The following is a 120896-nucleotide window of genomic DNA, read 5'->3' on the forward strand; positions in this document are numbered from 1 at the left end:
TGAGCCAACCTATATCTTTCCAACAAGCCCATTCTTTCGTAAGATAGATAGAATCGATTTCAGTCATTTACTACCAAGAATATCAAGTGGCCCACTGGGGATACACTGACAGCTGTGACAGAAGATGGTCATGGCAATGTGCAACCTTTCATTTGTAAGAAAGAAAGTTATTTTGGCCCAAGGGTTGTTTGCAAATTGTTACGAACAAGAAGTAGACTATTCAGGAGGAAGGAACATTGTCAGAAATCCTAACGCTCTATGTCTCGGTAGCTCTGCTACCTCTAGAATGTCACTGCCACCTTTACCATTTGAAATCTATTCCTCCAGAGTTGATGTGAAGGTCACATAAGAAATATCATGTGAAAATGTTCTGTAACCTTAGCAGGGCTGTACAAATGTGACAGCTTATCCCTGACCCAGGCTGGGACTTTGTCAGTCTAGGCCATGGAGAATTTAAGGAGTCCCACGGTAGTAAAGCTTGAGACTGAATTATTAAGTAACTATGCAAAGAGCAGATCACTGCAACCACTGTGTAAATATGACAGGCAATTAGGGACCTTAGGAAGGACATCAGCTAGAGTTTCAGCTGGGCTTGTGTACATGGGGTGTTAGAAGAGCATCTGTAGACTAATGAAAAGAGCTTTACATCCAACTGAAGTTTCACTTGAAAGTCTCTTTCTTATGATGAGGCAACTGCTTCTAGATTCTTCTTCTCCTTGACAAAAGCATTGTATCAGATCCTTCAGGTACTTTCCCTCATGTTTCCCTAGCACATCTCTGGTCCCAGCTATTGAACTAGCAACCAGCTCGGCACAGGTAGAAGAAGCTCATAGCTCTGTCATTTATCAGCTGTGTGATGTTGCAAAAGCCTCCATCCCTGGTAGTCATAGTGTCCTTAGGGGTGTGTTTTTACTGAGGAGGTGACCTGGGTTTCAAGTCAACTTGGAAATAGCCAAGGATAGGGCTGTGACCTCTGGAATTTGGACTCTGCCACCTTTGGCCCTCTGACACTGAGGGCCTCTGTCCAGGCCCCACCTTGGGGTATGGCCAACTCCCAGTTAGGAATTGTCACTAACTCTGTTATTGCTTTTATGGCTGTTATTTTGCCTCACAGTGACTGGCTATACATTTACTTTATTTTAAAATTATTTGTAGCTTACCATTTCTGGTTGTGTCCACTTTTACTCTGTTTAGCCTGTTTTGAATTATTTTTCTACGAATTAGGACCCCATTTTCTTTTCTATTCTTTGACTCTCTAAGATTTATGCTTTTAAAAACTCTTCCCTTTGATTTCCTCATTATTTTATATGACCTTTTGAGGGGAGGGGGAAAGAAATTAGGTTTATTTGTTTTGATTTTATTTTTTTAATGGAGGCTCTGGGGATTGAACCCAGGACCTTGTGCACATGATCTACCACTGAGCTATACCCTCCCCTGCCAAACTTTTATTTTTAAAATCACCTTTTAATATTTTCACTCTTTTCTTTTTTACTTTCAGTACACTAACAAATTCTTTTGATTTCAACTCCTTACATTTTTATCATTTTGTTTCATTTTATTCAATTGTTTAATATGATAAACATCCTTCTAAATGATAAGTCTTTACCGGTTACCTTCCCCTGTCATTTCTACCATTCATTGTAACTGTTACCCACTGTTACAGTTGTCCAAGAAGAAACTTTCGTTTCATTTTGTTTTGTTCTGTTTCACATCCAGATCCCAAGCTGGGATCTATTCTTTTTCTTCTACCTTTCAAGCAGGTGGCTTGTTTCCAGTGAGCCCTTTCATTGACCGATTCCTTTTAGTCTTTGGGCTTTATCCAATGGTCTCAGTTCCAACAACTCATGCAGCATGAGTCCAAAACACTGCCTCCTGTCCAATGCTGCCCTTAAAAGTCAGTTCCCTTAGTTAGGAAAATCATCAGAGCCCCAGTATAGCTGTAGTGTCATATGATCACTTGCTTTTCCATCTGCCTCTTAAGTTTTGGCCCCTCGTGATTTCTATCACTTTCTTATTAACCTCCTATACATTTAAAAAGATGTCTGTTATGTCTCTCTGTTTTCTATTGAGATGATATTCACATACTATGAAATTAACCATTTGAAGTACACAATTCAGTGACATTTAGTACATTCACAGTGCTGTGCAACCACCACCTCTATCTACTTCCAAAAAATATTGTCTTCACCTCAAAGGGAAACCCTGCACCCATTCAGAAGTTAATCCCCCATTTCCCATCCCCCAGCCCCTGACAACCACAACTCTGCTTTCTGTCTGTATGGATTTACATATTCCGGATATTTCATATAAACGCTATCATACAATATGTGACCTTTTGTATCTGGCTTCTTTTATTTAGCATCATGTGATGTTCGTTATATTTTATCTAGAGTTCTTAGCTGTTTTGTATTGGGAGAATTTTCAGGCCATCCAGTATATAGATGATGTTGCTGGAAATGGAAGTCCTAGATCTGATTATTACCATGAGTAGGAAATTAAGGGGCTTTATTGAAAATCCCTTTGACTGATATTTATCTCTCAGAGGTCCAAAACTTTCACTCAATGTTTTACTTCTTTTTAAGCAAGGGTAAGAGAATTTCCTCCACTATTTGGTCAATCCTTCCGTAAAACAGTGGGCATTCAAAGTATAAATTCACTTTATCCATATTTTGAATCCAGTAAATTTCGTTTAATAAATTATTAGAAAAGTGATTTTTTTTCCTAGCTTCACCACAGGAAAAAAACTTCTTGATTCAGGAAAAACGCATTGTGAATATATATCCTTGCTTATTTCTCCCATAGGGATCAATTTTTAATAAACTTCCAAATAGTAGTTAGAAGTAACCATTGTTTCTCAAAGTGATGAAATAAAGACTCCAGGACAGGATAGCCAGAGGCAAACAATATGGCACCTGTTTCGGCAGAATAATTTTGAACATGAAAATTTTTCAAGGGTTTTTGAACTGATGTCACAGTGTTTATCAGTTGAAGAGAGTTGCCTCTTTGGAGGGACCCCAGATTTTCAAGGGTGTCTCTCCTTTACCTTTATGATGGCCAATTTTTCTTCTCTCCCAAATTATAGACGCAGAAGCATTTATTAAAGGTAATCATCTCGTAATTAGCCAGTAATGATTTGCCTTTCATTGTCAGGTGCTCTTATTTCAATGAGTCAATCTGATGAGCTCAACCCAGGACCACTGAAGTCAGGACCTTTGAAGTGAATGTGTGTGATCTTAATGGATATAGTTCATCGTTTGCTTTTTCATCATCCAGGATCCATGTCTAGCAGCATCTTTATTCATCTTAGAGACGAGCTTATCAGATGCATAGGCTTTATTTGCTCAAGTTGTCTCTTATTTGTCTCAGTCGGATAGGAAAAGAATTACATTAGAGACTTCTTAGACATCTAATTCAACTGGTACAGGGTGCTTTCATCTAGATCAAGGGCTCTCAACGGTGGTGGTGGGGGGCTGGTTTCCTCTGGGAGACATGTGGCAATGTCTGGAGACATCTTTGTTTGTCAAACAAACAAATGGCAGGAGAAGGGGGAGCAGTGGTGGTGCTGCTAGTATCCAGTGGGTAGAAGCCTGGTGTATCATTTATGGCTCTCCGGAGAAACAACCAGTAAGATGAAGATATATATACACGTATGACATGTATATATACATTTATATAATATATATAAATATATAATTAATATATTATATATATAATATGTTATATATATAACATATATATAATGAAGAATAGGCTCATACAATGTGAAGGCAGCAAAGTCCCACGATCTGCCATTTGCTTGCTGGCGACCCAGGAAAACCTGTGCTGTAATTCCATCCAAATCTGAACGCTTGAGAACCAAGAGAGCCAGTGGTTTAAATTCCAGCCAGAGGGCCAGAGACAGTCAGATGAGATGTTCCAAGTCAAGCAGGCAGGCAGGAAGCAAGTGGGTCAAATTCCTCCTTCTCTCATCTTTTGTTCTATTGAGGCCCTCAGTTGATTGGATAATGCCCACCTCAATTGGGGAGGGCTATCTGCTTTAGTAAATCCACAGATTCACGTGCTAATCTCATCTGGAAACACTCTCACAGACACACCCAGAAATATTGTTTAATCTGGGCACTCTGTGGCCAGTCAAGTTAACGCATCAAACTGACCATCACATGAGGAGTGTGGCTAAGCATGCTACAATGCTCGGGACAGCCCTCATAACAAAAAATTATCCTGTCCAAAGTGTCATCTGCGCAGAGGTTGAGAAACCCTGATCTAGCCTGAAGCAATTTCAGATTTTAAATCTTGTTTCTTCTTGGTTTCAGATGGATTTTAAATGACTTTAAAAAATACACTGAAAGTCTGCCAGGCCAGAGAATATGCTGTCGCTATTAACACCTTTATATCAAAATGTGAAAAATCTAAGATTTAATCTCTTACATTTCAGTTTTCCATCTCAAGAAACTTAACACCTTTATTCTAGTTGGATATATCCCCAAATATAATCCTTAAACCACTAATGGGTGACAAGGGTTCCCCCTGAGAAGCTATAAACAGACGTAAACATGTCGATTTTTACATCACATCAGCATTTCGAGGAGTATCACGTGCAATTCCATAGATTTTTATTGAATTTTGCTTCACTGGTGCTATTTCTACTGGAAAGCGCAATGAGTAGGATCAGCAGCTGTGGAATCTTTTTCTGTAAGTAATTCTCAGTCCAAAAAAGCTGGAGACCCATTGCTGTCCAGACTTTTCTTTGCAACAGTTCCTCCTGCCCAGCCCCCTGCTGAGATAAATGTGCCCGTTCCTTCTCTCCACTACTCTTTACCTTTAGATCTTGGTCCTCCGTCGAGACCCACCTCAAGCTGCCTCATGCTGGTGGATGTATTCATTTATTTGTTCATTCATTACATACATTGAGAATCTCCTGAACACCACTACCAGTAGCCTAGGGGCTGGAGACACAGGAAAGGCCCTCAAAAACAGAATTCCTTGAGTGCCCTCATTGTTGGAAAAATTCTGATCTCTGTTAACATTCCCTTTCCCTGCACCCCACAATTTGAGACTTGATCATATCCTGCTCAAATTGATTTCTTTGTGTCAATTTCTCCTCCTGAACCAGAACAAAATATCTTTTCCAGCTAGAGTCGCCAGATAAAGTACCGGCCCTCCAGTTAATTTTGACTTTCAGATAAACAACAGAGAATTTTTTAATATGACAGTGTTGCAAATGTTTCATGAGACACATTTATATTAAAAAGAGATGATTTGTCGAAATTCAAATGTAACTGAGCATCTTGTATTTTTATTTGCTAAAGCTGGCAACCCTCTTTAGGGTAAGTGTTGTCTAATATTTTCCCTACATCTCCCAAGGATGTATGAGAGAGGTCTGGGTGTGCTGTCAGTACTCAAATAAGCAATTGTCTTATTCCTTTGAGGGACACAGAAAGTTAAAATGTTTTTCCTCCAAAGGCAGGGACAGTGAGTAATTTGTTCTGGTTCCTACTTACATCATAGTTAAATCAGTTGTGATCTGAAGTAGGAGCAGGCTTCCAGGAAATGGTGGACTTTAGGGCATAACTTCTAAAATATCAAATTATGAGAGAGAAGAGAATTCAAGCCCGAGGGATTCCCCCCACGCTGAGGAGGAGAGGGTGGGTGAAAGTCTGTCTCTTAGTCCCATCCATTCCAAAGTGAGTTTCACATCGAGCATTGGTATATGGATAGTGCAGGAAAACAACTTGTTTCAGTCACAATTATTTGGATAATTAATCATGAAAATTTAACTACAAATAATATTTTTTTACATCTGGCACTTGGCTATCAAGGAACATTATACTGTTACTACAGTCACCATTATAACTGAAAATACATGAAGCTGCTCCTGAAATCTCAGCATTGATGAAATGACTTAACTGCCCAGAAAGCATAAACAGTCATTGCCAAATAGCATCCATTCTGAGACCAGCAGGTCAGAGTTTCTATTTGCAATAGCAACTACAAGTACTCCTTTTTGGAACCGGAAAATGCTCTGTCATGTGGAATTTGTCGGGAAATGTCATACGGATTGCAGAGTATTACAGAAACAGGAAAGACTGTCACACAAAATGCCATGACAACCTCAGGATATGTGAGATTTTTCATACTTGTTTTTCCTAGCCAGGAGTCCTGCATTCTCATCTTGGCTTTATTAATGGATGTTGTTGTTTGCAGGAGGAAGGGGCGTCAGAGATGAGATTACTTCCTGTGCTTAGAGTCTTCTGTCCATTCAATTGTCTCGCTATTAGGACCACCTGAAGCTGACCTTGTTCTTTGTTCCCAAGGCTTTAGGTGAGCTGCTATAGGCACGTGACAGTGGAGATGTAGACCAGATGGCTCCAAAGTTCTTTTCCAGGTCTGTGACCTCCATCACCAGTCCTCTTAAGATTGAAAGGTGTTGGGGAGGGTATAGCTCAGTAGTAGAGTGTATGCCTAGCATGCATGAGGTCCTGGGTTCAATCTCCAGTACCTCCATTAAAAATAAGTAAATAAATCGAATTACCTCGACTGCCATCCCTCAAAAAAATAGAGTACAAAAAAAAAATACAATTGAAAGGTATTAATGTCTCACCAGTCCTTGAGGAGACAGAAAGTTTATTTGAATTCATTCTAGGTTATTCCAGGTGGAGAACAAACAAACTATATGATTTACTAAAGTAGGAAGGAAGAAAGATGGGGAAATTTTCTTTTCTTTGGAATACATCTTCAGTTACTCAGCATAGTTGGACGATATTTTTCAGATTAACACAAACCAATGACCACTTTTCACAGCTTTTGAACATAATAAAATAGGCTTAATAAAATGATAGTCAACGGATTTTTAAGAATATCTTATTCTAAAAATTTTCATAAATGTACACAGATAAGAAGAAGAATATGTCATTTCTCAAGCATCTAGCTCCCAGTTTCAATATCTAGCACTATTTTGCCAGTCTTGTTTTATTTACAACCACCACTATTTTTTTCCTGCTGTATTTTGAAGCAAATCTCAAACATTATATTCTTTTATACTCAAATATTTAGTATGCATCTCTAATGGATAAGAATATTTTTATGTAACCACCATGGCTTTATCACATATATCAAAATAAGCAATAATTGCTTAATAACATCTCATAGCCCATCCATAGTCAAATTTCTCCATTTGTCACCCAAATGCAATTGATTTATTCTAATCAGGAGCCAAACAAATCTACACATTGCATTTGTTTGCGTCTCTGAAGAGTCTTTTATAGTGAGCACAATTTAATCTTTTTTTATTAGACAATTTAGAAAATATTTCAAGATTTCAGAGACTCTTGGGATCCTTAATATAATAATAATTACACTGTACATGGCCAGATATCTGTGAGGAAGTGGTTATGGTATACAGAATGTCAGGCTGTGGTTTAGAGCTTTGGAATAGAACCAAAGTGAGACCATGGCCTTTGTCACATAGCCTCTGTCAGAAAATGTGTAAAGGGCTTAGTTGAGCTTTGTTGGCTTTGTTGTACAAATGCTTTAGCTAACATTTTCCAGTTGCAAACAAATACCTCCAACATACTATCTAAAGTCAAGGCTATCTATTAGAGAAATCACAGTAAGATTTGAAGACATTTCTACTGCAGGATCTTCATGGGTGTGAAGTATTTCAGGGGAGAACTAGTGGGGCATTTGATTTACTGAGAGAGAAAACACCATTTCCAGTAGGACGAGAAGCTTCCCTAAAGAGGCTAGTGTTGCCGAACAACCAGCCTCTGTATCCTGATAGCTGAATTGAGAGTCAGAAGCAGAGTTTTGGGAGAATTAGAAAAGAACAGATGTATTGCTTTGCTGGGCAAAGGGAGTCACTGCAAGCTAATGTCTTAGGGACTGTGAGCCCATCTTGGGGTCTGCAGATTAGATCATGGTTATGAGACAATATTACCTTTCTCATTTTGAGGGCTGTATCATAGTTTTGGAGGAGAATAACTTTGTTCCTAGGAAATACACACTAAAGTATTTGGAGGTCGTGGTGATGGGACATCATGTCAACAAGTTATTCTCAAATACTTCGAAGAATAAAAGATTCTTTTCTCCTGTATTTGCAACTTTTCTTAAGTTTGAAACTGTGTAAAACAACATAATTGCAGAGAGAAAACAGCCTCTATCTTTTCCTGATTTGGGATGCAGCTTTTATCACATGGTAAGTTTCCATATGCAGTGGAACCAGTTTATGCAATTCCGTTCCATTGGGTTGTCTACTCATGAATTAATGCCACTCTGTTTTAGTCCGAGAAGCTATTATACTGTTTAAAAAAACTTAATTCAACTAAGTACATTCAGAGCTCTAATTGGCTTTACTCAAAGATTCATGAATTGGGCAGCGCTCCATCTAGCAAGGAGCAAGGAGCTCCGAGGGGCCGTACAAAATGCAAGGTTTTTAATGGCAGAGAGGGGGTGGGCCAAGTAAGTCCCTAAACAAAAGAGCAAGTTATTTCAGGCAAGGACACTTTCCTTTGAAAGAAGGCAAGATCTACTAGGCATACTACCTCACTGGTGCTTACCAGGAAATTCCAGGCTGACTAGTTAAGGTTACATTTCTGGGGAAGATTAAAACTGCAATTAGGTTAGATATTAAGTCTTGATTCAGTGATGAGGATTAGCACAAGTGACTCCATTTTGGGTCTATTGTTTCTTTTCTTTTTTTTTAAACAATACCTAGTAAGTTCAGCCCTCTGTTTCCCTTTATTTTTCTTCTTTTCTTCAGGATTTTCCCAGCTATTCTACGGTAAAACTGTTTCTATTTGCATAACCTTTGTGTAAAACTCAAATCAATAGAAAATACTGCAAATGACAAGAGATTTTAATAAAGTAATAGGTTATAAAATAAATATACAAACATGAAAGTCCTCCATTTAAAATAAATAATATTATATTCAAAGATATAATGAAACAAAAGTCCTCCACTCACCAGAAAAAAAAATTTTTAAATTACCTAGGCACAGAATTAACAAGATGCATCCAAACCCTATATGAGGAAAATTACAAAACAATTTGGAAATACACGGGATTATACTAGATCAAGTGGAAAAATATTCCATGCTCTTGGATAAATGGAGTCAACATCATAAAAATATTGGTTCATCTCAAGTTAATTTTATAAATTTAACAAATCCAAGTAAAATATGTCAGCCCCCTTGAGAGATTGCCTCAGCTACTGAAAGCCAGGTCACCGTCCCCAAGTAACCCACAACCAATGGGAGATTGAGGCAGGAATACAGAGGCCTGGCCGCTGCTTCAAGGGAGAACAAGCCTGCAGGGTCTTTCCAGTCCCAGAAATCCCCGTAGGTTGGCTGAGCCTTCCACTGGGGCTGAATCACAAGTCAATTTCTTCAACTTCCTGCTTTCTTCTTTTCCCTTCTGCGGCTCTGGATCCTGAGAGCACTCCCTAATAAATCTCCTGTTCACTTGCCTCTGTGAAACTGAGTAAGCGCACTGATGCCTTGCTAACCTGTGTGAGCAAACCTGTACCTCAGTCCACGCACTCACATCTGAGAAACGGAAACTTAGAAACAACCAATCACAAACAGCCGTTTAAGCTCTAGCCAATCAAATAATTCCCTTGCTTTACTTCCTTCTCTGCTCTATGAAAGTCTTGCCCCTAGCTCTTGTCACCAGAGTGCCCCCAACCACCTTCAGTTTGGCACTCCTCAGTTCAAATGGATTCTTGCTCAAATAAACTCCTGAAAATTTTAATGTCCCTCAGTTTATCTTTGGACTCGTGTTTCCGATTCGGCTTCCTGAATAATCTAGATTACTATGACCCAGGCTCTTGGATTTTGGTTGATCTGTGAGCACAGACTCCTCAGTCCTGTGGGATTAGACGCAGTACCATCAGCCTCATGGTTTTGGCACAAGGCTGTTCTCTGCTGCTGAAGAAAATTACCTCAACCCAATTATGATACTGCTACCCGAGGAACGGTAACTTGCTGCAGTTTCTCTAGTTTTCCCCCTCTGGTAGAACATTTTTATTCCCTTGGAGATGTGGGTGCTTGACTTAAAAAAACATGGCAATGCTATACACCTAAAGAGGCCCCTCGCCACACTCAGTTGCTGGGCCACATCTTGGCTGTACCATCACAGACCAATGGGTCTCAGTGTGAGCTGCCAAACACCCTAAATGCAATCCCTTATATATACTTAATATATGATTATATATTAATAATTATATTATACTTGTAATGCATAATTAATTAATATAGGATATATTCATATATGTATATGTAATATATAGGTCTATGATTATATCCAATATTACTATATATTTCAGAAGTATGCTCAGGTTGTCTACCTTTTGTAACACACTTCAGGTTTTTGCAGTATATGGCCCAATTTCTACTTCACTTATTTTTATAGTTGTTTATAGTTTAAACTCCTAATAGCCACACCATCCATAGTGAAGAACCATTTTTCTTCTTTAACACCTTAATATCAATCATTTCATATGGGCTGAATTTCTATTCCTTAGAAAAGTTCAAGTCAACTCAAGCCCCAGCTATTAGCATCCTTTTGTAGTGTGTGACCCTCCCCACCAGGAACACGCCTTGCTGTGGTCGCCATCTCTAAGGGGAGCTCCTCTCCTCACCTGATTAGCATAGTCAGCAGACTCAATGACAGTCGTCACCTGGAGTCTACATGACATAAATGTCTATAAGAAAACATGGAAAGTTTAAACTCAGGACTGCATAAAGATAATCAGAAGATTGATTCTGCATCTGTGACCTCACACTATGAAATTAGAATCATAGAAATAAGAATAATTAATTGCAATAACTTTATTCAACGGCCAATAGGTAGTATACGGTGGGGCTCTAATACTAATTTGTAATTTCTTCTTCCTAAAAGAATTGATGAAAAGCCTTAACACAGTGTTCTTGGGAAATATTCTCATCTTCTTCCTGAGCTGAATATTTTGCAGTTGGCTCTTCCTCTGTGTGTCCCCTACAGTCCTCATCATGCCATCTGTTCTGATATATCACCCTTTGTTTAGGAGCCCTGATTATGATTTGTAGAAACAGTCTTCATCTCAGCATCAGTCATTGTAAAAAAAAATCACTTTCAGTCCAGTTTGTTTAGCACTTATGTTGCAAATAAGATTTGTTTTTCTTCTGCATGCTCTGCAGCACGTCTAGGCATGACCTCTATTTTTCCGAAGCCTTGTAGCTTGTGTGTTTTTGCTTGAGGGCCCACCCCTCTGTGTGGCGCCCCTTCCTCTCTCTCCTGCCCATGCTGTGGCAATTAGGTCACAGAGGAAAGAGTCGTCCTCTGGTTTTTTTGAGCAGAAAGAGTCATTTCTCTTCCATCTCAACCTTGTGTCTATAAGCCAGCTCAGTGCATCCATCTAGCTGTCAGCCTGTTAAAGAGAGTCATGAAGACTCTAGTTTGTTCCCTGCCAACTCTACTCTGAGCCAGTTCCTGACCAGTCCCCTGGTCCTGGGGCAGGTCTTTCCTTTGGCCACTTAAACCAGCCTATGGACTTTTGAGTTGGATCTCAAGCTCTAGCCCAATGTCCCATGAAGGGCTTTGACTTGGACTGAAGCTGAGCACCCCCAACTCTGGGGCTGCTTGAGGATGTGATTCCCCTCCAAGCAAGTCCTTGAGACCAAAAGTAAAGTCTTGGTCCACTGAAAGGTCCCCAACTGCTTCTTGTTGTCCCCAAGGAGGGGATTCGGACCCTCTCAGGTTAGGATCCAGGCTGATAACGGATATTTCACTGGGCAGAACCAAAGCCCCTATAACGTGGAACAATTGTTAAGTTGTTAAAATTTTGATTTAACATTGTTAAAGAGCTGCGATGGCTGAGACCCTTTCATCATTTCATCCCTCAATGTATGTTTCAAAAGAGATTAACAGAGAAGTTGGGGAAAAGAAACTGGTACACTCTAAAGAATATAATTTTAAAACAAATTTTCTATCCCCTGCGAAGCTTCCAGCATTCAAAAAAAAAAGTGAAATGTACAACTTAGATAATATCTGATGAACTCAGTTCTGCACAGTCTGCCTTTTATTGAAACCTCCTGTGGCATCATAAGAGACTCACTGAGATATCTGTTAATGAAAAGCTGGACAGCAAGAAAACGGTAATAAGGACTTTTTATCTCTGGCAGTCTTCTAATAAAAAAATGAAAGTAAGTTCATTTTAATTGATGAAAGAAATACAGATTTCATCAAGTTGGAAAGGCAAATAAACACTGCCTAGCGCCGGAGGCGAGGATGGAAAACAGCATTCCTCTGTGCTTCTTGGTTAGAGATGCATCACCTATTGGGGCATGAATTAGGTTCATGGTAATTGTTTTCGTATTCGGTTTTCCTAGGATTAGCATCATTTCTTGTTTATAAAGGCATATTTCCAATGATGAACACAGTGCCTGACACAGAGTCGGCGCTCGATAAATCATTCTGAAACGGATGAATAAAAGATAATGTGGGATCTCTTCCTGCAGGGATTTATTACTTGGGAAGAGAAGACACAGGCACACACATACAGACACGCATACACACACAAATGATGCTTTCTATCATTTTATTCACTGTTAATATTTCACTGGTATTATCTGATTATTACACTATTGGTTTTGCAGTGTTTGTTAATAAGTCTTAAAGGTGGTCAAAAGTGTTCTTTGTACCCTGGACTGTGTCCCGTTCTTCCCATGCTCTGGCCTTAGGCCTGCCTCCCATCTCTGCCTGGCATGCTTGTCTTCCTCAATAGTTGATTAACCCCTGTTCATCCTTCAAGACCCAGCAGAAAACTCACTTCCTCTGGGAAGGTCTTCCTCACGTGATTGCCTGGGCAATTATCTGGCCCCCTGCTGCATGTTCCAGAGCAACATTCAGAATTACACTTGTGATTGCTCTTCCTGATGGAGAATGAGCCCCAGGAGGGCAGGGTCGGCCTCTGTCTCATTCATCTCTCCCCTGGGATTCAGCATAGTAGATGTTCCATAAATGCTTGTATAATGAACAGGCACCTTATCATTAGGGTCACCTTGAGATAGGGGAGGGGCTCTGGACCACGGAGCTGGTTCTGAAACTGATGGGGAGCAGAGGCCTAGTGTAGAGGAAAATGTGCTCAAGATGTGTGGTCCATAGACAGCAGCACTGGCATCACCTGGAGCCTGTTCGAAATACAGCTTCTCAGACCCCAGACTTGGGTGATTTGTATGCAAATTCAGGTTCAGGAAGCGCTGCTTTCAGAGGCTTCCTCCGGCCACATGATGCTAAGGGAGAAGACGGACCTTGGGAGTTAACCAACCAGGAGACCAAAGACCCTGAACAGGTCTGGACGACTACCTGGATGTGTCCCTAAAGGATCCCGTTTCCCCCTACAGCCAAGTCCTGAGTTTTATTTCAACCCACATTTGACCTCACAGAGCACATGGTAACTGACTACCTTTTTCTGGGGAAAATGCTGTTTGCCAGCCAGTGACTTTTTTCCATGGACACCAGGGAACTGTAGTTCCTCCCCTGGCCTTGTTGCCAGCTGGACATGGAGAAGGGACAGTCAGCCTGCAATGGACTCAAGCTTTATATGCCCAGGCCTCTGGCTGACTTTGTATTGCTGGAACCAAGCAAAAGACATATGAAGCAGATTGTACACGTATCCTCTCCACCCATCCCACCCCACCCTCCTGGACATGTAAGTCACTTGTAGGCTAGGTGAGGGGACAGAGTGGCCACAGCTAAGGAGCCCGAAGCTTCAGGGGTCTGTGGATGGACGTGGATGGGTGAGTCCTGACCAGGAGAAGGGCAACATAGGCTGTCTGCCGGGTAAGGCAGTGGGGACATGGGCTCAACATTCAAGCACAGGGGCTGTTTTGTACCAAAGCAGGAAAGATGAAAGTTTCTAGAATTCAAGTTAGAGCTGGACCAAGACATTCTCTGCCACCAGTGACTTCTCAGTCACAGACATACCCAAACCCTCTTCTAGTCTGAAGACAGCAGAAGCTCCGAATACTTTGGCAGCAAGTGGATACACGGACTGGGGTGGGATGAGATGCAGGTTTGCTTCAGTGTCTCATCAATTCACCAGACCTGGAACCAGTACCCCCCATCAGGTCCACAGCGCCCCCTAGTCTGAATAGAAGCACTTCCCACAATTATTTCTTGACAGGCCAGCCTACATGGCTTCTTTCCACTTTCAGCTCTCAGAGTGGCTTTCCTAGTGGTCTGAAGAAATAGATCTCTGTTTTATTTGGAGCTACCTCAGCTTAAATACCTGTAATCTTGTTGAATCATCCCCATGTTTGGCAAAGCCAAAGCCCACATCCCAGGGCCATAAATAACTCCCCTTGTTGTTTTGGGGGGCTCTGAATTCCATTCCGCCTCACCCACCCAAAGCCGCGTCCTCACACCACCAGTTTCCTGGGCTCCTGCGTCAACAGCTCCCAACACAGGGATACTGGGTTGCTCCAGGAGCAGTTGGCTGTTTGGCTCACTTGCAAGCAGGAGACAGTTTAAGATAGTCTTTAGGTGTTGTATTTGCAATACTAGAGAAGAGCATTCTGGAGATCCTTGTGGGCATAAAGAAAGGAAAGTGGGGAGAGAAGTGGGCATTTGGAAGGAGGATGAGAGGGGTTGTAAATTCCACTCAGGTATATGCCCAGATAATGGCAGTACTGTGTGGTAGATGAAGGAGGGTCTTGGAATCTTCTTGGCTTTTAAAAAAAATTTCTTATCTTTTTATCTTGCCTTTGTCCCTCGGTAACTCCTTTATCTCGCTTTCCTCATCTGTAAAATGGGCTGTTGTAAGGTTTAACTGGAATCATGCACATAAAGTGCTTAGTACAGTGCTTGCCAGCAGAAAAGCGCTCCATTAATGGCTGCTATTCTTTTGCTCCTGTCCAGTAACTGGGGTGCTGGAGGAAGACACACCACCCTCCCAGCCCCCAAGCTGAGGAGCGCTCTAGGGAGGCTGATGGGAAAATACCGTGCATTAGGCCAAGGGGCGGTGGCCCCGGGGACGGGCTCTTGGAGGCCCCGGGTGGCCGGTCTGCCCAGGCGTCCACCCTCCCCAGGTCTGCGCGGCGGAGCTCCGGGCGGGGGCGGGGGCGGTGGCGGTGGCGGTGGCGGTGCGCTCCAACCGGCCAGCGCGTAGGCGGGCGGGCGGGGCTCCGCGACCAGACGCCCTGGGCGGGCAATATAGCCGCTCGGCGGAGGCGCGGGTGCGCGGGGGCAGCGCAGCGGGCGGGGGCCGAGATCCAGAGACCGGAGCGGCTGGCACCGGGGCCACCCGGAGAGGGGAGAGCGCCATGAGCAGCAAATGCGACGTGATCGTGGTGGGGGGCGGCATCTCAGGTCAGTCGCGGCTGCGCACCCTCCTTCCTTCTCCCGGGCTCCGACAAGTGGCCGCCCCGGGAGGCGCGCGGGGCTGCCGGAGGGAGGGGTGCCCCCCAGGAGCCCCTAGACTCTCCAAACGCCGGCGGGGATCTAGCGGGTCCCGAGTTCCGCACCCGGAATCCTCCCTGGGGGAAGGATTTGGTGCGTCCCTGGACAGGAGCCGGGGGCTGGAAGTCTGTTCAAGGTCTGGGGCCAGAATTTGAACTTCTCCCCCGGAAAGCTGCCAAGCCAGCGCTTGCTGGAATTTTAGAAGCGAGGAGAAACAGAGTGGGCAGGAGATGGGCTCTTCGTAGGGGATGTCCCAAAGGTCAGTCACTTGCCCCAAGCAAAGGTCAGTCATTTTGCCCCAACCTGCCCTGAACGCTCTGCGCCCTTACTTGGAGCAGGCGTGCACGGCTACGTGCTGTTATTCTGGCACCAGGAAAACGACCTTGAACATTTCCCCGTTCAGAAACAAGGCATTCGCCCCGGGGGCAGTCGATTGCCGGAGACCCTCCTGACCCTGATTCTCTGTGGTTCCATGATTGCCTTGGGACCTGGGGCTGCAGGGCTTTCTTGTCAAATGCCTCTTCTCTCATTCCCCTCCCCCTTCACGCAGTTAGAGGGTGGCCAAGTCGCCCAGCAGAATGGGGACAGAAATTACCCTCTCAAACATGGGACATGGGGGGCAGTGTGCACAGCAGGGGCCCCCAGAAATAGAAGCCAGAAGAGGAATGTGGACAGTGGGGGAAACTACCTTCAGAGGAGGAGGGTCAGGTGGATCACTTGAAGTGGGGTCAGTGGAAATAAGCAATGCTAACAGACAACTGGGGATGCTTTGGCCAAACCCCCAGGACCTCCTGGTGCTTGGGCAGTAATTAGGACACCTCTAAAATCCGTGGGTGTGTGGGCTAGGATGTGCCCTAACCAGATCTCAGGAGCAGGGCTCACCAGATCTCAGGGGCGAGACTCCGTCTTGCTCCCTTTGAGGCCTGCAGGGCAGAGGTGCCCTGACTCTCTTTTGCCCAGGAGAAGAAACCAAGGTGTTGAATGTTGGGTGCTGCCCCTGGTTCTCTCCTGCTCCTCCACTCCAGCTTTCTTCACCTTTGAGTCAGATCTCAGGCTACCACTTCTGTCTGCCTGGTCCTCCTGAGCGCACCCCTGCCAGGTGCACAGATGCATAATCACAACAGCACGCTGAGACGGACCAAGGCTGAGTTTTCTTTCAGTATTTTTGACATCTTCTCTACTAAAGGAACTTGGACTTAAAAACTTATCTACCTAGGTGTTCTAGAAAATATTACTAGGTGCTTCTCCATGCTGCCTTGCACAGCACCCATATTATGGAAACTGAGGATTCTCTTTCCAGTCCCCCAAAGTCCTTTTCTTGCCCAAAATATGTCTAATGGGGTCAGATTCTTCTATTCCCCACCCCGTTTATTTTGACTTTTCTTATTCGCTCTCTAAAGCTTCAAGCTCACTCAAGCTTATTCACGTTAGACTTCTATGGAAAGTGTTTAGCTATTTTTACAGTGGTGGTGAATCTCCATATTCAGCCCCAAATTCTCCAAACAAGGGACTGATGAGTAGATCTGACTTCTCAAGCATGTTACGTGGAATGGGCATTGTTCTAGAAACCAAGAAAGCAGGCCTTATGCAATTGCTTTATCTGCTACATGAGGATAACACCAATTATACATACAGGGTCATAGCTACATTACAGGGTGGTGGTAGAAGGCAAGTGAGGCAATATGTGTGAAGATGGCATTGCAAAGTCAGATGTATGACACAAGGTCTTACAAGGGTCTTGCTCATTTATTCAGGGCATAGACATTAGGGTAGGCTGTGGTAGACCGTGGAAAAATCAATCCCATTATTCTTGCCCCGGAAGATTTGTCAATCCAGGAAGGGAGATGAGGTACCCAAAGACAATACAAGTTAGAAAGTGGTAGATGCCACAAAAGGGGTCCACTCATTCACTGGTTAACCATTCATTCAATGAACATTTGCTTCCTGTCCCACACCTTATCCCAAAGGGAATGAAAGATGAATTATACAGAGCCATTGCCCCTGGGGGACTCAACCAGCTGATGGGGGAGGCAGAGCCATGAACAATTAATACTAATGAAAGGTGAATAGTTATGAAAGGTGAATGTTGAAATCTGCCTGAGAATATCTGGGCAGACTTCACAGAGGCGGTGACATTTGATGTAGGTCTGAAGGAGTGAATATGGATTCACTAGGGGACTGGATGAAGAAAGTATTTGAAGCTAAGGAACAGCTTATATAAAATCACAAATATGGGAAAGAAGATTGCAGCATGGTTAGGAAATCGTAAGAACTTCAGTGTGGAGAGTTGGGGGGACTTGTGGGGAGCCTTGTATATCATTCCAAAAGATTTAGTTCCTTCTGTGGTTGATGAACAGCCACTGAGAATTTTTCATTCACAGAGTGACATGTTTCAAGTGACGAGAATATGGTGATGCAAAAAGTGGGACATGCGGAAGAAGAGGAGCAAGTTTGGAGGAAAGATCTAGAGTTGGAGGTGCTGGGAGGATGCCCAGGGAGAGATGTCTAGCAGGTGGAAAGGCAAGGAAGAAGCTGGGCTTGCAGATTTGTGTGACAGAGCAGTTTTAGTTGAAGCCATCTGAAATGACCCAAACCGAGAGTGGAGAGAGAAGAGGGGATGCCCAGGGCAGAACTGGATGAGAGGGTGCTTACCCCCTCCACAGGGAGGGAGATGTTTCAGTCATTCTCTATAGTTTGATGAGAGAGATGAAGAAACTGAGTAACTGAAAAACACTTCGTTAACCTCAGATCTTAGCTCAGGTGTCGTTTCCCTGGGGCAGTCTTCCCTTCCCAAATCCCTCCCAATGGGATTCGATGCCTTTGTTTAACCTCCCTCTGCCATCTTGTTCTTTGCCATGAGTTTTTAATTGTTCACATATTAGTATAATTTCTCAGCCAACAGCTTTCTCCTCCAGTAGGCTGTAAGTCTCTAGAGCCCCGGGGAGGTGTCTCTTTTTCTCCTAGAGAACTCCTAACCCCCAACTCCAGGGCTCTGCCTGACCCAGTTAGCACCCAATAAATGTGTTGAATTAACGAACTTTTACTTTACACCAACAAAGTAGCAACTGACTGGATCTGAAATTCACACCCATTCACTTTTGCATTTCCTGCCAAATCATATTGAGAATGGGGAAAGTGATCAAATCGGAGTTTTAGAACCAGTAGGTGACCGACGCAATGGTTTAAAAGTCTAGAATTCGACTCTGGTTTTTTAACTTTGTTAATTATTAAACTTGGGACATTCTGGCAATTCTCTGATAGTTTTCAAAGCCGTCAGCAAATTTTAATCACTCCCTTTGGGATAAGCAAAGATGTACTGGGGGTACAGCTGGTTAATCTATAACTTTCTTTTTTAATGTTTGAAAAATTCCAAGGCAAGTATAGAACAGCTTTTTTGAAATGTGTGTAGTACTTAAGTGCACACATACTCAAATTTCTTTCACCCAAGGAGCAGGTCATCTCTGGAGACTTGGCAGAGTGATGGCATTTCCCACATGGAGTTGGACAGCAGCGTATTGCTTCTGTCCTGAGTCTCGGCTTTAATGTTTGGTTTTGGTAGAACCATGGAAACTATCTTTTGCAATTCTGAAATGGCGCTTGCTCAAGGCTCCAAATAAAAGCTAAAAAAGGGAAACATGAAGCAGAAAGGAGAACATGTTTTTTTCCAGGCTTGAGGGAGGAGATCTGGCCATCTGAGGGTGGCAGGAACTTGGCTAAGAGCCTGAAAGAGTCGAAGTCAGCCTTCCAGATGGTAACTGACACCTGGGAGGTGATCCGTGCGGCCAGGAGGGCAAGCATGCTGCGGGCTGGCGGGACTGGCCTGGGCAGGGGGCGACAGAGAGGGCCCAGAAGGGGTCATGAGTTGAGGGACACGACAGATAGGCAGATGTGGCCTGCGTGTTAATGACAAAGCCCCCTCCTCATCTCTGATGAAGAAAGATGAAGAACTCCCCTGGGCTCCTATGACCCACCTGAATGTTCTAAAAAAATAGTAATTGTACAGAAGTGCTTGGAAATTTGTACAGCCCAGTCAAGGAGAGGCTGGAGAGAGGCAGTATGGCAGTGTTCAAACAGCATCCATCACACATCAAACAGACTCGTTATCAGTCCCATTTCCTGCACTTACTACTGTGTCACCTTAAAATTTCCATCACGCCTCTGCTCTTCAGCTGCCTTATCTTTGAAATGGGACTCCCGGTGCCTTTATTGGTGGAGACGTTGTTTAGAAAGAATGCGCAGGAAGTAAGGTACACAGTGGTCATTATGGCTTCCATTTGTACCTTTTGGAAAATACACCCTTTTTTGGCTTCCAGGGTTTTTTAATCTGTGAGAGTGGAGGCAGGCATCTCTGTGTAATCTCTTCTTCCTCCTTGCTAACCAGTCATTTTTCTTGCTGTGAGGCATGTATAAGGTGGCAACAGGATGCGAGTTTTACATGCAGGCATCGGTAGGGACCTGCCTGGTTCCAGCCTCGCCTTGCCCCAGCCTATCCCTTTATTGCCTCCAGTGAGGGGCCTGAGGAGCTCAGGCTCACCCCGGGCTCTGGGATCCACTGGATTCCTCATCAGGAGAAATTTTGGCAGCCATAGATCTGTATTTCATCCCTACCCCAGCCTGGCTGTTATTCCGATTCTGACCTGGTCCTCATTTCAGCCACCTGAGTCCTGTCTTAATGATAATAATAATTAAAAAATGCATGACTAATAAGTGGGAATATTATTTATTTATTTAATAATGTTAATTCTTGCATAATAATAAATACTACAAGAGCCAGCATGTTGAGTGCTGTTTATATGTTTATATGTTAAATTGAGTAACAGAGAGGTGCTATTAGCATCTGCTGGGCACCAAATGAATTCAAAGTCTTCATGCAGAAATGTGTTCTGCGTTTAGAATTTCCGACATGTTTATCTCTTCAACACAGATTTTAAATGATTGGAGTTTATGATTTTTCTTTCAATTTAGCTGCTGGCTTTCTTGCATCAGCTGTGTTAATAAATCATACAGAAGCCAAGAAAATAGGGCTTCAAAGCAGCATCCTTGTTACAGGATAATATTCCACGAGTGTGTGTGTGTGTGTGTGTGTGTGTGTGTGTGTGTGTGTGTGTGTGTGTGTGTGTATTAGCCAATGCATGTGTGTGCACAACCACTGGCAACCTCCTCAACCCAAAGTTTGATGGTGGAGTCGACTGGCACACTGACACTTTGGATTAGTGGCCACTTTGTCAGCCTGGTAACAGTAATAGCCAAGATCTCCCTGTGTGTTTGCTGGAGAAGCCAAACACACAGCTTGAAGCCAAGCCCCATTGCAAGCACTTTATAGGCATTTTCTCTTTTAATCCTCTGATCCACTTTTTGAAGTAGATAGCTTTAGTATCCCTGTTTTCCAGATGAGAAAACCAAGGCATGGAAAGGGTATCAATTTTGCCTAAGGTGGCACCGCTAGTTAGTGGTGGAACCAGGGTAAACACTCTGCTCTTAACCTCTGTGATCTACCACTGCTGAAAATGTTATTGCAGGAGAAGGTAATTCCAGTCTCTTAACCTTTACCCAACATCAGGGCAGCCACTGTCTCTGTAACAATAACTTAGAATTTGTTTTGCTATCATTGCTTCACACTGACATGGCTGGAAAGACACACACATTAAGAGCATTTTAGTAATGCAACTGATATATATGTCATCAAAGTTTGTTTAAAAATCCTCAGCTTATAACTAACAATCAGCTGTTCTAATGATTCCTGCATTTTTGACAATAAATACTCAGGTGGCCTCTGCGTCAAATTTATCTTATGAACTTGAAGAGATCATTTAGTGTCTAACTTATTTCGTTAATGTTTTGGACCTTAGTAGCATTTTCACGGTCTATTGGCATGATGAAGTCCATATAATGTCTCAGCTTCAAGTGTTTCTCCAGACATCACGAATGACAACTAAGATTGCTATCACCAAATTCTAATGTTAGTATATTTCCTTATTCCTCTCAAGATTCAGACTGTATGTGCACAGGCACTCGACTGATGACAATGAATTAGAACTTCTGCAGTTTAAAGGACGTTTAAAATTAGTAAATATTAAGTTATTACAGGTGACAAGATCATAGTATAGTGGCAGATGTCATCACTACTTGAGACAAACGAAATGCGTACAGTTGCATGTGATTCCATGTGAGAACTACCACTAACTTTAGTGTCATCTTTGGATTTGGTGGACATTATGCTTACAGTCTTAGCAGTGTTCCATGTGGATCTCTATTACTATATCTCATTTACCATGTTTAATTTAAATTACCTGTTTAAGCAGCTGTGAACCCTTACCTGATCATAGGCTGTTCAAAATCAGGGACTTTGTATAATGTATCTCCCGATCTCTGGCATTTAGCAAAGAAACCGGCTTACCCTAACTCCCAGAAATTGAATGAAATTGATCGAATCCCTTAATGATGATCATGGGCTTTGATAGGCTTTGGAACCAGGAAAAGTAGGCCCCACAACCCAAAATCTATTGAAAGAATGGAGTTAACCTTTCACCTCCTAGAGGAAGCAGAGTAACACGGAAGTTAAATAAATGCAAGGACTCTGGAGCCCAAGGCTTGAGGTCAGATCCTGGATTCAGACCTGTGTCCTTAACCGTGTAGCTTGGACTAGTTACCTGTTTCCTCAGCCTCCAGATCTATGTGTCAAATGAGGAATGATGGCCTTGGGGCTACCTTCTGGAATGTTCAATAACATTAACTTTATCATTTTTACAAACTAACAGGCAGTACTTAACTGAGGGGATCCTGGAAACGTACAAAATCAAATACTTGTCTCCATCCCCAAAATGGGCTCAGTTGAGAGGTCATGTTCAGAGTGAGGGTTTTTGTCCCCATAACAATGCATCGGAGATTTGCTCAGGTTCAATGTGCAGCGTTCCCATTTCGCAAGGGCCCCAAGTTTGTTAGGCTTCATTTTTCAGTAATGTCTCTGAATAAAAGTCATGATTTCCCTTGATAATGGTATAAAATTCTTTCCTCACTTTGAACATCCAGATCACATAAACTTCTTCTGAGCCCCCCAAAAAAGTTTTCTCTAATAGAAACATTGGTGACTGAAGATGAGATCATCTTTAGAGTTTTACCTACTGATGAGAACGTCTGGTTTTCCGTCCAAGGAAAAGCAGACCAAGAGACACCAAAGAGCTGATTCCAGGCCTCACAGCCACTTCTTTTGAATAAAATTACTGCCCTGGGGGATGAACCCTCAGGAGGAAATGCGATTGGACCAAGAACCTGACCAAATAATGCTGGGTGGAAGAGAAAAATTACCAATATTTCGAATGCGCTGTTTCTACTTTCAAGTTCGCACAATGGGTCCATCTTCAGTTAATTCAGTAAATAACCACACTGCATAAAACCAAATCCCAGTAAGCAATGTTCTAGAGTCAGCATGTGTCTGTTTACTTAGATATAGAAAAAGAGTAAGACCAAGTTCTTACCCTCAGAAAACTTAAAATGCAATTGGAGGCACAAGACCAGCACATACAAGCAATAAGAAATTACTAGAAATAATAAATAATTGAATTGAGTTCTGTATTGTGGGACCCAAGGACTAAGTTAGATAGAAGAAATCACTGAAGACCCCAGGAATTGGTGAAGTTTTCATTAAGGGAATAGAATTTGAACAGGTCCTGAAGAACAGTCAAGATTTGAGGTGAGTGGAGAAGAGAGAGGTTCCTAAGATGGGAGGAACAATAGAAATCATAAGTCTATTGGCTCCAGTTAACAGGTGATATTTCTACTTATAGGAAGGTAGAAAATGCAGCAAGTCTAGACTAAGAGGATGGGGAGACTTGGGTAATAAAGTTAGAAGAAGGAGGGTGGGATCAAACAATGAAACATTGAAAAGCAAAGTGAGTTAGCTTCGGTTTTCTGTGATTGGAAATAGGGGAGCATTGACAACTTTTGCTGTCAAGATAGGGTGGACAGTGGTGTGCCCGATAGGTGCAAGAGGGCAACCCTAGAAGGAAGCCAAGGGATGGGTAGAAATTCAGGGACAGATTGAGAGGTGATCAGCTGATTATCATGAATTGGGTTATCCTGAAGCTCAAGACAGCTTGCAAGAGAAAGGGGGAGAGAGGAGGCAAGAATGAAAAGGGAAGTTCTTCAATGGTACAGTCTCCTTTCTTCTATCTTGCTGAAACATACCCAGAAAAGAAGTATCACCAAAAAGTAATTAACGTTTCCCCCCTGAAGTTTTGTATTTGGAATTGAAGGACTTGACTGTATTTCAAATTTTCCTTTTTTTTTAAAAAAATAAAATCAAAGAGATTTTATTCCTAAGGGTGGTGACCCAGCTTACTAAATGGCAAACACATCTTGGGCAATCTCAAACACAAAGTGAATAGTTCATCCTATTTGGTAATGTAAAAATTGTCATTGAAACCTGTTGTTTTGTGAGGGAGAGGGCAAAATCAGAAAGCAACCTCAGGTAGGTTTGACCTTTCAAATGTTAGTCATGTGACCATAGTCTCTGTTTAATGGCATCTTAAATGTCATGTTCTAGTTAATTTCCACTTCATGTCAGAAGCTTAAGCTCTTGATCTTACGTTAATCATCCCTTACCTGAGCCATGTTTCACTCTGGACTCATCATCCTCATTTCATTTATCAGAATTGCACAATGGTGAAGGTGTCCTTCTAGGTCCTTAGTTTTATTTGCTCTCCTTCCATCCTAAATAATCCCCTCTTTGTGTTTACCTTGCAAATATTTCCAAAGATTCTTTTATAGTGAATTTGGAACCCTGACCTCATCCTTTGGAGTTGGAGCTCCTTTTTGATTTCTATGATCCCAGTTGGGTTTCTGTCTGAAATTGTGTCTTTATAATTATGTTTAGTTCTATTTCATTTCTTTGGGTTCTTTTCCAGTTTTTGACATGAAAAGCAACAAGCTCTTTGGAAAAGTTTTGTTATCCAACAGGGCCTCTTTTTCAGATGACTTGCAGTAAAGTGAAGAATTAATAATTAAGTTAATGAATAACCAAAGTTCCCTCGAAAATTTTGAGGAGGAAAGGCCACTGATGTAAATGAAAAATGAAATCACAATCCTTTTTGGTTATTTACAGTTTAAGGAAATTTTTTTTTTGGAGAGGTGGGAACATTTAAAAAATAATACTAGCTGCAGAAATAATACATATTTATGGTGAAAATCTGTAAATTATGGAAAAGATCAGAAAGAAAATGAAATCATCTATGATTGATCCCCCACAAAAAAAATTCACTGTTATTATTGTCACCTATATATATATATATATATTTTTGCAAACCATTTACTATATTAACCATACTCACTGGCAGTCCCTTTTAAATAAATAATAACATATTATGAATGTTTAATTGTGTCTTAAATATTCTTCTTACATATGATCTTGATAACCTTATATTATTTCATATGATTGTATTTATTTACCAGTCTTCTATTGATGAACATTGGTGTTTCCAAATTTCTGCTATTTTAAACAAATCTATTATGAATATCCTTATACCTAAACCTTTGTGCATAATTATGAGTATTTATTTAAGAAATTTCTAGAAATAAGTGTTAGGAGTCTCTTTTTAAAGGTGTTTAGTAATGATTGCAAAATTGTCAAGCCAAGAAAGTTTTATCAATTTAAGGTGGAATTTTAATAGTGAACATCTTAGTTACTTCAATAGGAAACCAGTATTTTTCCCTCTCTGACACAAAACAGAGAAGACCATGGTTCTTCACCAGTTTGGAGCTGTAATTTAATGAAATTGTAGGTATTCGTTTTTGTAAACTATCTTGAGTTTTTTTAAAATTTCAGTGGTGGCACTTTTTACAATTCATGCTTTGTGTCTACCATTATTTACTAGGAACGTATTTTTTTATAGTGCTTTAGAATTTTTTGAATCCCATTTAGCCTGTACTTCTGGAAGTTGGACATCATTAATGAGATAATTCTGTTGCAAATTATCTTTCCAGTCTCAGTACAGGAAAGAAAAAAGAATAGTCCTGTAGCAAACCATTTTCTATGATTAATTATTTTTAGCCATCTAGATAAGACGTGAATATGGCCTTTGTCCACAGTCTATTGTAAAAGCTGATCAAACAGCTCTTTCGTGTTTTACATTTTAATTTCCTCTCTAGTTTGCATTCAACTCCTGGGTTAGATTTTAGTTTATTTAGGAGTCTTAAAAGATATCGTTGGCTGTTTCAGAATTGCCCTTCCATGCTACGCCAGTTAAAGTGAAACCTCCCTAGTTAAGCACTGATGATAGACACACCTGAAGGCGTACACTCAAATGACTTATCCTCATTTCATTGAAAGTGTGTTATTTTGTTGTTTCTGCATGGGAGAAAAAGGAGTCAAGTTTGCTCATCTGTTGATTTGTGCATCCACTGAGTAAACCCTTTTCGAGGGCCCTATTTACCAAGCATTGGGCTAGGTGTGGGAATACACAGATGGGTAATACATGTTTCCATCTTTGAAGGGTACACCAAGCAGAGGGAGTCACCTACCGCTACACACAGGTGAATGCTCTGAGGGGTGGTGGAGGCTGAAAAAGGCAAGTGCAGCTGGTTCAGATGACACAGAGGAGAGGAGGCTGGCAGCTTCACCTTAGGGCCTCAGAGGACCTGAAGACTTGGTGATAGGATTTATTGGAGAGATAAGTAGCCAATTCAGATATTCTTGCTTGAAGTATAGCTTTAAGTGGTTGAAACTTAAATCTACATTTAATATACATAGGGCATTGAGATTTCAGGTTTGATCTTCTTACCATTGACCCTAAAGTGACAGCGTGGTGGATGCTGTAGTGGGCTGCCCAAGCCCCCGCAGGGCAGTTATTGATCCACGTGCTGAGAGCGTTGCCTGCTGCTGGTTCACAGCTGAGTCCCTCTCTCAAAATTGCCCTCGACTGAGGGGAGCTGACTTCCCTGCAGCAGATGTGGGGGTATAGAGACTAGACCCCCTTGCCAGGGCCATCTCAGCTCTGGAGCTCCCTGTAGGATTGACTAAAACCATTGTTGTGACCGCATCTCAGTTCAGCTTCTCCCTCTGCCCAATCTTGTTTCCCTTACTTTTTTTTTCCACTCCTGTTGAACCCCGATAAAGCTTTCTAGATGCAAATCAGTCTCAGAAGCTTCTTGCCATGGACCCTAATCTAGACAGATGATTATCGAACAGCATTTTTGGTCTGCACATCACAAGATATTCTGACCACAGAGCTTCAGTCAGTTGGAGATGGAGGAGGCCATTAAAGGACTGGGCATTTTCCAGGATGCAAGAAGCCAACAGGGCTGGGGAGGGTGCTGAGCTTTATCAGTTCTGGATAACCTCTCTTAGGTGCCCTGGGGGTCCCTGGAACAGGGGTGGAGGATGGAGGCTGAGCGCTACAATGGACCAAACAAGCTCTGGGGAATTCACTTCTTCTCTCACTACTCTGTGGGCTAATTTAGAGTTGAGATGCATGCCCTTTGATCTGGAATTGCTATAAATGTGGATTTCTTCCTTTACTGGAGAAATCTGTGGCAGTGCAGCCAAAGGATAAACTGTGAAACACATATCCCTAACCTATGAAGACTGGATGATACAGACAGGAGCCATCCATCTATTCCAGGCTACCATTTTGGATCCAGCTCAGCTTCTGGGTTCTTAGTAAAATGGTGCTGTTGGTGTGGACCTCTATTCTTCCCCTAATCCTACAGCCATTTCATGCAGCTTTCCTTAGGATTTCTCACAGGGAATTGAAGATACTGAAAGTGAAAGTAGAGATAAAAATAGAGGATGGAATCCCAGATGGACAAGGGAAAAAGTGAGGCTGTGGCAGGGCTGTTGGTAGTATTTGAGTGGAAAGGTTAATAAACTGAGGTTCTCTGGTTAAAGGATATTCATCTTAGATGGATTTGAGCACATGAACTAGAAGGATAGAAGATCAAGATGGCAAGGGAGTGAGCTGTCGAGTTTTGACAGGTAATCATTTGCTTGTACTTCTTGGCAATGACCATTAATTGTGTTTAAATGAGTTGCAACATTTTGACTCATCATGACCAGAGACAGGATTCTCTGTGTGATTCAACACATGATTTAAAAGCCAGAAAAAATAATGTCTTTTTTAAAAATAGTAGTCTGCTGCTGGTTTTATGGTTGAGCAGAAGAGACAACTATTCATTTAGTCTAAGTTTAGGAATGACTGGAAGGCTCTTCTGCCGGATTGAGAGAGGCAGGAATCCTGTGCTTTGGGTCCCGAAGATTCTAAGTAGAGGTCTTTGTTCAAATTGCACGCACACAGCACTGGGAGGGGTAACCCCTCCACTGCTGACTTGTGTATGACTGATGCACAGCAGAATGGGGAGGGGACCCAAAGCAAGGTGCTCCGGGCCCAGCAGTGCAGAGCAGCTGGGAGACAATGAAACACTTCCGACCGGCTCATTTTGAGGAAGATGTTTAGAAAAGCATTAAAAAGAAAAAAAAACCAAAAGGCAAGTGCTATACATAATTCAGCATTGTATAAAGTCCCGGCACACTGGCCCATTCCATACAGAGAGAGAGAGAGCCTGTCCTTCCCGTGCCCCCCAAACCAAACGTTTCAGAGCTAGACTGTTACGATGGTGACATGAACACCTTGAGGATTCTGTTCTCCGATTGAAAATGACGAAGCATATTACTTATGGAAATGTCTGTAAAAGGAAATTGGGGGTTAGTTTTTCATCCTGTGGTTCAGCCTCTTAGATTTACTATCTGCTGGAAGATCTTGGCTGGCATCGTGCCAATCTCTCTCTGCCCGTCTGCTGCTAGCCCTTCACTTAGAAAAACATCACGTGAGGGCCTTGTACGTGCCAGGTGCTAGGGATGAACAATCAGGAAACAGTGCCAGCTTAACACATGCACACACGCAAGAAACGATGGGAAGTTACATTTCTTGTGCCTGCTGTTGATCGATGCACAAAAATGTCCTCTTCAAATGAAAGAGACCTCCGCGCACTTTTGAAGAGGTCACCTTTGGACCAAATCAGGATAGATGCAAAGACAACTTTGATTTTGGTTTCCAAGCGTTGTGTCCTCTGCTAGCTAGTTTTCGTCTGACTCAGAGGTGGTGTGCTATTTCGGGCCTTATGAGGGGTAAGTGGAATGTCATAAGTGCCTTTTCTCTGATCAGAAATTGGGTTGCCGGCAGGAACAGTCACAATCTGAAAAGAAATCACATGGTTCGTCCTAGTTGATAAAAGGCAGAACATTCAAAATACACTGCCTGTGATCTGAGTTTCTCCTCTTGATTCTTTTTTTCTCTGATTTCAGGAAGAATATGTCCAAAGGGAAATGAGTTTTCAGTAGATAAATCAGTCTGCCGATCTGCAATACTGAGCTTCCAGTGGAAATTTTGCGTGCAAAAGAAAAATCATTTGGGGCTTATGTTTGTTTTATTTCTGGGTTTTAGTTGGTGAGCAGAACACTATGAGAAGCTGATGGCAATGAGAAAGCATTTTTTTTTCTCCTACTTTGTTCTTTTAAAGGTATATTTCAGTAAACAGGTATCTTTTAAATCTGCCTTCCTTTCCCACAAATGAATTCCTTTGAAAGGAGTTTGTAGGTTTAAAGATTGCATGAGAGTAAGTTTAAAACTAATCTTTAAGCTTCAACACATGAGTGAATTTTGAATTCCCAATGAAAAGATGTGTGTGTGTGTGTGTGTGTGTGTGTTAAACTATTTGAATACTTTTTCTTAGAAAATAGGGATTTTAAAAAAGCGTTAGCAATTAGAATTTCAACCAGTCTGCAAATCATGCATTGTATATATAAATTCTTGGCGTTCTTTTTCAAAATTTTTTAAATACAATGGATGAAGACCTCAATAACCATGAAAAATGCTGCCTGAAAGTAATTTGTAAAGTGACAGCTTATTCAGTCTTGCTGGGGAAACAATTGCAGCTACGTGGGAAGAACAAACAAAGGACATGCACAACATATAGTAACAAAAATATCTGCCCGATATTTCTAAAGGACCTTGGTTACATATCATTCGGCACATATAAGAAGGGCAATATTAGGGTTTTTTTTTTTTTCCCTCCACAAATACATCCCTCCTACAAGATGGCATGCGCAGTTTACTGATTTGTATAATTTTACATGAAGTGGAAAATTAGAAAGAGATGGAGTGTGGAGACACACTGAGAGCTTTTGTTTCTCTCATACTGTTACTTGCCTAGTGGAATACTGTCTCCTATATCCTTGGCTTCTGAGCCTCATGGTACAGTGCAGTAGAAGGGTGTTCAGGCCCTATGAACTGCTATTTAACTAATACTGTTTTCCAAAATAGTTCCTACTGTCTCAGAAAAGATTTTTCAGCTTCTCGCGCTAGGTATTAACTAGGCATTTTAAAACGTCACTTCTCATCACTCCCACGATTCTACAGTTTCCTGCTGCCCTCCTGCCTGTCTAGCTGCTCCTTGGGTCTCCTCTGCCTGCTCCTAACTTGTTTTTCCTCCAGTGTTCCCAGTTTGGGGAAACAGAGCCACCTTCAGACCAGTTTTCAAGTCCAGACCCTTGACATTGGTAGCAGATATTGGAAGGGTCCTACCATCTCCCCTTGGCACCCACTCGCTTCTGCTGAGACCTGTGGCTCCTGACTACTGCAAGTCTTTGCCTGAGGGCTTTCTCTGGCCACTGGAACCCCTGTAGGCTTCCACTAAGGACTGGCCAGCAATGGGGTGGGGTTCATGCCCCCAGGAGCAGCCATCTTCCTGGGACCGGCCTGATAAATTGCCTCTTAGTTGGAGTCACCAAGGTGTGTTCCACAGAGTCTCCCAGAGGTCCTGAGGGGGATCGAGCCCCAGTCACTCACAGTGACAGCCTGCTGAATACTGCACCTTTATTGCCTACCTTCCCTTCCATGTCTTACCTCCCCAGAGCCCTACCAGGGCTTCTTGAGGTCACCTCCCAAATAAACTAGCAGCATCCAACTCCTTGTTTCAAGGTCTGCTTTTGGATACTAGACACTTTCTTCTTTTCTCCTTTTCTTATTCCTAAAGCCCTATTCCAGTTTCAAAACAGAACTTGGACCCATCCACCTCACCATCTCCATACCCCTCCTGACCTGGGGTTCCTCAAGTGGACCAAAATAGTTCTCAGAATCTGCTCTTCATGTCTCCATCATTTGGTCCAGTCCTTGGCCAGTCTGTTCTTTTTCTTTTCCCTTATGATAAAGTATATGCAACATAAAATTTACCATTTTAAGTGTATAGTTCAGTAGCATTAAGTATATCCACATTGTTGTGCCACCATCACCACAATCCATCTTCAGAATTTTGTCATTACACTAAATTGAAATTCTGTCCGCATTAAACACTAACTCTTCTCTCAGCCCCCAGTAACCTCCATTCTGTTTTCTGCCTCCATGAATTTGACTATGCTGGGAACTTCATACAGAGTGGAAGCATACAGTATTTGTCCTATCGTGTCTGGCTTATTTCAATTATCATAATGCCTTCAAGATTCATCCATTCAGTCGATTCTTACACTAAAGGATGAATAATTTTTTCTTAGTGGGAAAAATCCAAGTGCAATGTTTTAAAGCTACAGGAAATATGTACTGTCAGAAGTGATGCGCCCAAAGTTGTCCAAACACAAAGCTAATTACCGATCAGTCTTCACCCCATCCCAACCCTCCTGAGGTGACCTGTGTTAACAACTTGGTGTGTATCCTTTGAGACTTTTCTCCTGGAAGGACAGTCATTCTAAAATATAAATCTCTTGAGGTTACTCCTGTTACCCCAAGATACCAGAAATTAACACAACATTGTAAATCGATAATTTGTAAATCGATTGATCATTCAATCAAAAAAAAAAAAAACCCCAAAACAAAATCAAAAGTCCAAAATGATGACTGTGGCCCAGACACTGCAGACCTGAGCCCCGCCTACCACGTAGGAGGCTGATCTCCTATTATCTACCACGGTCTCTGGCCTTTGTACTTGCTTTTCATATGGGTCTCTTCCTAGCGCTCCTCCTTCCCATCTCCTGCTTTAGTAACTCTTGATCATCTTTCAGAATTTCTTTTAAGACTCACTTTTTTGGAGATCTCCTCATCTGATAGCCTTCTGCATGTTACCCTGCACTGCCAGTTCTCCCTTCTTGTGGAACCTTGTTTTATCCCTTTCCTGCCCTCCTGAGGATAAATTCTAGGAAGGCAGATGCTCTGTCTTTTTAGCATCTAGCTCAGTGTCTCCACCTAGTAGGTCCACAGTAAATATTAATCGGCTTATTAAGTCTTTCTCCAAAAACTGAGTTTAGAACTTGGCGTTTTAAATTGCATTTGTACCCTTGTGTTGTCCCTGTTTTCGGAGTTATTTCATATAGTTGTTATGATGAGTTAGGAACTATTAAACCACCTAGTTGCCTGACAAAATTCTATTGTTGATGAAGGGGCTGTCCTGGTTTTCCCTGAATCCTCTCGCCCCATTTTCTGACATCCACGTCCCAGCATTTATTTGACAGCAGCTATGGTTCTAATCTACCATAATACAGGCCACAGTCCCCAATCTGCATTTCCTAAATGCCCCAGAGCTCAGAAAATTGGAAGTGTTTCCTGCAGCTTTCAGCAGGAGCTGATGAGAACTGATGTGTCTGGTTTGCTATTAGTGGTAGCAATAATAATGCAGGTAATTGCAGGCTGGCTGTCTCCGTTGTCATTGGGGCTATTACATAATATAACGCCTGCGTACTGTTTTGTCTCTGAAATCTGAAAAAAATTCAAAGTTCTGAAATGCATTTGGTGCCCAGAGTTTCAGATCAGGGACATCCTTAAAAATATAAACTAGGAGGATGGTGTATTTTGGAAAATATAATACCTTAAATGACACAGTCGTGTGCTAGTTCTGCCCATCCTGGGGTGTTTGTGTGTTAGTTGGTGGGTTTTTGCTTAGGAACACCATTAGTTCATTGTTCTCAGGAAAGACCCGACTCTTCTCAAGAAAATTTTCAGCCAAAAGAATTAATATATTGGAGTCCCAACAAAGTTTCTCGATTTTATGCTTTCAATACGTTGATGACAGTGCTTCCATGGTGTCTGCGTTTCTGTCCCTCTAAGTAGGACCGTCATGCCAGCTGAACCCCAGAGGACATGAGGGTTTCCTGCTCACCAAATCTTGGCTAATTCTGGAACTTTCCATCTGCTAGTCTCTGCCAGCCCTAGTTGTCCCTGCTCTGCTCCTCTAAAGCCCTCGTTGCTGTTTCCATGGGCTGGAGAAGCTGCAGTTGCCCCATCCACAACACTGCACTGGGAGCGGCTCCTTCTACACCTGTAGGCTGAGGTCCCAGAATCCGCTGGTCTCAGCCCCCAGGGAAGACAGTGGCCCCAGAGACCCCTGCTCCAAAGGCCACCACACTTCCCATGCAGCCTGGTATGCAAAGATGTAGCTACTGTGACAATTTAAGGAAACACAGCGTTATTTGTAAACACAAGTCAATAAAATCTAATTCTCAATCTATCTCTCTATGTTGGCTAAACCTATAACCACAGAGATTTTCTTTTAATAACCTGACCAATGATCACTTCAGATCTTTCTAGTGGGGCAAGATATGAATATTACTTGAGAAAGGAAGAGTAAAGTGTATCTCGCCTTGGGTTCCCCTAGAAGCTGACCCTCAGACAGAATGTGAGTGCAAGTCATTTATTTGGGAAGTGATCCTAGCAAATCCCTGAGAGGTTTGGAAGCCTAGAGGAGGTAAGGAAGTCAAAGGGTGAATTTTCAAGCCTGTTTCCACTGTGGGTGACTCGGGCGCTTCCCAGCTGAGGACCCCGGGGGAGATAATGTAGGATGCTCCTTAGTTATCTCCGCAGAGTTGTGAGGCAGCTGGGGTACCTCATTGGTTTAGGTGGCAGCTGCTGCCAGAAGCAAGCCCTTGGGCAGAATCAGTCATGGGGTCAAATAGAAATGCATGAGGAGGGAATATGAGTGGGGCATGACAACACCGGCTACAGCATCTTTCCTTAAAACCTCAAAAATAACTTTAAAAGGTAATGATAATAATTAGAAACCTATCGAGTTCTAAAATTTCGGCTTAAGTTTTTAAAATAACAGCTTTATTGATATAATTTACATACCATACAATTCAGTCACTTGAATGTACAATTGAATGACTTTTTAACATAGTCACGGGGTTGTATAATCATGACCCCAAAGTAATTTTTTTTTTAGAATGGAAAACAGCCACTTTATTTTTTTTAATTGAAGTATAGTTGATTTACAGTATTGTGTTAGTTTCCGATGTACAGCAAAGTGATTCAGTTATATACACACACGTGTATATATATATATATACACATTTTTTTCAGATTCTTTTCTATTATAGGTTATTATAAGATATTGAATATAGTTCCCTGAGCCATACAGTAGTTCCTTGTTATTTATCTATTTTATATATAGTAGTTGGTATCTGTTTATCTGAAACTCCTAATTTATCCCTCCCCCACGTAACCATAAGTTTGTTTTGGATGTCTGTGAGTCTAGTCAGTTCTGTAAATAAGTTCATTTACATAATTATTTTAGATTCCACATGTAGTGATACCGTATGGTAGCTGTCTTTCTCTATCTGGCTTACTTCCCTTCATATGATCATCCCTAGGTTCATGCATGTTGCCCCAGTATACTTTTGAATGTTTTTGTCTCCCCTAAAGGAAACCCTGCCCCCATTAGCAGTCACTCTTCATTCCCCTCCACTACCACCGCCACTACCCACCTCGCCCCAGCCCCTGGCAACCACTAATCTACTTTCTGACTCTAGATATTTGATTGTTCTGGACATTTCTTATAAATGAATCATACCATACCTTTGTGTCTGGCTTCTTTCACTCAGCAGAAGGTTCCTCCGTGTTGTGGCAGACATGAATGCTTCATTCCTTTTTATGGCAGAATAGTATTCCATTGTATGGATAGACCACATTTTGTTTATCTGCTCTTTAGTTGATGGACATTTGGGTTGTTTACACTTTTTGGCTATTGTGGACAGTGAGAACACCGCTATGAACATTTGTGTACAAATATTTGTGTGGATGTATGTTTTTCATTTCTCTCGGGTAGATATGTAGGAATGGAATTGCTGGGTCATGTGGTAACTCTATGCTTAACCTTTTGAGAATCATCGATTTTAAAATGTCACCTTCAGTGGTTTTGTGGATACCACGTGGTGAGGATGCACTTAGAAACTTGGTATTTTGTGTTGCCTTCTGGGAAGAGAAGAAGTTGACTGTATTAGTCCAGGAGACTGGGAGGCGACAGTGGGGGCCTCTGGTCGTCACAAAGGCACGTGTGTAGAGGTGCGGACCAGCTGAGCTGCCTGCTTCTCCCATATGCTTTTCCCACACGGTTGGGGCTGGAAAAGAGAGATCCTTGGGGCAAAATGCCTCAACATTCACATGAAAACCCTGACCAAAGAAAATATTTACATGTATATTTAAGTGTATGCTTATACATAAAATGTGTATACATGAATATATTTATGTGCACATTTAGGTATTATATTTAACATATAATAAGTCTTTTCCTTAGTTACAGTTTTCCAATGGACATTGGGACATTTTAGTTGGCCCATGAGCCTGGAATACAGATCAGGTTGCCAAATTCAATCCCTTAACTGGCGAACAATAATTGCATTGTATTCATCGGTTTAGAAAGCACAATATAAGCAATGTTATTAAGTTCCAAAATTTACAAGCTAATCTAATAAAGATGTTTGTTTTTGAGGCGGGGCAGGTAATTAGGTTAACTTATTTATAGAGGAGTAACTGAGGATTGAACTCAGGACCCCGTGCATGCTAAGCATGTGCTCTGCCACTTGAGCTGTAGCCTCCTTGCAATCTAATAAAGATGTATTGGTGGTGTTCAAAGAAAAAGCAATGAAGGGAAACAGCTCCTAAGCCTTGAAAAACTAATGTACATCCTTCGCTCCTTTCCCCAATCTGATCATTAGGTTGTGATTGAAGTAAATTTCATAAAATATCAAGTCGTTGAGTTTATTTTTATTTGATTTACAGCTGACCTTTGGGAAAGCATTTCCATCAATTTATTTGCATACAATTATTCTTCTGAAATAGGGAGTGCAACATACAGGCAGATAGAGTGTGATTTATAGAGAAGTTTCACAATTATGTGACTCTAAGTGCTTAATTTGAGGTCTCTGAAAAGTATAAATTTGTAACAAAAAGTCAATCATTTATACAGTGAATTCTAGAAATAGTCTAATAAACGAAACTACTCATGTAGCATCACGACTATTGAAATTTTTACTAATTCTGGATGAATTATTTTTGTAAGTTCCTTTTTAAGTCTTATCATCCGAAAGACAACCACTCTTAACATTTGGGTATATTTTCTTTCAGCCTTTTTTTCATGCATTTGTTTGTTCTCTCTGCGTGTGTGTCACACGTTTATATTTATAATCATTGTACAGACACAAATTGATATCTTTTCACCTGATATTAAAACAGAAGCATTTCCCACATCCTTACAGTCTTTATGAACACAAGTTAGTAACAAATAAGCTTACCGTAGCTTACTTAACTAATACCAGATTATTGGACCTTATGTGTTATGTGTGTGTGTTATTATAAATGATACTGCACTAAAGAGCTTTAGAAATAATATTTTTCCACATTTGATATTATTTCTTGGAATTGAATCATAAGGTAATAATTTCTGATTTAAAGATATAGACAGTTTAAAGGTTTTGACAAATACTGCCAAATTGCTTTTCTCGAATATTTTACCAATTACTATCCCAGCCAGCTTTGTTTCATCACATTATTGGCAGCATTTAATATCATCCTTTTTTATTCAATCTTTCTCAAATGGAGAGGGAAAATGATATTTCTCAGTTTCTCAAATTGAGAGGTGAACATGGTTGTTTTTAATTTTTAATTACTAGCAAAGTCAAGCATTTCTCTTGTGTCTATTTTTCAATTACATTTTCTGGGTGAACTACTTTTAGTTCATTTTTTTTCTTAACTTGTGGTTAGGATATGGGGTGGAATCTATTTTTCTTTTTTAATATACCAGTATTTATGTCTATGTTTCTGAGCTGATAAGTAACTAGAAACCTTTTAGCCAAGATGTTTGAATGCTCTTTGCTTTCTAATGCATGTAGTCTTCCGTGAGCCTCTCGACCGCTTTCAGTGTACACATTTCACACTCAGGTGTATGGCCAGTAGCCATGGGATGATTGTGATATTGAGATTAAAAAGGCTTAACCCAATAAGTAGTCTTCCTCGTACATGTTTTCCTTATGGTATTATTCTATGCCAAATTCGTGCTGTCACTCTACCACTTTTACAAACCTCCAGGGGAATGTAGTGGTTTCAAACTTCACCTGTGCTAAGGTGACTCCCAAAGGGCTATATATTTTCAGCCAAAGTCAACAAATGGGAAAATAAAGTAACAACTTCTGGCTTTGTAGTTGGGTCAGTTATGAGAGACAAAAGGAACCGGGAAAGTATGGGATACAGATGGACATAGTAAGACAGAGCTAAGAATGTACATGGAGACCTCTACAAAGATATATACACACAACAAAACACAAAACAACACACACACACACACACACACACACACACACACAAACACACACAAAAGATATACACATTGTAAAGGAGCCCCAGAAATTAACTTATTGAATTGAACAGAAATCCAAAGGGACAAAGGGCACAGAGGAACATCACATCACAGCATAACTTTCCAGGTTTAGAATTTTGTTACTAAAAACTGTTAAATATATTTTTGCCACCATGGGCTTAAGTGGTGACATTGGCATTTTCAGTTCCATGTGCTCCTTTGTCTAGGAGGAATTTGTCAAAGATTGCAAGACCTCCGGGTCTGGATTACACCTCCTTTTAACAAGATAGAACGGGCCTCTCCCATTAGGAGTGGCTTCGCCTTTCAATTGGAATGCAGATTGATATTGCAATTTGGGGCTATGCCCAAAGCTTCGGAGTACAGAGAGTTTGTTTAAGGCATTTAAAAGTACACACACACACACACTATTTCTGCTACAGCATAATATTAAAACACATTTAATGTATAAGAAATTTTGGTAAGTAGCTAGTGCAACATAGACCAGGTACCTTTCTGTTCCACAATCTAATGGTGCAGGTTGAGGATTTAAATGCCCCAGAGGAATTAATAATTTTAAAAGCCTTTAAAATATCTCTTTAAAATATCAAATGCTCAAGTGACCTTTGGCTGAGAAAATAGTTTAATTTTCTGACAAGTTCCCAGATTGTGTTATTGATTAAAGGGAACTCTATAGAATTTAGATGTGAGGCAGACAGGTTGTGGAGCTGACATTGTATTGTTAATATTTGGCGACCTGTTTGAATCCTTGTCTGGGTGGAAGACTCCATTTCTCTATGGGTGCTTCTTCCCTTGCAGATGTTTTGTATTAAATTTGTGATTTAAAAGAATTCTGGAACAGAAAATTTAGGGTTGAAAATTTTAAAGGGCACTTGTGATCAGATGGTCACACTGACATTAAAATAGATTTTGTGATACATCAGATTTTGAGTAGAAATGCATTCTGAGGAACCCACTAGCGTATGTTCTTTGCAAAACGAATCACTCTTCATCTTTGCCGCTGAACTTATTGACTTGTCTGAGTTGTTTCACGTGAGCAGCAAATATTCATTGAGGATGTCTACATGTCAGATATTCTCCCAAGTGTTGGGGACAAAGTAGGAAGCAAAACAAGTAAGATCCCTGCCCTCCCAGAGCTTATAATCTAGTAAGGACAGTCACACAATAAATAACCAATGAATCAACCAAATAAACACCTACCTACATACATTCATGCATACAAAGTACTACCAGTGGCAAGTAATCCAGGAAAAATCAAATAGACGGTGTGATGGAGCAGAATCGGGGAATACCTCCTCCTCAGAGTTGAGGTATAAGCTGAGATCTGAGATGCTGAACATGTCAATATCAGGGCAAAGAGCACTACAGGAGATGGGAACCATTGATGGAAAGCCCCGAGGGTGGAAACAACTTTGATGTGTACAAGGAACAGAAAGAAAATCAATATAGCTGGAGTGGGATGAGCAAAGGGTAGTAAGGCAAGATATGTAAGCAAGAATGAGTCCATATAGGGCCCTGTAAGTTAAGTAATGAGGTAAGATCACCTCTTTGCAATGTAAGTCATTGGATGATTTGAAACAGGGAAATGTCATGAATTTGAGTTTGCTTTAGAAGATGTTCTATCCTCTGTAGATTGGAAACTTAGAGAAGCGAGAGTGGAAGCAGTTGCCAGGCTATTATAATAGTCCAAAGGAAGATGATATCATTTTAGACCAAGGTAGTAGTAATATGGGTGCTAAGAAATGGTTGTATTCAGGTAGAGTTGACTTACTGACGTACTGATTGGAGGGTGGAGTGGCCAGGGGGATAAAGAACTAAGGACAGTTCCAGGATTTTGGCCTGAGCAACTGGATGAAGTGTAGTACCATTGCTGAGATGGAAGAGACTGCAGAAGAACTGGTTTGGGGGAGGGGACTCAAGACCTCTGTTTGGGAGATGTTAAGGTTGAGATGATTATTAAATAGCTGAAGGCACAATTAAGTAGGAAATTTATATATAAAGCTTGAAGCTTCAAGTCTGTAGGATTGAGCGAGATAACCCAGGAATGATTTAAAAAAAAAGAGAGAGAGATCTAATAAGTGAATCCTGAAGCTCTCCAACATTTAGAGGCTGGGAAGAGGACAAAGATTCAGCAAAGTAATGTGAGAAGGAGCAGAGAATCCCAAGGAAGTATGTGGCCCAGAAACAAAGTGAAGACAGTGGGTCAAGGAAGACAAGACCAAAAGCTGTTAAGTGGACAAGTAATTTCAGGACAAAGACTTGACCACTGGGTTTGTAATCTGAAAACCTGAGCAGTCTAGATTGAGTGGTAGGAATGAAAGGCTGACTGAAGTGAAGTGGACAATAGAAGCAACATGTGAAGATAACTCTTTGAAGTCAAGGATTCAGAGGGGAGGGGTTGTAGCTAAAACCAGAGCAGGTTTGTGTGCTGATGAGAGTGATCCAGGAGAGAGGGAGAAATTGATGATGCAGGAGAGAAAGCACATGATTAGAGGGTCAAAGCCTTGGTGGTGGGCTAGGATCCAAAGAGAGTGGAAAGGATTGGCTTCTTTAAAGAAACCACTTCACTTAAAGCACAAGCGGAGGTATATAAGTGGATTTATTATGGAAAGGTGAATGAGTTTTTACATTTTCTCAATAAAAAATGAAGCAGAGTCATCAGATGAAGAGGGCTGGGGGAGCGGGGGTGGTGTCATGTAAGAAGTTTTAGAAGGAAATATCCGAAATAGCCACCTGGGACAGTGGGAAATTACACGCTAAGGGTCAAAAAATACTGTTCATTTAATTGCATGATGGTATCTGTCAAATACAATCATCTTAATGTTAGAAAAGAGGTATTAAAATATTCTTTCTGATGATGATTAGTCAAAAGATATTGCTTAGATTGCGCCAAGTCCATGATAAAAGTGTTATCAACAGAGACAAAAATTGCTTTACCTCTTCTCTGCTATGGCCAGTGGGCGTTCGTCCAATCCATGATACAGTTTATCCATTTGTCTTGTTATAGGTTAAAAAGAAGGTGGTTTAAGACCCAGTCATTTTTCGTGGGATGCACAGTTTGAAGAAATAGTAAAACCTGAGAGGTTATGCCAGTGTTGTAAGACGTGGAGGTATAGCGAAATCATCTACATGGAATCCAAGGATGATGCTGTTAAAAGCCTTCAATTGCCACTAAGTATTTGTAGGGAGATGGAAGTAAAGGAGAAGGAGGCATGATTAATTCCCAAGCCCAGCCTGCTGATCACTGGATAGCAACAGCAGGCCCAATATATGCAAGTAATTTCGCACACATAATCTTTGTATCAACTCTGCCTGCAAGCTACATCCCTGTTTTTCAAACTTGAATTAGAAGGAGTTCAGAAGTTCCTTGCTCAAGATGCCACAGTGCCTAAGAGGCCAAGTGGGATTGGAACCTAATTCTTCCAATTTCAAAGCCAAATACTTTCTAAGATGTTGAATTCATTCTCTGAATAGATATTTGTTGGGTATATACCATGCAACAGGCATCGTTCTCAGAACCTTGTATATTTTGGCTCAGTTTCTTTTCACAATTACTGGATAAGGTAGGGGGTAAATATTTCTATTCATTTACAGGCCAGGGATTTAGGATTTAAAGAAGGGGATTAATTTAATCACCTAGTCAATGGTAGACCCTGAATATGAGAGAGATCTGATCTTCTGGAAAGATTAACATTGCCTTTTTGAAGTAATACAAAGCCAATTCAACACAAGGAATTAATTAAGACAATTGGATTGGTAAGGACTGGGGCCCACCGCTCGGCATGAAATCTAGATATTTTGGCTAAAAGCACCTAAATTTGTTTTTGATTTGGGGTAACTGAGTAGATGTCTTCAAGTGAACGGGGAAACTGGATCCCAGCCACAGACACCTCTGAAATAATTTGTCCAGACAGCAATAGATACTTCATTTTTCTGTAGATCTTTGCACTAGTGTTCATTTTGTGTGACAGGCCCTCTTCTGATACTGACCTGATCCTTTTTTATTTTATTTTTTTTGAGAGTATAATTTTCCCTAAAAAGAATTGAACTTAATGAACATACAAGGAATTTCATCTGAGTCCCACTTGAGGCCTTGTTTTGGCTTTCCGGAAGCCTTTTATCAAACCACAAGCTGGGTTTTAGCCAGACATGGAGAGCTTTCAACCTATCTCTAAACTGTTGGTATGGAATAACAAGAAAAACCTCTTTCCAAAAATAATTTGACTGAAAAGTTTAAAATTATAAAACTCTCAAAATATTCTTGGGGATTTAGTTACAAACTCTGCCGAAGCCTACTTTCTCTTGGCTCAAATGTGTCCTAATTCTTATTGTAAGTGATCTAATAAGGGGTAAAGTATTCATTGCTATGGAAGCCCCAACTTGGGGCTCCTAACACACCTTGGTGGAGGGGGGTTGGTTAGGGCAAATTGTCTAGAGCTTGAGCTGTATTTTGGGGAATGAGATGGAATTCAGTGACATCTTCCCCGCAGAACAAAGGCCAGGAAACACTAAACAGCGTGGGATGTGACAAGAACCATTGTGGGAAGGGTTTCAACATGGCTGAAGTATAAGGTACAAGATGGGGAGCAGGAGGATAAGGCTAGAAAAGTTGGCAGGGGTGAAGTCATGTTTGATCTTGTAGGGCATTAAGATGGGAGAAGAGACTGGGAAAAACTCAATGATGAACTCTAGGTTTTAGACATGAGCTCCCGGTCTGATGACTGGGCTCAAGTTATGAGTCAGAAAACAACCTGGGAAAATGGATAGGATTTGATCATTCATTTGTTTCAGGTTTGTCAATTATCTCTATGTTGTAAATATGCTGAAAACTAGGGATTTCCTTCCTGGTTTGATAAAGAGCCCTGCTTTGGAACAGGAAGAGGCGCCGTCTTTGAAGGCATGCAAAGTGCTGATGAATCAGTGAGGACCCAGGAAAATGGTGCCCTCTGCTGAAGCCACATCCCTATCAATAAGATGAGTGGCTTAGAGCAGAGGTTCTAAACTAGTGGCCCCTGGGCCTTCTGTAGCAGTGCTTGTCTTCAAAGAAGAACAAAGAGGGAAACTTCCAGTTTCTTTTTTTTGGTAGAACGCTGTCTTTTTCCTTCTTGTTTCATCATTTTTCACTTTTCTGTAACTTGGCTGAACTAAGTACACTTCCAGCCTCCCTAGGAAGCTCCCTTTCCACATACATTACAATCACCCTCTTCCCACCCCTTGGTGCCTCTCCTATTAGGCTTTTTTCTCTTCAAGAAGCAAGTCATGCTTGGATATCAACTCCTTGATAATGTTCAGCTGAAGGACAATGATGTGGTCGAGAATGTTTGAATTGTAGGGAAAAAGAGAGGAGGGTTTTTTTTTTGAGGAATGTTCTGTGACCAACCCACCACCAACTGTAGCCACATTGACCAAACGGACCAGTTGCTTTAGGCAGTATTTCCCAAAATATGTAAGGAAACATTCCTGCCCTTGAAAAACATCACTTCTATTTGACACAACATTGTCAAATGACTATAACTCAATAAACAAATGTTAAAAAAATTTTTTAAATCACTTCCATCCCCTCTTCCAATAAGATATAGAGACTAAGAAATTATGTGAATAATATATATAATATCTCCTGATGGAGGTATGCAGTAAGTTAATTAAGGACTCTGAAAGTCCAGCTGGATAGAAACCTGTTTAACTTTTTGTATGTGTGTGTTTATTTTTATTTTATTTTACAGCAGCTCGGTAGTGTATTACTAAACCACCATTCCTTACAGAAAATGTCAGCAACCATTTGAACATTTGTACTTGAACAATGTTTCATTCATCTTTAAGCTGGGCAAATCTTAAGTATTTTGCAATTTAAAATATTATATAACCTAAGAAAATCCACCTTTTTCAAATTTCAAATAACCATCTTCGTAATTTAGATTTTACAGCCAACTTTTAAAAAATTGAGATATAATTGACATACAACATTATTTTAGTCTCAAGTGCACAACATAAAGATTCAATATTTGCATATACCATGAAATGATCACTACAATGTGTCTAGTTAACATCCATCATGACACAATTACAAAGATTTTTTTTCTTGTGATGAGAACTTGTAAGAGCTACTTTCTTAGCAACTTTCAAATATACCATACAGTATTAGTAACTATAGTCACCATGCTGCACATTACATCCCCATGACTTATTTTATAACTGAAAGTTTGTACCTTTTGACCACCTGGTTTAACTTTTTTCCCAGAATTTTCTTATTATGAAAAAGGTCAAGGAATTTTACAGTCAACACTCATATAGTGACCAACTAGATTCTACACTTAACATGTTTGCTGTATTTGCTTTATTCTGTAATTATCCATCTATCCATCCTTCTCTTTATCTGTCAAACCCTCTTACTATTTTTTGATACATTTCAAAGTAAGTCACAGACATCAGGACCTTTTGCCTCTAATTACTTTAGCACACTTATCCTCAACCAGCTTTGTTCGAATCCATATTTCCTTGTCCCACAAAAGCACAAAAATCCCATGTTTTTGATTAACACCTATTGATGTCACTCAAATTTCATGCTCCACAGGGCAGACTAAAGCTAATCCTATGGGGTTATGAAAACATCACCTATGTAATGAAATCTCAGATTATTTAAAATTGTTATCCTGTCTCATGTAGATTAAACACCGAATGGAAGGGGGCAAAGTTAATCATCTCATTTTACAGATGGGGAAAGTGAAGCCCAGAAAGGTGAGGGCTCTTGTCCAAGATCATACAACCTATTAGGCCTATTAGGCATAGAGCTTTCCTGCAGAATGACAATGTTCTGCCTTGTCCTTGAACGAGGCCATTTTCCTGTCACTGTAGTCCTTGCACACCGCTGACTGCTATGGTCTTTGGCTCACAAGGGTGTTTCAGGAGCAAAAGTAAAGTTCCTGGGCCAGTTTCTAAGCTAGACTCCCAAATGACTGTTTTTGGAACTTCATTTCTTCCAGTTACTTGTTCCATCTTATCCAGATTTCTTTTGCTTGGCAATGCCCATGTTTTATTCTGTTCTTCTAGAATTCCAAATTAATCATCTCCTTTTTGGTGAAAGGAGATGTTTAAATGAAGAAGTATTCAAAGGATGCTACAGCAGGTCTCTGACCCTCTTCCGGCCATCTGTAACACCCAGCCCTTTCAGAGACTCAAATCTAGGGAGTGGATGAAGCCATGGGGGAAGTGGTATTGCTCCAATTTTATATTCTACCTTAAAGATGCTTGTGATTCTAAAAATCATGTTGGGAAACTCGAGGAGGGCTACTGTCACAGCAATGAGCTATGTCATCCTTCAACCACGTGATGGATAGTCAAGGAAACTATGGTGGCATCATCTGGATACTTTCAATACTTAAAAAATAGTATTCTTCAAGGAGTCTGTGTTCATTTATTTATACATATTCCATTGAATTTGCAAAAGGATTTGAGGCAGGTGAATTAAAAGATTCGTTTTCTATAACAGTTTTTAAAATAAAGAATACAACACCCAAATTTGAGAAAGACAAAGCTGTAATTTCTGGGTTTGCATCCTTTTATTTGTGGGAGACCACGATGAGGTAAGGCGAAAAGAAATCTTGTCTACTACAATTACAATACACAAAAGATAACCCACACCTTTCACACAACAAAGGAAGACAAGAGCTTAGATATGAAACAAGACTCATTATACTGCTGACATTTTAAGAAAATGCAATAATTTACATAGACAGCATGATGAAACAATTTTTATGGTTTTAGACATATTCTGAAAGGCCTTGGAAGGCAATCTCATTCTAGTTTCTTAAAAGCAGCCGCATCTGGAGAAAAGTTTCTATGGCAACGCGGGAAAGCTTGTTTTTTTTTTTTTTTTCCTCCTTTTCAGGAGCATAAATCATCTCCTGGCTTGAGGCTTCAGTAAAGGTCTCCTTTATCTTAGAAGCTATTGCCATTTGGTTTTGCGTTCCCTATTTTGACTGTCTCAGAGAAAACCGAACAAAGGGCTTCTAAGAAAACTTGGAGTCTTTTTCATATTTGGGGGCAAGATGTGAATAACGTAATTTTAGACTTTGCTTCTCAGTGATCAAAATGATGGTACAGGGGGAGGGTATAGCTCAGTGGTAGAGCGCATGCCTAGCATGCAGGAGGTCCTGGATTCAATCCCCAGTACCACCATGAAATAAATTAATTAATTAACCTAATTACCTCCCCCTACTCAAAAAAAAATGAGGGTACACATTAGTATGTTTGGTTTATATCATGTATTGTTTCAAATCTCCAAAAAGTTGTGACTGATGGGTTCTCAGGAAAGAAAAACCAATCTGTACTTAAGGAGGAGGACCTGTCTGGCCAAAGCACCTCTTAATGACTAGTTTAGTGGAGCAGTTAGAAGGCTCTGCGATGCTCCAGCTGCCTTCAGATCTGCCTGTAAATGATTTGGTCACCGGGTTTGGAGCACTGACAGGCTCCAGGTAGTTCTTTTTTTTTTTTATCAATACATTCTTTCCAAGAAAGCTAATAACGAGATACTCTCATTTTAAAGCACGACATGCCTTGAGAATTTTGTTTAAACCATATTGGCCTTTGTATGTTATAGGAAGTGATGTGACTAATGAAAAACACAGAGGACACAGAAACAGAGCTGGGTTTTAGACCTAGCTCTGCCATCGCTAGTTGTATAACACTGGGCAAATCCTTGAGCCTCCATTTTCTAATCTAAAAAATAGGAATAACACTTTGAGCCTCAAAGGCTTACTGTTAAGGGCTGAACATGTGTGAATATTGGAGACTGCTGTGCTGTACACATATAAAGTAGATATTATTATTGGTTGGTTGTCTTTCTTTCTAGCTCTTTTTCTTTGAAAAAGTCAAGGGTATCCTTTACCATTTCCAGTGTGACCGGAAGAAGTCAGTTTCAGTGTCTGTAAATATTTTAGTTTCTTATACTGTGTTAAATATACTCAGTTTATACAGATGCCATTGCAGGCATTTATTTATTTCTTGACCAAGTAATTAAATGTCATCTTTGTTGAAGGATATTAAATGAATCCGTCCAACAAACGTGTTAAGTGCCAACGGTGTACTAGCATCGGGGAGACAAAGAATAAATAATTAAATTCTTATCATTCAGGAAATAAGTTTCCTGAGTTTCAAGGCCACAACATAAACTGTTCACACTGATGCAGTGAAAGAGGAGATGCAGGCCAGCTCACCCTCTGCCAGCCAAGCGCGATGTGAGCTGCAGTCATCTGAAGAAAGGATGCCTTTTTGAAATTTACTTGCCATGAGTGTGTGCCTTCTTGTAATTTACACAAAGAAGACATGGAATGTGTCAGCAGAGGCCCTGATGCTTGTACAGTTCGTGATATTCTCTGGAAGGCTTTCAGTGTTTCACCGTTTAGCATGAGGAAGGCTGCTGGCCATGTTTGTTACTTGGAGTCAGAGTGTCTGGATTTGAATACTGGCTCTGTCATTTGCTAGCTGTGTGACCTTGGGTACATTACTTGGCCTCTCTGTGCTTGCCACTTGCCACAACTGCCCACTTCATAGAGTTGTTAGGAGGATAAGTAAATTCTTACTTGTAAAACACTTAGAATAGAAGCTGGCATATAGCCTGTGCTCAAAATGTTAGCTGTTTTTAGTAATATTATTACCTGCCTCTCCATTCTGTGTTGAAGAGTTCAAAAATTAATATCTGAATTCTGCCTACAAATGCTGCTTTCCTGTAATGAATTTAATCACATGTTGGGGATATTTTTCTTCTTACCCCAGATCCTTTGTATGTGTGTGTGTATGTGTGTGTGTTTGTGTTAAATAGCTAAAAGGCATTCTCTTTAGAGGCATCAAAGAATTCCAGTTCTTTGATCAAAGGCCACTTGATTGTTTCTAGAATTTTCTCTTAAAACCATTGCTTTGTCAGAAGTGACAGAGGTGATGAGAGCTATTTGCATATTTTTTGGCTTTTATCCTTCCTGGGAGGATGCTTGAAGGGTTTACCAGGGTTCTAAGGTTAGAGATGCTTTGAGGTACAGTGAAATTTTTTGGTCAGTTTTGGTTAACATGATACTTTTTTTTTTTTTTTTGGTAACTTTAAACTAAGAAAAAGTCCTTATGTAGTATTGAAGTACTGATGTTTCATACTGTTTTCAAAACGATTAACTTTGCATTTTAAAATGCTGGAAAAGTTCTGTTAAATATCAGATTTTGATCTGAAGGACATGAGACAGATTGACAAGGCAAAGGACGAGGCAGATGGGGATTTTGATTTTTCCCTTTTATCCAAGTCCTTTCTCCTCCACTGTTCCTAAGACACTGAGAAGAGGCCCCCTCATTACCTGCACTATGTGCTTTTCAGTCTCCTACTGCATCTAACTCTCGGGCCATTTTCCGTGGCACGAAACTGGAAGCATTGACTGTTAATAATGGTACAAACCACTGATTTCTAGGGACTTAAAATAATTTGAGTATCTAATCCAAATTGAAGTATCCAAGTAATTGAGACAGCCATCACTTTGATGAGACATTTTCCAAGTGAACCATCTGGGAAGAGAGATGCAATATTTTAATCATTTCACGCATGAGGCTTTATAGTCTACCATTAGTCAGGTGTACCACACTGGGTTTATTCATCCAAGGGAGACTCCCTGAGCCAAAATACTATGAGTCCTGCACCATTTAGAGACAACAAATAAGATGATCTTATCAGGGTCCTGTCGGGGACCGATAGGGGCTGCTTCTGAAAGTGCCAAATGATCATCTGTTTGTGAAATATTACTTGGTCCTGTGTGTTAAACTCAAGTTTAATTCACTTTTTAAAAGTACAAATGGATTCTCACCTTGCTCCTAAACTGGTTGCAAAAGTTAAATATCTGTTTAAGAGAAAAACTGATATTTTAAGATTCTTATATTTAAATGGAGAGCAGAATGCTTTAAGACGCTTTGCATCAATCAGTGTATAGTTACTGATTTTTTAAATTTTTCCTTTTGGATCCAAGGGTGGTGGCTGAGAGTTCAGGTTTGGTGCCAAACTCTAACCCTGCCATTTAGTAATTGTGTAATCTTCAGCAAGTCAGGGAATGTCTCTAAGGCTTCCTTTTTTTTTTTTTCTTTTTAAATGAGGATAATAGTACTTCTCAGCACTGGGGTGAAGATCAGATGAGCTTTGTGTATAAAACGCTTCTTCTTCACACAGAGCAAAGCAATGCTCAATGCTTTATGATGGTGACTGTTAATACTGTGGATATTTTCATTCTTTCTTTCTTTTTCACTGTTATTGTGTTGTGTCAGTAAATGATTGCCTAAGTGTTTCAACAGTGTTGATTTCATCATCTAGTGTTTTTAGAGCAAATGTAATTCTGCTACTTTGTGGGGTTGTTTTTTTTTTTTGCAATAGTGTTTCATTATAAAATTCTCAGACTTCCTGGAGAATGCACCATCTCTCATATTTTTGTTCTATGGCAAAATGTGTTAGTAGTTCCAAACGCCTGACATAAACATGAACTCTTGAGAAATCACCCTGTCCTAAGCCGGGGCAGCTTTGTGTACTTCATTGTTTGCTTACTCTTAATTAATCAAACCATTAGTCCTTTTGCCAGTCATCACTGAGGAATCCCTTAAGGGCTATTTCTTAACAGTCTTAATCACCTCCAGACCCAGACTCCAATTCTTCAGTTTCTTTGGTGCCCTAAAATGCCCTCCTCCAAATTGCAGTGTCTTCCTTAAGGCACGGATACTTGGGTCAATTACTTTTCAAGTCAATTTTGTCAGTTGATTCCAACAAACATTTTAAATACCCCTCACACGAACACTAGTGAGACAAATCGTGAGGTATTTCCAATAATACAGTCTCGTATTGCCTTCTTTAAAGATATTTTTGTAATTTCTATTTATGCCTTTTTAAGGCACATGGGCATAGAGAACTCTATTCAATGGTTTGATAAGACCCTGGCTTGTTTTAATAAAAGTCTGTGTTTAGCATCAGATGCTAGGGGGAAACTGCACTTACTCAAAGACAGTACCTTCTGTGGAATATAAAATGCTAGTGTGTATGAGTGATGTTGTGTTTCGCTCATAGCCCTTTTGTTTGAGCCTCAACACGCTCAGCAGGTCTGTTTGAATTCCCTGATGACAGCTGTTACTATGGCTGCATGTTATTTCATATATCATTTGTTGAACTGATGCTTGAAAAGGGAAATTGCATTAAATTGTATGCAATTTTGAATCTAAATAGGAATTTTTTTTTCCTTATAGAGGTAAAATTAGGAAAGTGGAGTTAAAAATCCAAGCCCTGTATTTGTGAATTAGGATTGTGCAATGCTTGTGTGCAATGCCTGTGCACACTGTGCGGGGAGCTGTGGACTTTGGGACCATCACCTCACTACCAACTGGAAGTCCCAGCCTTGCCCCCAAGGACAGGGATCAGAAGATGGATTCACTCAAAAGATGAAAGGGCAAATTTGCCTCTTTAATATTTTAAATATTTTATTTATTCTTATTTATTATCATATTATTTTATTATTTTTTGGCAGAGGGGGAGGTAATTTTATTTATTTATTTATTTATTTATTTATTTATTTATTTATTTATTTATCTTTTTTTTAACTTTTTTTTATTGAGTTAGTCATTTTACACTGTTGTATCAAATTCCAGTGTAGAGCACAATTTTTCAGTTATACATGAACATACATATATTCATTGTCACATTTTTTTCCCTGTGAACCACCATAATATCCTGTATATATTTTCCTGTGCTATACAGTACAATCTTGTTTATCTATTCTCAGACTGGGATTTCAAAATTTGTAGATACTGACAGGCATATGCAGAATAGATAAACTAGATTTATTTATTTTTAATGGAGGTCCTGGGGATTGAACCCAGGACCTCATGTATGCTAAGCATGTGCTCTACCACTGAGCTAAACCTTCCCCCCAAAATCAGCCTTTTTAAAAAAAAAAGTGGGCATCTTCTTTTAGGATAGCTCATAGAGGGGAATACAAGCCTCGCCTTTTCATTATGGCTTTTACAATGCACTCATATTTTATGTTCCACAGACTCTTATCAAACCTTGAGGTACAAGTGTGTTTTAAAAACACGTTGATCTAAACAGAGTGAAAAATATCTTTTGAAAGGTAATTTCTCCCTGAAGCAAAAATTGAGAGATGCGATCTATGAAAAGGATGGCTCTGAGGCATCTGAAAACAGTACTCACAGTGGCTATGGATACCAACACTGGAGTGAAACTGCCTGGCTTTGCCGTTGGCTCATTACGTGACCTTGGACACCTCTTCCCACTTCAGTTTCCTCAGCCATGAAATAGAAAGATCAATAAGGCCTTTTTTATCGGGTTGCTGTGAGAATTCATTGAATTCACATATTAAAATACTTAGGACAGTGTCTCAAATGCAGTGAGCACATATGAATAGTAGCTATTTTGATAGGAATCTTTGTTTTCACACTAGTGGTATCTATATCTAAAAGTCCCAGAACTATTATTTTTAAAAGACAAGATAGAATTTGTTTCATTTATCAGTAAGGCACAGCATCTTGGCATTTCCTTGATTTTGTTTGGTCTCATAAAGCAAATGAGTAAGGTATTGGGAACTGAGCAAATTCAGGTCATCGTGGGAAGAGCACCAGAGTTCTCTTGTCTGAGAAAATGCTTGCTAAACTCTGGAAGTCAAAAATGCAGAATTTTAAGGTCTGTGATGTCAAAAACTACACCCAGGATATACTTACACCAAAAACTACATATTGGAACTCTACACTAAGCTTTATACTTTATCAAAACTCATTGAACTCATTGGGTAAAGTTTATTGCATATAAGTGTACTTCAGTAAAAAATTTTTTAAAGTTAAATTCATGGTGGTGAGAATACATTAGGCATTCAATAACTGTTTTGACTACATTACCAATGGAATGAATGAATGAATGAATGAATGGAGTCATTTCATCCTTCAGTGATGAAGTATTCAGGCAATCAAGACAATTAAGTGGGCTGAATTTTATGTCCTTGGTTTTGAAACTTTACATCGACTTCCAAAAATTCAGTTTTAACAGTAAATCTTAGATCCTTTCACGTGTTTTGAAGGCTCACTCCACCCCCCACCCCCCCGATTTACCGGATTTTCGGATTTGCCTTGAGAATGAAGTCAACGGCTCCATTTGGTCCTGTGCCTTCTGGGGCTTATCTGTATCTCTTTTGGGTTGCCTTGTACTTTCTCTCGCGTTGTCAGACACAGTCATGCAATCTAGTCCTTAAAGACAGACATTTTGATACAGTGACCAAAGATGTTTTTAAGATTTGAGACATTTCCCAAAAAATGAAATCCCTTCTATTCTTTCTAGAAATAGAAGTTGGTTTCCTAGACTTGGAATCTGGGCCTCTCTTGAGAACCCTTAACCACTGTCAGTTAAAACAAGTAGAGCAGAACGATAAAGCAAATATGTGAGCCAATGTGGACTTTTTCTCATTGGCTGTTACCATGAGGAGCTGATCTGGAGTCTCCTGTAAAGTGCTTGATTCTGATTGCTTCTTGTATTTTTCTCCCAGGTATGGCCGCAGCCAAACTTCTGCACGACTGTGGCCTGAATGTGATTGTTCTGGAAGCCCAGGACCGCGTGGGAGGCAGGACTTACACCATCAGGGTAAGACTTGTTAAGGATGGGTTGGAGAAACGTGCCACTGAAGCTGAGTTTCTTTTTTTCTTTCTGGAAGTCTTGCGCTTCATTTGACTCTTTTTAAGAGAGTGAAAATTACTCTGGAGCATTCTCCCCAGCGTCTCTCTCAATTTTCAACTTATCTTCCTTTTCAACTTATCCTCCCGTCCCTTTTCTCTTCTCACATCATGACACTTGGCATTTGCCCAATAAATTATGGCACCAGTAAATAAGTGTTTGGAATCTATTAGTGAATAAAATGAAGATTGCTCTTGTGAAACTTATGTTCTCTTTCTTTTGCAGGATGAGTAATACAATAAACAAACAATTAGGCATCCAATTATGCTTAGACACGTTCAAACATAGGGAGTTTTTCTAGTCACTCTTTTTCAAAGATTGATGCTTAGGCATTGCAAGTGAACCAATTCATACCCATATGGAAACCTTTCTGTTGAACCTAAGAACAATTTCAAAGGTTTGATTACGGCCAAATATTTCCTAATGCCGTCTTTCAAGGGTCTGGATTAGCAAACTGCATAAGAAGTGATTATTTCGTCTCTTGTTTTTCCTCTAGCATTAGGTCCCTCAAAATCAGCCTGAAATACTAAGTAAAGAGAAATTCATCAACAATTCATAGCTTACAAATCCAAGGCACTAAAACCCAAATCATGTCGTGGTATGTATTGAGAAGCATGGGGTTCAGAAGTCTCTTGTCTATTTCAAGTTTAGTCAGTTTTGTTTTAAATTAAGGAATAATTCAGTAACTGTTAAGTCACATGAATGAAGTAAAGTTGAGAATAGAATCCAATTTTCCAAGGATACACCTCTTTAACCTGTGAAATGCCAATTTGCATATTTCAGGGCTGTCTTTTTTATCTTAGGAATAACATTTTTACAAATATTTATTTTTATTTTTCCCATGGAAAAACAGAACCAAAAAGTTAAATATGTGGACCTTGGAGGATCTTATGTTGGGCCAACTCAGAATCGTATCTTAAGATTATCCAAGGAGCTAGGATTGGAGACCTACAAAGTGAATGAAGTAGAGCGCCTGATTCATCATGTAAAGGTAAGCCTGGACCAGCCTTTTAAGGATTTGAAGACTTCTCTATGGATCTTTGCACATATGAATTCCAGATCCTTCCCTCAGTCTCCTTTATCCCTGAATGATGCATATATGTTTTATAAGTATATTTCAACCATTCTGAGAATCTTTTTTTTTTTAATTTCAACCATTCTGAGAATATTTTTTTTTACTGTTATCAAAGAATAATTCCAGACCTATTTGGGGAGGTTATTGATGAGGTGGTATTGCCCATCTGGTAAAACATTTAACAAAACCAATAGAAAAAAAATGTGATTGATTTATTAAATAGCTCTATTAAAATAACTGGGTCTCTTTCAAGTGATATAAAAATTTGTGTATAGTTTTTCAAATGCTGCCCTAGACTTCACATTATAAAGGGTGTTTGCAATATATCTACTATAATATTTTGAAACTTTGTCATTAAGTCCTATATATCAGCTAAACTCACTCTTTTTTAGAGAAACATAAAAGTAGCTCAAGTCTCAAATTCCACTTTTCATGGAGAAGCTCCATTGGAAATCTCTGGGTCTGGAAATCTCTGGGTCTCCCATTCCCATGATCCTTTGTGGCCATGGTTCTTGCTTCTATGACCCCTGTGCTCATTCACAGTTCATGGCCTGTGACTCTCATCTTCCCTTTGTTCTGTGTCAACATGAGTTCAAATTCACCTCTTTGTCTTGATTTTCTTCAGACCACCCCAAGCATCTGTGTTCAGCGGACTTGACTGAAGTTTTGAGCATCAGGAGGGGGCTTAATTGCAGAAACATAAACAGCTTAGAATTCAATATTGGTCATTCTAATAAGCTCTTAAAACAGTATGCCCCTGGGGATTTCTGATGGGCCACATTCCTCTGTGGATTCCAGTTTTCCACCATGTTTCTGCCATCAGACTCCTGATCCTTGTTTTCCCAGCACTGTTGTCTTGGTCCAAAATGTCACCGGTGTTCTCTGACAAGCAAAGAGTCACCCACCTTGGGCCCCACTCTGAAGTCCCACAGAAGAACTGGCAGAGGTTTTGAATTTCAGCCTTTCCTCTCTCTTCCTCACTGAAAGTGATCAGTCTAGAGACCTGTTCCTCCCTGGAAGAAATCATCCCGTTAGGAGACAGAAGAAACTAGCAACAGTCAGTTTCAATTTACATAACAATGTTGACACCTGTATATTATTTGTGAGTGATAATATCAAGAAAGACAAAGAATAGATTGTACATTATGAATCATTTAATAAGACAGGAAATAAATATCTATCTAATTTGGCATAATGAGGCTCACATTCATATATACATGTTTTGGTTGACCTTCAGATTTTGTTTTATGAGCACTTGCACATTGCTTCCATATGTGTCTAGCGGGATAAGACACACACAAATTAGAAATGAAAATGTAACATGGTGATGGTGTGATTTATTGAACATCAGTCAGTGGCAGTGAACATCCTTCATCAGCTTTCTTGCTTTTAAATGTAGAGCATCTTGACCTATTTCTCCTGTCTTCCTTGTCCTACCATTTAAGACTTGGAGAGACTGACTTCCCAGAACACTAGGATCTCTTTTAGGTTTCTCCAGACAAAGGAGATGACTAAGAGATTATATTCACTTTTCTGTCTACGTGTGTGCAGAGTTTCTTGGCAGTCAGGAGCTATGTTCAGGACACTCTGTTTTTCTGGTAATCTTATGGCTCCCTTTAAGTTCCTTGTTTGAAAGAGGCTGGTCACAGTCATCAATCGTGGAAACGATGCTATACTTGAATTTTTCAGAGTGATGGCCAAATGTACTCCTTTCTTAGACTATTTTAAATAATCCACGTGCAGCTAAGAAAATATAAGCAATGAAGCAGTATCTCTGACTTGATACAGAATAAATACATATGCCAATATTGCTCTTTATCAAAATAAATGTTATCGCTGTTTAATTATTAGAAAAATTAAACATGTTTACTGTAAAAAGTATAATATGAAAATGTGGGTAGAGAAAAACAAGTTAAAAAAATAAAAACACTCCAATAATCCTATCTAGAGAAAATCACCCTAAATATTCTTTTGGAACATAGATTTTCATATTCCTGTATTGCTATTTTCTGACCTCTGCTGGAGGAAATGAGAAATATCAGTACACTTTAACATACTGTATACCTATGCATATGTGCATATGTTTAATATGCTTACTTACTCTCCAATTAATTCTCGTACTGAGACAGTTGAAGCGCCAATGAGGTTTATGAAACAAAGATGTTTCCAAAGGCGGTTTCCAGAGATGCTAATTTGACCTCCTTGTGGTCATATCCAGTGAAGAGCTACATGTTAATAAATATCAATAAACAGTATAAAGCTAAGAAGTCTTCCCCAAACTAAATATTTACTTATTCTCCACTATCATCACCGCCGTATCTTTGCTCAGATGTCATTTTTCTTATTTTTAACCTGTAAAAAGCATATCAGATAGCTCCATCCATTTTTCTGGAATTGACAAGAACTCTGACATTCGATCTCTTACAACATGCCAAAGAATGTAGTCCAGAAATGTGCCTCCTTAGTCATGGTAGGCAGTACTTCGGGCATTTGGACATGACTCTCGATTGCCTATTTCAGTAACTACTATTTCCAAGTGCAAACTACAGCTCATGCAAATATACTGGATATTTGTGCCTTGTTTCGTCAGCAAACCTGCATGTATTTCTTAACCCAAAGCCTGAGAACATCAAGATATCGAGTGTACTACTTACTATCTTGCCAGATCCTGCTAATCAAATCAACCTGCTCCAGGACTCTGGTTCTTTTTTTTTTTTTTTTTTTTTTAATTCCTTACATGGTCGTTAAAGGAGGGCAGAATGTTATGTGCAGCCTTCATACCATTAAGCTAAGGAATTTGGATATGAGGCTTGGAATTGAAACTGGTGAAATGGGGTTACTCACAAGAGGGGGGAGGGCACAGCAAATGATGGGCTAGCTATCCACAGGAAGGGTGTCTTTCCCAAGAAATGAGGACTCCCAGTATCACCAGTTCCCTGAGAGTTCTAGGAGAAATGGTCTATTGACAGATGGGGTATGAGTGTGCCAGCCCCATACCAAGCATCCGTAACCCCTGGTGTCCTGTGATGTGCAGGGCCTTTTGCTGTCTGCCTCTGATCTGTCGGAAATATTTCTAATCTCCCTAGGGGGCATTCATTTTTAGTGCCACAGGAGATCTATCTTATGTGGTTTTCCAAAACCTTATTCGTGAATAAAAGATGTGGTACCAAGATAAATTGGGATTTAATCATCAGTGGGAAAAGTGATCGCTTCAGCTCAAATCTGCATAATTTAGGTGTATTTCCACACTTCTCAAAGCAGCAATGTGGTCCTTTGTGCTTAACAATTATTGTTAAACATCTACTAAAGTTTTTCATGTTTTACAAATAGTCATGCTGATTTCTGCTAGTCGAGTTTAAAAGGTGGCTGTTTGCGTGCCTGGGAAGTGACCTGGAAAAAAAATGGTTCCCTTTTAGGGACTATCTCATAATTTAAAAGACAAAAAGTAATAATTTGTTAAGGAATCTTGCTCTATTCTGACTTATGCCTATTCCTCCTTCATCTCATGTGAGTGTGTGTGTGTGTGTGCGTGTGTGTGTCTGTTAGCGTGCACACATCTCTGTGGTTATTCTGATGTTATTTTTTGTTCTTTTGGATTCTTACCTTGAAGGAGTCAGAGAACATTCTTAAGCGTAGTACAATTCAGGCTATCGGCAAATTAAGTTCCTCTGTCTCAGAAGCTCTTATAAGTCTGAAATTTGGAAACTAGATTCTAGTCAAAATATGCATGAAACTGCTTTAGGCCCAAAGGCTGAACTGTTAAAGAGTTGGGTGAATGTAAAGATGGAGCGTGACAAACTTAAGAGCCCAACTGTGCACTGATAATCATTTCCAAACTTCAGCTATCTGGAGAAATGGAGGAAAAAAGATGCTCTGGTCTTAGTGTGTTTCCCAGAGGGCAGAAGTCAAGCTGACTGTCAAAGTCCCTCTTGCGTTGTATGTGGTCAACCCTAATGCTTGAAGAGGTACATGAATGAGGCACCATCTCTCAAATATACTGCCCACCTGTTACTGCTGTTGTTCAGACAGCCTCATGGGGGAGGTACCATGTGGCACAGCCCTTCGGTTTGCTGAGAACTCTAAAAGCCAGTGAAAAATACAGGACAAAAAAGCACACAAAGGCAGAGAGCTGAGAGTAGATCTCTATTGACAAGAACAGTTGAGCGAACTTCTTGGAAGCGATTGCAAGGCTAAACTGCCTCTCAGCGTGGGGAAACAGCAAAAGAATTAGAGGTGAAATGTTGAAAACTAAAATATTCATATGTTAATTGCATTTGCAAACAGAAACGGTCCTATGGTGCAGGACCTCGGCATGTCCCAGAAATCAGGAGACAAGGAGCGTCCAGTCTTCTTTAGGCTGTTAGTATCCCCTTTTCCATGCCTCTACCTCCGATCCGATTAATCCAGAGGAGCTTGGATCAAAGTCTAGGCAGCACTTGCTTGTCTCATGGTGACAGGAGTCTCTAGGAACGGTTAGATAATCAACTCTTGTATTTCACCCAGGAATAGTTGTCCATTTCACATGAACTTCATACATGCCACACAGAGCTCACTGGCTCTGAGAGTCTTCCCTAGCTGGGATGGACTTTATGAACCTCTTCCACTCCCACCCCCACTCCATTTCATGTCTTAATTATTGGAAACAAATATGTCTTGTATTCATGGGAGATTTTTTTTCCCCCCCAAAAAAATTGCAGAATAGTAATGTCCTCTTCAGCAAGTAAAACCCACTTGTCTAGTGATCATTCTGAACCTTATGCTAAGTTATCCTGGAAACCGAAGTGTTCATTCGTGTTCTTTAGAAAATACAGGCAGATTTTTTTGGCAGCTAATAATTTGCTGAAAATGATCCTTTCAATGACTGGATGTGGAGCAATATTTTGGGATGTGAGATGAATTTATTCTAGATCTTCAAGGTTTCCTTTTAGAATTTAAAATGTAATGAAATCAGTAAACATGCTCCCTGTGTACAAACACACACACACACACACATCTGGATAAACTTAACAATGACTAGAGTTGTGATTCACACAGTGTTGGTTTTACATTATACCGGAGGGAGAGGGTAGAGAATATATAGAATTCAGTTATGATGGTGAAATTCATAAGAGGAAACAAGCCTGGAGCTTAAATCTGCTGGGAAATTTTTATAGCATCTAATTACCATGTCATCATGGGATATGGCCAAGCAGTCCAAAGGAGATACAATGACAGGGGCCCAGCTCATCAAAGGGTGATGACTAATAAGGGTGATCATGTAACAGGTCGAATCTTCAGCAGCCTGTAGGGATTGGCAGGAAGTACAGGATGGCTGAAAATCTGTTAGCCTACCTTGCTACACTGTCATGGAGCCCACATCTTTCTCTTGCCCTCTGCTTCAGCCAATAAATAATACTCTGGTATGGACATCTAGAACCTTCCAAGTACTTTCACACATGATATGTGATTTGGACCTCACAAATATGAGTCCCAAATAACTAGAATGTATTTGGCTGTGAACTAGAAGTTTTGGCCCCATTTGACAGGTGAGAATGTAAAGGCTAAAGAGATTAATTGCATATGGCAGGAAGCGATGGGGTCAGAGCATGAATTGAGGTGCTAAGGATACACAGTAAACAGCTCACTGTCCTCCAGATGGGAGAATTCCTGTCATTTCCTTGAGCCCCAGCATCTGGCTTGCCCTGCTTCCTTCCTGCCCAACTTACACTCTCACATCGTGAAAAAATCCAATTCAAGATCCTCCTTTCCTTAAAATTTTCTGCAATTGACTACAATTCCGAAGCCCTGCATCCTCCTCACTTTCTTAATTACATTTTGTAGAAACCTGTTTGAAAGTAGGGAGAAGTCTGTTATTTGTACTTGAAGATTGTGCGCTCCCTCCAACACAGAGAACATAGTTTGTTTATATTTGACATTCTTGGGTTCTTTTTTTTTAACTTTTTATTGATTTATAATCATTTTACATTTTCATACTTTCACATAAAGAAAGTTTTCAAGTTGGCTTTTTTGCTTATGAATATTTCTCAAGTATTTTCTAATGTCATTAAAAGTTCTTTACAGATACCATTTTAAATAGATGCATAATATTCTGTAATAAGAACATTCTGTATTAGAGTGGCCATTTTGCCAATCAGTTTCTATTAATTAAGTTTCAACACTCTATTCAAATCATCTCACATGTATTATACATCTAACATAGATTCCTACTATGCAAGGCATAGGGCTAAATAATTGAATTTGAAACAGTTTGGCGTAAAGTCAGTGTGGGATTTGTGGGATCAAAGAGTTTTCTTTTAATATAAAAAGAAATGAACAAAAAAAGGAAAAATGACCAAATAAAGCAAAAAAAAAAAAAAAAATCTCCATGCCACAATTGAACCAGGAAAAGACAGTAGCCCTAGAGGTAAAATTTGAGAGTTGACGGCAAGGAAAGGTTTCTAATCCTGGCTGCTCAGTCCCAGGGCTACATCATTGCTGAAAGCAAACGTATTACAAGTAAAAGGCAACAATCACTAACACTGCAACAGTTTTAATTAGCATTTCAAGGTCTGTAAGAACTTGGTTTGCCTTTCCAGGTCGTCCATGTGACAGTTTTGCCAATGCTCTCCCACTTTCTCTATCTTTCAATCCTGTGACATCTCTTTTCTGGCTACCAGCATCCTGCCCACTAAGCTAATGGCACACAATTAGAATTTTTGTTATATTAGTTCTCCACTTCAAGGTATCATCAAATGATGAGTTCAAATAAAAATTCAAGAATAGATAAGCTTTGATGCAATTGGTACCAAACATTAAATGTTTAAATAAAGATTTAAATTGGAAGAATTACAATTGTAGTGCACAATGAACTACAGATTTTTTTAAAAGCCCTTCTATGGTAAACAAATCACATAATCTATAAAATCAGAATGTGGGGAAGAGGAGAAAGGAAGCGGCATTAGAAAGGTGAATGCTACTGACATCTTCCTTCATAGTATGGAATCAGTCTATACCAACCTTATACTTGTAGCTAATAAAGAAACAAAGACTCAAATCTCTTAATGATTTTTTATTATCTTTTAACTTTATGCTACAGAGCTCTTTCAGAAACTAATATCTCTTGGGACTATGCAGCATTTATTTGAAGTTGAGCCCTTCCTTCAGTTCCCTTCACTTATGTTTCCTCCATGAAATTCAAGTACATTCATGTCATTAAAAATAGCAAATATAGTATAATTTAATTCTCAGATACTTATATTTCTTTCTTTGCCCTTTCTTTCCTCCCTCCTTACTTTTTCTTCCTTCCTCCTTCTCTCCATCATTGATTTGTTTATTTGTCCATCCATATCAACCATCCATCCATCCACCCATCTATCCATCCATCTTTCTATGTTGCAGATGCTTACAAAGAGGTCTGGAAGGTAATGAACCATATGTTATAACTAATTTTTTCTTAACCTGAATGGTATGATTTGAGGTAATTTGTTGCCTTCTTCATTGTATTTTTTTTAGTACTGCTTGAACTTTTTGTGAAGAGCTCCTCTCATTTCTATTTTGAAAAATGTAATTAGACACGGAATTTACTTTTCATATTCTTTCCATTAGAGCTTATTACAAGATATTGACTATAGTTCCCTGTGCTATCCAGTAGGACCTTGTTGTTTATCTCTTTTATATATAGTAGTGTGTATCTGCTAATCCCAAACTCCTAATTTAGCCCTCCGCCCTCTTTCCCCTCAGGTAACCATAAGTTTGTTTTTTTATGCACAGACTCTACTTTTAAGAGCTCATGATCTATGAGAAGAGGTAAGATCCAGTGTTTCCAGCAGATCTCTGTGATTCTCCCCTGCGTAGGCAGCAGTCTCCTGGGTTACAGATCTATTAACAATAACCAAACTGCTTCCAGCCAGGCTTAGTGACTTAGCTTCGACCCTTTGAGTTCAGACAGTCTAGATCCCAAAGCAGCTGTTTGGATGCAGAACCTCAAAGGCTCTTATCCTGGTATTACTGAGCTGCAGAATTTTCCCAGTGTCTCCTGCACACACACTTCATCATTGACTTTTTGTATGACCTTAGTCATGTTATTTATGCTTTTGTGCCTTGATTTCCCCATTTGCAAAAGGTGGATATTTGTACCTGTCCTGCTTAGTGCTTTGAGATTTGAAAGAGAGAAAAATAACAGAAGACACTGATCAACATTATTCTCACCAAGAAGGCTGCTTGGATACACTGGACATACTAAGGATGTTCTCATAGAGTCTGTTTACTTTCGAAAACAAACTTTTCTAATAGGCTCAGAAGATTCTTACTACGAAGGAAGAATTTAAATGGTGAGATACCAGATAGTTTAAAGCTTTACAAATTCTTTTCGAAAGAGAACCAGGCCAATAAACTCATCCTGAAAATATTTTTGTAGGCTCTTTATACACCAAAATAGAACTTCTCCTACTTTTAAATACAGTCTTCCCTTCTTTATTTGTTTCCCATATTACTAATGGGCTTAGGAAATCAGCATTTGGCTCCACAGACTCACACACCCAGACAAACAGTAAATAGATAATAGAAAAGAGAAATTAACCCCCCCCCTTTCTTAGCTGTGTTATCTTGTACATTTCCTTCAGCTCTACTCTGATGTCTTCAGATCCCGCATATGTGGTGATCATTTGGCCCAGTTGAGACCCTTTCCTTCCAGTTATTAAATGGCAGTGGTAATACTTTGGAGAGCTGTCAGGAGACAGTGGGCATGTCCGTTTCCTAATCTCTAAATCATCTCAGTTCAGAGACTCAAAATACATTCATTTTCCTCATTTTTGATGTGAAATCTGGCAATATTCATTAAAATGGCCTAAAGCAGCGCTGTCCAACAGAAATGTAAGATGTCACATATGTCCTTTCAAATTTTCTAGTAGCTGTATTTGAAAAGTAAAAAGAAACAGGTGAAATTAATTTTAATAATATATTTTATTGAATCCAGGATATCCAAAATATTATCATCCGAACATGTAGTCCAGTAGGCAGAGCACATGCCTAGCATGCATGAGGTCCTGGGTTCAATCCCCAGCGCCTCCATTACATGAATAAATAAATAAATCTAATTACCCCCCCCAAAAAAAACAAACAAAAACCAAAAACACATGTAGTCCATATAAAACATTATTAAGAAGACATTTTACATTCTTGTTTGGTACTAAGCTTTAGAAATTCAGAATGTAGTTTATACTTACAGCACATCTCAATTTGGACTAGCCCCATACTAAGTTTTCTTAGCCTCATATGGCTAGTGTCTACTGTACAGAACAAAAGAGGCCTAAAAGGTAAGCAGATTCTATGCATTTTTGCAAGTATTTCTAATCCATCTTCAGCTTTTTAGAAACCTGTATAAAACACTTCTAGATCTTACAGCATAAGCCCAACATTATGGCATACATTAATTTCACTTATTCTGACAACTTCATTATCTGGTATCGCAAAGAACTTGGAAATAAGTGAGATTCCTTATGTGCCTGTTGCTTCCTAAGGGCAAACCAGCTTTGAATCCCTTTTTGAATACTCTCCTAGGTCCCCAAGGAGATACCATGTCCCTGAGATTTTCATTCATGAGGCAGCGAGCAAGTTAGAACTCAATGAGGTTGAGGGGGTCAGAGATGCTGCCATAGACAATGTTTTGGAGACTTTTCAAAACCTAAAGGGCATTGCTAAATAAATTTAAGGAAATTACTTTAGGGAGAGCATAAGTACTTTTCGTACGGTGGCAATATTTCAATAAAGTTGTTAAATTATCCTTGACTATGACTTGGGAGAAACCACAGAACTGGCCCAAAGTGTTATAAATGATTATTGTCTTAAAATAGAGTTAAGGAAGATTCCCGCAAGTGATGAGTTGTAGAGACGATGAGGCTATAGTTCAACAGAAGATGCTTATTTACTCCCTTCATCTTTTTGCACACATGCTCCCTGCAAAACTCTAAGCGAAAGGGCTGCAGAGTGACCTGGAGCCTTTTACGGTTGACATTTACTGTTTCCCCTTCTTTAAGTTGGCAAATGTTAAGAGCCACTGCTACAGACAGCGTCTGGTCACGTGCAAACTAAGGGAAAAAATCCCAATTCATCGTCACCTATAGTTTAGGCTCTCACGTTGAACCGAACATATCTGTGCATTGTGGTTCCTGGAGACTCAGTTCAAAATTGAATTTAGTAACAACAATAGCCAATACCTTTTGAGATTTCAATGTATGCAGAGCACCATGCTAAGCATTTGATCTGCATTAACTCAATTCTCAGATACTCAATACTTAATACTCCCAAGAGCCACCTAATCTAGCAGCGTTAGGAGCCCACCGAGGCCACTGACATGAACTTTCCATTCGGTTAAGTCAAAGGCTGTTGAGAGACACTGAACTTTCTCATTTCATTCTTAATTTGAGAATTATTAATTTGAGCTCTGTTATACCAGATAAATATGAGGAGACAGCCATACACGAATCTCATGTTCATTTCATCTTTCCATTGCAAACATAATATAGTCGGAAGAAGCATTGCTTTATGTACCACTTCATGCTTTAGGCAGAAAAGAGAAGATAAAATATTTAAGGGTGACCTATGTAGAGTAGATGTTTTGGCAGTTGAAGAGGGTCATTATGATACCTAATGACATTGATCCTTTGGATTAGAAAGGATGAGAGTCTGTCTAAAAACAACAGGTTGCTTTAAGCTGCTACCTCTCTTTCTAAGGCCAGAATCTTTGTACTGCTGCTATTTTAAGGACCTTATATTTCTCCTTTATTACTTCCAGGCATTTCTCCCAGATCACTGTTGACATCTTTTCTATGTATCCAGGCTGGAGTTAAGGTTTCTTGACTGCAGAACCCTAGAAGGAAAAAAAAAAAAGCAATAAAAAATAAAGTAGAAGAATGAATGAAACTCAATTTTTATTATGGCTTACAAGTCCCTACATGATATGCCCCTTCCAACCTCCTAGTCCAGCCACTCTGGCTTCTAGTATGCCAAGTTTACTCCTACCCCAGGGCTTTGGCACTTTGAGGCAGATTAAAGATGGCCACATATTCTCTGATGCCCCTCTCATGGGGAAGGAGAGGTGGGTTCTATGCCCCCTTCCTTTGGGAGGGCACTGTTGCTGATTTGACCAGTAGTATATGGTGGAAATGATGCTGTTCCAGTTTGGGGTCCAGGCCTTAAGGAACTGGCAGTACCAATTCTGTCTTGGAACAGTCACTCTTGGAGCCTTAAGTTACACCATGTATGAAGTCCAAATACCTTGAGACCACTATGCTGGAGAAGCCACATATAGGTACTCTGGTCTCCTGCCCCAGCTGAATCCAGCCTTCCAGCCTTACCTTCCAAGGCCTTAGACTTGGCAGTGAAGTCCAGCCCAGTCAAGCCTTCAAATGACTCCAGCCCCAGCCCATCTCTGATGTAGCTGCACTAGTGACCTCAAGCAAGAACTGCACAGCTGAGCCCAGTCAACTCACAGAACCCATTTTTTAAGACATGGGCTATCTCTTTATGCATCAATAGATAACCCAAACGTAATTGCTATTCCCTCCACTTGGAATGCTTTTTCTCAGGTCTCAACTCAAATAGCATCTCCTCAGAGAGACCTTCCCTGGTAACCCCACCTTAAGGAGCAGCCTCTCCCACCCCACCTAGTATTCTCTATTACAGTTCCTAATTTATCCCTCCCCTGCTTTATTGATTTTTCAATGCACTAACAAATGGTTAACATCATATCTGAGATGCATTTGTTTTCCATCTGCCTTCTCCTGGTGGAATGTAAGCACCATGAGGACAGAATTTTTTTTTTTTCTATTTTGTCTACCACAGGATCTCCAGTACTTGGATAAGGACCTGGCTTTAGGTAAAGGTGTTTTGTGTGAATGACTGAAAGAATGGGTCTTTGCCTATTCTATGTGAGCCTGTCCCTTTTAGGGAACAATTGGGCAGATTTTAATTTGGTATTGTTGTTAGGGGCAAAAGTGAAATATTTTAGTTGGAAGTAATCTAGTCCTACAGGAAATCCAGTGCCTACCTCGTCCGATGTCAAGAAACCAGGTGGGCCACTCCCATCTCAACACATACACCTCTATTCCCACCAAAATTCCACAACCGAAGACTATTTTCCTTGTCCACAGTTAAGTTACAAATAAACTTACAAATACAGAGGCAAAGAAAATATACCAAAATCCTTGCCCTCATGAAGCGTACATGTGAGCTGGGTAGGACAGACAATAAACAAACAAAATATATAGAAAACCAACTTATCTACCTAAAATAGAATTAGAATTAGCCATGTTTGATTTTATATTGCTTTTAACTTGCAGTAACAGGCACAATCAAGAAATGCAAAATGCAAAATTAAAAAAGTATGAAATATGAATTTTCTTCAAATTAAGTTAACTCCAATATAGCAAAATTCTTATATCACGTTATCTGAAACTTTAAAAAAAAAAAGTCCATTTTAAATTTAACACTCTCAACTCTAATGGGCATATGAGTTGATTTTCAAATACGTGTTAGAGTTAAAAATCAGTTAACCACCAAGTTGTGGAATTATGCAAAGTTCTGTTTGGCTTTTAAAGTCTGTTGCTTTTCCCATGTCAAGATTTAATAATTTCTACAAAGGGTTGGAACTTTTTAACCAGATCTGTTAAATCTCCCATGTATATTAAAGCAATGCGTAATAAAACGTCTGCTCAGCTGTATTTGAAAAATACATATATTATCAGAAAGTTCTGAGTGCTTACAAAGAATGGGAGGTGAGAGAGAATGGGATCTAATTCCAAACACAATAGTCAGGTAGGGCCTCACCAAGGAGGTGACATTTCAATAAAAACCTAACCCTCATCTGTAGGATTTGCATGGTGTAAATACTACACAGTGGCTCAGGTCAACCTACCCACTTATCGTTGATTCACGTGGAGATGGGAAGCAAGGAGCCCAATTGCTTCTCCAGAGCCAGTACATGCGAGCCCGGCACCACACAGGAAGGTCAGAGAGGTAGCATCCTACTCTAGATGGCAGAGGACTTGTGAGCAGTTACGAGAACTTTGGTTTGGGGAAGGTATAGCTCAGTGGTAGAGTGCGTGGTTAGCATGCATGAGGTCCTGGGTTCAATCCCCAGTACCTCCATTAAATATAAACAAATAGGTAAATGAACCTAGTTACCTCCCCCCTAAAAAATAATTTAAAAATAAAAAACAAATGAGAACATTGGCTTTTACTCCGGGTGATACCAGAATAGATTGGAAGGTTTTTAAGTAGAGAAGTAACGTGATCTGATTTTAATTTTAAAAGTTATGTTCTAAGGGTGGGGGAGTGTATAGCTCAGTGGTAGAGTGCACACTTAGCATGCACAAGGTCCTGGGTTGAATCCCCAGTGCCTCTATTAAAAAATTAATTCAACAAATAGATAAATAAACTCAATTACCTCCCCCTTCATAAAAGAAAGTTATGTCCTACAGAAGTTGGCTCATGAGCAAACAGATACTTTGTTGAAGGGGGAGCACACATGCACATGTAGACACATGAGCACTTGGTTATGCGTATATTTCTTCTTCACAGGTGTCAATTCTCCCCAGCCACCACACTGCTCTTTCTTTGGGGTAGATACAAAAGAATACATCTTTTCCTGTGAAGGGCCAATCCCCTTGCATCATTCAGACATTTAATCAAGAGCTTGCTAAAATAAAAATGCCGTATATTATCACGGTTTTTAAGAATATGTGGCCCGTTCAACCCGCGAGCTTCTCATAAAAGTGACATTCCACACACGTTATGAAGCCTTATGTTGTCATCACAATTAGTTATATCACTTCGTTTCGTTAAGTGGTGATGAAAGTGTTCTCAGGCTCCTGCTCTGCCCTCCAGCTCCGATGCGCATAGCATTCTACTCACACTGATATGTGTACATTTAGGAAACATAAGGGTTGTCAGCAGACATTCAATAATTTTGAAGGGAAGCATTTTGAAACTAGCCTATACTGCATTTCTTATTACCATGGTCATCGTTTAAACCTCTCTCAGGTCAACGTAAGTTAGCTAGCGTCCTGTGGGCCGCTTTGGAATTTAAAACAATCATAGGAGACCATATTCCTGCATGGAATTTTACAATTGAAGCTATGCATAAGAATGATGTTAGAGGTATTTTAGAAACCTTCTGAGTTAATAGATTAATTCTGAGTGAGTCTGAATGGTACAGAGCAAAGAAAGAGAAAATACTTTTATGGTGACAGACTTCCTCAGCATAAATACATAGGCTTGAAGATGGAAAAAGTAAGATAATTGAAAATAATGTCCAAAAGAAGAAAGAGAAATGCTTATACATTTAAAAGAAGCCATGAATACATCTTATGTACATCTTAAAGGGTATCTCTCTTACTTATGAAGAAATAGCCTTTGTCCCAGTGGTCTTTGGCTAATATCTTCCAGCAGCTTGAAGATATGTTAACATTATCGTATTAAAGTTCCTCAAAGCCTTGAAAGATGGATGTCATCAAGTGTATTTGAGGAGAAAGTCAAAAAATAAAACCACCAACCCATCTGTAATGATATAGAGATTGGTATCGTAGGCTTAGAACCCAGAGGAACTTTGAATTTCTGATTCACTGCTTATTAGCTGTGTGAGTTGAGGCAAGTTTCTTAACCTCTCTGTGCCTAAATGGGCACATCCTTGTAGGATTGTTAAGAGACAAATGAATTAAATTTTTAAATCCTTGAAAGAGTCCCTGGTACACAGCAAATGTTCAGGAAGTGTTAGCCACTTTGATGATGATGATGGTGGTGGTGATGGTGGTGGTGACGATGGCAATGGTGGTGGTGGTGATGATGGTAATTATGCTGCTTGCCTATCACAGTCCTTATTTCTCTTACCCACCTTCTTCTTGCTCATGACTTCTCCTTTGCAGTGGTGGGCTTTTTTAAGCAGTTGGGTGTTGATCAAAAGTACCCCTTAAGTGAATTTCTTTGAAAACACTTTCTCTCTGAAAAGAATTGTTTCAAAGAAGCAGATGCCTCTGGGATATTCCTGTCATCTCAGTAAAGTTGGTAAAGTTTGAATTCTCTTAAAATGTCTTCGAGTTGTCTTGCATGTAAAATTCACAAGACTTGCCTCTTCCTTCGTGTGACTCTCACTCCAGGTTTCTCCTGAGATGTCGCTTCTCTCCTAGACCCCAGAATATTCCTCTGATTGGAATTTGCTCAGCATACTTCTTACTGCCGCAACAAATGACTTCCTTAAATCAACACCGTTCCACCACTGGGGATTAAAGCTCATAGCAGCAAAGCTCATTTTGGGGCAGAGGAAACTTTCTATTTATGCATAAAGTCTCTTTTGATTTATTCCAAAGTGGCGTTCCTATTTCAAAGCATTGGATTTCTTTGGAGGGAGTCTTCTGACTCATCCAAGTGAATCATCATTTTGGTTTGTACCATTAGAGAAAGTAAACATTTTCTCTCAAATAATTTATGGAGTGGAAAGTTGGTATGTTTACCGGCATTAATCAGTGGCTGACTTTGGAACTGGGTGAGTTATTCGTTGGAAAGTAGAATATGTGTTGTGTTGGGTACATTCAAGGCTATGAATTTCCATCTTGTGAGGACCTCTCTGTAAAGAAAGGCAGACTCACTCTGGAGTCACAGCCCTCTGTTTACGCCCCGGGCTTTTGGTAAACTCACTGTGGATCCCGGGTATGTAATTTACTGCTTCTTAGAGCCTCAATTCCTAGTCTGTAAAGTGGGACTATTACTTTTCACCTCCCAGGGTTGTCGTGAAAATTAAATATAATATACCAAATGACTTTATAAATATCAGGTACTTTTACCATTTAAAAAAAGTCTTATGTGGTAGAGAAACCCTTCAGGAGGGCAATTTTTTTTTGATCATTTACTTTTTGGACACAGTTTTTCTAGACTGAGATCATCACAAATCCTCAGATTTCAAAATGACAGTCTGGTAACCCAAAGATGATGATAATTAACAATTGATAATAATGGCCCCCAAAACCCCATTTTGAGAAAAATCATTTATTTTAAAAGTCTTAATCTCTTTCTCTTTCCCTGTCTCTCTCCCCTTTTATGTTGTCTGTGCCCAAGTTACAAAGTGATTTTTCATCTTCTCATTACTCTATGTCGTTTGGGCACATCAAAAGCATTCAGATAATATCTTTGAAAGACAAGGGACGCACCTGTCATCTGGCACCTGTGATCGCAGTGGGCTCCAGTTGGGCTAGGGAAGGGGTGCAGTTGTTTGGGATTAGTTGAGCTGCTCTCTGAGGCTGGAGTTCAGGCTCTAGGTCCGGAGGTTCAGAGAGTACTTGCCAGAGAAGGTGACCGGATGAGCGCCTTCCCTGACAAGGGTGTGCTGGGGTGAGCAGTTTGGAGATTGATTTTGTCTGCTGGTAAAAATCCCAGCAGGCTGAGTGATGCTGTGAGGGCAGGAAGCTTTTGCACCTTCTGCTACAAAGTTGTCCCTGAGCTCACAGGGTGCAATTCCCCTAGAGGGTCTGGAGAGCCTCCTGTCATGGGAGGCTCAAGACGTGTTTATAAAGGGGCATTGTGGTATTTATTAAAATAACAATGACAAGCACATCCTTTGAAGCACTTTCTATATATTATCTCATTTAACCCTTGCTTCAGCCCTGGAGGTAGGTATTATTATCCACACGTTAAGGATGATGGAAGTGTCAGCCATGTAAGGTAACTTACCTGAGGTCCTAGAATCAGTATGTATCTTGAGCCAGTGCTCTCAGCCTCTAAATGACAGTTGGCAATACCTTTTGTGGAAAGAAAAGTGTAGGGATAGTAGTGATGATATTAGTCGGTGTTTACAAGTTTGCTCTGGACGAGGCACTCTGTTATGAGACGTATATGCATCTTCCCACTGGTTGCCGGCAATGACATCATGACATCGGTTCTATTTACATCCACATTAGACAGTAGCCAGACAGTGGAAGCTGTTTGCTTGAGTTCACATGGTTACTTAGTTATTCAACATTGCAGGCTGTTTTCTCACCTCTAATCACATGTATGTGGGCGTTAAAATGGATCCTTTTCAAGTGATTTCTGTTGTTTTGTGAAGGAAAAGCCGGGCTGGTCTAACAAGATAACTCACAAGTCTAGGAATGTGAAGGAGAGGCTGGGCTGGGCTGGACTAACAAGATAACTCACAAATCTAAGTATTGGAATACTGATCTGAGTTCTGCTGGACTAACTTGTAAATCTAGGTTAATTAGTGTTGGTTTGCTGTTCATGTTTTTTTGCTAGCCAGCTGGGTTTTCAAAGATACGTATCTGGCTTTGGAATGTTGGTTTGCTGCCTCCCTGCCCCCACTTTTGTGATGATAATGATGCTAAAGCTGTTCCATGCCTATTGGCCGAATCCCCCAAGCTTGTACTTTACCCTATAAAACCCCATGCGCACGTCTTGGAGGCGCTCAGAGCTTCGGAGCAGAAGCCCCTCTAAGCCCGCCGGCGTAATACATCTGAGTACTCCAACCCTCCGAGTGGTGCTTGTTTCTTGCTGGCCTGTCATTTCTGTAACAGTTTGAGCACTCTAAATAAGGGTTTGCTGTGATTGTGGTTAAGCCAGTGTCCCTTTTTTGGCTGAGGCGAATCGTGTTTGGTTTTATTTCTTTACTGCCCTACAATTCAGTCACCTAAAAATCACTTTATGTCTTACTGTGATCTATTTTTCACTCACAATTCTTCTGACACCAGATGTGTGGGGATTTTTTTCCCCCACACCAACCAAATCTTAAACTGAGTGGACACCAACTGGGTGTCCTCCAGTTCAATTCATTCTGACAACTGACAACCTGAAGTTAGCGCAGACCCCACATGTTAGGGGCTCAGTCCCACAAAACTGCCACCACTTCACAGTTTCCAGGCCTCCCCTACTTCTGACTGACCAGCTATAAATCGGAAGTTCCCATGACACACTCTTCAGGTTGGAAAATTTGCTAGAACAGCTCACAGAACTCAGAGAAAACAGTTTACTTATAACTACTGGTTTATTATAAAGGATGCAGATGAACAGCCAGATGTAGAGGAACATAGGGCCAAGTCTGGAAGGGTCCTGAGCACAGGAGCATCAGTCTTCATAGCATCTAGGGTGCACCACCCTTCAGGCACATGGCTGTGTTCTCCGCTGACACGGAGCCTCTCTGAATTCCCTTGTTTAGGGATTGTTATGGAGGTTTCATTGTGTAGCAATGACTGATTAAATCATTGGGCTTTGGTGATTGCATCATCCAGCCCTCCTCCCCGCTACTCCTTGGAGGTCTGGGGTGGGGCTGAAAGTTCCCACCCCTAGTCATGTGGTTGGTTCCCTTGGCAACCAGCCCCCATCCTGAAGCTATCTAGGGTCTCACTAAGAGTCACGTTATTAGCATAAACTCAGGACTTTGTTCGAAAGGGGCTAGTTATGAATAACAAAAGACATTCTTCTCACCCCTATGACTTAGGAATTTCCAAAGGTTTTAGATGCTCTCGTGCTAGGAACTAGGGACAAAGACCAAGTATATATTCTCACAATGTCACACTATTGAAGTAAAAATTTTCCAAACCGTAACATATCTATATAAACATGCAATTTTACAACTCTTTATTAACGGCCACTTAAACAAAAATTTTATCAATTTTTTCCTATGAAAAACCACATTGAATTTATTAATTAAATCATAATATTAGAGCTGGAAAAACTATCTTTTGTGTAAATTATTTGTGGAAGATTTTATGACATCTTTTAGTGAGACCAAAATGATCTTTTCTCTAATTGATGATTACACAGAAGTGAATACAGCTAGCAGAGCATGTTGTCAACTGAAAAAACAAACAAAAAAACCCGGACAATCTAAAAGTTGAGAATTACGTTTTATTCAGTGGACTTTCTGAGGACTTCAAGAGACAGCCTCTCAGATAGCTCTAAGGGACTTCTCCGAAGAGGTAAGGGAGGAGCCAGGGTATACAGGAGTTTTTGCAACAAAGACCAGGTAGTTGGAACATCAAAAGATTACTGTTAATTAAAGAAAACCCGGATATCTCAGGTTAAGAGATTTTGAGCTTTTCAGTATGGATGGGAAGATGCAAGAGTCTGGGTTTATTGAAATCACTCCTTTGATATGCACTTCAGTCATCTAGGGCCAGTATCCTGTTCCCTCCCATCTGGAGTCCCCTCAGGGGTTACCGTTGGGGGTGGCTGAGGGCTTGATGGCGGGCATCCTGTTTCCATTGTGAGTTCCCTTGGGGCTCCCCGTCGGGGATGGCTGTGGTGGCTTGATAGCTGCAACATTCTTTGTTTACTGATATGGCAGGAGATACTTTTCATTCACAGTGTTAAAAATGGGAAAATTTCAATATTTAGACTTGTTTAAAATTTACTGGAATTTGGAGACCATGTGGATTTTAACTACAAGGTCATTTCTTAAATAACTCAAAACGTATGATAGGAGTTTGTTTGTGTCAGGTCCTTGGAGACATTTTTTTTAACATTTTTTTAATTGAGTTACAGTCATTTTACAATGTGTCAAATTCCAGTGTAGAGCACAACTTTTCAGTTATACATGAACATACATAAATTCATTGTCACATTCTTTTTTGCCATGAGCTACCACAAGATCTTGTATCTATTTCCCTGTGCTATACAGTATAATCTTGTTTATCTATTCTGCATATGCCTGTCAGTATCTACAAATTTTGAAATCCCAGTCTGTCCCTTCCCACCCCCCGCCCCCTTGGCAACCACAAGTTTGTTGGAGACATTTTTAAGAAGGCAAACTCACTTTTGCTCCTGACACAAACTTTTACATGAATATTAATGGGATTTTAAAATTATGACCTATGATGTAAAAGTAAGCTTTGCTTTGTAGGGCTTAGATTTGATTATAGACTTTCTCCTCTCAATTTCCTCCTGTCGGTCTGTTAGCCTCTCTGAGGATGTTTGTAATAGCTATGGCTGTATTCCTCATTTCCTTTAGCAAGGCTCTGGTGAGGATCACGGAGAAGAAGATTGGGACCTGCTCACTAATCTGGCCCAAAGGCAACACCCTTGTTCTCAAATGAGGTCCCATTGTGCCTGGTTCTACACATTTTCCATGCAGTTTGGGCCACCCCAGAGCCCTGGGATTGAGATTCTTTAGACATTGCCACAGTCTGTTGTGCCCATCCCAATGAATGGCTGTTGTGGTGGAGTTTCCCAGGAAGCAAACTCTGAGATGGAGATGAGCGCACAGGAGGGTTATTAGAGGATGCTCTGGGGATCAACAGGCATGGATAGGAGGGGGAAAAGACAGAAGCCGGCAGAAGGAGAAATCAAACTGTGATATATTGTCAATGGAAGCCTCAGCCAGCCCTGCAAGGAATTCTGAAGACAGGAAGACACTTCAGAACTGTCCAGAGTGGGGCAGAAGGGCAAGATGTCTACACCCTCACATCGGTCAGTCATTGGAAGGGGGCTGCCCAGAGGAGGCGGCATGACCTGGAGCAAAGTGGTTTGAGGCTAAGAGCCAACTGCTGCCTGGCAGGAACACTCAGTAACAAGTCTACTGAATGGGGATATGGGCAAGCTTATCACAGTGTCCACCACATCGACCCTTTGGGTAGATGGCTCTTCTCTTTAGTAGTTCTAGACCAAGCTTAACCTCTTGGGGGCTTTTGTAGACCTTGCCACCTGGCTACCAGAATGGCTCTGCCTGGAGAAGCATAGGGGTGTCTGGGGTAAGATAGATGCAGTCTTGAATCCTGCGGACTGAGCCCTCCAGGAAACAGCTCCCTCCGCCCAAAGATTTGGGTTGGGGGGGGCTTGGCAATACACAGCCATGTAGCCAGGTGACACCATGAAGCCAGCTGTGTGCCACGTTATAATTATAGTGCTGTAACTCTGTTTCCATGGACCTGCCTTTCCAACTAGACTTTAGAACTCCTCGAGCCTGGGACTATGTCTTACTTCATTTCTGTGTCTTCAGAGCATCACACGGTGCATGTCTCAGATCTGTGGTTAATAAATATGTTTTTACTGAATGAAAGAAATTGTCCAAGTGTTAGTAGCACTTAAAAGTATGATCCCTAGAGATTCTTCCTGGGTCAGTCCAAGCCTATCAGTAAAACAATTTTAATTCTATTCAATGTTTAGCTAAATACAGTGTTAGTTCTAATTTGATAGCTATCCTTTGCTTAGGGCTTTAAAAGTCATGAAAACATGTAAGCAGATGGAGTGGAACGTTGAGGAGGTGGGCCATGTTGGTGCCTGCTGTGGCCTGAGCGCCGGTGACCATCCAGATCGTGGATCTCCTGCTGGGTGAGAGGTGGCATGTGCCAGGAACACACTTGACTTTAAGCATGGCTGCATTTGAACCTCCTTCATTAGCTGGGTGATCCTGAGAAAGTTGTTTATCCTGAGACTCACTCTCCTCATTTGTAAAATGGGTTAATACACAAATGTTCATGCAGCATTATTCTAATAGCCCAAAAGCAAAAATAACCCAAGTGTCTATCAATACATGAATGGATAAATAAAATGTAGTCTATCCACACAATGGAATATGAGTCAGCCTTAAAAAAGAATGAAATTCTGAGCCATGCTACAACATAGATGAATCTGGAAAATATTATGCTAAATGAAATAAGTAAGATGTAAAATCCGCTTATATGAAGTACGTAGAATAGGCAAATTCACAGAGACAGGACGTAGAATGAGGTTACCAGGGGCCCGTGGGAGGGAGAAATGAGGTGTTAGTGTTTAATGGATGTGAAGTTTCTATTTGGGTTGATGAAACAGTTCTGAAAATAGAAAGTAGTCATGGTGGTACCAATATTGTGAGTGTGCTTAATAGCACTACATTGTATACTTAAAGACGGTTAAAATGGCCATTTTATCTTATGTCTATTTTACCCCAGTAAAAAAGAATTTTATGGCATGTGAATTATATCTCAATAAAGCTGTTAGTTAAAAATAAGGTTAATAACAGTACCTATTCCACAAAATATTTGTAAGGATTGAAAATGATACATGATGTAATGTAGATACATGACTGGGACATCATGCTGTATGCCAGAGATTGACACATTGTAATTGACTGTACTTCAATTTGAAAAAATGATATATGAGAAGTACCACTCACATGGTATGTGCTTACCAAAAGGTAGTTGTTACTAAGCATGATCTAGAAATTAAGCATTTGTTTCATGCAAAGGACCCCATAATTCTAAAAGTCACTGATGCTTAAGGACTGGGGTGTGCAGCTCTCTCTCTGGCCTCGGAATGGCTGCAGGAGTCTTTTCTAATAATAATCCATCTATATGTTAAGACAGACTTGGTGGTATTTCGGTTAATTACCATGGGACAATGCCCTAGCTTCACAAATGAAGAACTCATCACGAACACCTTCCAAATAGGTGATTAAAGCATAGCCACCCTCTTGGCATCGTTAATCTCTGTTATGCATCTTCTCTGGCCTCTACACATGGTTTCAGATGAACACAGCATTAGATCTTTATTTATGCATAGTTGTAGATCATTCATTGTCATTGCTGTATGGTGTTCCATTGTGGGATGTAACTCAATTTATTTGTCCAACTACTGTTCATGGACATTTAACATTCTTGGGTATGTGTTTGGAGAACATTTTCTTGGGCATCTACCTAGAAGTGAGTCAGAAGTGCACGTGCATCTTTAGTAGATGCTGCCAAACACTTTTCCAAAGTGGTTATACTATGTTACCCTCCCATTAGCAGGAGATGAGAGGCTGCTCCTTAATTTCACCAACACTTGGTATTATCATCAAGTTTTCTCATCCTTTAATTCATGACTCTTGGGAAAGGGTCCAAGATAAGTTTCAGTTACACTCCCCAGCTTTATATACAGAATTTGTATGTGTGCACTTTACTGGAGAGATTACATGGTTTGAAACAGAGTTTCAGGGGGTCCTTGTCCCAGAGAAGGGCAAGGACCACCACTTCAAGGTTTTGGCAATTTTATAATCCCTAACATTGTGATGGTACAGCCTTTTATTTGAGCCAAGATTTCTCTTGGGAAAGCTAAAACTGCTAGGTAACTGTCTCTGTTTTTGAGAAGCACATGATTGAAGGCCAAGGAACTCTGGAATTTTGCTAGTGCTGGTGTATGTTGGATAATGTTCAAAACTGCATGCCCTAAGTAAATGGATGCTATTTAATGGGATATTTTAGGTGCCTGTGCTAATTTGATCAAATAAACACTTCCGTGTCTACAAATTGAAAGAGTGAAAAAAAATTGGCACCGGAAAATTGATTTTAGCTGTGGGCATTATTCTGCTTTGGAAACAGCTTCTTGACATCAGTAGAATGTCCCTATGGTTTGCAATGTGATACAGCTGGAAATGTACCGGCATCCTTCTTAACACACTCTTTTTCTTTGAGGTAAATGTATGGGCTAATTTTGGAAACACTCCCCTGTGGAATCCCCTGTCTCCACTGGCTGGTGTATTTACAACAGATTATGAAAGGAAAGAGGACAAAGATATGGATTAGGTCTTTGCGGGGGAAGAATTACAACGTTCAGCTTCCTAGTTTAAACACTTACTTTAATTTTTTTTCCAGAAGAAATTAATTTTCATTGTGTTTAAAAAACATTCAGGCAGACTTCTGTCTCAGACCCTGAAGAATGCCTCTTCTTATTTTGACACTGTTTGCCTTAGTCAGTTTGGGCTGCAATAACAAAATACCATAGACTGGGTGGCTTATAAACAACAGGAATTTATTTCTCATAGTTCTGGGGGCTGGGAAGTCCCAGATCAAGGTCACCAGCAGATTTGGTGTTACTGTCTGCTCACTGTGTCTGTCCTCACTTAGCCAAAGCTCTCCAGACTTTCTTTTATAAGAAAGTCTGATCTCATTCATGAGGATGATTCATCTCCCAAAGGCTCCCACCTCCAAATACCATCACAGTGGGGGGCAGGTTTCAACATATGAACTTGGCAGGGGGGACACAAACATTCAGCTGTAATATATATGCATGACTGGGACATTATGCTGTACACCAGAAATTGACACATTGTAACTGACTGTACTTCAGTTAAAAAATACATTCAGCTATAGCATTATTCGTTCAATCAATCATCTATCCATCCATCCGTTCATCCAATCATCCAACACTTGTCAAACATCCATTGAAAATATAACACTCTTAAGCATTAATATGAAAGGAGGCAAATGATTGTCTCTTTTCCTGAAGTAGCTGGAGGAAGAAGGAAAACCCACGTGGAATACCTCGAGAATGATATCGAAGTAACATGGGCCAGTACAAGCTGATAGGGTAAGGACTCAAAATGGGGTGAACTTTGTTTTGAGCACTGATGGGGGAAGGGAGAAAGGGAGGTGAATTTCCGAAGGCTTCTGGAAGAAAGTGAGTCTTAAGCTGGGCATAGAAAGGAGTTCAAAGTTTGCACTGCTAGAATCTAGAAGGCAAAGAGCCTTCAAGGGCAGATGCAGCAATGATGGGTGGTGAGGGTGACCCGCTGAGATCAGGGAAACTCCCTGACCAGAGAGCAAAGGCCATCTCCCTGGCTGCCACCTTCTGGCAACCTTGAGAGCCATCCCTGCAGAAGAGATAACATGAAGCTGGCCTCCTTTCTGTTACCCACAAGGTCCTTCTCAGGACATTTGCTGGGGCCTCGGGCTGAAGTGATCTCCTCCCACTTTTTTTTTTTCTTTCTCCTTTGGGTATGTAAAATCTAAAGTGCTGTCTCTGAATAATCTAAATCTTTTTTTTTCTCACCATGGAAGGTCCAGTGTTCCCTTCTCAGTGAAGCCTTCCCTGACCACCTTATTTATTTAAAATTACAATCAATCCCAAACCACCACACTCTCTCTTTTTCTTCTTAGCACTTAGCACCTTCTAATATACTACATGATTGTCTTCTTTATTTTGTTTAGCCTCTGTTTGGTTAGTTTATTTTGTTTACACCTATTAGAATGTAAGCTCCCAGGAGAGTAGAGATTTTTGTCTGTTGTCCCTCACTGCTGTGCCTCTGGAACCTGGGACAGTGACAGGTACATAGGAGGTGTTCAGGAAATATTTGTTGATCTATGTCATTAAAAAATTTCTGATAGCCACAGTGAAAAAAATAAACAGGTGAAATTAGCTTTTGTTAATCCTCTCAGGTAACAATGGAGGCACTAATAAAGAATTTTCAACACCATTATTGAGGTGTAATTAACATATAATAAACTGCACGTGTTTAAGGTGTATAGTTTGAAATTTGACATGTATATACACCTGTGAAACCATCCCCACAATCAAGATAGTGAACACATCCACCACAATCAAGGGTCTTTGTGGCCTTTTGTAATTGTATATGTTTAATAGTGTATTTTATTTAACCCAATGTATCCCACTGCGTACAAGCTGTGTGACCTTTGAACAAGTTACTCAACCTCTCTGTGCTTCAGAACTCATCTGTAAAGTGAAACATATGACAAGCAGTTTGCTCACTGGGTTATTGTGAGGATTAAAATAAATAATTTACTAAACACTGTTAACCTAATGTCCGACAAATGGTGTTCAATAATTATAATTCACAGGCTGGGAAGTTTCACGATCAAGAGCATTGACCTTCGAATGTCTGAATTTCAGTTCTGCTGCCACTTAGGAGCTGTGAGACCTTGAGCCAAGGATAATTATTTCACCTGTCTGTGTCTCAGCTTCTCCATCTGAAAGGGTGGCTGTGAAGATGAATGAATCCAGACATGCACAGTGAATAGAACCAGGCCTGAACTGGGGAAACACTCACTCTTAGCTGTTATCATTATTTTTTGTTATTATTATTCCTGCAGGCCTTTGCCTAATTTCTCAGCCACTACCATCCCCACCTTCCCCATTTATCCCTACATGGGCAATCCCAGACCTTTCCTGGGCTACAGGGCTGCTGGCCTGTCCGCAAATCCTTGCCATTGCTGTCTGTCCCTCCCTCCAGCTTTGCGCATGTGATGATGCCATCAGAAGACAGTGTTGCCGCCAGGCTCCGGGGGCTTTGAAATGTGAGCCCATGAACAGAGGAAGAAAGCCATCTGCTTAAGTCTGAGCTCCCTCCTCTCCTCACCCATTAAGAAGATGAAATTTCTTTTCTTCCAAACTGGAAACAGAGATCAAAAGTTCAACTTGGTCCTGCCATTTTGTTTGTGGCCCAAGCATCGTCCTTGCCAATAGCTGTAAAAATGATTGAGTTCTAGAGGGCTCGGTGGCCTGCTCCAGCTTCCCGCGGTGAGGAAGGCAAGATGCCCATGAACAGCAGAGGAGATGCTCCAAGAGGGAAAACTCACTGCCAAGAAGCTGGATCTAAGAAAGGCCAGGCCACCTCTTCCTACTGCAGAGGCTGGGGTCTGCATGGGGAATAAGAGGGCAAAAGGGCTTCCCAGGTGGGACAGAAATCAGGGTCTTTGCCTCTAGAGAATCAGGGTCAGGAGAAGAGCAGGACATCTGGAGCATCGAAACTGATGTTAGTGATGCACGTGTCGCCAAGCCAGCCTGTCTCTGAGAGCCACTGGCCCGCTCATTGAGTGGGGGGAGGATTGCGGAGGTAGACTTCAGATGTTTCTACTGAGCCCTCTGAGGCTCACAGGCTACGAAATAAGGCCATGTGATAATCAAGTGGGTTGCTGGTTTTCAGCAAGTCTGCTTTAAAAAGTCAAACATAAATCATCATGCCAGGAATTCTGAGCCTAAGAATTTACCCAAAGGAGATTAATCAAAAATGTGGACGTGGATTCATGGCTAAGAAGTGGTTGTGTAAATGACAGGACATTCATCATGATTCCAGAACTGTCAGCAGCCTCCAGTTAGTGAGTGCATCCTGTTGGCTGTGTGTAATCTCGGTTAATTCCTACAATACCCCTGTGACATGGGTACCATTATTCCACATCTAAAGATAAGAGACACAAATGTTGAGCAACTTGCCTGTAGTCACACAGTTATCAAGTTTCAGAGCCCGTTTGAATCGGGGCTTTGGACTTTCAAAAGCCATCCTGAATCCCTTCTTCTGTGGTCCTAGCCCAGCCCTGCTCAGACATTTATTTATTTATTTATTTATTTTTATTGAAGTCTAGTTGATTTACAACATTGTGTTAGTTTCAGGTGTACAGCAAAGTGATTCAGTTTTGCATATATATATAAACATATACATTTTTTCAGATTCTTTTCCATTATAGGTTATTAAAAGCTATTGAATATAGTCCCCTGTTCTCTACAGTAGCTCCTTGTTGTTTGTTTTATATATGGTAGCGTGTATATGTTAATCCCAAACTCCTAATTTATCCCTCCCCATCTCGTTCCCCTTTGGTAACCATAGTTTGTTTTCTATGTCTGTGAGTCTCTTTCTGGTTTGTAAATAAGTTCATTTGTATCAGTTTTTTTTTTTTTAGATTCCACATATAAGTGATATCATATGATATTTGTCTTTCTCTGTCTGACTTTCTTCACTTATGATAATCTCTAGGTCCGTCCATGTAGGTGCAAATGGCATTATTTCATTCTTTTTTTATAACAGCCTGACTTCTGACTCAGGTTTTCAAATGAAACTAAAGTGGTTTTTGTGCATGTCCCTAAACTGCCACCAACAAGTTAGTCTCCCAGAGATGACTTATAGGCTGCCATATTATTAATCCTTGAGAAATATGCCGTTTATCTTTCTGTTGAGGTATCCCTGCTCTTCTGGGAGAACCAGGTAGTATAAACATGTCCCGAGGAGAGCCTTGAAGTTGTCTCTTTCTATTTTAACCTTGTCCATCTCTGGGAACTCCTGTGTTGACTTATCATATCTGATTCCTTGGGGAAGCTTGCTGGACCATGTTTCGTGGCTTTTCTTACAGATGCTTGCATTCCTGCAATTGGTTTCTCATCCTCTTCTAACTTGTATAATATTTATAGTTGTCATTTTCTGATCTTCCAGGCACACAGGGTCTCCTTGCGCTGAGATATTTGCAAGTATCATTGGCAAATGACATTACTTTAGGTAACCCCTCTCCTGTACTGGCATTTAAGTTTTACTTGGTTAAGCGTTCCAATTTCAGAGGAAAACCTTCTTATTGTGTTTGGTGTGGCAGCAAATTTATTTAGCTAACAGAGAATTTTGCTGGAAATCTTTATGCTAAAAAGTTAAGTTGGGTTCTGAGGACACAAGGAACTAAAACACTTCACTGTCTATCACAGATTGATAACATGGTTTCCGCTTGCAGATATTTAACGACTTGGCATATTTAACGACTTTGACATTGTAGTTAATGTTTCCTTTTAAAAATATCTTGTCTCTCGCAGGGCAAATCATACCCCTTCAGGGGCATATTCCCACCTATATGGAATCCAATTGTCTTACTAGACCACAACAACCTTTGGAGGACGATGGATGATATGGGACAAGAGGTAAAGCTTCCTAAAACTTAGGTCAAAGAAATCAAGAATTTTTGTCTTTTGACAACATTTGTATTCTCCATTCTTAAGTTTAGTCCTTAAAAGAAAGAAAGTGAGGGGAAAGGGTGGAGCTCAGTGGTAAAGCGCATGCTTGGCATGCACGAGGTCCTGGGTTCAATCCCCAGTACCTCCATTAAGTAAATAAATAAATCTAATTACCTCCTCCCCTCCCCCCAAAAAAATTAAAAAAAAAAAAGAAAGTGAAAATGTCACCAGTGCCAAGCACATGGTATAGCACATAGTAACTCTCAGTAAAGATTTGTGAGATGTATGAATGAACTTGTATGTAACCTCTAAAAGAATGAGATGTCCAACAGACTGGTGTTTCCATACTGCTGATGGCGTCAGGGGGAAGATCTTATATCATGCAGCCTTCCTGGGATGATGTTTCTAATTTAGAAAATTGTCAGGACATAGCAAATAAGACTTCTGGGTCTTTGAGTCACTACCATCCTCAAACCTGCAACTCATAAGTAAACACACTCCAATTGTGACATGATTTGGTGCAGCTGTCTGATTCCTGTTTTGAGGCTGAACTTACGAATTGTTGTCTCTAAATCAGTAACTTCGTAGTTGATATTTGGAAACAGCCTGATGACAACATAGCCTCCATTTATGGTATAGGAAGTCTTCTCATAAATTAAATATAGACTGAGTGAATAGGGAAGCTACGCAGACAACGTTGGTTGAGCGGTAAAAACCACTCTTGGGGGAATCTGGAAAACTTGCATTTTCCTTCTTTAAGTTAGAGTTTTTAATACTATCAGAATAGTTATTTCAAGTGGAAAATTGCATTTTTTTCTCCCCTGAATCCTCCTCTGAATGTAGATTCCCAGTGATGCCCCGTGGAAGGCACCCCTTGCCGAAAAGTGGGACAACATGACAATGAAGGAGCTACTGGACAAGATCTGCTGGACCAAGTAAGACTCACCATCAGGCACAGGCATTTACTGTGACCCTCTTTCAGTTTTATTTGGTGATACCATTCAGCGGATATGAAACAAGCAGTTGCTTTGTGGCTAAAACCACACCATTTGGCCAGGTGGAATGCTGAAGAACATGGGAACCATTTCTTGCCCTAAAGCTATCTCTACCTCAAACTTACTTCTTTGGGATAGTTTTGCATCACAAAGGTGATATTACCCCATAGAGTCCTCAGAACAGACCATAATGAGCCACCTCCTTTATTTAGAACAGCTTAAAGACACTCAAACATAAAGATCTCATTTATCAAGTTGTTCACTTTTGTACTGCTCACTGGGGGTCAAGTATGGAGAGTGCATTAGCACGTGCATTTGAAAACACCTACGGAATGAAGTGCAACTCTTCAAGGCTTTGAAAGGGAACTTCTGTAAGTTCTCTGGATAATTCACAACTGTCCAGGAAACATGTATGACATACTTTTCATCAGGGAGAAACATGGAGCGTTGAAAGAAAGTGTTGATGAGTCAAGTATTCAATTATGGCCGGCTATATAGTCAGACAACGTGCAGAGGCTTCCATCTTGGACAGCAGGGAAAAAAGGAAAGGATGGTCAGGGTCCCATCTCAAGCACGTGGTGAATTTGTGGTGAGCAAAGTAAGAAAATGGAATTGTAATGAGACTGTCCGCCCATGCGAAACAGCTTTAGTTGGGAATATGTTTGGCCGGGGAGTTGATGTCTTCATTCCCCTAGGCACTGGCGAGGGAAGTTGAAGCACTAACAACTGGAAGTAAAACGTTTTTAGGGCTATCTGAATCTAAGATATGGAAATAACCAAAAGACATGAAATTTACATACTTCTTAATATATAAATTCAACTTCTTAGAATTTAGCTTAAAGAAGGAGCGAGAAAAGAAGAGAGGGAGAAAGGCATACAGGGAGGGAGAAAGGAAGAGAGAGGAAGGGAGAGAGGGAGATTCACAGCATTAGTTTTAAAAGGAAAATCGAAATAGAAGATTGGTTAAATTAATTGTGGGTCATCTGAAAGCTCGAATACTCTAAAGTCTTGTAAAATCATGTTGCAGAAGAATACTTAATGGCTTGAAAAAAATCATAGTATTAAACATAGAAAAGCAGGCTGTCATCAAGTCTGTGCAGTGATATATGATCTCATTTCTAAAAAGACAACTGTATATGCACTGTGAGCAATGGAAATCCATCAGAATGTTTTTGAACACTTAATATTACCATCAAACATTTATCCATGTCATTAAGATTCTTCATCAAACATCATATTTCATGGTTGCAGAATATTCCATGGAAAGTGAATACCATGTGTTTATCTATTATCATTGGACATTTTAGTCACGTCCAGTCTTTCATCATTATTTTTATTTATTTTATATAATATTCTATGATGAACATGTGTTTCTCTTATGTCTTCGACCTTTGAAAGCAACCAATTTTGGAATAAAACCCTTTTATGATCATGAAATCAATGTCTATTATTAATTACATCCTTTTAAACATTCATCTGACGCCATTTACCACTTTTTTTGAGAGTGTCGGTTTATAATACAAGTTAGTTTGTGCTAATAAAATTGCAGTATTTACTTTTAAATTTTATACATGAGATTTTCAAAAAATAGTGAGTATTCAATTATCAGCACTTGTTTTGTAACTTCTATTATAAAAAGCTTTTAATAAATTCAGTTAAGCCTTTTCTCTCCAGAGAGCTTTGAAGCTCATTGAAGTTAGGACTAATTATATTTCTTTGGTCTCATAGAAATCAGACTTTTTCTGCCACAGTCCTTGGCCTAGTCCTCCCCTTAGTGAATATTCTAGATTGTTGGCTGACAAAATAAAGTATTCTGAGATGCTAGGAGTATATGAACACAAGGTAATTTTTTAACTTTTCCTAAGCAAGATAAACATGATATCATTTCCTGATTTTAAAGGAAATAATCCCTGGAGCACAATCATACATTCAAAGTCTAACGTTGATCATTCTTTCTATTATTATCATTTATAAAGTGCTTTTCAGAAACACAAATTAAATTTACGATGTGGTCACAGCTAGGTAAATACACTTTTTAAAGCCTATAACTAGAAAAAAATGCGCCAAAATGAATCTAGGGGTTATCTTTGAGGGGGGCGACAGAAATATGAAAGCTACTCCTCTCACCTTTTCCTTTTATGAATTTTCCAAATTTTATATAATGTGTATATAGTCTTCATTTAGAAAATATAATGACGTTTATCACTTAAAAAGTCAGCAGGGCAAAGAACACGAAAACATTGCACTAGCTTCCTTGACCTTCCATCCCTCAGATATTGTTCTCATTTCTTTTCTTACGGAAGCTCCCAGAGTAAATCAAATAAAGGATTAAGAATGGCCTGGCCCTCCTGAGAGAATTACTTTTACCTCTCCCTCGATTTCAAACCAGGGTTATTTCTTTCTCATCAAATTGGCAACAATAACAGCTCAAATTGCAGTACTATTTTTATGTTTAATATTGGCTAGCTAGCTAGGGAAACATTAGGTTTTAGTTATTTATTACTCCCTTTCCCTTATACGCCCAAATTCACCTATAAAATAAGGAGCAAAGGAAACAGGACATCAGGAAACAGCAAAGGATGTTTTCACTTTGAGGTAATATTTTAAACCAATGCTTGAATATTTGCTTTAGACAGATGCCAAAAATTGCCTCTGCAAAGAAAGCATGAGTCAGCACTTTCCATCCCTTCAGTTATCATGACGAATCTTGCAAACCTAATTCTAAGTCATGTCAATATGTATATTATACCTAATGCAGGCTTAGTGATGGGGACCGTCACAGAAGTGCTACCAGGTTGTTAGGGTTGCAGACATTGTCCCAAGCAACTGGTTATGTGGGTTAGATGTGATTCTACAAACTTCCAGAGTCAAGGAACACTAGAGTAGAGAGGAGTCCCTTGGGAAGGGTTTATACCTTCAAGATTGTCAGCAGCCTAATTATGAAGCATTTTGAGGTACTAAAATCATGAAGTTGGGGTCAGATATGATCTAGGTTGAAGTTGTACCATTTAGTGAGCTGTGTACTACATATGATTAACTTCCCTGAGACTCAGTTTTTGGGCTTGTGAACCGGGGCAAAATCACAACCATTATTTTTATGACAAATCGATAAGACAATAGGTTTAAAGACCATGGAGAAAGAGCTCAATACATGGAAGATAGTTATTATTTACTCCACCCATTGTCAGCACTACCAGGTGGCAAATTCTACCTCAGGTAAAACCAAACCAATAACATGCAAACTTGATGTCAAAGTCAAAAGGGGGATGGGTCCTAATTAAAGGGACCCCAGAGTGCTCATTACTACTGGCAAATTTTAGGATCTGTTTGACTTATTTGTTTCTTTTGAGGGGCAGAAGTAGCTAGGTTTGTTGATTTTTAATGGAGGTACTGGGGATTGAACCCAGGACCTTGTGCATGCTAAGCACACACTCTTCCACTGAGCTATGCCTTCCCCCTAGGGTTTGTGAGATTTAACTGAGTTGCTGGAATTGCATGAGATCATTCATTTTCTGGTGTGCCTCCAGAGAGGGAGTAACCTCTCGCCATTTACCTGCCAACCTCAAGCAAAAGTTCACTCATCTCTACTCTGTTCATCACTTTTCTTTCTCATCCATTCTTTGAGCTGACCTCCCATTAGGTTATCATAACTGAAGAGATAACTGTGACTAATTCTGGGCGTGGTACATCACCTAGCATATCCTTTGTATATTATGGATCACTTAAAAGTAATATTTAATTGATATTTCTCATTACTCATGTATTCATTCGGTTATCTAACAAGTAATTTATTAAATGCTTACCGTATGCCTGATACTATTTTATTAAAGAAGACACTATGATGAGCAAGAAACTTAAGATCTCTGTCTTACTAGTTGATATTCTAGTGGGGGCAACAGCAAGAAAAAATAATAAACCAATAATTAAGATCATTTAAGACAGTGAAAAGGGTGTTAAAAATACTGTTCTATGGTAAAATGATAGAAAATGCCAGGGTGCTGGGAATGTGGAAGCTGGTGTTGATTTTTGTAGACATGTAAAAGTTCATCTTTCTGAGGAGCCATTAGAATAAGCAGAGAAGATACAGGATGAGATAGAAAAAGCAGGCATGGGCTAGATCAGTTAGGACTTTGGAGGCCATGGTGAAAGATCTGAATCTTATTCCGGTTTTGCTACGATGCCACTGGAGCGTTTCAAGCAAGTTTACACTTTAGAAAGAGCACAGTGGATAGAGGGGAGGGTGATAAAAAGCTTTTGCTTTCAAGTGTGGTAGATAGATATCCTGTGGGGACAAATGGATTCAGAGAGACCAATCTGGAGGAAATCATTGCAATAATCCTGGCAAGAGATGATGCGAAATTGGTGATGATGAAGGTGGAGTGACGTGGTGAGAGACAACAGGACTTCCTCATGGATTGGATGCGGGGAGAGTGATGGAAAGAGAAATCAAGGTTGATTTCTGGAGTATTGGCCTTAGCAATTGGGTGAATGGTGATGCCTGTTACTAAGATGGGGATCACTCGAAGAGTAGCAAGTGTGTGGGGAGAAATCAGAACAGCACAAAGTATGAGATACAAGCTGATTCTGGGTTAGGCATTTTGATTAAGGGGAAAAGAAATCTCATATTCCCGAAATCTCTGATATCATGTCTTATAATATTCGATTCTAGTGACAGTTTTCTGCAACTTGCCAAATTGTACTCCACGTAGCCAAGTAAGTTTATTGCTTGAATAATTTCCAGAGACTGAAGAAGATGCTCTGCTGCATTTGCCAATTTTGCTCTCATTTCTTCCTGAGCAGATCTTCGAAGGATCTTGCTACTCTCTTTGTGAACCTGTGTGTCACTGCGGAGACCCATGAGGTCTCTGCTCTCTGGTTCCTGTGGTATGTGAAGCAGTGTGGGGGCACGACCAGGATCATCTCAACAACCAGTGGAGGGCAGGTACCCATTCATACCCACACCGTTCCTACTGAAATCCACCACTGCCTAAACGAAAGATTGGCATCATTCTTCCATCATGAACAGATGAAGCAGGAGGCAGGCTTGTGGCTTTTAGAGCTTAATCGTAGCAGCTCCAAGTGACTTTTGAAAGGGACAGCCTGTTGTTAGGTACCCCATGTGACAACCCAGTGGCCAATGTCATTTGAAGATTAGTCTTGTCTCTTTTTCTGTACTTTTGCAATTTTCCATTTGGATATACATCCAATTTTTATTGGGTAAATTTGTAAGAGACCATTGGATGGACATAACTGAGTACTTCTCAGAAAACCCAGCAGAGAAAGTCTGAAAAGCATTTTTAATTTAAAACACACGCACCACATGGAAGTCATTCATTCATTGCTTCATTCATTCATTGCCTGCTTCCTGAGCACCAGTCTTGTGGAAGGCACTGTGCTGGGCACAGTAGGAGATGGATTCGAGTTCTTAGATAATCTGCTTGATAGTCATTTTCCTTTCCTCCCCATCCTCCTCCTCCTCCCATCGCCCTCCTTCTTCTCCTCCCCTGCACCCTTTTCTTCCTTCTTCTCCATGACCTTCTTCCTCGTAGACCTATTGGAAGCCATCTTTTTCAAAATTAACTGAGCTGAAAATTTAGGAGGCAGTCAGTTCCACCATGCACATGACCCTGCGGAACATTTGGCAGCTTTAGCAGGGCTTGGGTTAGGTGGGTGCAGTGAGGTGAAATGACCTCATTGGCCGCAGAAAGAGCAGGTACCCGGCCCAGGGTGAGACAGCTAGCCTGCCACAGGGAGTAGGCGGGCCTGGGGGTGGGTGGGCCAGCGAGGTTCTGAGCCTGAGTCACAAGGAAAGGGGAAACAGGTCTAGGTGTGCTCAGGCAAGGGCTGGTCCAGCTCTAAGGAGCACCTCACCAGACTCGGCAACCCAACCGAAGGATGTGGGTAGGACGCGGAGCAGGGGCAGTGGCCAGGCAGGTGGGGCATGGGGGTCAGGCTGAGGAGAGGATACACAGTGGAGTTTGGAGCCTGGGAAGCCACAAGAACACAACCCGGAAGGTGACTGTTAGAAAACCTGTAATTTTGTCGAAAGCCAGCCAGCATTCGTTAGAAAACAACGGTGAAAGATGCCATTCCCAAGAGCCAAATGAAATTGTATCCATCGCCCAGTAAAGATATGTGCGGAAAACTAGCAACTTAGCACTTCATATCCCTTCCTATATTTCCTACCCACCTCTGGAGTCCTTTTTTCTTTCCAGGAGAGGAAATTTGTGGGCGGATCGGGACAAGTGAGCGAACGGATTATGGACCTCCTTGGAGACCGAGTCAAGTTGGAGCGGCCTGTGACCCACATTGACCAGACAGGAGAACATGTCCTGGTGGAGACCCTCAACCACGAGGTGTACGAGGTAACCAAGAGCCTCAAAACTGGGGGGGAAGAAGCCAGAGTCCCACAGATAACCAGAGCTTAAGTAAAGCTGAGAATATTCCAGACTTCCCAGACAAAGCCTTGGCCAAAAGTGCAAAAGCTGCCTCTATCTGAAAGGAAGGGAAAGAGAACATATAATAAATATATTTATAAAATAAATTTATAAAAAATAATATTATTATCGCCCCTCTGTATTGGGCTCCTATATAAGTAGAAAATGAAAAAAATATTTATTTGATAAATATCAAGTGCCTCCTATGTGCTTGGCATTATTCTAGGAGGTGGGAACACAGCAGTGAACAAAACAGATAAATTCTTTGCTTTCATGTAACTTACATTCTAGTGAAGGCAAAAAGTCATAATCAAATATGTAGTTAAAATACAGACTATGCGAGATTGTGATAAAGAAGAGGGAGGGGTGTACAAGAAAGTGGGATGGGACAATTGGTCATGCAATTTTAAATAAGGTCATCAAGGATGTCCGAAGTTTGAGTCCAGAACCCAAAGAGGTGAGGGATTGAGCCATGTGGCTCTCTGGGGAATCGTTTTTCAGGTTGACTGCGCAGCCAGCCAGTGCAAAGGCCCTGAGGCAGGAGCAAGCTTGGCATGATGAAGTAACAGCAAGGCAGTCAAAATGGTGAAATTAAGAGGATTGAGGGGGAGAGTAGCAGAAGATGAGATGAGAGATGTGACAGGGGTACCTTTCATGGATGACCTTGAAAGTCACTGTAAGGAACTTGGCTTTGATTCCAAGTGTGATAGGAAGTCACTGGCAATTTTGAACTAGGGAACAATAAAAGCTCATTTTGATTTTAATAAGACCCTTCTGGTTTCTCTGTTAAGAAGAGACTGAATGAGGGACAAGGGTAAAACAAGGGAGAAACATTAGGAAAAAAGTAAAAACAACCCAACAATGTTTAACCCTGCTGTTTTCCTTCCAGGCTAAGTACGTGATTAGCGCTGTTCCTCCTGCTCTAAGCATGAAGATTCATTTCAATCCCCCTCTGCCAATGATGAGAAATCAGCTGATCACTCGTGTGCCCTTGGGTTCAGTCATCAAGTGTATAGTTTATTACGAAGAGCCCTTCTGGAGGAAAAAGGGTGAGTCCTTTTCTTTGGCAGAAGATCCAGGAAACTTGGTGCAAAGTCACGTATTTGCATGTAACTGTTTTTCTTAAAATGCTGGATATCAGACATCCATCCAGGTTCTAAGTACAGTTCCATCAAATAAAGTACGTTGGCACAAACTCATGGAATTAACTTCCCTTTAGAATATGATCGATTCTTTTTATAATTCAATATAAAGTTTACTTAACCCCTTCACAAAATCTTGTGAAAATGAGTTATTAACATTTTCTAATACAGGTTTTTAAAGTAAGAATTTATAAAGCCATTCACAAAGGTGTGGCTTCTGAACACGTGTGTGAGTCATGAACACTTGAAATGTGGTGAGTGAGACTGAGAACCTGAATTTTTCCGTTTTATTTCATTTGAATTGCTTTAAATTCAAATGTAAAAAGCCAGATGTGGCTAATGGCTACTATGTTAGACAGCACAGTGCTAGAGTCTTACCATATTTACTCTCATCACATCTACTTTTCTTCCAAGAGGGGACCGTGTAAGAACAGTCAGTAGCTGGGAATGAGGGTGAAGGGGAAGATGCACTGAAATGAGGAACCAGATGGCAGAGAGAAGAGGAAAGTTGTGCTGGAGGCAAAGGGAGGAAGGTTTCATATTCTTACCTACCCTTTTCTGCCACATGGCAGCCTCCTAATTCTCCACCTTTGCAGGAAATTCTGTTTAGGACAGTTATTGGATAGGTGCATCCGTTGTGCAAGTAATCTACCTTTTGCAAAGGACAGGGCAGTGACCCACCATGAAGGACTTGCTTCCTCTCGTGACCCACGTCACCCGTTTGAGGCAGCTGGGTGCTGGCAAGTAGATAAGGTTTGGGACCATGGAATAGAAAAATAGAGATTTTTTCTTTTAATGGCTCAGAACGCCTTTATTTGTGGAAAATACCTCTAACTTTCCTTCATGTTAGCAAATCTTTAGCTTAGGGCTGCTGTGTGCCCGGTAAGTTCACTGTTAGGCACTAGCGTCAAAAAGAAAACCCAAGTTCTCCACTCGCAAAAGGTTGGGTCTGACTTGATCCTTATTATGAGCCTTGAATTATGCTCTAAAAATTACTGAGGATGTCAGAACCTCCCCCAAAGCATTTTCAGTTTCTTTTGTGTTACTTTATTAATGTATTTCTGCAACTAACCACTATTGAGTACCTATTGTACAACCTTGGGGATTCAAAGGCATATTTCCTTGCCCAGAAAATCCAGACTTTGTGGGAAGACGTCCGTGTAAACTAATAATTGCATTACAATGTGCTGAGTACACTGTTGGCAGTACCTAGGCTATTATAGAAACACAGGGGAGGGCTCCCAAACTCACATCCAATGTGGTGCCTCCTTTTTAAAAAAAAAAATTACAGAAGTAAACTTGTTCACTCTAAAACTCTCAAAATATAGAAGTGTATGAAAAAGGTCCCTCACCTATTGCCACGCCTCCCCCTGCCCAGGGAATCACTGTTGAAAGTGTAAGTTTGTTATCTTTAGAGATTCATCGTAGACATAAGTGATACTTTAAATATATTGAGGGAGGAGGGTATAGCTCAGTGGTAGAGTGCCTGCTTAGCATGCATGAGGTCCTGGGTTCAATTCCCACTACCTCCCTTAAAAATAAATAAATAAACCTAATTACCCCCCCCCCCCAAAATAAGACTTTAAAAATAAAATTTTAAAAAAATGATTAAAAGTTTTTAAAAAATTAAATATATTGTACATCTATATTGAAATATATAGACTTTAAATGTATATTGAAGAATATGTGTAACATTGATATGAAAATATAATTTTAAATAAATGTTATATATTTTTCCCCAAACCATTATTTTTAAAAAATACACATTATACTGAAGTTTGCTCTTTGCTGTTAGCGGTAAGCTATAGATATTTCTCCACATCAGTTACATTTTAATCCCTCTCATTTTGACAATTGAATAAATAGTATTTCACCGTAGGCTCCATGAAAATGTACCCAGTAGCTGTGCTTATGATAGGTGTTTCATTTGTTTCCAAGTTTCTGCTCTTACACTGCAATAAACAGCTTCCTTCATATAGCTCTGCGGATTTGTATGGGAGCATTTTTTTTTTTTTGATAAATTTGTAAAAGTGGGATTACGAAGTCAACTGACTTGAGTAGACCGGCTAATAGTATTTTTTAACTTTCTGCCAGTCAATAGGGGAAAATATACCGCTTATGTCTTATTTGTAAGTTTTATCATTAATAAGGCTTCGGAGTTATATTAAATCATTTTGTAAATTATCTGTTTATCCTGTGCTCTTTAAATTTTTTCTGTATATGTTGCAAATATTTTTTCCCAGTGTACCAGTTTTTAAAAAATTGTTTATGCTGGTTTAATCCTACTATGAAATATATATACATGGGGCTTTTCTGGACCAAAAATTCTTTTCCACTGTTCTTTTTCACTGGGCTCCAAATGTTTTTTATAGCCCTATATGTTAAAAAATTAAACATCAACTACCACTGAATGTATTTATTCCTAAACTATGCACATGGACTGCTGAATACAATGTTTTTTTTTACAAAACATACTGGACACTTTTGAATAGCTGAAATTGAAAAATAAGAATTTCTGATGTCTTTCTCCACTATCTAGATGTGTAATCTAGGTGTGCACACCCTACTTTGGAGAACACAGATTTATATTATTGAATCCTATGGTAATACTGTACTATGTGAATCCCTGTGACTTTACAATATGTTTGATATCTGGTAGGATATTCTCTTCTTGTAATTTTGTCCTTGGTAAATGTCAGTTATTCTTCTAGATGAATGTGATCATTTTCTTGGAACTCCTCCTTCCACACTCCCACACTCAAAACACTTGTATTGAATTATTTTATCCTGAATATTCCTCTTTATCACCTCCCATAGCTACAATATCTTCTCTTTTCTCCCTCAGGATGTCACTTGCCACTTTTGGGAACATTTCTCCTACTTTTTGTGCCCCCCCACCCCGAGAGTTCCTTTGTTTGTTTGTTGTTAGCTTGTTTCTGCGTTTGTCTTTTCTTCTTTTGCTAAAAGTCTTTGTTAGATGTCTTCTAAGAGTGAGGCAGGACCAAGGTAACCGGAAGTCCCTTGTGCATGGGCGGAGCTCCTGAGCTTTCTACCTACAAATGATAGAAGTGCTACTGATGCCACATGGTTTGTCCTGGCATGAACAGGATGCTTCTCTCTGCCCCTTGCTCCTTCACTTCCACCCAGTGCACCTGTGTGATGCCGAGGTCATCTTTGCTCTGTGAAGGAAGTGTCCAAGGAGCCCCTCCACCCAGAAAGCAGGGCCTCCACCCCAGCCAGCCTGGTGTCCTCCAGGAGCCCTCTGTCTGGTCCAGCTGACCCCCACGTGACCAGTGTGCCCTTGCTTTTTTTAAATTTTGGAAAGGGAGGTAATTAGGTTCATTTATTAATTTAATGGAGGTACTGGGGGTTGAACCCAGGACCTTGTGCATGCTAAGCACACGCTCTACCTCTGAGCTACACCCCCTCACCCCCATGCTGCTTGCTTTCTTCTCTTACCACATCCTGTCCCATTTGTCTCCTCTCTTGCTTGTCTTCTTATTACAAAGTGATTCCTTAGCTGTTTCCCTTGTATTCTTAAATCTTCTTGAGTTCTTGGACAGACGTTAAACATTTCTTCTTCCCATATTTCATTATGTTTTTCTCAATGATTTTTCCTAGCCCCAGTACACCTGAGGAACATGCAACTGCCCCTCCATCTAGTGGCTAACTAGGACATTGATTCTCAGGAATGTGAAGTGGGGAGGGTCATGGGAAGAGAGAGAGAGAGAGAGAGAAGGAAGTGCAGGTAGAAACCAGACAGGTGCGTCTGCTCACATACAGATCGGGGCAGTGCATGTCCTCCAAGTTCTTTCTCTGTTCTTTCTTCCTCATTTTGAAACCCTCTCACTGGATTTTCTATACAACATTTGTTCTGAGGTCTTCCACCATAATGTTCAAACAACCTCAATCTGCAAGTAAACGGTAGAGCAGGAGGAGTGATACACTGTAGCAGCATATTCTTACAGCATTTCAAATTCTGCCCTGACATTTTCGCCATTGCTCGGTCGCATTCTTTTGTTGAAATGACATGTATTTTGTTCTGGAGGGGAATGAGAGGGGCGCTTTTGTCCAGAATGAGCTGAAATTGTTTCCCAAGTTGTTCTGGAGGTCCTGTTTGAAATAAGTGTTTGGGATTCTGCATTTGAATTATCCACGTCCTCTCTGCCCTGTCTCCAGCTAATCAAGATCTAGTTAGCAAAGAACAGGTGGCTCCTCATCAAATGTGAATGTTCAGTCCCTCCGATTTTGCAGTAATGGGCTAGCATTTCTTTTACACATCTTTGGTTTTATCTGATTTCTTGTGAAAGAGGAAAAAGGGGACACGCTTATCAATGGCAAGGAAAACAAGATTTCATGAAATGGTGGCCTGGATTAATTCATAATATCACATTGCTTCTTTGCAGAGAGGGGCTTACAGTTTGAGCTTTTCACAATGCTGGCTACTTAGCCTTCCTTTTGACATCAGTTTGGTTTGCCTGCATATATTTTGAATATAATAGCTTACTTTTAGCCTTTGGGCTTCTCAAGTTGCAAAAGGTGTGCTTCATTGCAACTGCAGCTTGATAGGGTGATGAATATCTTTTTCCATTTTGCTCTTCTCCAAGATTACTGTGGAACCATGATTATTGAAGGAGAAGAAGCTGCAGTTGCCTACACGTTGGATGATACCAAACCTGATGGAACTTATGCTGCCATAATGGGGTAAGGCATGGTTGTGGTGGTGTGGGTGATAGTTTATCTTGACAGTGTATCCCATGCTATTCATAAATGTGCCCCAAACTTGGTTCAATCATTTTTTAAAATTGAAGTATAGTTGATTTACAATGTTGTGTTAGTTTCTGGTAAACAGCATAATGATTCATTTATACACACACACACACACACACACACACACTCTTTTTCATATCCTTTTTCATTATAGGTTATTATAAGATATTGAATATAGTTCTCTGTGCTATCCAGTACAACCCTGTTTGTCCATTTTGTATATAGTAGTTAGTATCTGCAAATCTAAGACATGTAAACAACCTAAATGTCCATCAACAGATGAATGGATAAAGATTGGTATATATATTATATATAGGAATACTACTCAGCCATAAAAAAGAATGTTCAATAATTTTTTTTTTGTATCCATCACCATCATTCTCCAAATCCAGCAGTAGAAAACTTATTGCTTAAAAAAAATAATGTCTTCCAATGAATAAATACTTGGAAAGGAATTAGAAAATCAATAATATTTTAAAATTTGTTATATGAGATTTTGTTTGTTTGTTTTGCTTCATATTTAGTGCCAGGGGTTGACATACTCTGGTAAGCTATCTTTTTTTGTGAAAGCATGATATGAAGATTTGACTTAAGGTGTTTTATTAAGAGGGCTTCTTGTGGAGGCTGTGTGGGCATCTATGGTATTTATGTGGAAAACTGAGATTTTCCAGTTCCCACCAGAGAGGAGCTAAGGCCAGGCCAGTTTGCAACTTGGGAAGGAAGACCAATGCAGATGGGGATGTCATGGGGGCCAGAACTTGGCCCAGAGGCAGAGGGGTGGCTACCCAAAACAGCCAAAATTGAGATGGACCTTAGAATATGTATGAGTTTATTTCAGAGAGAGCCAGGGGTCAGAACAGGGAGATCAAAGCCAGTTGTAAAGTTGAAGGCAAGCATAGGGCTAGAAATGGAGGTGGATTCTAGAAGGCTGGGCACCAGGGAGATGCCACCATGAAGATAGATCCTAAGAGCAAGGGCTGGATGAAATTGGAAAGTCTCAGACACACCTTAGATGGGCATTTGAGACCCAGTATGCATTCCTATTGACCGCCAGTCATGTAGGGGGAGTTGGGTCACTCACGGTATCACCCTAGGCAGAAATGATGGCCAGTCATTTGTTTTTAGTCCCTTGAATCCCTGAAGCTAGAAGGTATCTTTTAGTGTCAGGAATATAACAGATAAACAGTAAAACATCAAACGTTAGACAGTGTATAATTTGTTTCTTCTGGTTGACTTTTAACTTGTACACTAGGCACATGTGTCGGTGTAGAAATGAAGCCAGGACGAAAGCAGCCATTAATTTCCCCCCTTTCTCTTGTTTGTATATTTTAGGTTTATTCTTTCCCACAAAGCCAGAAAACTGGCCCGTCTTACCAAAGATGAAAGGTAAGGGAAATAGTGCGTTTTCTTTCTTCCCTCCTTCTCTCCCTCCCTTCCTCTGTCCCCTTTCTTCCTGCCCCTCTCCACACCCCCTCTTCCTTTCTTTCCTCCTTTGCTTCTTTCTACCGACTTTCAACTTAATTGAACTTTTTAACTTAAAGACTGTTTAATACGATGAGTATTCCCAGCACTACCTGTACATGATGTTACTTACAAGGGTCTTGTATAAAGACACAGTGCTGGTATTTTAAGAACCAAGTATTCAAAATAATATTTATTGAGTTTATTGTACATAAGATACCATGCAAAGAGCTATGGAGAATACAAAAATGGATATAGCCCAGGAGCTGAAAATTGACTTGGGGAGAAGATAACCAGGAAGACAAATGACTGCATTGCAGGGCAGTCTGCAGTACATCCTTCATGAATGATGTGTAACAATGACAGATTGCAGGTACAGAGGGGCTCGTTTCTCTGCAGGGGGCAATTTCTCCCAGTAATTAGTATTCACCACTACCAATTTTCTATTCCCACACCACCACTCAGAGCCCTTGAATTACATTATGACACATCCCCCCTCCCCATTAGCAGGCTGCTTTGTGACTATTGCCACCACTGCACTTGGCCCTGGGCTATGGAGGCATCACTGGGCCACTCACCTAACAATGTCCCCACTAGAATATTCAGATCCATGAAGGTAGGAAGTTTTGTCTGGGTCGTTCACTGCTGGATCTCCAGTGCCTGGGGCAATGCCTGGGACAGATCTTTTCCCAGTTTATCTTTTGACCATATTTACGGCTTCTTCATTTATATTATATTATATTTATACTGTATATAATATACATAATATAATATATTGTATAGTATATTATATTTATACTGTAATATAATTTTAACTTTTTATGAAGTTAAATATATCAGTTTGTGAATCATCGCTTCTGAAGGGTCTATCAGGCATAGAAAAGACTTTTCCATTCCAAGATTATTTTCTAAATTATCCATTTTTTCATTACTTTTCTGATTTCATCCATTATGTGTAAATCTTTGTTCTTTCTGAAATATATTTTGAAGGAGTCACATAGGAGTCCAGCTTTGTTTCTTTCATGGGTAGCCATTTGTCTGAGGGCCATTTTATTGAATAATCTGTCTTTTTGTCATGGGTTTTAAATGCCCACCTTTATGATTCTAAATTCCCTTATGTATTTGGTTCTATTCCTAAATTTAATTTTCTCTACTCTGTAGAACCATTCCTCTACTTATGCCAAGCTAGTCCATTTATGTAAATACAAATTAAGAAGAAAAAAAGAAAGAAAAAATGAGAGAGAGAGAGGGAGGATGGATGGGAAGAAAGAAGGAAGGAAGAAAGGATGGGAAGAAGGAGGGATGGAACAGAGGGGAGAAAGGAGGAGAAAATAGACATTTTCACATACCTTTGTTTGTAGAAAGAGCTCCTGGATTTAAAATCATAATACTTTTGAAAATCATTGGCCTTAACTCTAAATCATCTGTAAGATCCTCTTTAACAATACTATAAAAATCAGAATGGAAATAGCTATAAGCTTATACTTTAACTGACTAATTATAACTTTTGGCTCACATCCCATTCACCCATAAAACTAAATATCTTAAGAGCTACCATTTATTGAGCATTTATTATGTACCAGTTATTGAATTGGGAACTTTCTATGCCTTATATCAGCTGTTCACAAACTTAATCACCTGGAAGGTTTGTGAAGACCCTTTGCTGCCACTGCTGTCTCTGAATTGGCAGGTCTGGCGCGGGGCCTGAGAATTTGCATTTCTAACAAGTTCCCCGGATGATGTGTCTGCTGCTGCAGGTCCAGGGACCACACAGTTTTACCACCATTAGTGAAAACCTCATGCCAGCTTGTTGCTAAAACTAAAAGTCAGAGAGCTTAAGTAACCTGCTCAAGCCCTCACAGGATGCAAGAGGCAGAATCCGAATTTGAAGCTTTTCCTGCTCCACTTTGCCCATCGCTTCTCAGTGGGATGGGGGGAGAAAGCGGAGCGAGCAAGAATCCTGTCTCGGTCCTCGCAGACTCTCCAGTGCTTAGGAGGTTGACAAGAGGTACACAATGTTTTCTTGAGTGAATGAACAAATTGCCATGTGCCCCCAGTGATGCAGACAATGCATCACTTTTTCCCTTTAACACTATTTGTGACCTCATCGATTTCCAGTGTTTGAACTAGAACAACGTGCCTTGTTCTGAAAAATTGCAATGAACTTTCCAGTGGATGCAATAGCTTGGAACCATTTTGAATGAGGGGCTACTATGGACCTTGCACTTTTTCTTCCTTCTTCATTTTCACTTTTTTTTCTTTTCCTCTTCTCTTCCCATAGGTTGAAGAAACTTTGCGAGCTCTACGCAAAAGTCCTAGGCTCACAAGAAGCTCTGAAGGTCAGACTGCTTCCCAACCCTTTTTAAGGGAGAGAGATCTTGCTTTGTCCAGATCTTGCAGGGATGGATTCATGCAAGTGGGGCGCTAGAGCTCGTGTTTTCCCTGATACGCTCTCAAAAGTGTCTACACAGCCGAGCTGGCCAATTTATGAGTCGTCCCAGAGAATATGGGCCCTGGCTGTGCCTCTGGCAGCCCCAGGACCCTGCAACACTGTTGTGTTTTAGGTAGTGCTACCCTGTCCCCGAGTTCAGAGCACTTCCTGGAGCAGGAAAGACATGCCGATGGGCTCAAGCTGAGCCCCGTGGGCTGAATTTCCCAGACACTTTTGCAAGTAGCCTGAGGAAGCTGTGATCTTCAAGTGGAACGAGTAGTTCCCCTCCCCCACACCGGGAGGCTGAAGGCGGGATGGGCGGGGTAGGGAGGCAGTGTGATGGGGGCATTCCGTGATGGTCAAAGGGCCAGGTGTGCTCAATAACCAGTATCCACAACCACTTCATCAATATTGAAAATGAAGAATCGATGTTCTCGTTAAATTCACCAGACTGCTGGGTCTTTAATGTTTTGACCTGGATTCAATCACCTTTTGAGAGCGAAGATTAAATCCAGTTATCTGTGACGCAGTTGAAGACAATGGAGGCTGATGTACAAATGAGCAGCTAAAGCGTGAGAAAAGTCTAATGAAGGGGCTAAGAGTGTTTAACTTGCTAAGCCTCTTAAATCCAAATCTCTGCAGGGCACGCCATGACCTAGTTGAGCTTCATCTCATTCCTTGAACGCTTATTTCGCTCAACTTTGCAGTGGCTCCCTAGTCAAGTGGTTGTGGCTTTTGAATTTGTCATTTTTGTTCATCCTTTTCAAGCAAGAGCCGTTTCCCCCGTGCTCATGATAAGCGAAACACGTGCTCTTGAGGATTTGGGGAATTCTTTCTCAGCAAATGAACAAGAGTGACTAATTGATTAGTTTGGGGAAAAAAAAAACATTATCATCCTGAGGAAGATGTTTTGTTTCTTTTTTCACTTTCATAGGCCATTTCACAAGTTTAAGTGTAAGCTTAGCCTCTGGGCACAAGGATAGTATGAGTGAAGTAGCAAGATCAAACACGCATACACATTAAAAATACATCATTTCACAGCTGCAAAAACTGCCTGGTTTTTCTGTTTAAAAATGCTGTTCAATTATCATACTAAGTGAAGTAAGCCAGAAAGAGAAAGAAAAATACTGTATGATGATATTACTTATATGTGAAATCCAAAGAAATGACACAAATGAACTTATTTACAAAACAGAAACAGATTCACAGACATAGAAAACAAACTTATGGTGACCCAAGGGGAAAGGGTGAAGGGATGGACAAATTAAGAGTTTGAGATTAATAGATACAAACTACTATATATAAAATAGATAAACAGCGAGGTCCTACTGTATAGCGCAGGGAACTATGTTCAATAGCTTGTAATAACCTATAATGAAAAAGAATATTTATATGTATAACTGAATCGCTATGTTGTACACCAGAAACGAATACAATGTTGTAAAGCAACTCTACTTCAATTTAAAAAAAATTTAAATGCTGTTCAAGATATTCCACCCTGTTAAATACTCCAGCTTTTTTGAAGTTATGTTCTGAGACACCCTCAGGCTGAGGCAGTGTGTAACTGAGGTTCCTCCAACAACCTGTGAGATGATTGCCTGGGGAACCCCACTGGGAGGCGAAAACAGTTGTTCTCAAGTTCCAAAAAAGTTGATCATTTTGAATGTGGGAAAGTCTCTTTTTCTAAGAAGAATATGGACGATTAATTGCTGATGATAAAAATGAGTTGGTCCTGCTCTTGTTTGCTCTCGGCATTGAGAAAGGTACTAGCTTTACTCTTGCTTTGGTGTCTGTTGTTTTGCGTTCTGGGAGCAAAGGAAAGCAAAAGATGCAGTCCAACCTTTCTTCTGATTGGCTGGCTGGAAACAGCAGAGAAGGATGCTCACAAGGTGGTTGTCGCCCTCAGATGCAGAAAAAGAAGAGGGCTGGGCGTGAGACATGGGATCACCGCCAGAGGCCGGGAGCCACTTACACCCCTCAGATGGGGTCTTGTGATTTGTAAATTGGATGCATTACAAATGACTCTCTGAAGTCCCATATATGACTGCAAATTTTTTAAACAAAGTATCTTTTCAAAATCTACTTTTACACTTTTTCTCTTAAGACTTGCCATGTTGATTTTATTTTTTCAAAATAATGCTTAATGATAACACTTATATTTAGCTATTTTAATAAAGAGCTTGAACTTTGCAAAATCTCAGCTAATTTTTTCCTATTCATGGCAAAAACATTTTTCAGACCGATAGCTGCTTGCAAGTATCACCGTCAGCAAAACTATCTAAATCCCACAAAAACATTCATTCCTTTTTTAAAAATTTTTTTGTTTGTTCTTTTTTGTTTTTGTTTTTTTGGGGGGAGGTAATTAGTTTTATTTATTTGTTTGTTTATTATTTTTTTGATGGAGGTGCTGGGAATTGAACCCAGAACCTTGTGCATACTAAGCATGCACTCTACCACTGAACTATACCCCCCACCCCAAAAACATTCATTCTAATAAAACATTCATTTGTCTAGCTTCTCATAACAAAGTTGACTTGCCCCACAAAACATGAATCTAGTCATTCTTTTTCCTTAACTGACATGTTTTTCAGCTTTTTTCCTCCTTTGACCACTTTAATAAGTATAAATAGTTTTTTAAACTTGTCTTGAAACCATTAGGCACTAAAAACTTCTTAATAGGTAAGGCCAATTTAAAAATGGAGCTAGACAATCACAGTTTATGAACAGTACCTGAGACATGAATGGACCAAGTGAGAAAACTTTCTAAGTCAGAATTTCTTAGACGTTTATTAGCAAGGGCATTTACCTGCCCAAAGTCGTATCTCTAAAAACATCAGAATGATAAGGCTCTATTTCAGACATGTATTGGTTGTCCAGTTGATTGGGGCTGTGTTTGATTTATTCTGAACTAAATCGTTTCCTTTGAGTCTCCTTTGAGCTTTTGTCACTCTGCCTTGCAGCCGGTGCACTATGAAGAGAAGAACTGGTGTGAGGAGCAGTACTCCGGGGGCTGCTACACCACCTACTTCCCCCCGGGGATCATGACTCAGTACGGCAGGTAGAGTCAAAGCGTGCTCAGTGTTAACTGAAATTCCCTGAACGTGAGTCCCTAATTCTAAGAAGGTTCGTGTAGCTCTTCTCCCCTGTTTCTTGTAAAAGCTGAGCAAATCCCCAGTTTCCTTTGTATCTCGTTAATCTCACTAAGGAAGTCATTGTAATTCTGCTCAGTGAGAGGAAGTGATGTGGCAAGTTCAGTGGTAGAATGACCAGGTGGGAAACTGGGGGCATGTGTCTCCTTGCTCAAAGCTGGTGAACCATAAAAAGATCTGTACATCACTGGGCACGTATAGTCCCTCACTTCATGTACTCGAGGCAAATACTTATTTCACCGCCAGTGATGTCCGTCCCTTCACCTGTAAGCTCTTGTTGCAGGAGTGAGCTTTGGCTTTCATTTTATTTTGTCTGTGACTATGCAAGAATTGGAGGAACCTATAAACATTATTCCAAAATTGCCAACATGCTTCCTGATGTTTAGAGGCTGAAGAAACTGACCCACCTTGGTCTTTGTGGGAGAGAAATTGACCAGCCTTGGTCTTTGTGGGAAGGCTCTCCTCTGGCTCTCTGAGACTGACCACTTTTACTTCTTTGCTTTTGTTTCAAGGGTTCTACGCCAGCCAGTGGGCAGGCTGTATTTCGCAGGCACGGAGACTGCCACACACTGGAGTGGCTACATGGAGGGGGCCGTGGAGGCCGGAGAGAGAGCAGCCCGGGAGGTAGGGCCTGGGGGTCATGGGCTGAGGGGAAGGAAACAAGCCACGGGCCTGACCCGTCTGAGATCCTGGAGGCCAACTCCCCATTAACCCCCCATCCGAAGGACCATGAAACACCATTTTAACAGTTTCGTAGTGTCAGGTGAAGTGAACACCTTAACCCAAAACTAACAATGAAAATACCTAACCTGTCACCCAAGGTAAAGAGGCCATGGGGCAAAAGACGGCAGTGGCTATACTTAGAGATAAGCTAGGTCTGATATTACAGAACCAAACATGTTTCTACTAGGACTCAGAACTCATTTATATATTTTCCAGCAATTTCTCTGATGTCATCCCTACTTTTTATTGATTTTTTTTTCCTTCACGGATTGAACCCAGGACCTCATGCACACCAGGCATGTGCTCCACCATGAGCTATACCCCAACCCCTGATCTCATCCTTATTAAGGCGTGTTCACAGCTCCTAAAATTCATGGTGAGCCTATTGATTGAACCCTTATGCCAGAGATGAAAGACCTTTTGGATCCTTTTAAAGGTTCAGTGGCTTTTACCCTGGTGTTTTTGATGGATAGCCCAAAAGACATTGATAGTCTTTTATTTAAGGAGAAGATTAGGTGAAAGATGGTGTCATTTTTCTTATTCACTGAGATGCTCTTTTTCAGATCCTGCATGCCATGGGGAAGATCCCAGAAGATGAAATCTGGCAGCCTGAACCCGAGTCTGTGGTAGGTTATATTTTATTTCATGAATTTAAATTTCTTTCCTCTAAAAACAATTATTCGCGAATTGAACATGCTTGTATCTGTTCACATACCTTTCTCTAAGTGATTCAACCCATGAATGTTTAAAAAGATGCCATGGGTTAGGGGAGAGGTGAGAGATTTAGAAGAACTTTGATAAATTTGTAGCTGTCACATCCATTGCAGATTATTAAGGAAAAATAAATTATTTTTTGGTCAGACGAGACATTATTCAGAGAGTTCTAGACATATTAAGAACTCAATAAATGCCTGTTGAATAAATTTCTAACCTGGTGCTAGGAAGGAGGAAATGAAAGGAAGATATGTCAGCATCCCCTGGCTAGGGATAAGGGGGTAGAATGAAACAGAGCAGATTTCAATTAAAAATGCATTTTCAATATACCTATCATTTTGTAATAAAACCCCAGGAAATGTTCCTGACTGGAAGGAAAGATACAGAGAGATAGAGTGAAATGTACTGTGAAGGACAAAGGTCAAAAAGGTCAAAGTTATTCATCTATCAGGTGTGAAGTCAAAAAGAACAGCCCTGCCACTCCAAAGGCATTCTCTTTAGTGCTTCCGGCACAGATGGGACTGAGGAGTGAGTGGACCATGGATTCATTCACCCAACAAATACTTATTGTGCACCTGCTGTGCATCAGCCTCTGGGATAATGGTACAGCAGCGCTTTCACAGAGCTCAGCGTGTGGTGGGGAGAACAGATGATCACCCCAAAGCGTGAGGGCGGTGAAGATGAGACACTGAGAATGTAAAAAGAGGGAGTCAACTTAGCTTGGGGAGGCTGGAAAGGCTCCCGGAGGAAGTGAAGTGTAAACTGAGACTTGAAGTTAGTAGTCAGAATGAGTCAAGTACGGAGCCAAGGGGGACTGGAGATGAATGTTATGAGCAAAGGGAGTGTTCTGTTTAATGGCCTAGAGGTTGACCAGACTGGGTCAAGTTCAGAGAACCAGAGGAAATACACTTTCTGGAGCAAAATGCACAAGCCCTGTACTGACACCAAATGTTCTCTGAACCCAGGATGTCCCTGCAAATCCCATTACCACGACCTTCTTGGAGAGACATTTGCCCTCCGTGCCGGGCCTGCTGAGGCTGATTGGATTGACCACCATCGTTTCTGCAGCTGCTCTTGGCTACCTGGCCCACAAAAGGGGGCTACTTGTGAGGATCTAAATTGGGAGGCATCAGTAACCACAGCCTCTTCTTATTCTACTTGGTGTGTGGGTTTGGGGAAAGAGTTGTAATAAAGTTCCATGAAGACACAAAGAATGTAGAGTGAGGTGGGGGCGTGGAGATAAGTCAGACTTCCCACCACAGGAAACACACTATCTCTTTCTCCGTTTTGATCCCTGAGTATTGTCTCTTACCCAGCGTAGCACTCTGTCTCACCCTTTTCCAAGTTTACTGGCCCCAGAATCTTTACAGTAGTTAAATAGGCTCGTTAAGGTCCTTGCTGTCCTCCCATACACCTTGCCCATGCACACAAAAAATCTAGTTTTTTCCCACCTCTGTGGCTTTGTGCTTGTCCTTCTTATTACCTGTAATGTCCACATCGTCCAAGCTCTCTGCATTTGTCCTTCGAATCCTGTATTGTTATAGCTGGAAGACCTTAAAGACCACCTAGTCCTTACTTTCTATTTTAGAGCTGAGCAAACTGAAGCTGAGAAAGGTGGAACTTAATTGCTCAATGTCCACAATAAGCCACTGATATTTGGGGGACTAGAACACAGGTCCACTGCTTTTCCCGTCTCCCAGGATGAATTTCCCAATCACCCTCCTCCCCTCCTTGTCATGGTTGCCAATGGTGTCCCCTTGTGCGGGTTTACTAAGTCGTTCTGCACTACTCAGATGCTACTCAGTATATATCCTTAAGTCATACTGTCTTGTGCAGTGTGTCTTCTGCTCATTTTAATTTTTTTTTTGATGGTAGGAATCTTGTCTTTTCTTCCTTTTGTACCCTGCCTTGTGTCTGGATACAAAGATCAGTACACGTTCAAATAATTGAAAATAAAGTTGATTGACCAGATGTCTGTTGTCTTTTCTTTTGAAGGTATTGACTTTCAAGGTTTTAACAGGTCAAATCAAGATCCAGTGTTAAGTATATAATTGTGGCTTAAAATCATTTAGTCAAAATTTCCTTGGAGCTCAGATGATGTGTGCATTTTGATTGTGTGACCCATTATGGGTGGGCTCTGTGTGAGCACTTGGGAAATGATTTGTAATGATATGATAAGGATGCTAAAAGACAAGACTCCTTGCTTTCACTGCCCTCCCCCAAAATAGGCTGTCAAAATAATTGACATATTAATAAGCAAGATGCTTTAACTATTAAGATAATTATAATATTTCAGTTGACCTTTCATATTCCTTATCGGTGCAAGGCTTTTTACTAGGTACATTTATTCATTTAAAACTACAGTTTCACAGTCCATTAAATCCTATTTGAACTACTTTTTAAATGAGATCATCATTTCAAAGTACTCATACCTCTCAACTCCCAAGGTCAGTTTTTATCAGGAGATATTTTAAATCCACAAGTGACCATTCTCACATGCTCCTTTAGAAAATGAAGGTTATGATTCTCAGCATAAATTAAATTTAAGAAATCTCCCAGGGTCAATCAATAATAGTATTTCTGATTTTACAGTGACATTTATATTCATGAATTTGTAGGAACTTGAGAGACTAAATGAGGAAATTAAAGAACACACTAAGACTTCTGTAGCCATTTTGTTTTTTGAATCTGGCTAGGAATATAATGTATTTGGCAGAGAAGTGTCTACTTGAGCATACACCCTTCTGAAACAGTGCCCCACAGCCCGAGAGTCATCATACTGCTAACTAACTCCAACACAGCTAGTAAGAGTCAAAGAATTGCCTTCTCCAGGAGTCTCCTGGACCACTCATCCTCCAGCTGGGCCAGGGAGCCCTTTTCTTTGTTCTCCCAATGCCACATGCCTAGACCTCTCATCCTGCACTTACCGTATGATATTGCAATTGTACCATTTTGTTAAATGACATGGTATGAGATGCCGAGTTACATTAGCTATTAGCTACCAAGGTAAATCCAAGAAAGAATCAGTTCTCATAACAGCCAGGCCCAGAGCATATAAAACTATGTCATAAGAGAACCGGTCAAGTAGGAATATTCAGGAGCCTCTTTCCCTCCTCCCTGTCTACACCCAATCCATGAAATCCCAGATTCACAGTTGGCAAGCTAAGCAAGGAGTAGAGAAGGAGGAGAAGAGTTAACCACAGGCTCTTGCAAGATGGCGCAACAGCCCCTGAAGCTGGTCCTAAGTGCAAGAGGGGAGAAATCTGAACTCTAAATCAAGTTTGGAGATTTGATTATTTCACAATATTGGACATTCAAACTATTGAATTGAAGCCGTGCCTTGTGACTTAAGAAAAAAACCTTAGGATTGGCTCTAATTTAAGAGTGATTGATAGAGTCATAGACCTGCCAGGGTTTTTCAACAAGAAGGGCAGAAACTTCCCTCACTGAACAGGTTTGAATGAACAATGGAAGATAAAGTTGTGATTTCTATACATCTTGTTCAGTGAACTGGCATTATTGTCACCTGTTTTTTAGAATAGAGGCTGTCTTCTATTCATTTTTTAATGTTCATCTTCCTTATCTCTTATGGTGCCTAAGGCATCATAATGTCTCAAAAATAAATGAATGGATTCCTGTAATTTTCATTATAACTCTGGATTTGACAATCCCATTATACCTACTCTTTTTAAAAAGAAGGTGTCTAGCCTTCTTTTGCAGAAAGCTAATTTTCATTTTTCCTCATATTCATTTTGAAAGTATCAAATGTCTTCTTGACTATATTTTAGTTGAAGTAGCACTAATAACTGGTTGAATCCAGTTTTTGTTTGTTTGTTTGTTTGTTTGGGCAGGTGATGAGATTCAAGCAATGATTTTCAATTGAGGGTATATGATAGAATTACTGAGATGCTTTGGAAAGACCCACACATCTAAGCTTTACATGAAGAGTTTAATTTAGCAGATTGGAAAGAAGGCAAGTATGTTCATAGACCTTCTCTGTGAAGGTCTTAGCCGAGGGCTATTCACCAACTATTATGCTTCAGGGTAGGCTGAATCACTAGTTCAAAGGTACAACAGGGCTTAGACAGGTGGAGTTGAGTCTTTCTCAGAGACCTGTTGCTCTCTGCCTCCATTCTATTTTAGCTACCCAGCTATGTCGGTGTGAAAAGAAGATGCTCATGAAACACTTGGAATAGAAGGAAACGGTGCTGCTCTATGAAAAGTAAGCATTAATTCAACAGATTAAAGTGTGAGACATGTTCTTGGGTCATAAGAACTGCTTGACTAAATAAAGGCTATCTTGATTGGAAGGCATGGGTGTCGTAGGCTGGGTCCTCCTCAAAAAGCAGAACCTCAGACAAGGGCTTTAAAAATGTCATTAAGATCACTCTCCAGGAGAATTTGACCAATGGGAGATAAATACACCTTTCTGAGATGCATTGTGCATGGCTCCTCAGAGGGTCCCTGGCCACACTAAGCCACGGTAGCCCACAGCAGTGACCAGTTTGATTACTCTTTTTCTTCTGGGGGTGGGGAGCAGGCATTGAAACCAGGACCTCATGCATGCTAAGCATGTGCTCTGCTATTGAGCTATTACCTTCTCCTCCTCCCTGGATAACTTCCCCTTGGCTTTTCCCCCTGCCCTGTTTCACTCTTCCTGATCCCACTTCTGCTCCCTGAGATCACTTCCTTAACCTGCTGTAAACATGTTTTCAGTAGTAGAGCTCATAGCTCAGTGGTAGAGCGCCTGCCTAGCATGTGTGAGGTCCTGGGTTCAATCCCCAGCACCTCCATTTAAAAAATAAATAGACCTAATTATCCTCCCCCCAAAAAATGTTATCATTGGGTTTTAGGAAATCAAGGAGAAAGTCCTGGAGTCTTGTAGGGGCAGTGAGAGGGAGACCAGCTGTCTCAGGGTCTCAGCTGGCCTGGCCTCGAAACCCCTCAGCCCCACAGCCCATCCCTCCTTTCTGGCCTCGTCCTCTACCTGCTCTTCTCCTCTTCTGCTGTTTGACCTCTGGTGCTGCCAAACGCTCAGGCTCTTAGTCTAAGGGCAAGGCTGGGTTTCAATAAATATAACTCCTTCTGGAGGGCAAAGCTCAGTGATGATGTTGACCCTGTATGTTTTAGAAGCACTCCAAGGACAGAATTGTCTTCAATATAATGTCTTCTAAAAGCTGCTTAGAATGTTAAAACCAGGAAATAAATGTGTCTTTAAGTGAAATAAGAGCCTCCCTGCCAACTCCCTGCATCCCTGAACTTCCTTTATTTTAGGTGCCCAATGCCACAAGTGCTACGTAAGCAAAGACACTGTAGGCCATGAAAGGAGCAGTATAGGAACAAGGCACACAGAGGGGGCTGTAGCCATTACAGGCCACTCCCCAATGGCCATCTCTTTTTTTTTTTTTTTTATAAAACACAGAGAGACTCACAGACATAGAAAACAAACTTATGGTTACTGGAGGGAAAGAGAGGGTATGGAGGGATAATTTGGGAGTTTGGGATTTGCAGTTACTAACTGCTATATATAAAATAGATAAATAACAAGGTCCTACTGTATAGCACAGGGAAATACATTCGATACTTTGTAATGGCCTATAATGAAAAAGAATATGAAAAGAAATACATGTATATGTGTATAAATGAATCACTATGCTGTACACCAGAAATTAACACAGCATTGTAAATTGACTATACTTCAATTTCAAAAAAAAAGAAGTGAGCAAGGCGAGGGGGTAGAGAGCCATGTGGCAGTGGGGGATGGCTATAGGAAACTGGGTGATCAGGTTAGGCTTCGCTGAGAAAGTGACTTTTAAACAGTGATCTAAATGAAAGGAATGAAGCATGATGCGGTTTGGAAGAAGAGCATTCCAGACAGGAGAAACAGTCAGTGCAAGGCCCAGAGGTGAGGGTATGGTTGGAGTGTTAAAGGCATAGCAAAGGGGCCAGTTTGGCAGGAGCAACAGTAGCAGAAAGCTAGTGGTAGCAAATGAGATTGGAGAGTCAGACAGGAGCCAGATCACATAGGGAGTCTTCGGCTCTACATAGTAAAGACTTCAGCTTTTATTATAAGTTTGAAGATAATTCACTGGAGGGTTTCTAGTAGGGGGGGTTGGTCTGGCAAATGTTTACGAGAATCACTCTGTAGTCGGTCCTGCTGCCCTCATTCTCCCAACCCGGAAGTTGGGAGGCTGATGGCTCATGGCGGTGTCCCTTTCACTGGGCTGAAGAAAGGCACCTGGCCCAAGACATGCCCTTCCTAGGAGTAGCCCACATCCCTCTGATGACTGGGCAGTGGGGGCATACAAAGGACTATCCCAGCTGCGGAGCTTCCGTGGGATCAGCCGATGCCTCCACTGCAATTGCATCAGAATCCTACTTCACCCTTTGCCCAGCTGTGCGTCTCTCACTCCCTCACAGGTGTTGATCAGAAGGGCACCCTCCAATAAACTTCGTGCATGCAAATCTCCATCTCAGAGTCGGCTTCTTGGGGAATCCAGCTTGTGACACACCTTGCAGTGGGGAGAGTAGGCTGTTATAGTAGGAAGAGTGGAAGCAGGAGGCTAGCTCAGAGGTCAGCGCAGTTGTCCATGCCAAAGAATCTGAGGGCTTCGTCTAGTATACCAGACAGGGGCTATCTATTAGATATCCATGGACATCCAGGTAGCGGTGTCGGGTAGACTGTTCACCGTATCTGTTACAGTTTAGGGGAGAAGGTGTGGCTGGTGATATAACTTGGGGAGCTATGGGATTGAGAATAGCTAGAGAAATGTCTGAGGGAGAACCCTGAAACATCCAAACATTCCATGTGAAATGTTCAGTATGTATTTGCACAAACAGCTATGATCCCTAAGAAAGACTACTGTGGGAGTAGGGTAGAGCTCAGTGGTAGAGCACATGCTTAGCATGCACGAGATCCTGGGTTCAATCCCCAGTACCGCCATTTAAATAAATTAATAAATAAACCTAATTATCTCCCCCTCTAAAAACAATTTGTTTTTAAATCTCCCTTCAACATTTCTGTTACAGGTTTCTGGAGTTCAGACACCTGTTTAAACAATCTGCTGCTGTATTTATGGATTTGTTCATTGTCTGCCACTTGCCAAAGAATTTGAGATGAGATCCAGCAGTACATGTAAATATAGTTAATAAAAGAAAACAGAAAATCAAGACTTGTGCTGACAGGAGATGGTGGGTGAGCAGTCAGTGGATGAGGTGAAGGTGGACCGGCAGCTGGACCCAGGGAAGGCCAGCTGTGATGTAGGTGGGGAATCTGAGGGACTTCGGCAAGGACAGATTGACCCAGATCTGAAATGTTGTTAGTTCATTTTGTTCCACTGCTGAAATATTACATCTGAGAGCCTCTTGAATTGGGCTTTCTCAAAATGCACATTCAACTCACCAAGTGGATTCTTGGCACATCTCACCCTAGTGTGAATGAGTTTCATCAAATTGTGGTCAATTAGGGATGAAGCCTACTCTGAAAATGAATTTATGGGTAACATCAGCATAGGGGGACTGCAGGATATTGGGAGACCCAATGAGTCCTCCTTCCCCATGTGTTTCTGGGCTCCTCTTTCCGCCCTCCTCCTTCAAGTCAGCTTTGCCTCAAGTCTCTCCTTGGTCCTCCTCCTGGTGCACTTCAGTTGGTGACCTTCTCCCGTCCCAAGACCCTGCTGATGTGGGGAAGAGGGTCCCATATATGTCCACTGCTTCCCCGGGGCCAGCAGGGAGATGCTAAAAGGTACTTTTCATGGCTTGATCGCAGAAAGATGGGTTCTCTATTTGAAAAAGCACTATGAAAACGTGGATGAGTGAGAGAACTAGAAGAAAGAAAGGTGAGGGAGGAAGGCTGCCATAAGTTCTCTTGGCCTTTTGTCTCCCCAGCTGACTGTGGCCTGAGAATCTTCCCCTGGGACTTCGACCTGCGGGCAATAATATTTCCTCTGCCTTGGGCATCCTGCCCTGTTGTCAGCCTAGAGAATTTCTGCATTTCATCTTCAGCTCTAGAATAGCTTTCTTCAGGAAGCCAAGGAGTGGAGAGTTGGCTGAGCCCAGTGAGCTCCCCCACCCCCCAGTGAGGCTCAGAGTGCCAATCACACAGAACATCTGGCTTGGGAGGGTGACCCAGACAGGTGAGCGGGGCAGAACATGGGATCCCAGATGGGGCTGGCAGGTGATTCTGTCGTGGTTCCTTGGAGACTAGTGCAGGTGGATTCAGGGGTCCAGACCTCAGCAGGAGTATGAAAGGTCATATTGAGCTGGCAGGGTAAGGAGGGTCGGAGATTGGCAGCACCTGTGTTCCAACTAGATCCTTGCCTCATAGGGAGATGTGGTGATGTTGCCGGTGATGAGGTTCTGTCTCAGAAAGAATTCTAAGATAAGACACAGAGGTTAAGAAAGTAAAGCAGGGGTTTATTAAGGGATAGATAGTACACTCTCCAGGGGAGAGCGGACAGGCTCAGGTGAGCAGCTGTGCTGGGTTTCTTTGGCAAGTTGGTTACATAGGGTGTAAAACTGAATGGGCAGTATATTCATTGGGAAGGGAAGGGTTTGGGGTCATATTCCCTGGTTTCCATCCCAACTCCACCTTCCTGAGGGGAGGATGGATTTTTGTCCTTATTTAGTCTCGATTGGAAGTGTCATGGCATCAGTGCATGATGGATACTTCTAATCTGCAAGGCTAATTTTATTGTAATGAGGGCCTAATAAGCAAAAGGTTACATTCGGACACTAGAAAATCTCTGCCTTTTCCCACCATTCTTTGTCGGCCTCCAGGCCACGTGTCACCCCAAAATATGTCATTTCTTTTGTTTGTTTTTATTTTTTAAAAACACTTTTATTGAGTTATAGCCATTTTACAATGTTGTGTCAAATTCCAGTGTAGAGCACAATTTTTCAGTTATACATGAACATACTTACATTCATTGTCACATTTTTTTTCACTGTGAGCTACCTCAAGATCTTGTATATATTTCCCTGTGCTATACAGTATAATCTTGTTTATCTATTCTGCATATGCCTGTCAGTATCTACAAATTTTGAACTCCAAGTCTATCCCTTCCCACCCCCTCCCTGGCAACCACAAGTTTGTATTCTATGTCTATGAGTCTGTTTCTGTTTTATATTTATGTTCTTTTTTTTTTAGATTCCACATATGAGCGATGTCATATGGTATTTTTCTCTCTCTCTGGCTTACTTCACTTAGAATGACATTCTCCAGGAGCATCCATGTTGCTGCAAATGGCGTTATGTTGTCGTTTTTATGGCTGAATAGTATTCCATTGTATAAATATACCACATCTTCTTTATCCAGTCATTTCTTAACAACTCAGAGGTTCCTGCTTTTCTTTGTCTGCCCAGGGACCCCTGGTGCTTACACGATATATGATTTCCTGCATTTGACCCTGTGCCCCTCTCTTTTTTTCCCCCAATTCCTGCCTTTTGGCCTGCATCCCCCTTTCTCTGCTCATGTCTAGCTATCTGCCTGCTCTAACAGTGCGAACAGGGTAAAGTGCTCAGTTGCCAAGTGCAGACCTCTGGCCCAGGGCTGGGTCTCAGACCCCATCTTCTCACAAAGGGTCGGCGTGAGGGGGCAGGACAGAGGCTCAGTGCCCAGCAGCCATCAGCAGACCCCCAGGAATTCTGTGGGAGACTCAGCTTCTGCTCCTTGTGTGTGGGGCCCTTCCACCTGAACTTGAAAGTGAGCCCTGCCCTGGATCAAGATTTCCTGTTGTTATTTTCAGCCAAGCCCTTGCCCTCCTCCCTACCCCGAGCCACCCTGGAAACCCAGGCTGAGGATGGGTGGGTCCTGGCATGGCAAGCCCACCTTTTCCCCTGAACATTCTTTGACCACCGAGACTGTCCTATCCCTTAACTCATCCTGGTGATCCCCTAACCCCACCCCCACCCCTACCATGCTGCCTCTGCCCCAGGAGATGGGATTGCACCAGGCATGGGCTCCTTCTTTCGGTCTCAGAGGGACTGACCACTGCAGATCCAGTTTTCCTGGACATTAATCCATGAAAGATGTTATCTGCCAAGTGCTTGAAAGCACCCACCCGATGTTAAACCACGCTCGTATTGCCCCAGTGCTGTCTTCTGTTTACCTAACCAGGAATTTCTACCTTAGACAGATTCACGTATGTGCTTGGGAGTTGGGGTGCAGAGGGCCAGGGAGAAGTTTGGCCCAACTTTAAGAAGCCAGAGGCGCCCTTCCTGGGGGTGCCCTGGGTCAATCCTAGCCCTGGAAGTGAGCTGAGGCAAGACTGGATTTGTTCCTTTCTGTGCTTGTTCATTTTAATTTGTTAGTTTTGTCTTTCAGCCAGATACCCAGCTTCCCCTCAAGACTAGGCATGTCATAAATGATTGAGTGAAATAAATAACGAATAAATGCTTCTCTCTTGGATTCCAATTTAAACCCAAGGAGCCCTGGTGAGATCTGAGGCCTGGTCTTGTCAATTATTTCTTCCAGACTGACCTCCAGTTACTAATTGGCTCATTTAAATTCCTTCTTTTGAGGGCATGTTACAATGGAAGTAAAATAATTAAAGAGCAGCAAACTTGAATTTGTGGTTGGATACGTTTGAAGCTATGTCATTAGCATTCTGATACTGGGCGCCATATGAAATTGTGGTCCAGGGAAATGACTGGGTTTTAATTTTCCCCCTGCAAATGATGTTTCATAGTAAAATCTGCATATTAATGGTGATCCTTGATCATACCATGCAGAAAACAAAATGATTGCGTTGTATGGCATTTTTGGAAAGTGGATAAGTTTACTCCATGCCTGGAAGTGAGGAGCTTGGGGGCTCCAGCCACACAAGACCTCATCTATCTGCCCAGAGGGCTGATGGCCTCCAGATCTCCACACACGTAGAACCCACTTAGAGTGGGGCCTATCATTTGGGGGAGACATTAAGCATCATTTAAACAAATCTGTAATTTTAAATCTTTATGGAGGGAAAGTAAAGAAGATGATAAGAAATTCTGATGGAGAATTCGTTGCAGGGGAGGGATTGTCAGGAAGGGCATCTCTGAGGAAGTGGTATTTCATCAGTGACCTCGAGGATTTAGCCAAGTGAGGAATGGAGAAAAGAACCTTCCAGGGAGAGGACACTGAGACAAAAAAGGGCCGGATAGGTCTGAGGATTTATAAGCAGAACTAGATGGCTGGAAGGTTCTGAGGGAGAGGGGAGTGGCTCTAGGCGGGGGTAGAGGAGCAGGCAGGGGATAGAACATGCAAGGCCTTGTGAGCGTAGGATATCACATCCAAAGTGCAACAGCAGCTCTTGGAGGGATGTAGCCTCTGATTGACACGATCAGATTCGCCTTTTTGAAAAATCACTCAAGCTATTGGGTGGTGTGGTGGAAAAAAAAAAAAACAAAGAAAGCAGGGCATTTTGATAGAAGACTAACTAGAGAGGTGATAGTGGAGGGGAGAGGTACTTCAAGATTATTATTTTTAGAAGCAGTAGTCACAATAGACTACAAACTGTCATTGAATCTTCATTTTTGTTTTTAAGGCTAACTTTTTATTGTTACTAATAGCTTCACTTGCCTTCTCCTATTGACTGCTTAGAACAGGTGAAGAGCGCCACTTAACAGATGGGAAAATATACACTCAATACCGAGATTCAAACCCAGATCTAGCTAGCTCCAGAGACCTGAGCTCTTACCATGTATGCTCTCCTACAAAAGAGGGTGAATTAACAAAGAATCTGTTTCCAAAGGAAATTCTTAGTGCTAACTGAATCAAAATATACATGTAGGAATAATAAGTATTCTCAGTTCCGTGTTAAATCTAAGAACTGAAACCAACATACTTTCCCGTCCCTGAGCCACACAATACAGGAACCAGTCAAAATAACTTGGTGACTTGTTCCAGGAAACACTTGCTCTCAGAATACAAAACTTTGAACCAACAAAAATAGATTATTTATTGAGACTCACAGCTTGCTCATCAAGACTCACTTCAAGACCCCCACCCCATTATGCCTACCAATCCTACGTTATTACATCAGAGATGCTGCCAGTCTTAACCAGTTTCCTGCCTTTCAAGACTGGCCTTAAAAATCACCCACCCTAGAATGGTGAAACCACTATGGAAAATAGTATGGAGATTCCTTAAAAAACTAAAAATAGAGTTACTATAAGATCCAGCAATCCCACCCCTGGACATGTATCTGGAGAAAACTCTAAAAAGATACATGCACCCCAAGGTTCATAGAAGCACTATATACAATAGTCAAGAGCAACCTAAATGTTTATTGATACTGATGAGTGGATAAAGAAATTGTGAGATAGACACACACACACACACACACACACACACACACACACACACACACACAATGGAATACTACTCAGCCATAAAAAAGAATAAAATAATGTCATTTGCAGCAACATGGATGGACCTGGAGACTGTTATACTAAATGAAGTAAGCCAGAAAGAGAAAGAAAAATACCATATGATATCACTTATATGTAGAATCTAAAAAAATGACACAAATAAACTTATTTACAAAACATAAACAGACTCACAGACATAGAAAACAAACTTATGGTTACCGGGGGGGAAAGGAGGTGGGGAGGGATAAATTGGAAGTTTGAGATTTGCAGATACTACTATACATAAAATAGATAAACAATGAAGTCCTACTGTATAACATGGGGAACTATATTCAATACCTTGTAATCTCCTATAATGAGAAAGAATATGAAAAAGAATATATATGTGTATAACTGAATCACTATGCTGTACACCAGAAATTAACACATTGTAAGTTGACTATACTTCAATAAAAAAGAACACCCACCCCGAATTGAAACCTATAAACACTATAAACCTATAAACCCTGCCCTGATTTCTCCACTTGGAGACACTGCTAAGACTCAATGTGATATTCTCCCTTACAGCAGTGAGTCTAATAAATTTAGCTTTACTTGATTGACATGTTTTCCAGTGGTCTTTTGGGAGGCCAGTTATTGACAAATGTCTGGTAGGATACTTTACTTTGAGGCTCTGCTGCCTAAAGGGAGGTCTGAGAATGTTTTTATAAGAGCATAGTATTTAGTTCTGTACTGATATGAAAGATTTGGATTAGAGGATAGGAATTTATTTGGATCAGAGGATAGAAATTTCTGTTCTCTAGTTTATTAAAGGTGCAAAACTGGAGTCTAGTTTTGTGCTTATGTAAGACAAATACATTTGCTGCTCAGAATCACAGAGTCCAATCTTCTTGTATCTAGAAGGCAAAACCGAGAAATGACTATGTTCAGGTATATGTGTGGCGGTGCAGGGAATGAGGGCACTAGTTTTTAAATCATTAAAAGCTCTACTTATTGCCCCAAATGCAGGTGCCTGAAATAGCAGAAATTTGAGGACAGGCCAATAATGGCCTTTAATTCTTAGTTTTCAAGAACTTCAAGGCCCATGCAGTAGGCTGAACAATGGCCCTGGCAAAGATGTTCACGTCCTAACCCCAGAATCTATGAATGTATTACTTACATGGCAATAGGGACTTTGCTGATGTGATTAAGGAGAGTAAAATAGGGAGATTGTCCTGGATTATCCAAGTGGGCTCAGTGTAACCATAAATGTCCCATAAGATGAAGGCAGGAGGGTCAAAGTGAGAAGGAGGTGATGCGTCCATGGTAGCAAGAAATCGGAGTGATGTGACCATGCGCTAAGGAATGCTGGCGACCTCCAGAAGCTGGAAGAGGCAAGGAATGGATTCTCCCCTGGGGCCTCCAGAATGAACCAGCTTGGTTGACACCTTGACTTCAGCCCTGTAAGATTCATTTCAAACTTTTGACTTCCAGAACTGTAAGATAATATGTTTGTGTTGTTTTAAGCCACAAAATTTGTGGTCATTTATTACAGGTGCGGTAGGAAACTCATGCAGCCCATATAATTAAAACAGCTGACATAGCAAAGGTATTCATGATGGTCGTGAGAGAAGCTGATTTGCCCTCACTCACTTTGGCCTGTCTGAACTGGCCCCACTGTCCAGTGAACTAGCCTTCAAGGTGCACACTCTGGCCTGCTCTGCACAGTCCAGCAGCAGCAGATGTGCCCTACACCTGCATCTCCCATGTCCCTTGGTTGATACTGATACATTGCCCCATGGTAGTGGGGCAAGCGGAACTCCTTTTCTCATTTTCTTAATAAAATCAAATTCACCGCTAGACCTATGTGTCTATCCAGTTCAGGGTGCATGGTTTATCAGCTTAGATGTTGGTCTTTTCAGGGCAAAGTGTTTGAGGTTTTTTTCTTAATTCCACTAAGATCCCATAAACTGAAACTACAGGACTCTTGGGCACTGTTTAAGATATCAGGCACTATTAGCCGTATGTTTTCTGAATTCATATAGCCCAGAATAAAATAGACTGCTTGGGGGGAACTCCAAGGTGGTCCCAGTACAATATAGTGTGTAGTCACAATTTTTACTCCCAATGCTTAAACAGTAGTAGATTTTTGCACCAAATGCCTCTAAGTCAAACTTCCTAAAAACCCTCCTTAAATGTTCTGTCTCCCTAAACTGTCAAGGCAGCTTTTTGAAAATGCCTTCTCCCTCACTGCACTCCATAGCCCCAAGTTGATTTTCTGAAATTTTCTCTCCTCCTGCTTTTCCCAGATTAGTTCCCTGCCCAGCTTAAGGTACAAACGATTCCACATTTCTCAGCTCCCACCAATGTTCTCCCACACCCATGACCGAGATGGACACAACAGAGGCTGAAGAACCAAGTAGTTCTTAACAAAAAACATCTCACCGGGAGATTAAGGCGGTGAGAAGCCTGTGGATATCAGATGTTAATATTTTTTGATCCATGTCGCAACTGGAAAGTAAGAGAACCACCAGCGAATGTGTTTGGAAGAAATTCTGGGTGAAGGTAATGCCTCTTCATTTCCCTAAGGATGAAACTGTCTTAAATGCTTTAGGATTTCCTTTGGAAGGAAACAGCAGTATTTGGCCAGAAGATGGCACTCTTAAAACAAATTTAGGCAGCCCCTTTGGACAGGGGGCTGGGAGACAGTGAGTCCTAGTTGTTAAATATCTCAGAGTGCAGAGAAGGGCCCAGTAGAGGGGGACAGAAAATGACTAAAAGACTGAACCACGGTCAACAGAGCAAAAGGGACTTGAGTTAACATTCAGCATTTTTTGATGATGCTTTTTGTGGTTTTCTTTACTGTTTAGCCGTGCCATTTGTGATGGTCCGAATGTTTGAGTCCTCCCAAAATTCATGTTGAAATTCTAACCCCACAGTTCTTAAGAGGCGGGGCCTTTGGAAGGTGATTAGGTCATGAGGGTGGATCCTTCGTGAAGGAATGAGTCCTCTCATACAGAGGCCCCGCAGAGATCCTCTCCCCTTCCTCCACGGGAGGGCACAGCTAGAAGTCTCTGAACCAGAAAGCAGGCCCTTACCATACATTGAATCTGCCTGTGCCTTGATCTTGGACTTCCCAGTCACCAGAACTGTGAGAAATAAATTCTTGCTGTTTATAAGTCACCCGATTTATGGGCTTTTTGTTTTAGCAGCCCAAACAAACTAAGATATCATCTCATTGTTATTTATTTCCTTTCTCTGCCCTACGCTGTGTCCTTCCTGACTTGCTGCACAGTGATGCTTATAGAGGTTTGAGGACAGATCCTAGAAACCTCCCCCTAAATCTCATGTACTTCTGGAAACTGCCCTGCATGTCATGCTTTGCTGTCATAGCACTGACCAGAGCCACAATGAATGTGTTGCTTGGTGTCTACAGTAGACTTTATGCTCCCCGTGGCGGGCTCTATTTTGTTCACTGCTAAATCCCAGCATGGTTCCTACCAGCACATCATAGGTGCTCAAAAAGTACGTGTTAAATGACTGTAAGAAGTGAAGGCAGTTAACTGCTCACAAAATGTCAAAAGTGCCTTCTTTCTGCTTGTATTTTAAAACGCTGATTGATAATAACTGATATAGTCAGCCCTCTGTATCCACAGTTTCCACATCTGTGGATTCGACCATCCCTGGGTTGAAAATACGTGAGACAAAAATTCCATAAAGTTCCAAAAAGCAAAACTTGAATTTGCTACACACCAGCAACTATTAACGCAGCATTTGCACTGTATTTATAACTATTTACATATTTACATTGTATTAGGTATTATAAGTAACCTAGAGATGATTTAAAGTATACAGGAGGATATGCATGGGTTATATGCAAATGCTATGCTATCTCATACAAGGGACTTGAGCATCTGTGATTTTGGTATCTGAGGGGGTCCTGGGACCAATTCCCCATAGGTACTGAGGGACAACTGTACTTACTGAGTGCTTGCTCTGCTAAGCCCTTACCTGCACAATCTCACTTTTCCCATCAATTCTGTAAGGCAGGTACTCTGAGTCAGAGTAAATGACACAAGTTTCGGGGACACCCTATTCACTTTGGTGGTATCAACCTATCAAGATTCTCATTGGAGATTCCTCAAAAGACTAGGAATAGACTTACCGTATGACCCAGGAATCCCACTCCTGGGCTTATATCCAGAAGGAACCCTACTTCAGGATGACACCTGCACCCCAATGTTCATAGCAGCACTATTTACAATAGCCAAGACATGGAAACAGCCTAAATGTCCATCAACAGGTGACTGGATAAAGAAGATGTGGTATAGTTATACAATGGAATACTACTCAGCCATAAAAACTGACAACATAACGCCATTTGCAGCAACATGGATGCTCCTGGAGAATGTCATTCTAAGTGAAGTAAGCCAGAAAGGGAAAGAAAAATACCATATGAGATCGCTCATATGTGGAATCTAAAAAACAAAAACAAAAACAAACAAACAACAAAAAACAAAGCATAAATACAAAACAGAAATAGACTCATAGACAGAATACAAACTTGTGGTTGCCAAGGGGGTGGAGAGTGGGAAGGGATAAACGGGATTTCAATATTGTAGAATAGGTAAACAAGATTATACTGTAGAGCACAGGGAAATATACACAAAATCTTATGGTAGCTCACAGAGAAAAAAATGTGACAATGAATATATATATGTTCATGTATAACTGAAAAATTGTGCTGAACACTGGAATTTGACACATTGTAAAATGATTATAAATCAATAAAAAATGTTTAAAAAAAAAGACTTATATTTAGGGAGAATGCTCCCAAGTGCTCTAAACTTTGTGGATCAAATCTGCCCTAAAATAAACCGATATAAACTCTAGGGAAAAAAAAAAAAAGATTCTCATCGTGTTGCTCTTTGGACCTTTGAGCACTGCCCCCATGTCCCTTCTCTTTTTCTTGCTCCCCTCAGCATACACCCTCGCCACTACACTCATCCACCATTTCACCTATGATCTCGCCTGTGGATCTTGGTGGTTCTTGGAAGACGTCTGAGGCTCATTAATATGCAAACTTGGCTCCCACTGAGGCGTGACTGTAAAGGAGTGTGTATAATAGTCTTGTGTGGGTCAGACATGCATTGGGTGGTGTCTGGCTTGAGTGGTCCACTACCACCCAACTTGAAGGAAGTTCCTCAAGCCAACTTTTTCACAAGGCCCCAAAGCTGCCTTCAGAAACCTGGGTCCAGGCTAAGACAACTAGTTTACACCAGCTGTCACCTTGAGACTTACCTTCAAACTCAGAAGATAATGGCCTTGGTCAAGGAAGGGAACAGAACCCTACATTCCAATAGCAGAAGAGGTATTGTTAATATTACCCAACACCTTCCTTTGTTTCCATCCTGTTCCTCCAGTGTCTCAGCCAGCTTCTCCAGGTTAAGGGACGTGGCTTGCATT

The 120896-nt window shown here is 40.8% G+C and overlaps 1 protein-coding gene across 1 annotated transcript; it reads left to right on the forward strand.

Moving 5' to 3' along the window:
- Window positions 1-15177: 15177 nt before the first annotated feature.
- Window positions 15178-105071, forward strand: MAOB (monoamine oxidase B). Its single transcript, XM_031445400.2, has 15 exons — window positions 15178-15345; window positions 51606-51700; window positions 52644-52781; window positions 81141-81245; window positions 82122-82213; window positions 87074-87215; window positions 88489-88638; window positions 89600-89759; window positions 94460-94556; window positions 95955-96008; window positions 98365-98422; window positions 101475-101572; window positions 102176-102287; window positions 102950-103012; window positions 104066-105071. Exons 1-15 carry the CDS (start codon window positions 15300-15302, stop codon window positions 104216-104218), a joined length of 1563 nt encoding a protein of 520 aa, XP_031301260.1. The 5' UTR covers window positions 15178-15299; the 3' UTR covers window positions 104219-105071.
- Window positions 105072-120896: the final 15825 nt, after the last annotated feature.

This window comes from Camelus dromedarius, chromosome X (genome assembly GCF_036321535.1).
Source record: "Camelus dromedarius isolate mCamDro1 chromosome X, mCamDro1.pat, whole genome shotgun sequence".
Taxonomy (NCBI): Eukaryota; Metazoa; Chordata; class Mammalia; order Artiodactyla; family Camelidae; genus Camelus; species Camelus dromedarius.

What these genes read in the sequence shown, in the direction of transcription:
- MAOB (XM_031445400.2), top strand. Translation starts at nt 15,300, where the DNA reads ATGAGCAGCAAATGCGACGTGATCGTGGTGGGGGGCGGCATCTCAG. An exon ending in TGGATGATATGGGACAAGAG is followed by an intron (nt 81,246 to 82,121) that starts GTAAAGCTTCCT and finishes CTCTGAATGTAG; the next exon opens with ATTCCCAGTGATGCCCCGTG. An exon ending in AGCCTGAACCCGAGTCTGTG is followed by an intron (nt 103,013 to 104,065) that starts GTAGGTTATATT and finishes CTCTGAACCCAG; the next exon opens with GATGTCCCTGCAAATCCCAT.